Below are 144,179 nucleotides of genomic sequence, written 5' to 3'. Positions count from 1 at the left end.
CCCTTATCAAATTAGAAAAGCTGCAGTTTCCACAAGTAAGGGGAGGACTGGACTTTCTGGATTTCAGGAGGTACCAATTGAGCTCCCTATTATCTTATGTAGCTGATTGGGTCTCTTGTGACCTACAATCAATCTGGTTAGATATTGAGACTTCCCAAGCAAAATGTCCCCTCATCAACCTATTATTTATGGACAAGATGAGAGTTATTACGGACTATTGTAAAAACTCTATTTTTCTAAATACAATTAAAGCCTGGAGAATAATGCAACAAGATGAGGGTAACCTGCAAAAAACCTTCTCTTATACCCCTATAGTGGGAACACTGGGATTCCAGCCAGGGCTGACTGATGCAACATTCAAACTTTGGGAGTCCAGAGGTATCTCCTGTTTGGGAGACCTATTCAAGAGGGAGTCATGGCGTCTTTTGAACAGCTGCGCCAGAAGTTTGGATTGCCAAGCAAGGGCCTCTTTCAGTATTTTCAAACACGAGACTTTATACAAAAGATAGTCAATCCTAATAAATCGGATAGGGAAAGGAAAGTCTTATGGCCGATGGGGCCGCCCTTGGTCAGTACTCTCTATTACTCACTATGCAATAAGGTATCGCAGGACATAGAACGGTTATATAAAACCTGGAATCAAGAATTAGGATTGGAAATCTCTTTAGAAATGTGGGAGGACATCTGGAAAAATGCCAGAAAGATCTCTACCTGTACCAGAACTCAGGCTACTCAATTGAAGATACTCCACAGGGCCCACATGGCACCTGAACGACTCACAAAGTTTAAGGCAGGAGCGTCCCCAGTGTGTCCTAAACGCAAAATCGAAGTTGGTACTCTCACGTATTGTCTGTGGACATATTATAAAGGTCCGCAGGTATTGGGACAGAGTAGCTAATGCTTTGACAAAGATTTTGGGTAGAGAGATTGGTTTGGAACCAGTGTCCCTACTTTTAAGCTTCCCAACTTTTCCCTCTCTGGACGTATACAGGAGGAAATTATTTACTATCCTTTCCTTTCGTGCAAGGAAAAATATTTTAGTGAATTGGATATCCGAAGGTCCCCCAGGACTTTTAAATTCGCACAGGATAGACATGGAATATATCCCCCTTGACTTTCTTACGAATATGGTCCACCAAAAAACGGAATTATTTTACAGAACATGGCAGTCCTTTTTGAACTACACCGACACAGATATCTCGGCCACATTGTCCAGGGCATTTGCTTAGCCATGGTTCCAGCTGGTTTGCGGGCCCCTGGGAGGAGGAATCCCGTATAAATACGGGTTTTGTGATTACTTGATATAAATCTATTTTGAGCATGTATCTAGTTATCTATCTACCTTTTTGTTTATTGTTAGTAATGTATGATATCCTATTTTATGTTTTGGTCGTTTGTGGAATGGATTAATAGTTAGAATTTTAAAAAAATTATATTGGTGTTGTTATTATATTGTAAAGTGGAATACACCAGTTTGTATTATTTTTGTAATTAAAAAAATTTAAAAACCTTCTTTCTTAATAAAAAATATCTATTAAAAAATGGAATGTGTACAATTAACCAACTGTCCAGGACAGTGCTTCCAATTAAACCTGTTGGACTATAACCTGGTGTTGTGTAAATTTTAAATTTGCACATTCCAGTCCAACCCTGGCATCTCCAAATCATGACTACTACACCTGCAGCTTATGCCAGCAGTTTACTTGGCAAACAAAATGCATGTGCTTCAAGCAAATGGCTGTCTGTGAGAGTCAATGGGTAACAGCTGTTAATGGGATCAAGGATGACGACAGGTAGTCAGGGGACATTGCCCAGTCAACCTCTAATTCTGTATCAGGGGTCTGACCACTGTCAGTCAAGTACTACCAGAAGATATGCGTCCTTGCAATCTGGGAATTTGGCAATGGTCAGTCCCATTGGTCAAGTATGAGCAATCTAGGGATTGCAGGTAAGTCAGTTGGGTGCTTTGGAACCATTAGTCTGGCAGTGGAGAGGGGGTTGAGACTTTTCTGCAATAAAAAGAGGTGGAGGTGGAAGAATTGAAAGTAATGAAAGTGAACCCAAGATCATTGATCGTGTTGCATAACTAACAGAGAGGAGGAAGGGTTAATAGTTTGGGAGGATGTGGTGGGTGAGAGCAGGTTAGTGGACATGGTGCATGCAATAGTGAGAGTTGTGGTCCATGAGCCTTGGTGAGAGGTGTGTGTCGAGGCAGAATTAGTGAGTGTCTTCTGAGTGTGAGATAACAGAGGAATGGGTGTAGGCTTGCTCGCTGAGCTGGAAGGTTCATTTTCAGATGTTTCTTCACCATACTAGGTAGCATTTTCAGTGAGCCTCCGGATGAAGCACTGGTGGTGCAGCCTGCATTCTATTTATATGTTTGAATTTTCTAGAGTTGGTGACATCATTTCCTGTGGTGACATCATTTTGTAATGTGATGTAATTTCCTGTTCATTTTCTCAGGGGGTTGTAAGTGGGATCCATATAAATGTGTTTGTTGATAGAGTTCCGGTTCCAACCAGAACTCTATCAACAACCCTAGGAAACTCAAACATACAAATAGAACGTGGGCTACACCACCAGTTCTTCATTCGAAGGCTCATGAAGATGCTACCTAGTATGGTGACGAAACGTCTGAAAATGAACCTTCCAGCTCAGCGAGCAAATCTACATCCAGAACCTCAACTTGAGGTACAAATCTTCTCAAAACTCAATAATAGAGGAAAGATGGAAGTACTTATCTTTGCAGAGAACAGAAAACCATTGACCTTCTTCCAGTCCTATTAGGCATCCTGTTCCACCTGGGACACAGCACTGACCCAAGCAGCAATCAGGATCCAGGCTTACTGGATCTGGTGGTGTGGTCTCCTGCAGGAAGAAGAACCATCACCTCATCCGTCAGGTCCCTGTTCACCAAATCAAAAGCAAGCTTTATTTTCCTCTTAGCATGTCCTCAGTGATAATGGTCAAGCATCCCAGGGTGAGGGCCAGTTTCTGGCTTGCAGGGTCTGAAATACTGGACTTTAACATGGCACAATTGTATGAAAGCCTCATCAGTGAGAAGCACTTCCTCCACCCTGGCTCTGCAATTTTCCAAGAAAGGCAGCCAAGAGCCTGATTGTATTATCCATTCAGTACAACACCATGAATCTCACTTGTCAAAACACTTTCACTGAAAATGGGAAAGTTACACGTCATGTCTCAAAAATCAGGCATCCAGTGTAGGCTGCAACTGAGAATCAAGAGGCACGCAACTTAAAGGACAGTCATACAATTTTATTTTGATCTTTTTTGACAACTTGATCATTTCTTCCCTATTTCTGCTGGCCATTGTGCTTTCATAAGCCTTCATACTCCTTTGAGTCTTTGTGTCAGTTCTTTATTGCTACTTCATTACCACTCCTGGCTCAAATGGGATTCCCAATAGGAGGTAATGAGAAGAAAAGGAGCAGTTGAAGGGCTGCCAGACAGGAACAGCTGTTTGTGTGCACTCAGTAGCCGTATACCAGCCTCTGCAAACAGACATTAAAATAGCTGACTTTGGTAGGCAGTTAGAGAATCTGATGGCTGCAATTATCAACAGAAACTGGGATGGCAGAGCTACTTGAATACTTAATTGATATCTCATGTGTTTATTGGCACTGCATTTAAGACAATGCCACAATGATCAATAGTCAGCATTGCCTGGTTTTTTTGCACTGGGCCAAATGTTGCCAGCAGTTCCTGCAGGACCTGGTACATCAAGTTATCAATAACTATGTGTCAAACAAAAAAGTGTTTGGATCAATACAGAACCAGAGGCAGAGGAGTGCCATTTGAAATTAATCTATTTTTTTTTGCCTTACAGGATTATGGCACAAGGGGTTTTCCCAAATACATTTTCCAGGAAATTGTGGAAGAAGGTGAATGGCTTGAAGAGATATTCCTAAGTAAGGTCAGCGGTGTTTCACTACACCAAGTAGTTGGGTGAATCATGCATTAATATGATTTTCCTTCACACAATGGAGGTAGGTAACAACTTTAGCGAGTAGGTCACACCACAAGTTAGGGAAACACAGATGGAAATTTGTTGGGTGACCACCAGGAAGTCTAGTAAGTGTGGGCATACAGTGCAGGAATCTCCTGTGGACAACCCCTTCTCAAACAGATATATCATGATGGATACTGTTGGCTTGGAGACCTCTCAGGGGAAATCAGCAACACCAAGTTTGTGTTCCACAGTTGGCTCTGCTGCACAGCAAGGGAGGAAAAAGACTGTGAATGCTTCAATGGTAGGGCCCTTAATTGTAAAGGGAACTGACAGACAGCAAACAAGACTGTTGATGGTATGTTGCCTCCTAGGTGCCAGGGATGTATCAGAGCAGCTGCAGGGTATTCTGAAAGAGGAGGGTGAACAGCCGACAGTTGTAATATATACCAGTATCAATAACATGGGTAAAAAAAAGAGATAATGCAGTAGGAATTTAGAGATCCAGTAGTAGATGAAAAAGAAATCTATGACAGTTGTAATTTCTGGATTACTTCCAATGCAACACTCCACTAAGTATTGGAATAGGAACATGGATCAGATGAATGCATGGCTAAAAGAATGGTGTAGGAGGGAGGACTTTAGATTTTTGGATCATTGGGACTGTTTCTGGGATAGGTGCAGCCCATACAAACTGGACGGATTGCATCTGAAGTGGAATGGATCTGTTATTCTTGCTGGGCGTTTGTTCATGCTGTGGAGGAACATTTAAACTAATTCGCAGGGGAATGGGACACAGAATAGATGTAAAGTTAAGAGCAAGGTCCAATCAGATATCAAAGGTATGCTAAGATAGTTCAGTAATGTAGAGGACATGGGCAAGATAAGGCAAATGTGAGGCCTAGAAAGCTAAATTGTATCTGTTCTAATGCAAGGAGTTTGACGGGTAGGGTGGATGAATTCAGAGCAATTATCAAACATATAGGAATATAATATTGTTATAATCGCTGAGACATGGTTGAAGGAAGGACAGGAGTGGCAACTAAATACTTCAGGGTATAGAAGTTTCAGGCTTGATTGGTAGGAAATAAGAGAGTTGGGAGCATTGCACTGTTGATAAAGTAAACCACTTTTACAGTAATGATGGAGGACATCGCAGAGGGATCTTTAAATGACGCCATCAGGCTACAACTTAGAAATAAAAAAAGGGCAATTGCTTTGCTGGGATTAGAGTAGAGGCGCCCAATGGTCAGAGGGAGATAGAGGAGCAGATATGTAAAACAGCATTTGAGGAGCAGGAGAATCGATGTTTTGAACATAAGCCTTCCTGATAAAGGGCTTATGCCTGAAACGTCAATTCTCCTGCTCCTCGGATACTGCCTGACCTGCTGTGCTTTTCCAACACCATACTCCTGACTCTGATCTCCAGCATCTGCAGTCCTCACTTTCTCCGAACAGATATGTAAGCAAATTACAGAAAAGTGTGAGAGAACCAGGGTTCTTGTTATGGAGGACTTCAATTTTGCTAACATGAACTGGAATCACCTCATTGTGAAAGGATTAGCTGGAGTGGAATTTGTAAAGTGCATCCAGGAGAGTTCTTTTGTGCTTGCATGTCGATGGTCCTATTAGAGAGATGGACCTAATCCTAGGGAAAGACATGGGTCAAGTGGTTGAAGTTTTAGTGGGTAAAATGTTTGGGATAGTCGCCATAATTATAGGTTTCAATGTCATTGTGGAGTGGGATAAGAATAGGGCAGAATTTGTGTCTAAATTGGAGATAGACCAATTTCAATATCATTAGACAGAATCCAGCAATCAGACTGGAGCTGATAAGTCTACATTTGGGAAGTTGGTGTCTTTTAAATGTAGTGTAGTGAGAATTTAGGGTCAACTTGCTCCTCTAAGTGTGAAATGCAAGAGCAGTAAGTTCAGGGAACCTTGGATGTCAAGGGAAATGGAGAGTTTGATAACGAAAAGGAAGGAAGCATATATCAGGTACAACAGAGGGAGCCCTTCTAAAGTATAAATACTGTAGGAAATTGCTTAACAAGGAAATTAGGACTGCAAAGAAGGACCATGAAATATCTTTGTCAGATAGGATCAAAGAAAACCCCAAGGCTTTGAATGAGTATGTATTAAGAATAAGAGGATTATCAGGGAAAGGGTGGGATCTATCAAGGACCAAAGAGTCAACCTGTATATGGAGCCAGTGGATGTGGGTCAGGTCTTAAATGAATACTTCTCATCTGTATTCACTGAGGAGCTGGGAATTTCAGCTGGGTTGACAATGTTGTAGAACATGTTAGAATTAATAAGAGAAGGTATTAGATGTTTCACTCAGCATAGAGATGCACAGAGGTCTGATGAGATGTGTCACTGATTGCGATGGGAGGAGGTTATTGGGCTCCTAACAGGTTTTTAATTCTTCTCTGGCCACAGTGGAAGAGCCAGATGACCAGATGACAGCCAGTCTGGTTCCTTTTTTCAAGAAAGACAGCATGGACAGGCCAAGTAGTTACAGACCAGTGGGTCTGGCATCAATGATCACAAAATTATTGGAAAAGATCTGAAACACAGGATTAATCAATACTTGAAAAGGCAAGGGTTGACCGGGGATCAGCAAAGGTTTGTTGGAGAGAGATCCTTTCTGACTAATTTAATTGAGTTTTTCAAAATGGTGAGTAAATATATTAATGAGAAGTATTGCAGTTGGACTCCAGTAAAACCTTTCTCAAGGGCCCACATGGAAGGTTGGTACACAAGGTAAGAGCCCATAGAATTCAAGGCATGATCCAAAATTTGCTCACAAATAGGAGGCCAAGGGTGACGTTGGAGGGTTGTTTTTGAAATCGGAAGCCTGTGAAATTGAAAACAGTGAACTACAGGGATTGATGCTGGGACTCTTTGCGCTTGGTATGTGTATTAATCACTTGGATGTGATTGTATAGGATATAAGTTGCAGATGACATGAAAATTAGTGGTATTGTTGATGGTGAGAAGGATGGTCTCAGGCTACAGTCCGATATTAACCAGCTGGTAAATTGGGCAGAGCAATGGGAGATAGAATTTGGTCCAGATAAATGCAAGGTGAAACATTTTAGAATCATAGAATCATTGAATTCCTAGTGTGTGAAAAGAGGGCAAATGACTGAGGTGTCAATGGGGGAACTTTTTGGGGCCAGTGATCATCATGATATTAGTTTTAAAATAATTTTGGAAAAGGATAGACCCGATCAAAACATTAATGTTCTAAATTGGAGCAAGGCCAATTTTGACAGTATAAGGCAAAAACCATAAAAAGCTGATTGAGAGAGGCTATTTGTAGGTAAAGGGGTGGTTGGAACGTGGCAGGCCTTCAAAGATGAAATAACAAGAGTCCAAAGACAGTATGTTCCTATAAGTGTGAAGGACAAGGCTGATAGGTGTAGAGAATGCTGAATCACTAGAGAAAGTGAGGTTTTGGTCAAAGATAAAGGAGGCATGTAGCAGGTATAGATAGCTGGGGTTGAATGAATCCCTAGGAGAGTATAAGGGCAGAAAAATTTTACTCAAGAGGGAAATCAAGACAACAAAAAGGCAACATGAGTTAGCTTTAGCAAATAAGGTTAAGGAGAATCCAAAAAGATTCTGCAAATACATTGAGGGAAAAAGAGTAACTAGAGAGAGAATATAGTTCCTTAGAGATCAACAAGGCTGCCTATATGTGGAACTGCAGGAGTTGAGTGAGATGCTAAACAAGAACTCCTACATCAGTATTTATTGTATAGAAGGATATGGAAGCAAGGGAACTTGGAGAAATAAGTAGTGATATCTTATAAAATGTCCATGTTACAGAGAAGAAGGTGCTGTGTAACTTTTTTCTCTGGAGCTTCGGAGCCTAATGGGTGACCTTATAGAGGTTTATAAACTCAAGGGGGGCACATATAAAATAGATAGCCAAGGTCTTTTCCACAGTGTAGGGGAGTCCAAAACTAGAAGGTGTAGGTTTAAGATGAGAGGGGAATGATTTAAAAGGGACCTGAGTGACAACCTTTTCACACAGAGGGTGTGCGTATAGAATGAGCTGCCAAAGAGAGTGGTAGAGGTATTTACAATTACAACATTTAAAAGACATTTGGACAGGTAGTTGAATAGGAAAGATTCCAAAGAATATGGACCAAATGCAGGCACGTGGGACTAATTCAATTTAGGATACCTGATTAGCATGAATGAGTTGGACTGAAGAGTCTGTTTCTGTGCTGTATGACTCATTGACTCTCTGACTAGTCAGCAGAGACATGATGGGCCGAAGAGCCTATTTCTATGCTGTATGACTCTGACTCTCTGACGACTTAATTATTCCTGAAGATCCATTAGAATCTCAGAAATCTGCTGGTTAACCTGGTATATTTTGTTATTGCTTTGTTTTCCAAGAAGGTGGTGTTGGTCCTTCTTCCTGTAGATGAGCAGTATGTGGAAGCATGGAAGCCTGTGGCTTCTTTTAAGGGACCGCCTTTTGGAATTGAAGACAAACTTTGGTTCGAATCCTAACTTCAAGAAATCACATGGAGGTTCTATGAACTGTGGTTCTGTGAACTACTGTCCAGCAAGGCAACCTGCTACAGAAACTCGTGACAGAGGAAGTAGAGTCAGGCAAAGGAAAATGTTGTAAATGTGCAGATTACTCTGAAAGATATGTCAGGTACTAGTCTACTATAGATTTGCTTCAATGTATCTGGGAAATTAGAAAGAGAGACAGACAGAGCATGGTTTTCCTGCTCTTATTTCCCCCTTGGAGATCAGCTAACATGTTCACTATCAAAGCATCAAAATGGGTAACATCAGTTATAATATCAAAACATGGCTTATCTGGAACAGAGTCACTTGGTTGCCATTATATTAAGATCTGAGCTGGGATAATGGCAATGTCATTGGACTAATAATTCAAAAGCCCAGGTAGGACAGAACTAGCGGAGGTAGTGGTACAGTTGTAAATAGTTGGAAGGGAGTTGCCCTGCAAGTCCTCAACATTGACTCTGGATGCCATGAAGATTTTTGACATCAGGTCAAACTTGAGCAAGAAAATCTCCTGCAGATTGCTGAATACCAATTCCCCTTCCCCTCCTCAATTGATGAATTAGTACTATTCCATACTGAACAGCAACTAGAATAAAGATTATAATGGCACAGAATATATCCTGTGTTGGACATGCCAATTTCCATCACCAAGAGTGTCTTGCTCACTCCATGACTGATTGACCTGGCTAACTGTTAATAACTGCTAGATTGGGGCTATAGCAGGTGGCAAGGAAACCAACAAAAGGGAAAAAGCTGGTTGATTTTGTCCATACTGATCCTCTTATCATAGGTGCATCTGTCCATGAGAGTGTTAGTAGGACAGACCATCACACAGTCTTTGTGGAGATGAGGAGCACTGTCTTCACATTGGGGATGATCTCTAAAGTGTTCTGCTAGATGTGATAGATTTAAAATAGATCTAACAACTCAAAAACTGGACACCCATGAGGTGATGTCATTAACAGTATTAAAATTGTAATCAATCCCAATTTGTAACCTCATGGCCCAGCATAGCCACCACTCGAGAATACCATCAAACTCAGTGATGAACTCTGTATCAAAGATATACAGAACTACATGCCAGGAGCAGCACCAGGCATTCTTAAAAATGAGGTGTTAATCTGGTGAAATTACTTGTCCATCACACAAATCAAACAGTATGCAATAGGCAGAGCCAAACAGCCTCAGAATAATTGGATCAGTTCAACAGTCTTGCCATAACAAGTTGCAAATTGTGGTGGACAACTAAACAACTAACCCAAGGAGGAGATGGTTCCACAAATATTCCTATTGTCAATAATGGGGGAGCTCAGCACATCTGTGACAAGAGGTAAAATACTTTCAGCCAAAAGGGCCAAGTAGATGATCCACTTCAGCCTCCTCCAGTGGTTCCAGCATCACTGCTGCCAGTATTCAGCCAATTTGATTAACATCACATAATATTGACAAAGCAAGGCACTGCAAAGGCTATGGGGCCTGATAACACTTGGTAAGAGTACTAAACACTTGTATTACAGAATTGTTCACACCGCTATCTCATCTGTTCCAGTGAAGCTGCAATGCAGGCATTACCTGGCAATGTGCAAAATTAGCTAGGAGTGCCCTGTCTGCAAAACTGGGAAGGCATTGTGTTCAATACTGTGACGCAGTATTTGCTCAGATATACCCTGTTCGCTGATGCTCAGTCTGGGTTCTGCCACATAACTCCTGACTTTTTACGGCCTTAGTCAAAGCATGGATAAAAGAGCTGAGCAGAAGAAATGAGTTGAGAGTGACTGCCTTTGACAACTTTTGATTGAGTGATGTATCAAGGAGGCCTGACAAAACTGAAGTCAGTGGGATCAAGGAAAAACATTGCTTCGCAGGTTGGAGTCATCATTGGACATCAGTCGTCTCAATCTACTGCAGGAATTCCCCAGGGAAGTGTACTAAGCCCATTGATCGATCAATGACCTTTCCTCTATCATAAAGAGCGGAAGTAGAGGTGTTCCTTAATGAATATATAATGTTCAGTACCATTTACTACTCCTGAGATACTCAAGCGATCTGTGTCCACATTGAGGAAGTTCTGGAAAACATTCTGACTTGGCTTGATAACTGACAAGTACTACTTGCACCACATAAATGATTATTACCAACAAGAGAGAATCCAATCATCTCCCTATGATATTCAATTGCATAAACATGCAATGAACTATTCAAAGAATATTAGAATTACAAAGACTTAGAACTTGTTCATTTCTTTATTTTTCACCTTTCTCTCCAACTTTTTAAAATTCTTTTTTCTGTAAGTGTTGACTCTGCTAAGATGTGTTTTAGAGGAGCTGAGCGTGACAATTGGTTGAGGGAGTCAGTAAGCCATTTCACTGCAGGTACATGCAAGGACTGACTGGATCAAATGTGAAAATCTCAAGATGAAATACATGGAGGATTCTTAAAGGGGCCAGAATGATGTCAGCTATGGTGAGATTTGTGGCAGAATTGTATGAGAGGTCAATTGAGCCTAGCTCAACACTGGCAGCAACATGCTGCATCTTTTATGTATTTGCTGAGTGGTGAGGCGAGTTTCTAATTAAACAGTGATGAATTGCCAGATAAAGGGAATTATTGCTTGATAAACACTTAATTAATTGCACATTTCACTTCATTTATATGTATTTTTCCAAATCCGCTGAAGAGACTGGACTCAAGAATTTGCAACATGGGTGCCTGTGACATCAGCTGGCTGCAAAGAGTCTCTGTGTCATTTATCCACCAAGCAGCATGGGCACCAGCCTCATGCCCTCCCTTATTCATGGACATCGGCCTCTGAGATTTCCAATTCCTCACAAACCTCATGATGCTTCTCTGATCCACATGCAGAATGATTAAGAAACAGACCTGCACCACAGGCCACTCCAGCAACTATCATTGCAGTGCTACTACAAGAACTGCTTGTCAGCAGGGACAGGCAACCAGCTCATGGGTTGGACATGTCTGCATCTCAGGGCTGTTTGTTTGCTCACTTAGCACCTAACTGAACGCTTGCAGCATTCATACCTTCTCTACCTTTATCATGCCTTACTATACCTGGTAGTGCATTGGTGCTATTACCAGAGCCCAACTGTGGTATTGAAAGCTCTTTAATGCAGACACCTATCCCAAGGCTGCTTGTCATGCACATCCTTAAGGATCTGCCAAGGGTGGCAGGATTTGGAGAGGGGGCCATTGATGGTGCTTAGGAACATCTTACTATACAACAAACCCATGAGGTCAATTGAACACCTATACCAACTGCCTGCATGGCATAAAAATTACATGTATTTAAACAAATGGCCACGTTAAAACATGGATGGGTGTTCTCTGCCCAGTCAGGGAAGAAGTGGTTGAGCAGGTAACATCCGTCATAGGCCCAGTTGGCCTGGCCACAGTCAGTCAGCTGCTAAGGCCGATCATGGTCCAACTACTATCCTGAGTTTAGGCAATGGTCAGTCAGGAGAATCACGTATCATCAGTCAAAGAGCTGTAAAGGCAGTGCTCAGAGTTCTGGCCAGTCATGTAATGGAGCTGCTCATTGAAGCCTGTTAGAGATTTAGAGCAAATACAGATTTGGGGTCCATGCATTCATCATTGAGGAAGGTGCAATGAAAGACTGTAGGGACAGCTAGGTAATACTGCTAAAAGGGTTGGGTGAATCAACGTTGGGTGAGGAAATGCAGAGGCAAGTGTTGAGGTGGGAACAAGGACAATAATGAAGGGCAAGTCAGGTTATCAAGGACATTGAAGATTTGAAGATATGAATCATGCATTTCCAAACTCCATTTACATTTCATTAACAACCATTTCCTTGTCCATTTGCAATGCATGCAGAGTGAACGCACTTTGGACTACAATGTCGGTGAAAAGTGTTTTGTATGCTCCATTGGTGTTTGGGAATTTATCATTGGCACCTCAATGATGCAGAAGCCAGTGTTGATGACTTAAACAGAGGCATATGCTGGTCAAAAGTGTCCCAGCACTCGTGAAACTTCCAAGGATACTGTGAGAGGAGGGGAACATTGTTCCATCACATACAATGATTTATGTGGGTCTGTGATGGCAAAGGAGTGGAGTACATTAGGTTTGTGCACTTACTGTGCATGGAGTTGTGGTGAAACAAAAGACAGGGCTCCTGAATTTGGATAGGGTGAAGTACCCCAGCGTAGTCTGGGGTATCATCCTGGTGTGCTTTCCTGTGCAGAACTGGAATTGGAAATGAAACAATGTACTGGATACTGAGGAACTGAATGATGACATTGGGAGGAGAAATTGCTCCTTATGTGTGACAGAGCTCAGCTCCATCAGGTAGGCAGGACCGGATTAACATCTGATTTCTGTAGCTGAGAACTGGGTGCAGCAGACCATCATTGGCTATTAGGCTGGTGTTGGTCATCGTGCCAGCATTTGGTTTGCATTGTGGGGCCAAACTGCATTCTCAATTCATATTATTTATGTTTGCTTTTGCTGACTGTAAATTGGTAAAAGTAAAGTCACCATAGTGTCAGAGGATCTTGGAGAGAGCTGCCTGGTGGTGAGTTTAAACTGAGGGTCAAGGTTGAGAAGGCAGGACTTTCATAGTAAGCTCAGTTGGCGTAGCAATTGAACCCACACTGCTAACATGACACTACATTGCAAACCAGCCATCCAGCCAACTAAGCTAAGTGACCCCAAACTATGAGAAAAGCTCATGTTTGGAATTGACTAGTTACTTGCCTGTATGTGATGCTCCCCTTGTAGATTAATACCAGATGTGAATCTACAATGAGCACTGGAGTTAGAAAAATGGTGTCTAGAGGGGATGTTAAAAATGATATGGAGCTAAGGACAGGTAAACAGTGTGGTGGTAGGTAGTTCAACAGGAACCAGTGTGGAAAAATGGTGTTATATGTGCAAGGGAGTGTTAGCTATACATGCCGTGAGCAGCATGGTGTTTTGGTTGCTGTTTCATTATGTTGCTGGTGTGGGTCAATGTTAAATTGCCGTTGTGTGTCTGGGTGCTCAAAAGCCTTTTAAAGATGGCATAGGTGCCAGGGATGCAGGTCTTTAAGCAGATATTCACTGAAAGCGAGTTGTTCTGGGAACGGCAGTGCTAAAATAAGATCAGATTCTCATGGATGGGATGCCTTTGGGGCAGGTAGGTAGTTGATATGGTGAAGTTGGTAAAATATAGTGAGAAAAATGCAAATGAAATTTTATTAAAACAAACGTACAGATCCTAAACTTTCAAAGAGGCTTGGGATATAAGTGGAATGAATCGCCCCAGGACCACAAAAAAAGACAGAATCTAGTTCCTTCAGAAATCTGCTCAATATTTTAAGTTTCACCATTTTCTCCCCAGGAAAAAGTCTTCCCACACCAAGGAAATGCACCTTAAGAAGTTGCTAACGTAAGATAAGAATGCATGGCGTTATGGGTAGAGTGTGAGCATGGATAGAGGATTGGTTAACTAACAGGCTGGGAAGGGTGGGGTTAAATGAGTGCTATTCTATGTTCTATGTGAAATTTTGGAGAGGAACATACATATTTTAAATAAGTGGGCAAAGGTCTGGCAGATGGAATAAATGTTAATAAATATGAAGTTATCCATTTGGTAAGAGTAACAGTAAAAAGGCCTATTATTGAATGGTAAAAAGTTGCAGCGTGCTGCTATGCAGAGGGACCTGTGTGTCCTTGTGCATGAGTCACAGAATGCTGGTCTATAGGTACAACAAATAATTAGGAAGACAAATGGGATGTTGTCCTTCATTTCTAAAGAGATTGAGTTTAAAAGAAGGGAGGATATGATGCAGCTGTTTAAAGTGCTGGTGAGGCCACACCCGGAATAGTGCATGCAGTTTTGGTCTCCTTACCTGAGAAAGGATGTATTGCCACTAGAGAGGATACAGAGGAGATTCATTAGGTTGATTCCAGAGTTGAGGGGGTTGGCTTATGAGGGAGACTGAGTAGACTTGGGTCATATTTATTGAAATTCAGAAGAATGAGGAGGGATATTATAAAAATATATAAAATTATTAAAGAGAATTGATAAGATAGATGTAGAGAGGATGTTTCCACTGGCTGGTGAAACTAGTACAAGAGGGCACAGCCTCAAAATTAGGGGAAGCAGATTTAGGTCTGAATTGAGAAGAAATTTCTTCCCCCAGAGGATTGTGAATCTATGGAATTCTCTGCCCAGTGAAGTAGTTGAAGCTACTTCAGTAAATGTTTTTAAAACTAAGATAGATTTTGTTTTGAACAATGAAGGAATTAAGGGTTTCGGTGAGAGGGCAGGTAAATGGAGCTGAGTCCATGAAAAAAATCAGCCATGATCTTATTGAATGGGAGGGGGAGCAGGTTCGAAGGGCCAGGTGGCCTACTTCTGCTCCTAGTTCTTATATTCTTATCTTCACTGGGAACCATGTCCTTTGAGTTCTGTCTGCTATGGACTGTGAACAAATGTGAAACTATTCCTAGGGAAAGGTAATCAAACCTGGTGAAGAGATGTTTCTTCCCAATCTTATGAAGACTCTTCTTTATCATTAAACCCTCAGGACGTCAGATTAACACTCAATCAGCTGTACAAAGAGACTGCAGTTGACGTCTCTGTTGGTGTTTGTGGCAGTTCTATCAAGTAGCACATGCATAAAACTAACCTGCTCACCAACTCTCAACTGAGCTCCTGACCCCATTACAGCCTTGACTCAAACCTGGACTTTATAGCTTGACTCTAGAGGCAAGTGAAATTGACTGCCCTAAACATCAATGCTGTGCATTGAGGAGTCCTATTGAAATGTAAGTCAAGGGGAATCAGGGGAATAACTCTCCAGTGGTTGCATTCATACCTGGAAAAAAAACTTTTTGGAGGTCAGTCATCTCAAGCCAGGGACATCACTGCAGGAATTTCCCAGGATTCCAAAGATCTAACTATCTTCAGTTACTTCATCAATGTCCTTCTCCCATCATATGATCAGAAGTGGAAATGTTTACTAATTATTGCACAATGTTCAAGACTATACATTACTCTGCAAATAATAAAGCAGATAACAAAGCCAGCTATGTCCAAATGCACCAAAACCTGATGAGGGGCTCTGGCCCGAAACGTCGAATTCCCTGTTCCTTGGATGCTGCCTCACCTGCTGTGCTTTAACCAGCAACACATTTTCAGCTCTGATCTCCAGCATCTGCAGACCTCACTTTTTGCACCAAAACCTGGACAACATTCCAGCTTGGGCTGACTAGTGGCAACAGACATTCACACCACAAAAATCCAACCGTCACCATCATTAAATTCCCCCACAATCATTATCACCTAAATTCCCAACTGTTAGCATTGACGAGAAATTGGATCAACTGATAAAAACTGTGGCTGTGAATTCTGGACTGAACAAAAACAGAAATTGCTGGAGAAATCAGCAGGTCTGGCAGCATCTGTGGAGAGAAACAGAATTATTGTTTCAAGGCCAGTGACTCTTCTTCAGAACCGAAAGCACCTCAGAAAAGATAGTGTTAATGCTGATGATGGGGAGTGGGGAAAAGGAATAGATAGGTGGAAGTGGAGATCAGAGAGTCAGAAAAAAAGTATAGGCAAATGTTGTCTCCAACACAGGGATTGTTGATAGTTCACTAAGGAATGAGATATAACTGTGGAAGCCAGTTTTAGAAAATACCTTGTCAAACACTAAGAGAAAATAAATGAAGGAATGATGGCAAACAAAGATTCCAGTCGGAGAGAGGAGCAGAACTTCTTTAAGGTGGGTATAACTGGAAGAAATGTGGCAGCAAATTAAAAAGTAAAATTTTGTGATGATAACCCATTTCCTCAAATCATGTCCGTATTCCTGGATGGATGCAGCTACAAATACATTGAAGAAGCTTGTTACCATTCAGGACAAAGCAGCCTACTTGAATGCCAACCCCATCCATCACCTTCCACCACTAACACACACTGTGTATCATATACAAGATGCATGGTAGAAACTCATCAAGCCTCTTTGACTGTACGTTCCAAACTCTTGGCCATACCACCTAGAAGGATAAAGACAGCAGATGCATGGGAATACCATCACTTGCCACACATAACTGTGACTTGCAACTTTACCACTACTCCTTCACTGTCACTTGGACAATTCCTAAAACTCTCTTCCAAACAGCACTGTGTGTGTACCTACACCACTTATAGTGGTTCAAGATGGGAATACACCACCAACTTCTCAAGCACAATTAGGAGTGGGAAATAAATGCTGGCCCAGCCAACAAAGCCAACATCTTATGACTTTTTTTTTAACATGTGGAATTAACATGTTTTAAGAAGATTTGTAGCTCAGGTTGAGGTTCTGGATGTAGGTTTGCTCACTAAACTGGAAGGTTCATTTTCATATGTTTCATCACCCTACTAGGTAATATCTCCAATGGAGGCCCACCGAAGATGTTACCTAGTAGCGTGACGAAACGCCTGGAAATGAACCTTCCAGCTCAGTGAGCAAACCTACATCCAGAACATATGGAATATACAAACCCCAACAGAAATGAAATTCAGAAACTTAAACCTGTTTCAATGCCTGACTTCACTGCACTCAAGTTTTATTTCACAAAACAGAGAGGAAAAATTTATCTCAAGTAAATCTGAACTCAAGTTTCCAGGTGTGAAAGGAGAGTTTGCTAGTCCATTGCACTGTGCAATACTTTGTTAAGACTGGCCTCTCTTCTCCTCAATAGAAGATGCTTCCTGGAAGGGATGTCAGCCTAAAATAGCCACATATTTCCTCTGACTAAAAAATGTTAACAGTGACTATTGATTGAACTGTTTTCAAAATTGTTGATCCCTTTTTAACCATATGCTCAATGACTCATTAAGGAAATTAATATCTTATTTTTGTCTGTGTCTGACATTAACGTAGAATTATGTGCATGACATTAAAGAAAAAAATGTATTTGGCTCTGTACCAACTTTATGTAACTTTAGATAAATAACATGTAAATTTGTTTTATACTTCTGGCAGGGGTCATGTTTCCTCCATTACGACAGTAAAACACCAACAAGTAATGATTGTGCAATACTTAACCACTTCACCCTTCAATTTCGTTTTGTTTGGAGTTTATTATCTTATTAGCTTAGATTATGGTACTATACAAATGCTAACATACTGAGGATAGTTATCTAGAGAGAACTGCTTTATGACTGCTAAGTCAATAATGATCAGTTGAAATAGTTTTAATAAGTTTAAGAATAAGAACACACTTAAGGCAAAATCATTATGTTCAATTACAACATGAACATTTAATAATTGTTTTTCAAATTCATCTATCAATATTTTAAATAAACCATTAGCAGTATTTTGTGAAACCCCTAACCCCATCCCCACCCTCCTCTCCAGTACTGCATATGGGTCTCATCCTCTAGTATTCAAACAGTAATGAACCTAAGATCAAGGTGGGGAGGTAGGTGTCTAGTGGGGAGATGGATTTGCTACCGGCCTACGGGGTGGTACTGGATAAAGTGGGGAGGTGGGTGGCATTACTGATGTAGGCCATGCTGATCAGCTGGCAGTTCATGGAGGGGGAGTTTTGATCTTGCTGGGGTTTAGGTCATGATATCTGTCAATACCAATTCAACATTGTCTGGTTGGTTACTGCAAATTGTTACAATATTCCAGTTGATGCTAACCATAGTTTATAAATGTTTACTATTACTTTACAGCTTACATAATTTAAACTTCTATTTATAAACCCTCTGTTTATAAATTCTCTATTTATAAAGTATTTTAACACTCTATCGATATGTATGCCACTTCTTGTAGATGTCGGCTGCAAGGTTTCCCTGCTCATCTGTCTTGATCAAGATTATGCCGCTTAGTTTGTTTTTATCCTGGTTTTCACATAACTTCAGTGTATAACTTCACACTTTCCTGTAGTGAACACCAAAGTGTTCCTGCAATTATCATAAACCTCCTTAATTTTAATTTATTTTGGCTTCTATTTTATTTGCACGCAGAGTACATATCTTTTGGATGCTCCCACCTACTCAGGATGATGTTTAATTTACTTCGGACGGGCAATAAAATGCTGGGCAGCCAGCAATATCCACATCCCATGTGTGAATTAAAATAAAACCTGAATTATTTCTTCCTGGAATGTACTTTATGTCTCTATTACTGCTTTAGCTGGCAATTGTCTTTTCCAACCTACCTGTACTCAGTTGCTTTTTAAATCATGGAAATGATCTCCTTCCCCTTTGAGTAATTTTGCTTTCCTACCTTTTGTATTTTCTCTGTTCACACTGATTTCTTATTTTCCTATACATTTTACATTTAAATTTATATATTTCATTATCGTCCTACTTATTCCTTTACAACTATTGACACGATCTGTGTTTGCTTTACATATTTTATGTATGTGTCTTTAGTGGCTCAAATGCTAATATCAAATTTAATATTATGTATTTACCCTTGTCGTACTGTCAGTTTGTATCACTCTTTCTCATATTTTTTTTTAATGTAGTGTGACTGACGTCCATACTTGCTATAACCAAAAACAAACAAAATCACTTCTCTTACTCCCACTCTTGCAACTGTGGAGCTACAAGCAATGGAAACAAACATTGGTTTGACTAAATAAGATCCAGCCTCATATGATTTTGTAAACTATTGTAAAGGCAGAAGATTTAGTTGATGTGATGCAACCAGACAACATCAAGTCTACTTTGCCATTCAATGAGATCATAACTGATCTGATAATCCTCAACTCTACTTTCCTGCCTTTTCCCCATAACCCTTGACTCGGTTACCGATTAAAAATCTAACTCAGTCTTGTGCAGACTCTATATCTCTGCAGTAAAGAATTTCACAGATTCACTACCCTCTGAGAGAAAAAATTCCTCCTCATCACTGTCTTAAATGGATGACTCCTTATTCTGAAATTATGCTCTCTGGTCCTAGATTCTGCCACAAAGGAAAACAACCTCTCCATTTTTACCATGTGAAGACCCCTAAGAATATTATGTTTCATTAAGGTTTTGTCTCATTCTGTTAAAGTCCAATAAGTACACTTTCAACCTCTCTTCATAACAAAATCCCGAAGATCAACTTCTCTGGACCGTCTCCAATGTGAGTATATCTTTCCTTAGATAAGGGGATCAAAACCTTTCGAGGGTTCTCGGTGTTCTAACTAGTGCCTTGTATAGCTTTAGCAAAACTTCCCTACTTTGACACTCAATTTCCTTTATAATAAAGGCCTAGGTGCAGATTTTCTGCTCAAGAGTGTTGTGCTGGAAAAACACAACAGGCCAAGCAGCATCCGAGGAGCAGGAGAATTGACGTTTTGAGCAAAAGACTTTCATCAGAAATTCCTAATGAAGGGCTTTTGCCTGAAATGTGATTCCTCTGCTCCTCAGGTGCTGCCTGACCTGCTGTGCTTTTCCAGCACCACACTCTTGACTCTGATCTCTAGCATCTGCAGTCCTCACTTCTTCCTAGCAGATTTTCTGCTGCCATTGCCTGACAGATCCAAGTTTTACCAGTGTTGAGGGGTGTTATGTTCCATCCCTTAAATTATATGCTTCAAACAGTGAAATATTAGATATACATTTTAATATTTAACAAATACCAGAGGTATAAAATATTTCTTAATATGCATACCTATGTTACAATAATACAGGGAATTCATTGTCCAGTTACACAGTTCATGAGATATTTGTGCTTTTCATTTCTAGCCTCTTAATCATCCTGATGTTAATTGCTGCACTATGGAATTCATCTGCATTGGCTGGAACTTCAGGGGTCAAGGTCCAAACCTAGACTTCCTACCCTTCTTCAACTCTTTCCCATCCTTGTATGTTGCTTCATACACTCTTGCTCTTTACGACAATTTCAGTCACATGCTCTAATATCTCCTTAGGTTTCTAAATATTAAATTTTGCTATGAGTGTTTTTCTGAAGCATGTTAGGACTTCTATTCCAATAAAAGGTACTATTTAAATACAAATTTTGATTCGACTTGATTTGATTTATTATTGTCACGTATTGAGATAAGTGAAAAGTATTGTATTACCTAAATACATCAGGGTAATAGGAAAGAATGCAGAATACAGTGTTATAGCTAGCTACAAAAGTAAGTGCAAAGAAAGATCAACTCTAATATGTGAGAGGTCCATTCATAAGTCTGATAACAAAGTGGAAGAAGCTGTTCTTAAATCTGTTGGTAGCTGTTCTTAAGTCTCTTGGTAAAGGTAGTTTTCTTTCAAAGAGAAAGTTTGTGGAACTATCCTCTGGAACTATGGTAGGACTGACAAAACAGCAGCGATTAATAAAAAGTTCACAAATGATTTTGGTAGTGATGTTGAGAAGTCTTACAGATTGAATAGATTGACATATAATCAGAACTAATTAAAGTGAGCCATTAAATTGAGTATTTTTCCTGGTGGCTATCACAGAGAGGCAATGGTCTAGTGGTATTATCAACTGGATTGTTAAATCAGAGACACGGGGAACATTCTGGGGACCTGGGTTCATATCCCACCATGGCGGTTGATGGAATTTGAATTTAATAAATATCTGGAATTAACGCTCTAATGATTGCCAACTGTAGGAAAAACCCATCTGGTATTGATAAATTCTTTGATGTCACAAGGAATTAAGGGCTATGGGGAGAATGCTGGTAAGTGGAGTTGAAATACCCATTAGCCATGATTGAATGGTGGAGTGGACTCGATGGGCCGAATGGCCTTACTTCCACTCCTATGTCTTATGGTCTTAATAAATTGAACATGAGAAATTACATTAACATTAATTTGAGAACGTGTTAAGGAAATTTGCAGAGAAATAAAACTTACTTGAAAATTGAATGTTTTTAAAGAGATGTCTTAAAAAATTATCCAAGAGACTTTCCTTTATTTATAAGCAAATGTTGAAATAAATAACATAAATCACATCAAAACACAATTGTATCATTTTATCTTGATTTTTGAGTGATGAAAATATACATTTTTTTCCAGCTCCTCTATTTCACAAGAAAAAAAGGCTTATCAGAAATGCTTAATCAAGGTCATGATTTTTAATCACTGCATTGGGAATCATACAAATGAGTCCCAAATAGAAATCGAATGTTAATGTCAAAAAGGAGGCTTAAACAGTTAAAATAGATAAGCTTCTTTATAAAGAAAAACACATATTTATTCAAAGATTTGAGGAAACAAAAATATGAAAATAAAAACATAAGCTTATACTTAATAAGATTATAATATGTGACAACATTGGTCGCCATTATGTAGAAGGATGTAATAACATATTAATCATGCTGTTAATCGAGTAATCAAGCAATTTGGCACATTAAATGGTCAATGTGGAACTGAGCCTTCAGGTTTTTGGGCATCTCAGGTACAATCTGATCTAGCTGAACTCAGATGGATCTACATCTCTATTTGTTTTTACCTCAAAAATCCAGGGGAAGAGAAAAGTTAGCCACAGCCCATTTTCACAGTTGCACTTTGGTAACTCTTGCTAGGATATAACGCGAATATTTGATAACATAAGGATCAAGCTTAGCTGTTTTTTTCTTGTAGAATTGCATCGGCTGCTGTGGCTCACCATTCAGCCTGAGATATGAAAAACAGACATATAATACAGATACAATCAGGATGTTTCCATTCTGTACCACATTAGTGCCTTTAGGAGGTGAGAAGGGAAAATTTAAAAATCTCAAAAAACAAGAAGTCAAGAATTTATTCATCATTGAGTAATTTTCTCCAGGAATAGTCCTGGGGTTAGGAATCATCTATGTTGCCTATTTCTGACTATTTTGATCTGTACTAGACCAAAAAGGTGAACACAGATAAGGAAATTAACAGCCTCACCTCAGTTGATCAGGTGAACATAGACATTTATGGTACCTTTTATGTTAGTAATGAGCATGGTTTCAGGATTTCTTTCAACATAACTCATTTGCACAACTACACAACCATTTGAAAGAATTTATTCTCATTTTTACTAGATCTACAGTTAAAATCCAAGGTTAAAAAAAAACAATTCTTAGTCAGTTTTTGTGTTGGGTTTGATCATCAGAATGAAAAGACTTGTTAACCTAGTTGATTTCTCAGAAATCTGTCTTCCCTCACAAAGCCTTATTGACTGCACATCAAGTTGCAATCCTCTAATTCTTTTTCTCTCCAGCACACCAAAGAATGAGAATTATGATAAGCATGAAATTGTACTGTGATATTAGTGATAAATATATTTGTAGATTGATAAATAATGTTTCTGTTGGCTGTTAAAATGACTTCATTTAAAGCAACGTACAAAATAATTTCTTGCTCATATCTGAAGATTTTAGTTTTATTGCAATGTTATTTCAACTCAGAAATAAATAAGTGCAGCTGGTTATGTGAATTTTTTGAAATATTAAATTTACCTCTTTATTTTAATCTGTGATATTCATTTTTCCTACTAATTGTTCAGAGAAAAACTGATCAGCATCAGTAAATTAAGCAGGAAAAATGAAACAAGCCCACCTATAATGCCAGCGACAAGTAGATGGTACTATTTGACCATCCTGGATTCTTGTCATGAATGTGTGTCAAATTAAAGAGCCACATTGTGGTGCAGGTCTTTATATCAATCCAGCCAATCAAAATGCTTCCAAACCTACATGCAATAAACTACTACATAAATGGTAATAATCTTCCAACTACACACCATAATGCTACATATGGAAGAATATTCATGTCATAAACATACTCTGAGAATTCAGTAAAGGAAATATATTTTTTATTTGAAATACAGGTGCTTTTAAGCAGTTTAGTGGCATCTGTTGACAACAATGACACTAGCTCAAGTGTGTGCACTGTTTCTTACAGAGGTCATAAACGGAAACTTAAAAACAATACTTTAAAAAGAATGTTAACAGTTGGTTCTCCAGGCTTCAAATGACATTTATTACATTCCTCTATATTACAAGGCAGCAATCTGTTAATAATTATGAGAAAAAAGAAAAAAAAAGATTCTATTGTCAATTTATACAGAAATCAGAACATGCACAAATGCATATCACATTTGATGAGGAACCTCCAGCACTGAGACTGAAGACTTCCTTCCCTTAAAATGGAATCGGTTTTCTCAGCGTATTTGGCTCTTTTTTTGTTAACCCTTAAAGGGCTAATCGTGATACTTGCGCTAACCATCTGGAGTTCTAATTTACTCGGTTGGGCAGGGATTAATCATGTCTAATGTTGGATAAACTCAGGCATATCTACACTTTCAGTTTCAACTGTAGTCCTTGAAATGATTAGCAGTCTCTGCGAAGGTCAGGAGTAAGGATTAGAAGTAGGAACCCAGCACTGGATCCATTATACAGTGCACCTCTATAGGTTAGCTTGTTAATACATAGCAGCATCAGAAATCTCAGCAACCAAGTGAGGATTTTAGTGAACAGTGCTCACTGTTGTGGGTATCAGTTTCTTATTCTGCCCTCTTCGTTTCTTGTTTCCAGATTTTTCTTTCCTTACACGTTCTTCTCTGGTGTTTTTATTTTCTTTGCCCCTATTACTATTTTTAGCTTGTTTTCCAGACATTGCTTCTTTTTTGCCTTCTTTTCTCGATTTATTTCTCTTGTCATTGCCCTTATTTCCTAAAATTAAAGAGCACATATTAATGACCAATAAACCAACTTAATGTTTACGACACAAAAATAAACAAAGAATGAGAAATGTTAAGTTATATTTATCAAATTTATTTCTTCATCAGATCACAAAGAACCTGCTTTATCATGAACGTTATTCAACCTACTTTAGTAATCCCAAGAAGGATTAAGGAAAGCAAAGCTAGTAAAACTCGAGAATATCCCCTATAAGTATTAATCCTACATTAGTAATCTTAAGACAAAATGTTGCAGATAAATGAAAACTATAATTCAAATAAAAGTGAAAATGCTGGAAATATTCAGCAGATCATGAAGAATCTGATGTAATATAGAAACTGTTGATGTTTCAAGATAGCCACCATCCACCAGAACAATAAGAAAAGCAAAGAAATACAGTGAGTACTTGATATGTCTCACAGTGTCTATGAGAAGAGAAAGAGAAAACTTCTCAGGATAACAACTTTTTATCAGGACTTTTTTGAGGGCAGGATATCAGTTACCTTAACATATAGGCAATAAATACCAGTTTTGGAAGCTTGCACTTGAAAACGTATCATACACCGTGTTCTGCAGTTGTTCTTTTATAATGGATGTATCTTCCAGTGACTGGGTTATAGTGAGCGTTGATTTAGACTAGATTGCCTCCTCTTCATGTCCATTTGTGAGTGGGAAATATGCAGGGGACTGAATATTAATGAAATGCCCCCTTCTCTTTTTAGTCAAAAAAGTGGCACATAAGAAGGATACGAAATGTTATTTGAATTGTGAACCAATTGTTTATAAATATACCACAAGTTTCAGAGTCCAAAGCAACTTTGATGAACAGCTGTCAGATAATTTTGAAACAAAGGTTGAAAATAGACCCTCATCTCATGGAGAAAGAACCCAAATACCTCGATGAGTAATCAACAAGACTTGAAACTCAGACATAGCCACTGAAATATTGTTTGACATTCTCTTATAATGATGATATTACATTTCACAGCTGCACTACAAAAAAGGTAGAAAAAAAAGTTAAACACAATGAATGACACATCCTGAGGCCCTCGGATGCATTTCAGCATTTCTTAGTCATTGATGATAAAAGGACCCTGAGATCATTGCACTTCTGACTTATGGTACATTTCAAACTATTTAGAGCAGTCAAGATAAAGGAAGAGAATTTCTTGTCCTAACCGATATGTCTTTGTCCTCCATTGGAATCTTATCAGCTGGGGAATGCTTGCTGCCTTCGTCTTTTTTTATCCATTTTCATTCTGACTACTCAATCGAACTCTGCAACAGTCACAGCTTTCAACTCCTGTAAAGATTCCATATTGTTTCTTGAGCATAAGGTTTAACATTTACTTTCAGGAAGCTACAGTTGTGGATAGTTCTTTGTGGAAGATTTGCAAAAGTATAGTAGCCATAATGAACTCAACACTGCTGGTTATACAGTAAGAGTGTCATTTCAGTGCACCTAATATTTGAGTACGCTTTTAGGAATCCAGGTCTACACCTCTCTTCAAAACTTTTTTCACTCCATTTCATTCACTTTTGTGCTCACCATAGTTCACAGAAGGGGACAATTCCATTATGAAAATCTCTTTTCTCACAGAATGCAATAAAACAAAGAACTGCAAATGCTGGAGATCTGAGATAACAACAGAAATTGCTGACAAACTCAGCAGGTCTGGCAGCATCTGTAGGAGAAAGCAGAGTTATTGTTCTGTGTCTAAAACGTTAACTGTGCTTTCTCCCCACAGGTTCTGCCAGACCTGCTGAGTTTACCCAGCAATTTCTGGTTTTGTCACTTTCCTCACACATCCTGTTTTGTTAAAACTGACTCATCCTTTGAGATAAGTAACATTGAAAAAGTGTCTCTAGAATTAGTCATGCTGGGATTTTGCTTTTAAGCTGTATCTGATGCCACTGCAAGAGACCGGGATGCAAGTCAGAGATGTCTGACCTGTATTTACATTTATTTACATAACTGGACATCATTCAGGTGTGGTCAGATTGTGGGCATCAGGAAAACTACAGAGGACTAGAAAGAGCTCAGCTGATCAGATGGTTAAGGAAGAATGGTTATTGTTGAAGAAAATATTCTTTCACTCACAACAAAGATATATTCCAGTGAAGTATTTTAGGAGGGGGGTGGGTGTGTCTGTGTGTGTGTGTGTGTGTGTGGTTAAGCCAACCGTGGTTAACAAAGGAAGTTAAGGATAACTTCAAATTGAAAGAAAGTAAACATACATTGTGCAAAGATTAGTTGCAAACAAAAGGACTAGGCAAGGTTTGAAAACCAATAAAAGCAGTTTTAAATATAATAATAGAGAGGAAAATGAACTTGGAGGGTAAACCTAACACATCATTTCAAAGCGAACAACAAGACCTTCTCTAAATATATAAAAGGAAAAGCCAGGCAAATGTGAACATAACACCCTTAGAAAATGAGGTTAGGAAAATAATAAGGAGGAAAACAGAAAATGGACAGCAGAGTTAAATAAACTATCTGTATCAATTTTCATGGTAGACAATACTAATAGCATCCCAAAAATACTAAATAATCAAGGCAGAACAAGGGAAGAGGAAATGGTGCAATAATTATCACTAGATGAAAATTAGCAGGCAACCCAAAGGCCGATAGGTCCCCTGGGCCTGCATCATAGGATATTAATGGAAGTAGCTACAGAGATAATGGATTCATGAGTAATCTTGCAATAACTTTTAAATTATAGAAAAGTCCCAGACGATTGGAATACTTCACTGTAACAACATTTTTAAAAAAGGAAATGGGACAATAAAGAGTAACTGTAGGCCAGTCAGCTCAGTGTTTGTTATTGAGAAAACGTTAGGACCAAACGTAATGGCAGCGCATTAATCAAGCAGTCAGATTGGTTTCATGAACGTGAAGTCAAGCTGACAAATTTGTTAGAATTCCTTGAGGAGGTAACAAGCAGGATAAATAAAGGAGACCAAGAAGATGTAATATATTTGAATTTCTGATTGGTTTCAAGTATGATACTGCATGTAAGGCTGCTTAATAAGACAAAGACCCAAGTTGTTGGGATTAGTATATTAGAATAGATATGTAAGTGGCTAGATAATAGAAGACAAAATGTTGGAATAGAATCAACATTTTCATGATGGCAAACACTAACTGGTGGAGTGTCAGAATGATCAGCTGTGGTGACACAATTGTTTGCAATATATTTTTAAGGTCTAGATGAATGAAGTGAAAGTACTTTTGCCAAGTTTGAAGACTAAGCGTAAATAGGTGGAAAGGCAAGCGGTGAGGATGACACAAAGAATCTACAAAGGGTTGCAGACTGGTTAATTGAGTGACCATAACTTAGCAAATTTGAGAACATGTGAGGTTACGCACTATGGCAGGAGGAATAGTACAGCTGAATATTATTTAAACAGAGAAACTACAGAAAGTTGCAATGTAAGTCTGGGGATCTTGTGCATAAAATACAACAAAAAACTAGCATCCAAATTCAGTAGGTAATAAGGAAGGAAATGGAATGTTGGCCTTTATTTCCAAGGGAATGACATGTAAAGAAAATGGGAAGTTTTGCTAGAACTATATAAAAGACTAATCAGAAAATACCTAGAATACTGAGAACTGTTTTGGTCCCTTTGTCAAAGGAAAGATATAATGGCATTGGAGATAGTCTGGAGAAGGTCCATTAGATTGATCCTAGGTATGGAACAATTGTCTTATAAGAACTGGCTCTACAGTTATTGGAGATTAGGAGAATGAGAGTTGACCTTATTGAAATATATAAGATTCTTAGAGGGTTTGACAGGGTAGATGTGGAGAAGTTAGTTCCCCTTGTGGGAGAATCTAGGGCTAGAGGGCATAATCTCAAAGTAAAGAGTCATCCAGTTAGGACAGTGGTGAGGCAGAATTTCTTCTCTCAGTGGATAAGAATCTGTGAAATTCTTTACTGCTGAGGATTGTCATTGCTAAGTCATCAGGTATATACAAGGCTAAGATAGAACAGGTTTCTCATCAGTAAGGGAATCAAGGGTTATGGGGAAAAGGCAGAATAGAGGACTTGAGGATTATCAGATCAGCCGTGATCTCATTGAGTGGTGGAGCAGACTCATTGGGCTGACTGGCCTGTGAGTCTTAGATTTTATGGCCATATGTTTTGGCATAGTGTTGGTCAAGAAAAAGAAACAAGGAACCAATGTGTAGCAGCCATCTGATCTCCAACTAATATGAATCTAAAAATGAAGCAGGCAGGGTTGCTTGAATACTCTCACTGCACATAAGCTTTCTCTGAATGTACCTTGTGCAATGACGTGAGCCTACCTCTATTTCTTGGTGTAGGTTCTGGCTTGATTTTTATGGCTCCTTGGTGGCCAGGTTCATGGTACGGCATGTTAACCGTGGTGAATTGCTAACCCACTGCTTTCTTGCCCACCCTGACCCAGTTCCCTAATATGGTAAATGGGCAGGAAACAAAATCACCAGTCTACCCATCATTTTGGGAAAAAAAAGATATTAGTGGTCAATTGACCCTATTAAAGAGCCAGTTGAGCTGAATTAGCTTTATGTTGACCATACAGCAGTTGGCATGGGCAAATTGACAAGAGTGGTGAATCTGGACTTTCATCATCTGGAAAGGAAGGAGGGGGATATATCTCTTTGGGAAGTGGGGCTATTGCTCTGTAAGCTTCATTGGTACTCCCTCACAAAATACTCAAGATGGTATCCCCAAATCTTCCTTGCTGGCCTCCACAACCTTCACCCTCCCCACACCCCCCACATCCAGTCCCACACCCTCTTTGCTCCCTTACCTAGAATACCAAAACCCTTCCCACCCTAAAAGCCTGGGGCTAGTGTTTGCCCAGGATCCATTGTTCTTCTTTCTGGGGACTGGGTAATTGCTGGCGATTATGTTGTGGTTTTGTTGAGACTGCTGGCAATGCCAGCCAATCAAACTGACTAATAGTTCTTCTTCCACCGAGGAATGGAACTCCCACTCTCTGTTTGGTAAGGCCACCAGTATCATGCATCACCACAGAGTGAGTGACCTTTTTAGAAGTTGGTTAGTTTGGCTAGTCAGCTTCCTAATGACTGGAGCGGGGGCACAATTCAATTAATTGTTACTTGCAGAAAATTACCCCACTAAGTTTGATTCAAGAAATTTGTCAGAGAAATATGATGACTGAACAGTACTTTTTATTCTATTCATTCACAGGATGTGGGTGTCAATAGCTCAGCCAGTATTTATGGCCCATCTCTAATTGCCCAGAGGGTAGTTAAGAATAAATCGCATTGCTATGGGTTTGAAGTCACAGGTCAGACCAGGTCATGCCATTGGTGAATATGTTTCTCCAAATAATCAATAACTATTCCATGGTCGTCATTAGACTCTTAATTCCAGATTTTCATTGAATTCAAATTCAACCATCTGCCATGACAGGATTCAAACCCAGGTCCCCAATCACTTAATCTGAACTATCAACATCTTTTCTCCCTCAGTCCTTCAACATCCTTCCCCCGCCACTACTATCGCATAAATGCTGCCCCCTCCATACTTCACTTTAACTCTGATGAAGAGTCATCGAGACTCAAAACATTAGATTGCTTTCTCTGCGTAGATGCTGTCTGACCCACTGTGATCTCCAGCACTTTTTGTTTTCAGTTCAGATTCCAGCATCTGTGGTAATTTGCTCCTACTTTCTCCAGAGCACTAACCTGGCTGTCTGGATTAATAGTTTAGTGATAATAACACTCGGCCATCGCTTACCCCCACCTTTAAGGCAGTCTATTCTAAGTCTGCAGCTGAAACTGGGTAGATTAGAATCTCAAAAAATAATTTTCTCTGATGAATGTTCAATTGACCATACAATGATTCAAATGACTCTGACCTTCCTTGTCACTTGAAGTATTATAATATGATTGGAAGGAAAAGGGAGTTCTGCATGGGTAGAACACATGGGATTTAGGGTGAATTTGTCAAATGGCTACAAAATTGGCTTTATAGTTGGAGACAGAGGGTGGTGGTGGCAGGCTGTTTTTCACACTAGAGGTCTGTGACCAGCTCTGTTTTCAGGGATCGGTACTAGATCCGCTTTTTTTAAAATCATTTATGATTTGAATGAGAATATCGATGGCATGGTGAGTAAGTTTCCGGATGACACCAAAACTGGTGGTGTAGTGGACAGTGAAGGAGGTTATTTAAGATTACAAAGACATCTTGATCAATTGGATCAATGTACTGAGGAGTTGCAGATGGAGTTGAATTTGGATAAATGTGAGGTATTGCATTTTGGTGATACAAACAAGGACAGGTCCCATCCAATTAATGATAGGGCCCTGAGGAGTGTTGTAGAGCAGAGAGACCTTGGAGTTCAGCTACATAGTTCTTTGATATTTGAGTTACAGTTAGACAGGGCATTGAGATGACTTGCCTTCATTGCTCAGACCTTTAAGTATAGGAGTTGGGATGTTGTGTTGAGCTTGTACAGAATACTGGTGAGACCTCTTCTGGAGTACTGTGAGCAGTTCATGTTGCCATTATAGAAAGGATATTGTTAAACTGGAGAGGGTTTGGAAAAGAGTTACCAGGATGTTGCCAGGGTCTGAAGAGTTTATGACATAAAACTTGACTGGAAAGACTGGGACCTTTTCACTGGAGAATACGAGGCTGAGGGGTGAACTTATTGAAGTTTATAAAACCATGGAGGGCATAGATAAGATGAATAGCAAGGTTTTTTTTCTCTAGGGTGGGGAAATTCAAAACTAAGGGGAATATAAATAAGAGAAAGTTTTAAAAACGACACGAGGAGCAAGTTTTTAACACAGAGAGTGGTTCATGTGTGGACTGAACTTCCAGAAGCAGTAGTGGATGCAGGTACAGTTACAACATTTAACACACACCTGGATAAGTACATGAATTGGAAAGGTTTGGAGGGATATGGACCAAACAAGCAAATGAGACTAGTTTAGTTTGGGAACATGGTTGGTGCGGACTAGTTGGACTAAAGGGTCTGTTTTCATGTGTATGACTCTATTCTCAATGACTGGATGACTCTCTGACTCTCTGACCCTATAAGGTTGTTGCTGACATGGGTGGTCTCAGAACCACCATAGAGTCCTGACACTGGTGTCCTGATGCCTGTCAGAAAATTTAGCCTTTAGTTTCCTAAGTAGCAACAGTTTACCTTGAATTTGCTTATATGTCCAGTTTCTATGGCTTCCACTAGATAGCGCACTTACAATACGAGGAAATTTGTTCTGACCCACAGTCATAATTAAGCCAAACTCACTTCACTTGAGTGTTTAGAAAGCCACCAAGTCTTTATGTTTTATGAGTGGATGGCTGCCAGCTCAGCTCTCTAATTACCAATGTCTTGTCACTCTCAAAGGGCATTTAAAACACAATGATCTCTATACCTACTACTCAAATGAAAGACACATATTTATACAGATGACGGCTGAACTGAGATGACAGCATTTGAAAGATAGTTCTCAGTAAGATTGATATGTTTTATATTTAGATTTTGGTGAAAAACAAACTAATTGCATTAGGTTGAAATAAAAGCGACAAATGCTTGCCATGGAAACTGAACTAGGCGAACTTGAGGGCTGCAGAAAATCCGGAGGAGGTAGAACCTTTTCTGCAGCCTCGACTTTTACAATGTGACATTCATGTTTTCATATTTTGTTGAAGTCAAGAAATACAGAGATCATGTAAAACACTTGAGTTCTGAAGAAGGGACACTGGACTCTGCTTTCTCTCCAAAGCTGCTGCCAGACCTGTCAATTTCTCAATTTTCATACATAAAAGATTAGTGTCAGTAATCGTATTTATTATGAAAACCCATTGGGTCTCTTGAGAAAGAAATCTGCCACACAAACATGATCTGGCCAATATGTGACTCCAGATCCACATTAATAAAGTTGACTCTTAAATGTGTTTTTGGAACTACTCCAGCAAAGTTCTCAGTTTTATCAAACAGCAATAATAAAACAATAATGAGTAATAATAGCTGATCAAACCAATATTGTCCAAAACATTAGATATGAGAAAGGAATACTCTGTCCAATCTTGCAAATTCCTCTTTAATAATATCAGATTTATCAAACAACAACCTAGCATAATTGTACTCATCGAATCATACCTTTCCATCAATGTCCTATACTTCTCCATCTCTATCCCTGTGTCTGGCCTGTCATTGGCTTTGTATGTCCTATACCATTGGAAAAGTCTGTCATTACAACAAAGATAGCCTGTATCATGTCATGCAGGACTGTCATCATGCAGAGTCAAATTGATTCAGATCAAATCCAGCAGCTCAAAACTAGCAACCTATGAGATGCTGTGACCACCAGCAGCAGGAGAATTGTGTTCAACCACAGCTGTAACCTCATGGCCTGGAACATCCCCTACTCTATCAATATCATCAGGCCTAAAGACCAACCTGGTTCAGTGAACAGTGAGGAGGACATGTCAAAATAAATACCTTTCATACCTAAAAATATGAAGTTAGAAAACAGGAGTACATACACATATGTAAAAAGAACATTCACTAGATAAAGCAAAGCAAACCTTCAAGCTCTTACAACCAACCTTTTGTTATTCTGCCACAACAGGATCTTGCCACATTCTGTTGACAATTAAGGAACTAAGAGGAGGAGGAAGTATCAAAGGTAGCCCCATTCTCAATGGCAGGAGAGTGCAACACATCAGTACAAAAGAACAGGCTTTGCATCTATCTCATTTGCATTGAACTCATCTTCCACCTAAGGTCTCCAGAATCACAGATGCCAGTAAAATGTGATTTAAGAAACTACAAACTTCTGGATATTGCAAAAGTTGTGGACACTGGCAATGTTTTGTAAATAGTACTGAAAATTTGTGCTCCAGAACTAACCTTGCCACGAGCCATGCTATTCCATATTGTTATAGTTATCATTGTAACACTGGCATCTACTTGACAATGTGAATAACTGACCATGTCCTGTGTACAAAACGCATGACAAGCTTGACTTGGTCAATATCACTGCTCTCGCTTATCAGCAAAGCAAAGGAAGATGCTGGAGACAGTGTTATCAAGTGCACACATTCATCAATAGATTCTTAATCGATTCTCACTTTGAGTTCCATCAGGGCCACTCAACCTCAAACTGCATGTCATCCATGGCCTGAATATAAACGTAAAAGCTGAATTCAGAAAGTGTGGTAAAAGTGACTACCCTTAGCTTCAAAGAAGCATTTGGCACCAAGGAGCTCTAAGAGAAGTGGAGTATTTGGGAATCACAGGGGACACTCTCTCCTAGCATGAACCATAGCAAAGGATGGTTATTGTGGTTGTTGAAAGCCAATCATTTCACTCCCCAGTTAGCATTGCAAAAGTTCATCCGGGTAAACCGATTATCAACTTCTTCAGCCCATTATCAATGAACGTCTCTCCACAATGAAGTCAGAGTTGTGAATATTTGCTGATGATTAAACAAGTTAAGTACCAATGACAGCTTCCCAGATACCGAAGCAGTTTATGTCAATGTAGAAGACGGGAACAACAGATGTGAGGCACTTGGGGCATGAATTCCATTTGCCACAGTAAAATTCCTAAATATAAATAAAAGGAATTGGTCTATTCAAATTTAATTCTAAGAGAGATGCACTTTAAGGGCGGGTTGCCATCCTCAACACTTCTGAAGCTGTTGCCCTGGAACTTGCTGCCAGCTGAAGGGGTAGATGCAGAAATTCTTTGTGAGTATAGCAATTTGGGATGAGAGCCTTCAGTTGTGTGAATGGTTTGATAAAGTTGGGGTTTTCTCCTCAAGTGAAGGTAAGGTTGAAAGCTCTGAGAAAGATATTCAAAATCACTGGAGTCTGAAAGAGTATAAATCAGGAGAAAATGTTCCAGTTGGCAGATGTGTCAAGAATTGGGTTCATCAAGTTAAACTAAGTGGCAAGAAAAAAAGAGATGAGAAAAGGAAAAAGCTTTCCAAGCAGAAAGAAGTTAGATTCTGGACTCACTGTCTGGAAGTGTGGTGGGAGTAGCTTTTATCATAGCTTTTATAAGACAACTGGATAATACCATAAGAGAAAATATTAGGAGGACTTGATAAAAAGGTAAGAGAATAGAAGTAGTTGAGTTTTTTTTACAGGAACTAGCCCAAATGTGACCAGCTCAATGGCCTCCTTCTACATTCCAACCGGTCTATAATTCTATATTATAAATACTGTGGCTGTTGTGTTGAATCACCTCCACCTCTCAGAGGCAAACAGAGATGGGCAATAAATGTTGGTATTTCTAGCAATGTTCACACTCTTTGGATGAGTAAAACTACTTTAAATCAAGGATAAGAAAAAAATATTTATGGTCTACCCTACCTTTATTTTACCTGTAGCAATTATATCTGCAATTCATATGATATTTCTCAATGTATTTCTTCAATACATTTATTAATTTATTTTATTATACATATCGGTAAAAATAATTTCAATCCTCATGTGTTAAGAGGCATGAAACGTCCTGGTGTGTTTATCTTTATGCTAGCCATAATGTGGAGGAGCTGGTGTTGGACTGGAGTGGACAAAGTTAAAAATGACACAACATCAGGCTATCGTCCAGAAGGTTTATTTGGAAGCACTAGCTTTTGAAGCACTGTTCCTTCACCAGACAGCTACCTGATGAAGGAGCAGCGCTCCGAAAGCTAGTGCTTTCAAATAAACTTTTGTTTTTAACTTTATGTTATCTTCATTCCTCTAATTTATGACAAAGGAGCAGGGGCTTATGAATTTCAGCAGAAGAATATTTTTCACGTTTTATGAGCATGGAATGGTTTACCACAAATGGTTTTGAAACTGCAATGTAATTTTACAAGAAATTGAACGCATGTTTAAAGAAAAATGTGGAAGCACATACAAAAAGGCACAAAAACTGGAAAAGACAGCATTTGTGGAAGAACTAGCAGAATTAAAGAACAGTAGGCTAAATGGCCTTTCTTTCTGCTAGTCTTTCAATCCATGAAATGATTTTAAATGGTACTCAGTGTTTTCCATAACATCTTGTGAATGGTTATCAAATATGAGAGACTGTCCGTATTAAAATGTTATCATTCAATATGTGTGAAATGTTGTCATGTAGGAGATGTAAAATGATGTTATATGACAGATTTGAGATTGTTTTTGATCAGAAATGAATCACTGCCATTTGCCAGACATGAAATTTTAACAGGATCAAATGTTCTTAAATGCTATGAAATATCTTGTGAAAAATACTACAGACTGACTTCAGCTTTCAGCAGTGGTGAAGGATAGGTTGGAGCAGATTGGGCATCTGTCATAAGCTGCACCCATTGTACATAAATGCGATTTACTTTTTCTTGAAGCTAATGGAAGGAGATATCAAATGAGGAATATATAATAGGTGGATGATCAGTTACTGTCTGCTTTCTGTCACCGCTGAAAGCTGACATTAACTTCTATTGGCTACCAGACACTAAAGTACTGCAAAAGCACTCCTGATTACCATCTGTGAAACACTCAGGACACTAAATGCAAAACCTTGCCAGACCACACATTAAATTCTATCAGAAGCTTTCTGCAAAGTGCTTGCTAGCTACCACACTAGAAATATTGTAGAATATTCCTGCATTCCACACACAAATTGCCATCAGGCACAACATACTTCACAGTTGGTAAGTTTTATACTACACAAAAAAGTTAAGAATAAAAATGGCCTTTACACTTCAAATGTCTTCCAGAAGTGATTGCTTAAGATCCTGGCCCACAGTTCAGTATTTCACAGGAAAACAATCTGGGAAGATGAAACTTTTGGGTCAGAGAATGTGTGAGCTCATGTGTATGAGTTAAGTGGGATCTTATTTTATATGGCTCACATTGTATTATACTGAATAAAAATACTGAAAATATACAGGCATTAATAATCCTGCTTTTGAAGACATAAATAATGATGTTCATTTAAAATGCATAAATTTATGACAAATCTGTCTTGCTGATCTCCTAAGAAAAGACAAAGCTAATAGTGCTTGCTGTATCATACTACTTCTGTTGTATTCGCATCACCATTTAGATAAAATTTAGGAAAAACTTAACACTATTACATGCACCTCAAATTCTACTCGACAGTGCATTTGTAAATAGCATGTGACTACAAATCGGTACAAGTTGAATGAAAATGAGAAGAAACATTAAAGAACATAAAGGCATCATTCCACCTGCTCTACCCTTACAAACATTTAATAATTCAAAATAAGAGCTGAAGTAGACCAATGAATTTGTTTGTGTTCATTGAAGTAGCCCCAATGCAGATTTGTTTGTGTTTCTAATTCCACATTCCCATCTAACCTGATAACCTTTGATTACTTACCTAACAAGAAAACATTCACCTCTGCTTTAAAAGTATTCAATGGCCCACCTTCACTACCTTCTGAGGTTGAGAGTTCCAAAGTCGCACAGCCCTCTGAGAGAAAATAAATCCTCCTTGACTCTCTCCTAAGTAGGTGACCCCTAATTTTAACATTTTTAATTGCCCCTTAATTCTGGATGCACTCATAAAACTAAATATCTTTTTTACATCCAGTTTGTCAAAACCATTCAGGAGCTTATACACTTCAGTCAAGTCACCCACATTCTTCAAAGCTTCAGTGGAAACAAGCTCACTCTGTTCAACTTTTCCTTATAAGACAACCTGATGAAGGGCTTATGCCCGAAACGTCGAATTTCCTGTTCCTTGGATGCTGCCTGACCTGCTGCGCTTTTCCAGCAACACATTTTCAGCTGTGATACTCCAACATCTGCAGACCTCACTTTCTCCTTATAAGACAACCTACTTATTCCAGGAATCATTTTAAAAACCATCTCTGAACTACCTCTAAAGCATGTATATCCTTTCTTAGGGACTGAAAGGTGTTTCTGTGGCAACAGGCGGGATTTGAGGATGGTGTGTTGCCTTCCTGGTGCCAGGATTAAGGACATCGCAGACAAGAGTGCAGGAAATCCTCAAGGGTGAAGGTGAAGATCCAGATGTGGTGGTGCATGTCGGCACAAATGACGTCGGGAAGAAGAGGAGGGACATTCTACAGCGGGACTTTGGAGAACTCGGAAGAAAGCTGAAAAGCAGGACATCCAGGGTGGTTATCTCCAGTTTGCTTCCAGTTCCTCGGGCTGGAGAGGACAGGAACAGGGAGATAATGGAGTTGAACATGTGGCTGGGGAACTGGTGCAGGAAGAAAGTGAGGACTGCAGATGCTGGAGTATCAGAGCTGAAAATGTGTTGCTGGAAAAGCGCAGCAGGTCAGGCAGCATCCAAGGAACAGGAGATTCGACGTTTCGGGCAAAAGCCCTTCTTCAGGAATCATGTGAAGGGATGGCAGTGGAACAACAATAACAGGTATTTCTGGGTATAATGCAGAAGATGCAGGATCAGTTCATTCCAAAAAGGAAGAAAGATCCTAAGGGTAGGCAGGGGTGACCGTGGCTGACGAGGGAAGGACCATGTAAAGACAAAAGGGAAAAAGTATAACATAGCAAAGATGAGTGTGAAATCGGAGGACTGGGAAGCTTTTAACGAACAACAGAGGATAACTAAAAAGGAAATATGCAAAGAAAAAATAAAGTATGAAGGTAAACTGGCCAAAAATATAAAGGAGGATAGTAAAGGCTTTTTTAGGTATGTGAAAAGAAAAAAAAATGGTTAAGACTAAAATTGGGCCCTTGAAGACAGAAACGAGTGAATTTATTATGGGGAACAAAGAAATGGCAAAAGAGTTGAATTGATACTTTAGATCTGTGTTCACTGGGGAAGATACGAGTAATCACTCAGATGTAATAGTGGGTGAAGGACCTGAACTGAAGGGAATTTATATTAGGCAGGAAATGGTGTTGGAGAGACTGTTAGGTCTGAAGGCTGATAAGTCCCTGGGACCAGATGGTCTGCATCCCAGGGTACTGAAGGAGGTGGCTCTAGAAATCGTGGATGCATTGGTGATCATTTTCCAATGTTCCATAGATTCAGGATTAGTTCCTGTGGATTGGAGGGTGGCTAATGTTGCCCCACTTTTTAAGAAAGGAGGGAGAGAGAAAACAGAATTATAGACCAGTTAGTCTGACCTCAGTGGTGGGAAAAATGCTGGAGTCAATTATAAAGGACAAAATTACGACACATCTGGAAAGCAGTAACAGGATACGTCAGAGTCAGCATGGATTTATGAAGGGGAAATCATGCTTGATTAATCTTCTAGAATTTTTAGAGGATGTAACTCTGAAGATGGACAAAGGAGATCCAGTGGACATAGTATACCTGGATTTTCAGAAAGCCTTTGACAAAGACCCACATAGGAGGTTACTGAGAAAACTTAGGGCACATGGTATTAGAGGCAAAATACAGACATGGATTGAAAATTGGTTGGCTGGCAGGAAACAAAGAGTAGTGATAAACGGCTCCCTTTTGGAATGGCAGGTGGTGACCAGTGGGACCACAGCTTTTTACAATGTATATTAATAATATAGATGAAGGTATTAAAAGTAATATTAGCAAATTTGCTGATGACACAAACCTGGGTGGCAGGGCGAAATGTGAGGAAGATGCCAGGAGAATACAGGGTGACCTGGACGGAGACATGGCAATTTACTGTGGATAAATGTGTAGTTATCCACTTTGGTGGCAAGAACAGGAAGGCAGATTACTACCTAAATGGAGTCAAGTTAGGAAAAGGGGCAGTACAACGAGATCTAGGTGTTCTCGTACATCAGTCAATGAAAGCAAGCATGCAAGTACAGCAGGCAGTGAAGAAAGCTAATAGCATGCTGGCCTTCATAACAAGAGGAATTGAGTATAGAGGCAAAGAGGTTCTTCTGCAGCTGTGCAGGACTCTGGTGAGACCGTACCTGGAATATTGTGCGCAGTTTGGTTTCCAAATTTGAGGAAAGACATTCTGGCTATTGAGGGAGTGTAGCGTAGGTTCACGAGGCCAATTCCCGGAATGGCGGGACTATGTTACGCTGAAAGATTAGAGCGACTGGGTTTGTATACATTTGAGTTTAGAAGACTGAGAGGGGATCTAATTGAAACATATAAGATTATTAAAGGATTGGACACTCTGGAGGCAGGAAGCATGATTCCGCTGATGGGTGAGTGCCAAACCAGAGGACACAGTTTAAAAATAATGGGTAGGCCACTTAGAACAGAGTTGAGGAGAAACTTCTTCACCCAGAGAGTGTGTGGAATGCTCTGCCCCAGAAGGCTGTGGAGACTAAGTCTCTGGATACTTTCAAGAAAGAGTTGGATAGAGCTCTTAAGGATAGTGGAATCAAGGGTTATGGGAATAAGGCGGGAACAGGATACTGATTGAGGATGATCAGCCATGATCATAATGAATGGCTCCAAAGGCAGAATGGCCTACTCCTGCACCTCTTTTCTATTGTCTATTAAATAAAGAGAACAAAACTGCATACATTATTCAAGATGTGGTGTGACCAATGCCCTGCAAAACTGAAGCATAATATATCCTTACTTATACATTGAATTCCTCTAATAATAATGAATAGCAACAATTAGCCTTCCTGATGTTGTGCATTTCTCCTTTTGTGGTGAGGGCACCTTGGCTGACGTTGTACTCTCACCATCAGCATGGCTGAGATGTGATGAATTTACCTAGTATGAACAATTGAGTTTTGTGTCCTCGAGTTGAAAGTGCTTAATAGCGTAAACAGTGCTGATTGTGTCTGAATTGGCAACTGATACTCAGGTTTGGCAGGAAGGGGATGGTTTTATGGGAATATGGGATTTTACTAAAATGGGAAATGTAGTATTTGGCGTGACTTAGTTGGGGAGCAGTCAAAATTTCAATGGCGTATTTGTGTTGGATCAAGCCTCACGCTGACCTGTGGCTTGCCACTATTTGCATTTCATTGTATTTTCACAAAACATTTTGCAATGACATCCTATCTTCAAGTTGGGGATGTGGTGCTGGGAACATTCAGTTTGTACTACAACAGAAAGATGAGTCTCAAGGTTTTAGTGCAGGATGGAAGAGAGAACCTAAAGCACAGCGGTAAGAGGTGGGGGTAACATTCCTCTAAAATACCTGGGTATGTGCACATCACTGATTCAAGGTGCCGTGCAAGGCAATTGGCATTGGTATGTCAATCGGTTCTGGAAGTTGCCACTACGCATGGATCTCTGAATCCTGTGCAGCCCAGAAGAAAATTAGAGGGAACCCTGGAGTAGAAGGGAGGTGCAGTGTTGGCTCTTGGAGGGCAGGTGTGGGTGGAAGGTGGAGGTGACATTTTATGAGTTACTCCTGGTTCACACCCCTGGAATGAGGTTTCCCCTGAAATAACTCCAATAGACACTGGTATCCCATCACTAAGTCACCCATTATTAACACGTACATAGTACTTAACACTGGTCTGCCTTCTTCAGAGCCAGTTCTCAAAGTGAAAAGAACCTCTGACACTCCTGTTTACATCTGTCAGCCAGGTCTCCCTGATTGGATCGGATTAACAGCCCTAATTAGGGAACGCATGCTGTAAGAGGTTCAGCTGGCTGACCTCATTGCAATCACTACACCCTTATTCCTTGCCACTTTTTTCATCAAAACCACAAAAAAAAAGCTTCTGCCTGCCCATCTACTCACACCAATCATGCTATTATCCTATTCAATGACCTTGCTACCAGGCTTAAAAGAGCTTTAATTATTCATTTAAATATGCTGCTTAGGCTGCCAATTACAGAGCTGACCTACCTGGCATCTATGGAGTGTGTTGGCTCGGGGGTCTGTGTGGAGGTATTGTGTTAGCAATCTGGCATTTTTTATGGATCCCTCTGCCCAAAGCACACCTGTCAGAGGCATTAAAAATCCAGCTTTGCTTTTTCTTCTATGATAAGGAAATATCTCTAACTCCCCTACAATTGTCATTGTCTGTCAATCAGGAAGTGTGTCGGGATATTTAGCTCTTGGACTAAGTTTGTCTCAACACATAATGTTGACACAGATATGAATAAATTGAAACGAATGTAATATGAAGTATATGCAGGTGAAATTTCAATTTGAAAAATATCTGCTCGAACGCTGGGCTCTCAATAGTGTTAATGTTAATTGCAATGGATTTGACGGGAAAGTAGCAGGCCATGATACAATGCCTCCCTGTTTATCCAGGAGGTTTTTCTGTAGCCCACACATACCTGTTGCACTGTCAGTTGATGCTGTTTTCATCATTGATTGTTCCCTCTGCCATGTAATAGCATGAGCCTCCTATGCATGCTGCTAGCACTTTGAATTTTAATTGGAATTGTGAGGGAACTGGCAGAAAAACCAAGAAAATGGAAGTGGTGTCCCTTTGGGTTCTACCAGCATGTTATTACATGCTACCTTTTTAAAATTGTGCCATAAGAATGCTTCGGCAACAATTCAACTTGTGCAATCAAGTCCTCTAGAGGGTTTAAATCTGTAACTTTCTAAATCCATGGTGAGAGTGCTGTTACGTGAAATAACATAAATACGAATTGCCAATGTTTCAATTTTACACAGAACATGCTCCCAGTGATAAACTGCCCACTGTACACTCCATCCATTTCTATTCCTATTGTTTACTGAATTCATCATGAAGGAAGTGGTGGTGGGTGCAGACTTTGGCATCCTTTGGCAACATTCAGTTGTATAAAAGTCTGGTCTCCACATTTTCTGTATTCTCCTGCAATCCCGACCTGTCTACTGTGAACCTGCTAATATGGATAGAGGTGCAATGCAATGGTTGCAAACTTATTGGCCTCAGAATGCCTCTGGAGTTTGATTTTTAATCAGACATCATAATATCTAAAACTGTTTTTGTTGATACTTTATGTCAAATGCTAACATTTAACTAAAATTTCAGCTACTTTATTTTCCATTGCTTGGTATTTGGGAACACGAGACAAGCATGATAGAAACTTATCAGCTGATTTTAGCTTTTCTCTGGATTCTTCACAATACCCCATTGTCCTGTCAGATAAATAGGCATTTGATAATTTCTTGTTTTAGGCTCGTCAATAATGATAACTTTAGGAATGGTTACCATTGCAAATAGATTGTAGCAAACACAAACAGTAACAAGATTTCATTGCTATACTGGGACAACGCTGTTGCCAGAGGTGTATGATGGAATAGTCACCGAAACCCCTGCTATTTCTCTTAGTGGATGGAGGAGATTCCATGGAAATATTCAAAAGAGTTGGGGCATTTTTGTAATGTCTGGCAGCATTCCATTATCAAGCAACTCTGACATTTATCTGAATTAATATTTACACAACCTCGATATGTCCAAGTTGTCTCCCATTTTTGTTTGCATAATACAAAGAATGGCACATCAGGAGTAATTCCTTGACTGTTCCAGCACTATGGGGTGCCTTGAGAAATTGAAAGGCAGTATATAGCCTCTGCAAAGCATGAAAAATATATACATAAACTTACACCAGCTATGACAATACCCACCCCCTCCCAAAGATTTTGCATTCCTTTAAAAGGATTGTGGGTAATCCAAGATAGAGGATGGAAAAATTTCTGGCTGTAACAGCTGCTTCTTTTTTAGGTGTTGTCCTCGAATTCCAGGAGCAGCAATTACTGTTTTATATGCTGCGGCATTGTTTTGGAACTTTGGAGAAAAAAAAGTCAAAACAATATAATTTTTAAAAGAAAGAAGAACAGACAGAGGTCAGTGCAGGAGAGAGAGAGATAGAAAGAAACCCACATTGCTAACTGACAGAATTAGGAGTTACTGCCTTTGCTGTTGAATTCGTGTATCACTGCACATTGGAGTGTGTCTGGGAAAATAAAAAAACAGTGAAATTTGCGACTGATTTTGGAGGAACCTGTTGGGAGAGATCACAGCACAGAAACAGATAAGTGGATGTTTTAAGCGTGGCCTTAAATAAATCTGCAGTAGTGAGGGTTCTTTCTTGATTACATGTTTTATTGAGCTTTGCCTCTTGATTAAACTTATAGTATAAGCCATAAATATTAATTTAACCTGGAGCAGTGTTATGTAGAGGAATAAGACAGTGCTATTTTCTGGGTCTATAGATTGAAAGAAGCAAATATAGCCCTTAATAGAGAGATATGGTTTCTTGTCGGATGTGGGAGTTTATGGAGAGTTTATGGGTTACTGAGGATTATTTCTACAATAAATGCCATTGGTTGCGAATCCTATTAGATTGAATGGATTGGTTGGAGAGGCAGTTAGAGGCAATGAGGTATTTACGAGAGCAAAGGGACATGATGAATGGCAGTTATTGGAAGGGGGAAGTCTCAAATACAGTCTCATAGATGGCTTAACTAAAGGAAAAGTAAGAGAGGTAGGCAGGTAGTGCAGGAATCTTCTGTGGCTATCCCCATTTCAAACAAATATGCTGTTTTGGAAAATGTAGGGGGTGATGGATTCTCAGGAGAACATATCATGAACAGCCAAGTTTCTGGTATTGAGACTGGCTCTAATGTAATGTGAGGTATGTCAGATTCCAAGCGATTCTTTGGGCACTCTCCGGTCCAAGGTACAGTGAGGCTTTTCTGCGGTCAGCAGCGAAAAATCAGAATGGTGTGTTGCTTCCCTGGTGACAGGATCAAGGATGTCTCAGAGAGGGTGCAGAATGTTCTCACAGGGGAGAGGGACCAGTAGGTGGTCATTGTACACATTGGAACCGATGACATGGGAAGGGAAAAGGATGAGATTGAAGGGAGTATTAAGAAGGTTAGGCAGGAATTTAAAAAAGAAAGTCCTCAAGACTAGTAATATCTGGATTACTCCTAGTGAGGGCAGGAATAGGAGGATAGAGCAGATAAATGTATGGCTGAGGAGCTAGTGTATGGGAGAAGGATTCACATTTTTGGATATTGGAAACTGTTTTGGGGTAGAAGTGACCTATACAAGAAGGACAGATTGCACCTAAATTGGAAGGGGACTAATATACTGTCAGGAAGATTTGCTAGAGCTGCTCAGGAGGAGTTAAACTAGTAAAGTTGGGGGGGGTTGGGGAGGGCGGTGGAGGGGTGGGACCCAGGGAGATAGTGAGGAAAGATTTTGATGAGACTGGTACATTGAGAACAAAGGCAAGTCAAACAAAGGCGCGTCAAACAGTCAGGGCAGGCTGTAGGACTGATACATTAAACTGCATTTATTACAATACAAGAGACCTAATAGGGAAGGTAGATGAACTAAGGGCATGATTAGGAACATGGGACTGGGATATCATAGCAATTACAGAAACATGGCTCAGGGATGAAAATGATTGGCAGCTTAAAGTTCCAGGATACAAATGCCATAGGAATGACAGAAAGGGAGGCAAGAGAGGAGTGGGAGTGGCATTTTTGATAAAAGATAGCATTACAGCTGTACTGAGGGAGGATATTCCTGTAAATACATCCAGGGAAGTTATTTGGATGGAACTGAGAAATAAGAAAGGGATGGTCACCTTACTGGGTTTATATTATAAACCCCCTAATAGTCATAGGGAAATTGAGAAACAGATTTTTAAGGAGATCTCAGTTATCTATAAGAATAATAGGGTGGTTATGGTAGTGGATTTTAACTTTCCAAGCATAGACTGGGACTGCCATAGTGTTAAGGGTTTAGATGGAGAGGAATTTGTTAAGTGTGTAGAAGAAAAATGTCTGATTCAGTATGTGGATGTACCTACTAGAGAAGATGCAAAACTTGACCTACTCTTGGGAAATAAGGCAGTGCAGGTGACTGAGGTATCAGTGGGGGAGCACTTTGGGACCAGCGACTATAATTATATTAGTTTTAAAATAATGATAGAAAAGAATCGATCAGATCTAAAAGTTGAAGTTCTGAATTGGAGAAAGGCCAATTTTGATGGTATTAGGCAAGTACTTTCAAAAGCTGATTGGGCACAGGCGTTTGTAGATAAAGAGAAGGCTGGAAAATGGTAAGCCTTCAGAAATGAGATAACGAGAGTCCAAAGAAAGTATATTCCTGTTAGGGTGAAAGGGAAGGTTGTTAGATATAAGGATTGCTGGATGACTAAAGAAATGGAGGGTTGATTAAGAAAAAGAAGGAACATATGTCAGGTATAGACAGGATAGATTGAGTGAATCCTTAGAAGAGTATAAAGGAAGTAGAAGTATACTTAAGAGGGAAATCTAGAGGGTAAAGGGGACATGACATATCTTTGGCAAATAGAGTTAAGGAGAATCCAAGGGTATTTACAAATACATTAAGGACAAATGGGTAAGTAGGGAGAAAATAGGGCCCCTCAAAGATCAGCAAGGCAATCCTTTGTGTGGAGCTGCAGGAGATGGGGGAGATATTAAATGGATATTTTGCATCAGTATTTACTGTGGAAAAGGACATGGAAGATATAGAATGTAGAGAAATAGATGGTGACATCTTGAAAAATGTCCATATTACAGAAGAAGGAAGTGCTGGATGTCTTGAAATGCATAAGAATGGATAAATCCCCAGGAGCTGATTAGGTGTATCCTAGAACTCTGTGGGAAGCTAGAGAAGTGATTGCTGGGCCTCTTGCTGAGATTTGTATCATCAATAGTCACAGGTGAGGTGAAGGAAGACTGGAGGTTGGCTAATGTGGTGCCATTGTTTAAGAAAGGTGGTAAGGACAAGCCAGGGAACTATAGACCAGTGAACCTCACATCAATGGTGGGCAAGTTTTTGAAGGGAATCCTGAGGGACAGGATGTTCATGTACTTGGAAAGGCGAGGACTGATTGGGGATAGTCAATATGGCTTTGTGCTTGGGAAACCATGTCTTGCAAACTTGATTGAGTTTTTTGAAGAAGTAACAAAGAAGATTGATGTGGGCAGAGCTGTAGATATGATCTATATGGAAAGCAAATTTAAGCAGAACTTATACACTTAATGGTAAGGTCCTCAGGAGTGTTGCTGAACAATGAGACCTTGGAGTGCATGTTCATAGCTCCTTGAAAGTGGAGTCACAGGTAGATAGGATAGTGAAGAGGGGTTTGGTATGCCTTCCTTTATTGGTTGGAGTATTGAGTACAGGAGTTGGGCGGTGATCTTGCAGCTGTATAGGAGATTGATTAGGCCACTGTTGGAATATTGCATACAATTCTGGTCTCCTTCCTATCGGAAAGATGTTGTGAGACCTTAAAGGGCTCAGAAAAGATTTTAAAGGATGTTGCCAGGATTGGAGGATTTGAGCTACAGGGAGAGGCTGAATAGGCTAGGTCTGTTTTCCCTGGAGCGCGGAGGCTGAGGGGTGACCTTATAGAGGTTTGTAAAATGATGAGGGAGTGGATAGGACAAATAGACAAAGTCCTTTCCCTGGGCTGGGGGAGTCCAGAAGCAGAGGGCATAGGTTTAGGGTGAGGGGTGAAAGATATAAAAGAGATCTAAGGGGCAATTTTCTCACTCAGAGGGTGGTACGTATATGGAATAGGCTGCCAGAGGAAGTGGTGGAGGCTGGTACAATTGCAACATTCAAAAGGCATTTGGATGGGTATATGAATGGGAAGGGTTTGAAGGGATATGGACCAGGTGCTGGCAGGTGGAACTAGATTGGGTTGGGATATCTGGTCGGCATGGACGATTGGACTGAAGGGCCTGTTTCCGTGCTGTACATCTCTATGACTCTCTGAATCTATAACATTTAGCCCTTTAAGGCCTATTGATATATTGCTATTTTCAGCTCTTTACTGCTCCCCACCACCAATGCAATCTGAATTATGAGCTCACAATGAATAATTAAACTGTGGGAGTTTGATCTGGTTGATAGTCAACCATTGTTTTTGTGCTTGAGGCTCCAGATTTTCAACTTTTTCCTAAGGATCAGAAATGCACTCTTTGCCTCATTTTGCTGCTTGAGAATAGAAGTTGCAGATTTATACATAAGTACAACTTGTGCACAGAATTATAGATGAACACTACAGATGGAACAAAATAAATGAAAATCTTAAGTTTAACAATGCACTCATTTTGGGGGGAGTGGGGGGGGAGATGTGCGGCGAGGGGTGCTCGCAGTGTCAAATCAATACCTGATCAGTTTAAACAAACAATTGACCTACCTGGCAAAGGCCATATTGTAAAACATTTTAGTGATCAATAATTGTGAAAATAGTTTAGTTCTAGAATTGATCAGTAAAGAACGGGAGCATTAGCCATTACTCATCATGGTAAGTCATTCCAGATTCAAAGTATAATTAGAAATGACTAGAAAATGGTTGCATGGCATCTCAGTGACTGATTTCTGCAAGTTATTTCACATTTAACTGGGAACTCTGTAAGAAAGGCATGATTAAGAGATTCATGTGATGCACTGGTATTACCCTGACTAGAAGGCCTGGGTTCAAGTCTCACTTTCTCTAGATGTGTGTCTGTATAGGTTGATCAAAAATCTTGATTTGTTTGACTGCCTAAAATACCAACGATATGCATGCTGCTGCTCACTGTAGGTACTTTAATTTTTAAAAAATATCTGTTCAGGTATGGTAATGATGTACCTCTGCATCGGGTAGGATCTCTGACTCAGAGCTAGAGACATTACTGTGACAAAACAAGAGGCACTTTGGCAAGCACTTTGTAATGTTCTAAATTAGATATCATCATTAAACAATATGTCTTAGAATGGATGTGGCATTAAAAGGAGAAACCTTATATGTCATTATTTATTTGAATTAAATTTCACTTGGGCAGTATAACAGCTGTAATATGACATAGGAAGTAGGGTTTAAATAAAATTCTATTCATAATAATTTTAAAGAAACATCTGTAAAATCTCAGAATTTAAACTGTTTACAAGTTTAACACTGCCATGCAGTTTATAGCTGAACGTATTTACATTGTATTCGAAAGATTACATTTTTATTTCTGTTGGCGATAATAGAACTTTAATACCAAGTACATGATACTAGAGATCAAGTTTACCCATACCAATCTGAAATACCTGCAAACAGAATTGAGTTAATTCCACTGAATAAAAATACTGCCTCAATTTGGAAGAAAGAAGTGATTCTAGGTATGTTTTCATCCTTACTACCTCTTCTGTGTGAAGCTCATTTGCAAAATTTCCCACCTTCTGCAGTTCTTTCAGCTCTTATTTTTGAAATGAATTTAACCTTACCTTCCAATAGTGCTAAACAGTCTATTCCTCTTTCCTAATTTTAGTAAAATATGTTATGTTAGTAATAAATTATGAAGTCAGCAGTCAATCTATTTATAGTTAGAACTGGTTTGAAGATTCTTATCTCTCCATAAGTGCATTATTAAACATTTGGGAAAGGTGAGAGGGTAGTTGTTACTAAGTTTATTACTTCCACCAGTGAAGGTCAAGGGAGGTAATATTTTGACTCCTGTTGGTCTGTTAGTCTGTAAACAATGTATCTCAAATCTAATGGATGGATTTTAATAAAATTCAGTACAGAAACTGGACATGGCCTGAGGATAAACTATTCCAACATTGGTCAAAATTTGGATAAGATTCCATTATTTTTATAGGATTTTCTTTACTTTGAGGGAATAGGGTGAGAATACCTTTCTTTTAACTGTTGGGGGTTGATTTGATTTATTATTTCATTGGTTATTTAGAATGATGACGATTGATTCAACTGTTGTGTGTAATTTATCACAGCTGTCAAAACATGAGCAAAGTTTTCAGAGCAGATTATTGGATGTGGATTGGCCTGAAGTCTCCTCAGTGAGAAGCGCCTAACAAAAAAATTTGTTCCATAGCTTTGTGTTTACAAGCAATCAGCTGGGCATGGAAGAACTGCAAGGAAGGGCTGTGCAATTATAATAATGTTGAATTAACAAAGTGTGGAGAATTTATATACTGTATTGCATACTCTCTCTATTAATCAAATCAATAACACTTTCCAGATGCACAGTCAAATCAATACACATATGTCTACGTTTAATCTGAACTGTTCAATAAATGGAGAAGTATTAAGCTATATACAATAGTAACTGAATTGAATACTACACATGAGAATTTATTTTGTCAGAACAAATGAGACCAGTGTAAAATACAGTGTAGCAAGGAAGGTGGAATGGTAAATGCCCTATATATATATAAAGTACATGACTCTGAACAAAGGTAAGAGCAAGACCATATTTTAAAAAAAGGATGATATGACCTATCAATCAGATTAAAGATTTTCTAAATCTGTTTCTCAAAATATAATGGAGTGTTGGTTTTGATCTATTGGTAGATTATCAGAGGCTGAAAAATGTGTTGCTGGAAAAACGCAGCAGGTCAGGCAGCATCCAAGGAGCAGGAGAATCGACATTTCGGGCATAAGCCCTTCCTGAAGAAGGACTTATGCCAAAAACGTTGATTCTCCTGCTCCCTGGATGCTGCCTGACCTTCTGCGCTTTTCCAGCAACACATTTTTCAGCTCTGATCTCCAGCATCTGCAGTCCTCACTTTCTCCCAGATTAACAGAGGCCATCATTAGCATCAACTTTAACACCACTGCAGACCTTCTATGTACCCATAAGAAACATTTTAGGAATCAGATACTTTGATTGATTTTTGGATAATGATACTTTTGGTAAAGTGGGGGTTGATATGTGTTTTCCCTATGAATTTCACACGCATCAGATTCACCAATGTTCTTCAAAAAGGGAATCTGCTGTCATCTCTATTGACCTTCATATGACTTCAGAGTCTCAGTGGTAATACGGTTGACTTTTATCTGTTTTCTGAAACAGCTAGAAAACCTCTCAGTCATTAAGGAATTGTCTCAGCCATATCATCCCAATAGTGATTAGAGAACGGCAATAAATGTTGTTCTTGCCAATGATGCCTACATTTCAGGTATTAATTAGAAAAAATGTACAAGACTACATATAGAGCTATTGGTCACATGGGTGCCAAATAAGCATTCCCAAGTCTTTTCACACTTGCTATTTTTGAACAGCATAATCTAATAGTTTTCATTGATCTGGTGAGGATAAATGAATCAAGTGGTTTCAGGGTAGTTGCTTAACTCAGTTGGCTAACCAACTGGGTAGTTTCAATTCCTGTATGTATTGCATTCGCTTTAGGTATAGGTTAGACCAAATTTGCCATCAGTCATTTCCCTCTCTCATTATTTCAAAATGAAGTGAAAATTGCACATTCCCCTCTCTCATTAGAGGGGAGTGTGCAATTTTCATTTCATTTTGACATATCTCAGAATTCTTTCATCATGGATGCCTGTAATTTTTCAGAAATAGGATCAAAGTTAGGCATGACTGTATGAGAAGAGTTAGGACGTGGAATCATCAATAATATCACTTGGAACATTTGACTGCAGATACCATTGATATTGCATCATGAGAAAAGCTAATTGATCTGAAATAGTAACTCAGCCTTTCGCGCCACAGAGTTTTTCCAGCATTTTCGTTTTATTATTTCTGATTTCAGATCCACAGCATTTTGCCTTTGTACCACTGATGTTGCCCTGGGCTTAATATCAGATTAAAAGGTATCTCATATAGCAGATTGGTGTTTGATGTCAGTCCGAAACCATTTCACAATGTAGTGCGCGAGAAGGCAACCAATTCATTAGCATTGTTCTGCTACTCCATCAGGTAGTAGTGGAAAGTGGAATTGTCTGTGTCTTAATTCACTGACAAGGCATTCAGCAAGCTCACTGTCCATCTTGTTCCACTTTTATCATAATCTATCATACCGCTACTCCTTTCCCACCAGGTCTCAATTGTTCACCCAATGCTTTCTCCTTAAAGTTATTAACTTTCTCCAAATAAGAAAAGGCAAAATGCTGTGGATGCTGCTAATTTGAAATGCATGCAGAGAATGCTGGACATACTCAGCAGGTTCGAGTTATGACGAAGTCACATGGACCCAAACTATTAACTCTGTTTCTCTATCAACACATGCTGCCAGACCTGCTGAGTCTCTCTGGCATTCCCTGTGCTTGGTAATTGTTTCTCCATAGTTTGTATATTTTTGCTGGTTCCTAATTCAAGAGGCAATGCTAATAGTTCATATAATACCAACTAACTATATGTTACAGTTTAAATTGGAGAGCAATTGGTTTCTTCTTACTCCTGAACACAGACATACATGTCATATATAAGCATATGCACACATGTACACAATTTTATCTAATTTTATAATTTTTTAGTTTTAGATCCTTGAGGCTAATACTGAAATCCCTAAGTATGTATACATTCAATATTACAGCATAAAAACCAACAATAATTGATGTAGAATGATTTCTCCAATGGCTGTTCCTTCCTACAGGATATTACCACCCATCATGGCATATATAATATGATCTATGTAAGTGCTATTTCTGTTTTGATTGCTTTATTGGGCAGCATGGTGGCTTATTGTTTTGCACTGCTAACTCACAGTGCTAGTGACCTGGGCTTTATTCCAGCCTTGGGCGACTGTCTGTGTGGAGTTGTGCACATTCTCCCGTGTTTGTGTAGATTTCCACTGGGTGTTCAGATTTCCTCCCACAGTAGGTTAGGTGGATTGGCCATGGGAAATGCAGGGAAGGGGTGGGTCTGGTGCTGTTCAGAGGTTTTGTATGGTCTTGATGGGCCAAATGGCCTGCTTCCACACAGTAGAGATTCTATAGTTTATTACATCTATGCTAATATTTTTCTGTATAAATGCAACCTCTTAATATTGACCAATACCTGATCTCTGCTGCTTAGTTATGCTAATATTGACGTTTTCTCTTTGTTTTTGTTAAAAGCTTGACATTTCTTCTGCCAGATACTTTGATCGCTTCTTACTCCCTTACTTGTTGCCTTTTTGTTTGCTATTTCACAGCACTAATTGCATGATTTTGTGCATTATGAATTACATTATATCTTGTTTGGTACACCTTTTTCATCCCTTTAACTTAAATAAGTGCTTTTGCTTACATTATCTTGACTCACTGGGCTAATACAATAGAAATCAAGCCCTATTATTCCTGGAGCAAAATGTGAAAGTGTGATTAAACTGCCAAATCGCCCCATTCTATCTAAGTGTCTCATTCAGTTTTAAAAATATATATATATCAGCTGTCTTCATTGACAAGAAAATAACTATTGTCATCAGACTGTTCTTAACCAATGGCAAAAAATAGACTAATTGACTTGCGTATCTATAACTATATAACTTAAACTAGGCACTTTTAAAAAATAAAATCCCACACACATTCAAACAAATACACAAAGTGACAAGACAAGGCACAAATATTATAAGTGGGTAAAAGGAAAGAACATGTTTGAAAAGCAGATTTCTGTCACCAGTCCTGAATACAAGTGTCAATAAATAATTTTCTTTGAGATCCTTTTGATTCCTTCTGACTCGTTGCTGAAGACCAGGTGGTAGCCACACCTTTCATTCACTGATTGAAGATTTACCCTTTCAGTGCCTCTGAAGATGGTTTTCCCTTGTTATTTCAAAATGTGATATTCAGAGAGAGCAGCTCACAAGAGAGAGGTGAGGAGGGAAAACTAGTTGCTCGGGATTTTCTTTTACTTCACACAAGAAAGGTGAGAAAAAGATATAGATATTTTCTCTTTGCAGGTTAGCTGTTTCTGTTGTATTGTCCACATAAAGGCTATAGCCGCCGGCCAGCAACCAATCAAGAGATTGTCACCATGCTGAGCCCCCAGCATTGGCGCTGAATAAAAAGTCAATGAGAAGAGTGTACTGCCCTGAGCAAACACAGGCAATGTTGGTTTGTCAGGAATTCTTTCTCACAGCTTGAATTGGCGACATTGTATGTACAGTACACAATATGTTCCAAAAACTTGTTGTCAAAACTGCAAATGCCTTCTTGCACGGCTTCCTTGGTTTGAAATCATACCTGTTCCTATTTTTAGTCTTCAGCCCAAAAAATGGTCATTACTACATTGCACCTTAATATTTTAAAAATGTCCAAAGGCACTTCAAATAAGCATTGTAAAATAACCCATGCCACCAAGCATAAGGAACAGATATTGAGCAGAACCCTGTGTTCACTCTTTTGGCAAGTTTGATGGAAGTTGGGGTCGATCATCGTATAGCAGTGGGGTTTAAATTCAATTAATAAATCTGGAATGCTAGTTTTAATGATGGTGACCATGCCAATTATCATCAATTGTTGTAAAAATCCATCTGGTTCACCAATGTCGCTTTAGGGAAGGAAATCTATTATCCTTATGTGGTCTGGTCTACATGTGACTCCAGACTTTTACCTGGCCTCTAAAATGTTTGAGCAAGCTACTCAATTAAGGATAATTAGGGATGAGTAACAAATACTGGTCTTTCTAGTAACTCTCGCATACCCATGAAAGAATACAGGAAAAAGTACCAGGAACACAGTTCCTGCGCTTGGCACTACAAAACTACTTGTCACAGTCTCAGAATGAGGGATCAGCTATTTAGGGCCTGAAAGTAAGCTGAGGGGCGAAAGATTTAAAAAGGACCTGAGGGGCAACTTTTTGACACAGATTGAGCTGGGTGTATGGTATGAACTGTTAGAGGAAGTGGTGGAGGCTGGTACAATTACTCAGTTTAAAAGGAATCTGGATGTGTATATGACTAGGAAGAGTTTAAGGAATATGGCAAATGGGACTACATCAGATTGGGATGTCTTTTGGCAGAGATAAGTTGTGTCAAAGGGTCCGTTTCTGTGCTGTATAACTCTACGGCTCTATGGATGCTTCCACCTAAAAGGCTGTGAATCTTTCTGCACCATAGAGCTATCGATGCTCAGTCATTGAGCACACTCAAGACAGAAGTTGATAAACTTTTGGATACTAAGGATTTGGCAATAGTGTGGTGAGGATGAGATAGAAGATCAGACATGGTCTTATTGCATGGAAGAGCAGGCTTGGAGGTCTGAATGATGTGTTCCTGCTCTTTTACTTTTGTTATTATGTAGCTGAAAACAGATATATCATAAAAATTTTATTTATCCTTTTGCAGCCACATGTAAAGTAATCCCAATATGTAAGAACGTTCAAGACCACCAGTAATCCTTAAGTCTTATGTATAAAATTAACTGTTGTGGTTCTGCTCGCCGAGCTGGAAATTTTTGCTGCAAACGTTTCGTTCCCTGGCTAGGGAACATCATCAGTGCTGTTGGAGCCTCGTGTGAAGCACTGCTTTGATGTTTCTTCCGGTATTTATAGTGGTTTGTTCTTGCCGCTTCCGGGTGTCAGTTTCAGCTGCAGTGATTTGTATGTGGGGTCCAGGTCGATGTGTCTGTTGATGGATGTTCTTGCCATTTCCGGGTGTCAGTTTCAGCTGTAGTGGTTTGTATATGGTGTCCAGGTCCATGTGTCTGTTGATGGAGTTTGGGGATGAATGCCATGCTTCTAGGAATTCTCTGGCTGTTCTCTGTCTGGCTTGTCCAAGATAGTGGTGTTTTCCCAGTCAAATTCATGTTGCTGGTTGTCTGAGTGTATGGCTACTAGAGATAGCTGGTCGTGTCGTTTTGTGGCTAGCTGATGTTCATGGATGCGGATTGTTAGCTGTCTTCCTGTTTGTCCTATATAGTGTATAAGGACTGTACAAGGACTGCACAAAACACTATATAGGACAAACAGGAAGACAGCTAACAATCCGCATCCATGAACATCAGCTAGCCACAAAACGACACGACCAGCTATCTCTAGTAGCCATACACTCAGACAACCAGCAACATGAATTTGACTGGGAAAACACCACTATCATAGGACAAGCCAGACAGAGAACAGCCAGAGAATTCCTAGAAGCATGGCATTCATCCCCAAACTCCATCAACAGACACATGGACCTGGACACCATATACAAACCACTACAGCTGAAACTGACACCCGGAAACGGCAAGAACATCCATCAACAGACACATCGACCTGGACCCCACATACAAATCACTGCAGCTGAAACTGACACCCGGAAGCGGCAAGAACAAACCACTATAAATACCGGAAGAAACATCAAAGCAGCGCTTCACACGAGGCTCCAACAGCACTGATGATGTTCCCTAGCCAGGGAACGAAACGTTTGCAGCAAAAACTTCCAGCTCGGCGAGCAGAACCACAACAACGGATACCCGAGCTACAAATCTTCAATCAGATTATAAAATTAACTGGCTGTTTTGCATCCAAGCCAATTATTGTCGATGGTGTACATGGGACCGTATAACATATTTTGTAAATCTCATCTGTATTTCTTCTTCATTTCAAGCATGCTGTTTTTCTGAAGAAGATAATGGTACAACAGAAAACAGGTTTTGTTAAATCTTTGCTGAACCTTGATCGAGCAAATTCTAGTTCCCATCTGGCTAAATGTGGCTCAACCATTTTGTTTTTGCATCATGCACGTGTGGAAATCATGCAAGTTAATTCAGAGTGGGAAGGCAGTGTTCTGGACATTATGTGTGGAATGTTCCCACTTTAAAGTGCTTTTTTGAGTGAGATTCATGGTGCTCAGTCGGCTGTGGCTCGAGTGACTTCTCATGCAACTGTCTCTTTTCCCCTTATTATTTATGCAACTAGGCTCTTCAGTACTCTTCTCTGGGATCATATGGCAGGTGAGGCAGGAGGTACTGTCTCCTGCCAGGCCATTCTGGTGCTAATGCTACTTGTGTCACATTGAAAGCCCAGCTGCACACCACTTCAGATGCTGCATGCCAGAAAGAGACCGTGTTGTGTGCTCAACCATTATCACTGAGGACAAGACCAGCAGCTGCCCCCTGCTGTTTAGACAGTGACCTAGAAATGCTGCTGGATGTGATGGTGGAAAGGAAGGCTGTCTTTTTCCTTGCTGACCACTGCAGAAGGTCACATGGCCAGACTGAACCCACCTGGATTTAGATAGCAGCCTGGGTCAGTCCTGTTCATCAGCTTAAATTGAACATCCAGCAGTTCAGGAAGAAGCCAATGATCTAATGCACTGCACAAGGTTAAATGCAATCACTTCTGTATGATATGTTACACACACAGGGTCACCTTTCACTCTAGCTCCATTATTAAACACACTTTTCACCAAAGCTCACAGACTACAACACTTAATATTGTATGCATTATGTCCACTCAACAGTTCTTATACATCTCATCCTTCCAAATCGCCAACTCTTCATGCTGTCTGCACTCCTTACTCATTCACTGGGGACACCCCACCACCTCTCCTGCTCTTTCATCTTCTATCATGCTTTCATCTTATATTTCCACAGCATCCCAACTGACTTACCTTTCATCTTCAGGTTGATTATTCTTGGCCTACAGGACTGAACATTTCCTAATTTCTAGACTCCAAGGGCATGAATCCATGGACCCTGGGAGGACTAAGCATCTGACTGACCTTGGCTAATGCCCTGCAGTGCCATGACTGAATGTGGCAGCACTGCATGACTGACTGTCATCCCCTTTCACCCCTTTTCCTGATATATATCAATGATCCAGACCTTGGTGTGTATGGTTCAATTTCCTTATATGCATGTGACACTGAACTTAGAAGAATTAGAAATTGTGAGGAGGATAATGTGAAACTCCAAAAGGACATTGAAAAGTTGGTGTAGTGTGCGGATAGGTGGCAGATGAAGTTCAATGCAAGGAAATGTGAAGCGGAACAAGCAATTGATAAACTGCAGTGGTCAGCGACTTGCTCTGACTTGCGTAATGGGAATTCTTCACCACCTAGTTTCTCTGGAAAGGAGAATTAGAAATAGCATATAATAAACCATACTGGTTCTATTAATGACATGCCAATGAATAGAAATAAATCAGTTAGCAAGATTCAATAGCAAGATTCTGAAGTCACTGTTTAAAGCTTAAAAAGATCATCAGAAATTTATTTTCTGGCAACAAAATGTTGATGTTTTTGATTTTTGCCTTATTTTCCCCGCTTTCTTGCCATAGCCCATGCTACATCAGAGGGGAAAGTTTTGCCCATGGTCTGGATCAAATTTTCAGCCTTTTTCAGTTTTTATTCAATGATCATCCATGGAGCTGGATCATAATTTTGGAACTTAGAGCAAGACAAACCAAGAGCTTGGCGAAAACATCCTTCCGTTCCATGATAAGTAGAACATGGCTGTGCAGGCAGCCGAACTGCTCTGCTGTCCAATTTAGCGGTGAGTTTAAAACAGTTAACGGTCTGTGTTTCTTTAACTTGTCAACACAATAAGAATCTGTTGAGGAAACTGTTTTCCTGATGAATTAGATAATAATCCAGATGACACTTTATCAAAATACAAACATCCTGTTATGGACAAAAGGCCCTATCTTCTGAAAATAATTCTGCATGCAAGTTAACATTGTGCATTTTTTGTTTTTTAACAAACTGTTACCTACACTATTTTGTACATTTATAAAAATGTCATAAGTTTATCTTAGCAATCAGCTACATATTATAAAAATAACTTTCACATGGACGCTTGCAGAACTACTGTCAAAAAAGTAAAATTATAATGAATGGAAATGTGCAATAAAATAAGCATCAATGTTGTCATGGTAGATAAAAAAGCTGACATCTTTTATGCAAACGTATGTGGGATAAAATGAATATTCTGCTTCCTCCAAACTTTCCTGTAGTGCTTGCTAGTGGAGCTGAGCTTAAGTCAGTTTTCTAGCCAAATTGTTGTAATTCAAGCAATGTAGACTGACTCACCTAATGACTCAGTAAGTAATCATTGCATGATGCGACACTGAGGAACTTGTACTGAAAGGAATCTAAGTTTGATTCTGATCAGTCCTGAGTTAGTCATAGGTCAGCAGCACTTATTGTCACATTTTCTTGCCTGCTGTGAGGCATAAATCCAACTTCTGATTTTCAGATTGTGGTTAGGGAATACAATGATGATAAATGGTTTTTTTTGCTTATCATGGGGTGGAAACACAAGTACGGGGGCCAAGGGTGGTCATTAGCAAGGGCAGAAGCCTGGCTTTCAGTGGCTGTCTCCTTGCCCTCTATCCGTGCCCCAATTGAAACCATACTGGGGCAAATGGAGCATCCCACAGTGACCCCAAAGCAGCAAGCAGATCAGCCAGGTTCCCTAGTCCAGCCACTTGCTTGCTGGCTGGGAAGGCAGATCATCAAACTGCTGGCAAACTGAGACCCTTAAGTGACCATTAATTGTCTACTTAAGGGTCTAACTGATGACAAATTAAGTTCCCAATAAACTTTCTTGTCTCTCACTTAATTGCTGAGGTATGGAGAAGTGGCAAGTATGTCTCAAGGGCCGACTCGTCCAATTGTTTGCTGCCTTTATCATTTCTAGGGAGGGGAGAATTTCACACATAAACTAGACTTTGAAATTGATGCTATTTTAATGCCAGGGTGAACTGAATTAAACAAATTAGTTAATGTAGACTGAAAAAGCTAGGTTGTACTGTAGGTTTAAGAATGACTATAAATCAGCTCAGATGCACAATTTCTATGAATAATGTTAAAATCTTTGGAATCCTTGGAAATTTGAACAAAGCATCAATACAATAGAATAACGTTGCTATTGATCACCTATCCAGCTTCTTTGAAACATAAGTTCATTGTTAGAATATGCAGAGTCCATAGTTATCACTACACAGTAATTTGGAGATAAATGTCTTTAATATCCGCTGAATCCTCGTCTGTGCAATAAGAAGTGTTTCTGTTGAAGTATTCTGGTCCTCATTCACAGAATTCCATCCACACTTTAAATCATGACCCCTACACCCTGAAGCTTTGCTTTTTAAATCCCAATTGCTTTCTCCGTTCAACTTTAGCGATATATTGCAGCAAATGCTCTCAGTCATATTAATTATAGTTTTGGATTATGATTATCAGCAAGCATTCTATTACTAGCATCACATCAAGGTAATGTGAAATCTGGATAATTGCATGCTTACTTCATGCATACATAGGCAATGTACGATTCTCATTTATTTACTATTTAGCAAAGTATAATTCCAAACAAAAGAACATATTTTTATAAGCCAGCTAGATGGATTCCATTTCATTTATTTGCTTCTCCAATGCCATTTATTCTCATCAAGGGTTAATTTTCAAACTTTTCTAACAACTGATTAATATACTAATAAAGGAATAGTAAGACTAAGTGTTGTCTTCATGTTAAAGACTGGAGATAATTGGACTAAGAAACAAAAACAATTCTCAAATTAATGCATTATATCATTATTTTAATGTTTCTGTTCTAGTTTCCCACGTTGGCATTAATGATGGAAATGGTCTATGTTGCCATACTGTAGTAATAGTAATAATGCTATGTAAGCCATGGCAGAGAGTGTCATTAAGGTTTAAGTTTATTGTTACAGATCATAAGTTTATATGGGCATTATCAGTATGCAATTTTATAATAAAAAAATTGACAGGCATTGCATCTCAGTTCAAGATATTTTAAAACAGTATGAGTCAGTGAGCAATTGACAGCAACGACCCCTGGAGTGTTAATGGATATTTGTTGATACTGTGCTGGTTTACGACAGGGGAGAGAAAACATTAAACCATTAGCCTTAACAGAATTTAAGGTTTGAAAGTTTATTTTTAATTATTTCAAAAGCCTTTGGATTCAGGTTGAAAGAAGGTTGAACCAAGGTCAGAAGCAAATATCATCTCTCCCAGAAAAGAAGATTGTTCAAAACAATTACGGGAGTAAATTACCTCAGTTTTGTTTCTGAAACTTAATGGCTAGGATTGTTAAGTTGGAAATCTGCAGATTATTATAAGACGTGAAAATCTAAACTCTCAGTTGTGTGAGTATTCTAGAGAAATGACTTCACAGCTCATAGGACAGAAACGCAGGAGAAAAAGTAATTCAGTAAAATCTATAGCTAGATCAGGGATGGAGAATGTTTGAGTAACTGACACAGAGGTTTAGATAATAAATGTGGGGTGATTGTCATGACAGTTACAGATCACTGGCAATCAACCCACTTACAATACTTTGGATAACTGATGAAGGAGCAGTGCTCAGAAAGCTTATGATTTGAAATAAACCTGTTGGACCTGGTATCGTGTGACTTCTGACCTTGTTCTGAATTAACTAACTCGTAATGGTTTATGGACACTTTTCATATTTGCTTTACAATGTGGATGATGCTGAGCTTTATACATTGCTGTAACTTTAACTGAACTTTAAATGGTTACTCTGGTCCTAATTACTTTTCACCTTCCTTTATTTACTTTAGGAGGTGAGGATGAATGGCTGAGTTCTCTGAAGTCCATGGTCCAGAATTTGTAGTTAGAGGCAAAGTAAGACACTCGCTGTTGATTACAAATATAGTTGTCCACAAAGATGTAGCCATTTGCATGGTGTGATTTTCTCCTTTTCTGATGACAGTTTAAATCTGGTCTCAAAACTGAGCTGTGTGATGTAAGGAAATGGGCAAAACATCCAATCACACTGAAAATCTAAGACATAGCAAGCCAGGAAATTGAAACCACTGAATTTTGTCATTTTAACTTACATTTTCACATTGCAAATTTAATTATGATTGGATTAAGAATGAAACTATTTAAAAATGAAACAAAAGCAAATGTTTTATTATAACAGAAAATAAATACTTGAGAAACATAAAATGAGATTTTAAGAGATATTGAAGGTAATTATGAAGGTAGGGCAGGAAATTTGAACTGAGTAAATCACAAAACCCTAGTTACACCTCATTCAACAGGATGTAACATTTTCCATGTACAGGTTGTATATCCTATATAATCAGACTTAAAATCTGAAGTTCGTTTTGAAAATGGATCCAAACAGATCTGGACAGACCTGAAGATGTATTGAGTTCTGGCATTTGGGTAAAAAAAACTTTGCTTGGCCCAAACCAACCAGAATGAACCTAAAAGAGAAGTTTTTTTTCACAGGGCCCAAATGAAACAATACATTTTTGGACCTGTCTGAAAAACAGCTAGTCCCAGGGTTTTCAGATTCCTTTACTGTATTCGCAGTCAGTGTAAGTGTTAGAGTGGAAGTTCTCGTTAACCCATGATTGTAACGTAGGTTGTAGTTTGTGGGACTCTCGAAGTGTGTGGCACAGTGGCTCAGTGGTTAGAGCTGAAAAACGTGTTGCTGGAAAAGCGCAGCAGGTCAGGCAGCATACAAGGAGCAGGAGAATCGATGTTTCGGGCATAAGCTCTTCTTCAGAAGAAGGGCTTATGCCCGAAACGTCGATTCTCCTGCTCCTTGGATGCTGCCTGACCTGCTGCGCTTTTCCAGCAACACATTTTTCAGCTCTGATCTCCAACATCTGCAGTCCTCACTTTCTCCTGGCTCAGTGGTTAGCACTGCTGCCTCACAGTGCCAGTGACCCAGGTTTGATTCCTGCCTTGGGCGACTGTCTGTGTTGAGTTTGCATATTCTCCCTGTGTCTTCATTGGTTTCCTCTGGGTGCTCCAGTTTCCTCCCACAATCCAAAGATGTGCAAGTCAGGTGAATTGGCCATGCTAAATTGCCCATAGTGTTAGGTGCATAAGTCAGGGGTTAAATGTAGGTGAATGGGTCTGGGTGGGTTACTCTTCGGAAGGTCAGTGTGAACTTGTTGGGCCAAGTGGCCTGTTTCGATACTCTAGGGAATTTAGTCTAAGTGCATCCTTTGAAGGGATGCAAGCTAAATGACATTTGAGAGCTTCTGCATTTTGTCTTATTCTGTGCATGTAAGTTCACCACATTTCAACCAGATCATACTACTTCTCTCTCAGAGAGATAACTGGTAGTGGTTTAACCTGAGGTCATCACACCTTAGGTAAGGGAAGAGGTTCAAAAGGAGAATCTTTCATGGTAAACTAACTAAATTCATGCTGTTGCTATTATTCTGCATTGCAAAGCGGCTGTCCAGCCAACTGAGCTAGCTGACCCCTCCATGCATGTGCAGTTTGAACAGAATAGTGATTGTGAACACTCAGTTTTGCCATCACTACCAACAAACCTACGGTTATATGTTCCATAGAATTGCACCAGTTTTTAATTTGCTGTTAATGTGAATTATGCTTTGTGAGCATATACTGAGGATCTTATTTTACTCATGGAGGAAATCCAGGTCACTATCAGGGACTGGAATTTAGTCTTCTATCAAAAACAATTATTGGCCTACTTTTCTATGTATTACAACCTATTACAAAGCCTTGGATCAAATGCAATGAAACTTACATTTTGTACTAAATATGAGCCAATCCTAACACATCAGCAGGAATGATCTCTTCATATTTTCAAGAAAATCATCAAATGCCTATTAATCCCTTACAAAAGGGGTTATTGAGAGGAGTTACAGTGAGGTAGTCACACCTCAGGTAAAAGAGGAAGGTAGGTGGGTTACTGTCAGGGGAGGAAATGGAACTGGCAGGTTGTGCAGAGATCCCATGTTGCCGTTCCCCTCAGCAACAAGTGTACTGTTTTGGATACTGTTGAAGGTGGGGGGCTACTTACCAGGGGTAAGCAATGGGGCATAGGTCTCTGGCACAGAGTCTGTCCCTGTTCTCAGAAGGGAAAGGGGGAAGAGGAGCACAGCATGCGTCATTGGGACTCCATAGTTAGGGGGACAGATAGGAGGTTCTATGAGAACAAGAGAGACTCACGGTTGGTGTGTTGCCTCCCAGGTGCCAGGGTTCGTGATGTCTCTGATTGTGTTTTCAGGATCCTTGAGGGGGAGGGGAAACAACCCCAAGTTGTGGTCCACATCAGCACCAACAACATGGGTAGGAAGAGAGATGGGGATTTAAAGCAGACATTCAGGGAGCTGGGGTGAAAGTTTTGAGCTAGAACAAGCAGAGTTGTTGTCTCTGGTTTGTTGCCAGTGCCACGTGCCAGCGAAGCGAGGAATAGGGAGAGAGAGGAATTGAACACGTGGCTCCAGGAATGGTGCAGGAGGGAGGGTTTTGGATTCCTGGACAACTGGGGCTCTTTCTAGGGTAGGTGGGACCTCTACAAACAGAATGGTCTTTACCTGAACCAGAGGGGTACCAATATCCTGGGGGAAAGTTTGTTGATGCTCGTCAGGTGGGTTTGAACTAATTCAGCAGGAGGGTGGGAACCGAAATTGTAGGTCGAGTATCCGGGAGGATGAGAGTAGCGAAGGTAGAACTAAGATTTCAGGATTGTAAGTAGGCACCGATAGGCAAGAGGTTGGTGTGAAGTGTGTCTACTTCAATGCCAGGAGCATCCAGAGTAAGATGGGTGAACTTGCACCATGGGTTGGTACCTGGGATTTTGATGTTGTGGCCATTTCAGAGACATGGGTAGAGCAGGAACAGGAACGGTTATTGCAGCTTCTGGGATTTTGATGTTTCAGTAGGAACAGAGAAAATGGTAAAAGAGGGGGTGGTGTGGCACTGTTAGTCAAGGACAGTATTATGATGGCAGAACGGACTCCTCAGCCCTCATTATGGGCTGAGATTAGGCAAGGAGAGGTTACCCTGTTGGGAGTTTTGTCTAGTCCTCCAAATAGTTCCAGAGATGTAGAGAATAGGATAGCAAAGCTGAGGGCTGCATGGCGGCACAGTGGTTAGCACTGCTGCCTCACAGTGCCAGAGACCCGGGTTCAATTCCTGCCTCAGGCGACTGACTGTGTGGAGTTTGCACATTCTCCCCGTGTCTGCGTAGGTTTCCTCCGGGTGCTCCGGTTTCCTCCCACTGTCCAAAAATGTGCAGGTTAGATTAATTGGCCATGCTAAATTGCCCGTAGTGTTAGGTGAAGGGGTAAATGTAGGGGAATGGGTCTGGGTGGGTTGCTCTTCGAAGGGTTGGTGTGGACTTGCTGGGCCGAAGGGCCTGATTCCACACTATAAGTAATCTAATCTAATTGAGCTTGTGCAAAGATGGTCCTCGATAGGAGTGAGAGTGACAAGGTAGTTGTAATGGGGGAGTTTTACTTTCCAAATATTGACTGGGAATACTACAGTTCAATACTTTAGACGGATCAGTTTTTGTCCAATGTGAGGGTTTTCTGACACACTATGTAAACAGGTCAACAAGGGACAAGGCCACATTAGATTATGTGGTAATGAGCCCTGTCAGGTATTAGATTTGGAGGTAGGTGATCACTTTGGTGATAGTGACCACAATTCGGTTATGTTTACTTTACTGATGGAAAGGGATAGGTATATACTGCAGGGCAAAAGTTATAGCTGGGGGAAAGACAATTATGATGCAATTAGGCAAGATGTAGGACAACTTAGAATTGTGAAGGAAACTGTAGGGATTGGCACAATTGAAATATAGAGCTTATTCAAGGACCAGCTACTGCGGGTCCGTGGTTTACTTATGAAGGAGAATCTCTTGTCAAGAGGAAGATGAAGGCATATGTTAGGATGAGATGTGATGGCTCAGTTAGGGCACTTAAGGATTGCAAGTTAGCCAGGAAAGATCTAAAGAGAGAACTATGAAGAGCCAGGAGGGGACATGGGAAGTCATTGGCGGATAGGATCAAGGAAAACCCTAAGGCTTTCTATATGTATATCAGGAATACAAGAATGATTAGAGAATGATTAGGTCCAATTAAGCATAGTAGTGGGAGGTTGTGCGTGGAGTCAGAGGAGATAGGGGAAGCACTAAGTGAATACTTTTCATCAGTATTCACACTAGAAAAGGACAATGTGGTCAAGGAGAATACTGAGACACAGGGTACTAGATTAGATGGGATTGAGGTGCATAACAAGGAGGGGTAGGAATTTAGAAAGTGTAAAAATGTATAAGTCTTCTGGGCTGGATGGGATTGATCCTCGGATTCACTGGGAAGCCAGGGAAGAGATTGCGGAACCCTTGGCTTCGATTGTAATGTCATTGTTGTTTACGGGAATAGTGCCAGAAGACTGGAGGATAGCTAATGTTAACCCATTGTTCAAGAAGGGGAGTAGAGACAACCGTCGTAATTATAGACCAGTGAGCCTTAGTTCTGTTGTGGGTAAGGTGTTGGAAAGGGTTTAAGAGATAGGATTTATAATCATCTAGAGAGGAATAAGTTGATTAGGGATAGTCAACATGGTTTTGTGACGGGTAGGTCGTGCCTCACCAAATAGGTGGATGAGGGTAAAGTGGTTGATGTGGTATATATGGATTTCAGTAAGGCAAGATAAGATTCCCCACGGTAGGCTATTGCACAAAATACGGAGGCAGGGGATTGAGGGTGATTTAGCAGTTTGGATCAGAATTTGGCTATCTGAAAGAAGACAGTGGGTAGTGATTGATGGGAAATATTCATCCAGGACCTCAGTTACGAGTGGGACATCACAAGGATTTGTTTTGGATTAGCCGTTGTTTGTCATTTTTATAAATGACCCATTTTTATAAAGGCTAGAAGGATGGGTTAGTAAATTTGTGGATGATACTAAGGTTGGTAGAGTTATGCATAGTGACGAAGAATGTTGTAGGTTAGAAAGACATAGATAAGCTGCAGAGCTGGCAAATGGAGTTTAATGTGGAAAAGTGTGAGGTGATTCACTTTGGAAGGAGTATCAGGAGTGTAGAGTACTGGGCTAATGGTAAGATTCTTGGTAGTGTAAGTGAGCAGAGAGATTGCTGTGTCCAGGTACATGGATTCTTGAAAGTTGCCACCCAGATTGATAGGGTTGTTAAGAAGGCATACAGGGTGTTAGCTATTATTGGTAGAAGGATTGAGTTTCAGAACCATGAGGTCATGCTGGAGCTGTACAAAACTCTGGTGTGGCTACATTTGGAGTATTGTGTACAATTCTGGTCACTGCATTATAGGAAGCTTTGGAAAGGGTTCAGAGGGGATTTACTAGTTTGGTATGGAGGGAAGGTCCTATGAGGAAAGGCTGAAGGACTTGAGGCTTTTTTGTTAGAGAGAAGAAGGTTGAGAGGCAACTTAACTGAGACATATAAGATAATCAGAGAGCTAGATAGGTTGGACAGTGAGAGATTTTTTTCCTTGGATGGCGATGGCTAGCACAAGGGAACATAGCTTTAAATTGAGGTGTGATGGACATAGGTCAGATGTCAGAAATAGTTTCTTTACTCAGAGTAGTAGGGGATTGGACCTCTCTGCCTGCAACTGTAGTAGGCTTGCCAGCTTTAAGGGCATTTAAATGGTCATTGGATAGGCATATGGGTGAGAATAGAGTAGTGTAGGTTAGATGGGCTTCAGATTGGTTCCACAGATCGGCACAACATCGAGGGCCAAAGGGCCTGTACTGTGCTATAATATTCTATATTCTATATTAATTATCTAAGGCTCACTTATTGTCACTCTGGTGTTGTTACACTGAGAGAATGGGCATTTAAGGTATACAGAGGAACCTCAATTATCCGGCATGCGATTATCTGAATGTCCGATTATCCAGTAAGATTGCAAGGTTGCGATGCTTGGCTAAACTATGTTATCCGGCATTCAATTATCTGGAATTCGATTAACCCAATGAAATACTCCCCGCCCATGTCCTTTGGATAATCAAGGGGTTCCTCTGTACTTGAGATAATTAACTCCAATGTTTTTTCACTGGTTAAAAAGACCAAGAGACAAAGAACTACTTGCATTTACACATCATCAACAAATTCAGAATGTTTCAAAGCACTTCATAGCTAATGTGATACTGTGAAGTATAGTTGCTATGATAATAATTTAACGTAGGAGATATGGCAGCCAATTTACACTCAGCAATGTCGCAGAATGTGATAATGACTAGGCAATCTGAGTAATTGGGTTCGAGAAATATTGGTGATGACAACAGGGAGAACTCTTTTGTTCTCCTTTGGAATAAAGATATCCATCTGACAGGTCCAATGTCTCAATCAAAAAAATCAAAGTAAGAGCGCCTCTCCTGAATATCAACCCATGCCAATTTTCTCAAGACAATATCGTCCTATTTTTTCCCTCAGCCTTTGCAATGAGTGACTTCTCATCCGAGATGATTTCAGCCCTGTGTCAATTAGTCATGTTATTTTTCCTCTGAGTTCACTATCTCTATCATCCCTTTATCTTAACCCCTTTGTAAACTCCCCGACCAGTTTTCATGGCCATGCCCTTTACCTTGTCATTTTAAATGGTCTTGCTGGTCCCATTGAATCAAACACAGAAAAGGCCATCTCTGATCAGTTCTTAGTATCATTAACCACTCACAACCTGCTTCTGTCTCTAAATCCTATTTTATTCCATGCTCCCAATTCACTTACAACCACACTCTTAAAAATTCGAACAGTTGACCTTTGGCTTTCTATTTATTACAGTTCTGGAGCGACTTATTTGCACCCTCATTTCCAAGCACGATGCCTAGACACCCAATTGTACCGTTAATCCTTTTCTTTTGTACCCTGGTCTTTCCCACACTATGGCTCTTATCTCTACACTCTTGAGTCCAAGGTATGCAGACTTGAATGAATATGACAGCCAATTGGTTTAGCAATTTACACCAGGTCTCACTGGAGCATATGAATCACTATTAAGACCTGCTAAAAGTGCTGTACCTGTTCTGATATACTGGAATGTAAAGGTTACATCCAATTTCTTTTCTCTATTGCAAGCCATCTTCTGAAACCTCTCTGCTTGTTTTCTCCACTTTTATCCCAATGAAGAGTTCATAGATTTCTTTGCCACTAAATTTGAGATTATCGCCACTTACACCTATAGTTGGCATGCCAGGGTTCCGACCAGGGATGATGGACTCAGGGTTCAAACTATGGGCAGCGAGAGGAGTTTCTAGTTTGGGAAACTTGCTTGAGAGGGAGGTTATGATGTCTTTTGAGCAACTGAGCCGCAAGTATGGGTTACCCAGCAGAGATCTTTTCTGTTTTCTTCAGGTTAGGGATTTCATCCAGAAGAAGACTACACTTCTCACTAAGCCCTATAAGCCCCATACAGAGAGGTTATTGCTATGTTCCTCAAGCACCCTTTTGGATAGTGCCCTCTATCACCTGCTGGGTGGCAGGGCCTGGCAGGATATTAACTGGTTATGTGAGGTCTGGGAGCAAGAGCTAGGAATGGAGATCTCTTCTGAAACATGAGAGAACATATGGGAGAATGCTCGAAAGATCTCAATCTGTAATTGGACATGTGCTATGCAGTTAAAAGTTCTGCACAGGTCTAATCTGGCACCAGACCTTCTGGTAATCGGGTACTCTTACCCATTGCTTTTGGACATGCTACAGGCTCCGTGTTTATTGGAATGCTGTAGCGGGAGAGATTGGGAGGGTATTGAGGACTGAAGTCAAAGTAACCTGATATCTCTCCTCTTAGGTCTACCGAATTTACCATCTTTAGACAGGCATGGGAAGAAACCATTTAATATTCTTGCACACTGTGCATGGAGGAATATTCTGATGAATTGGGTGTCTGAGAACCCGCCGGGTATGCTGGGATGGCAGAAATTAATTAGGGAGCACATTCCCTTGGACTTTTTTACAAACATGGTGCACCACACAACAGACCATTTTTATAAGACATGGAAGCCCTACTTGAGTTATTTGGAAACAGATTTGTTAGTTATCTTAACTAGCGCATTTGTTTAACCAGGATGGTTAGATTTGTCAAGCCCTGGGCCCTGGAGGGTGTCTCCTGAGTTAATACGGGTGTATATACAATGCTCCCGTTCCTTTGTTTGGGAGCTTTACACAGAGCATAGCTGTTATTTTGGGTATTTTTTGCTTTTTTTTGGTGTTGCTTTGCACAGTGTTAGCGTTTGTTTTATATTATAGGGTAGGTTATTGTTAGTAGACAGTAGTTGTATTGTAATTTGTGTTTTTTTTCTTTTTATTATACTGATATTTGTTACGATTGTATTTTTCAATATTGCTATATGTTTGTAAAGTTAAAAAAATTTACTAATAAATATATTTACAAAAAAAAATTGAGATTATCAACTATCTCTTCTACTTTCTTTCCTTCCTTCTCCAAATGACTGAACATTCTCCTAGTCTCCTGTCCCATCACTACAAGCCCAGGCACTGACAATGTTGACTTTTCTATATTCCCACATGCTCTCTTGTACCCCATCTTTTCCATTAGATTCACTTCCTGTTCTCTAAATCCTATTCCTATTAAATTACTGATCTCTAACTTATCTTGCTGGGTCCCATGTTTGTTAATGTTGTTAAATGTTCTATCTCCTCAGGTTCAGTCCTTCTTTCTCCTTCAAATCTTGTCATCATCCCATCCTCCTTAAAAAATTGACAGCTCCATCCTTGTAAAATACCACTACATTACCAAACTCCCTTTGTTCTCCAAAGTCTTCAATATACTATCATCTCCCAAGCTACTACCATCTTTCTAGAACTCAACCTTTGAATTTCTACAACAGATTTCCAGACTATCAATACCAAAACGGCGTGTTGCTAAATCACAAATGACAACCCACGTGATTATGATAATGCTAAACTATCCCTCCTCATCCTTCTCAATCTGTCTGCAGCCTTTTTCACAGTTATCTCACATTTCTCCTCCACCCTCTCTTCACCACTGTCCAACATTTTCTATTCTTAAATATTAATTGCTTCTCTTCCCATTCCCACAGAGTTATCTCTGATGTCCTTCATGGATGTGTTCTATTTTTCATTTACATTCTGCCTTCACCAACATCAATTTCTACAGGTGCATTGCAATGACACCCACCTTATCTCAGGATCACCTCTCTCGACACATCCATTTTGAAATCATCGACTGTTCATCTGACATCCAGTACTAGATGAGCAGAATTTCCTCCAATTAAATATTGGGAAGACTAAAACTATTCTCTCTGCTCCTTTTCACATATTTTGCTTTGTATCACCGACTCTATTCCTCTCCCTGAACTGTCTCAGGTTGAACCTGACTGTTCATAATCTTAAGAGAAAGTGAGGACTGCAGATGCTGGAGACCAAAGTTGAAAACTGTAGTGCTGGAAAAACACAGCAGGCCAGACAGCATCCGAGGAGCAGGAGAATCGACATTTCGGGCATAAGCCCTACTTCAGGAATGAGGCTGGTGTGCCAAATGGGTTGAGATAAGAAGTGGTGGGGGGGAGGGATACTGGAAATATGATAGGCGGAAGGAGGTGAGGGTGAGGGTGATAGGCCGTAGAGGGGGTGGGGGTGGAGAGGTCAAGAAGAATATTGCAGGTCAAGAGGGTGGTGCTGAATCCAGGGATTGGGACTGAGATGAGGTGGGGGGAGGGGAAAGGAGGAAGCTGGAGAAATCTATATTCATCCCATGTGGTTGGAGGGTTCCTAGGTGGAAGATGAGGCGCTCTTCCTCCAGGACCCGTGTGGCCAGGGTCTGGCGATGGAGGAGGTCAAGGACCTGCATGTTCTTGGCGAAGTGGGAGGGGAAGTTAATGTGTTCAGCCACGGGGCGGTTGGGTTGGTTGGTGCGGGTGTCCCAGAGGTGTTCCCTGAAACGTTTCATAAGTAGGCGGCCTGTATCCCCAATGTAGAGGAGACCACATCGGGTGCAGCGGATACAGTAAATGATGTGCGTGAAGGTGCGGGTGAATTTGCGACGGATATGGAAGGATCCACTGGGGCCTTGGAGGGAAGTGAGGGGGGAGGTGTTGGCGCAAGTTTTGCATTTCTTACGGTTGCAGGGGAAGGTTCCAGGAGTGGAGGTTGGGTTGGTGGGGGGGTGTGGACCTGACGAGGGAGTCGCGGAGGGAGTGGTCTCTCTGGAACGCTGATAGGGGTGGAGAGGGAAATATATCCCTGGTGATGGGGTCTGTCTGGAGGTGGCGGAAATGACGGAGGATGATACGATGTATCCGGAGGTTAGTGGGGTGATAGATGAGGACCGGTGGGGTTCTGTCCTGGTGGCGATTGGAGGGACGGGGTTCAAGGGCGGAGGTGCGGGAAGAGGAGAAGATGCGGTGGAGAGCATTGTCGACCACGTCGGAGGGGAAATTGTGGTCTTTGAAGAAAGAGGCCATTTGGGTTGTTTGGTAGTGGAATTGGTCCTCCTGGGAGCAGATGCAGCAGAGGCAAAGGAATTGGGAATATGGGATGGCGTTTTTACAGGGGGCAGGGTGGGAGGAGGTGTAATCTAGGTAGCTGTGGGGAGTCAGTCGGTTTGTAGTAAATGTCTGTGTTGAGTCGGTCGCCCGAGATAGAAATGGAGAGGTCTAGGAAAGGGAGGGAGGAGTCTGAGATGGTCCAGGTAAGTTTGAGGTGGGGGTGGCATATGTTAGTAAAGTGGATGAACGGTTCATAATCTTAATTCCATATTTGAGCTTGAATTATGCTTTCAACCACATATCCATATCACATTAAGATTCACAATATTCATTTATATAACTTCTTTTATTCCCATCTCTCCCTTAGCTCATTTGCTGCTGAAACTCTCAGTCATGGCATTGGTTACATCCAGATTCGACTATTTCGAAGCTCTCATAGCAGGTCTTGCATGTTCTTCGCCTTCCACTGTAAAGTTCAGCTCATCAAAAATCTTCAGTCCATACCTTGGCTGCAAGTTCTCTTCCATGTCACCTTTCTGCTCGCCATCTAATATTATATCTGGCTAAGTACTAGCATGATTTTAAATTTCTTATCTTTATTTTCAAATCCCTCCAATGCCTCACTGCCTTCCCCCCTCCCCAACTATATAATCTCCTTCACCTGTACAATCCCAGGATATCTGTACTCCTCTACTTCTAGCCTCTTGAGCGCTCCAAGTTTTAATTGTTTCATCATTCATTTGGCACTAATGCCTGAAGTTCTAGAATTCTCTCCGTAGGCCCCCCCCCCCCCCAGCTCTCTGTGTCTCTTCTGTAAGACACTCCTTAAAAGCTACCTTTTTGATCAAACTTTTGTCTAATCTAATCTAAAATCACCTTACACACCTCAGTGTTCTTTTCAATTTGCAATGTCCAAGTGCCTTACAACACAAGAGAAAAATATTGCAAATTATTGTCACACTCGCTGTTATATCTTTCAAAAGCTTAATTTCCCCGATAGTATGCTACCAAATGTACTTACAAAAATTTATTTTTGCACAATATGAACAGCTTTACACACATTTAAAGTAGTTGATTAAAACCAACACAAAGTTGGTGCATGAAGGAATGTTATATGTTATATGTTAAATAATGCATTCTCAGTCAAAATTCAACTCTTTTAGACAGTGGTTAGTGGTAAATATGATAGAAGCTTTTGCAATCTCCATCTACACTATGTTATATAGTTTTTATTTGTTCATGCAATAATGGCATCATTGACTTATTGTCCATCTCTAATTGAGAAGATAATGGTAAACTACTTTCTTGAACTGCTGCAGCCCTTGGGATGTGAGTAAATTCACACTATTGTTAGGATGGGAGTTCCAGTATTTTGATCTGACAACAGTGAAGAAATGATGATATCAGCCCAAGTCAGGATGGTGTGCGGCTTGAAGGAGAACTTGCAGGCCATGGTAACCCCATGCAGCTGCTTACCTTGGCCTACTAGGTAACTGAGAGTCCAGGTCTGGAAAGTGCTGAAGAAGGAGCCTTGGTGAGTTATTGCAATGCACCTTGTAAATGGCACTGCTAGCACTGTGCAACAGTAATGAAAGGGAGTGAATGTTGAAGCTGATGAATGGGGTGGTAATTGCATGCTGCATTATCCTAGATCGTATCAAGCTAGGTAAGTGCAGCTTACTCCTCTAGGTAAGTGCAGCTTATTCTATATCGCTTCTGAATTGTGCCTTCTAGATGAAGGATGGGCAATGGGGAGAATAGATGTGAGTTACTCAATTGCACTATCTGCTGCAAAAGAGGGCTTGGTTTCTATGAAGAATCTTCTTTGCTATTGGATTTGAGAAGTCTTGTACAGGTTCATAACTTGAGTCTCATGTCCAGAAATGTCCAGCGCAGAAGACGTCTAAAGGTAAGTGGATTATTTTTAATCTGATCAGGGGTCAGAAGTAGGGCTTCTGAACTGTTGAGGCTGCTCGAGAAAGAAAATGAACTTTACTGGACAGGTCAGGCAGCATCAGTGGAGAGAGAAACAGAGTTCCTTTTCAAGCCAATAAGCTTTCATCAGAACTAGGAAATGTTAGTATTAGGTTTTCAGCAAGGGCTGTGAGACAGGGACAAAGGGCAGGAAATGAAGCAAAGAAACAAAATACATGCCAGGAGCAGGTGTGCTGCTGACTGAATGCAAAAATGACTGAAAAACAAAACTGTAAAGGGCAAAGACACAATTTTTATTTCTTCAAGTTTTTCCCAACCCCATCACTATATCCTTTGGTTCTGTTGGTTAACTCATTCTTCAGTCTCTCCTGTCTTCTACCTTACTTACAGTCCTGTAAGTCTTTCTCTGTCTCTGTCTCTCTCTCTCTCTCCAAAGGCATTGTTTGACCTATTATTTCCAGCACTTTCTCTTTTTACTTCACATTTCCACATGCAGCAATTAATTTTTAAAAATAGGCTGCTAGATGAAGACCTCATGAAAGCTTAATATCTTTGACAGGATAGAACTTTCATAGCACTGTATTGAATTGTCATTGTAGATCATACACAGCGCCATCTGAACTATTAACCTCCTGCCTCATAGGTGACAGTGCTGCCACTGAGTCAATGCTAATCAAGTTGTTATTGCTTATGCCTTAACCACTCCCATTCCTCCACTTAAAGAAATCCAGCAATTGCTGCTGTGTACTCCACCAGTGTGGTGAGACAAAACTCTCTGTACTGCTTTGTGAATGTATTTGTGACCTTTAATTTTAAAATGTTAAATATGCACTTGCCAAAGAACCTTCAGTGTGGTGTAATTAAGCATGTGCACCATGATTAGCTTTAACAAGCATGACATGATTTTTTATTTCCTTTCCACTGCCATTTATCTCAGTTGGGAATTCACAGAGAAACACGAAATGTGGTCAAAGTGCTCTCTTCATAAATTCTGTCACCTTTTATCCATGTCTCCTTTTTCACAAAAGTTAATGAAGGCAAGAATTTTGGCCCCTCATTCTATACATTACATTATTATCCAGAGAATTCTTGCTGACAAGTAAGGTTTAAATAAATATATAAAATAGGTAATTCCTTGAGATTTTCAATGTATACTGTTTGGCTTCGGGTTTTTAATTCCTTTGTACTATCCTTTTCAGGAACAGAGTTAACAAACAAAAATATTAGCATCCTGCCATGTTTGTGAACCTCAGTCCTTGCGATCTTGCCAGTATGAAAGGAACAATTTTCGTCATGTTAGGTCTCAACTTCCTTTCTGCTTGGTTTGCCAAGACACAGAAAAGCGAAACTTATTGTGTAATGGATAACTTTAGGGACCTCGCAAGTCTTCAACACAGCAAAGGATTAAGAGGCACTGTGCATGATTACGGTTTGGAATATAATGTCAAGGAAAGAGAATTAGTACATTGACCCCTTTCCTTCCCCCATAAGAAGTACTCCACTAAGGTCTGTTCCGGTCTACTGGCTATTCAGATAATTAGATTCAATGCTTAAAACAAAATGTTCCAGACCAAAATTAATAAAGCATATTCCTGACAAAAATGATAGGAGGTAAACAGCAGAACCCTGAGGACATGCTGAGTTTAAATTGTATGCAGTTCACTTTTGGTGAGTTCAAGCTTTGACCCTTCAGCGTATGTGAAATATAAACACTACAGCTCAAAGGATACAGTAATTAGTTTTGAGTTAATTTTAAAAGGCTGCAGCTTGCTGGATAATCATGAGAGAAAGGTCATTAACTACACTGGTGTCCATTACCTATACTTGCAGCTGCGATACTGCACAGCGCTACCAACATACCCCAGCTCCAGCCTGCAAGCACTCTGACCTAGTCATAATTTGACTGGACAAGGGTCTCGCTTGGGAATTCAGATGTTTTTCTTTTATACTGAAGGGAAATTTAAGACAAGAACTGCACCATAGAAAGGTTAAATTACAGACATAAAACACCCTTTAGTATTTTTACAATTCATTGCCAATTACACCATAAAAAGTTAAACACTGGGCATTGCAGCTGCAAGATTTTATTAACTTTCATTTGCACCTTTGGGAAATAACTCCACTGAACTCTGCCAGTGGCTGTTTTATTTAATTCATAATATTCAAACCTGTGTAATGAAATTGTAATTCCTTACTATTTTGATTTTATAGGCTGCTGCATTGTATCACATCCTTCTTCAATTGAATAGGATCTATCTTAATGTTCAACTTTTGAGATTTGAGAGTTCTTGGCTGGTTTCCCTGCCTTTTCCAGCAGTATTTGACACAGTACTAGGAATATAAGCCAGGGACCCATTTGTCAAGTCTTATTGTGGCAGCAAGTAATCTACAATCTTTATCAGAAAGTATTAGATTACTAAGCAGCAACTTGGCTATGACCAGGCAAGCCTTGTTCCTTTAGTTTCTTTCGTAAGTTAGAACAAGGAGTAGGCCGTTTTTAAAAAAAAGGGCATGATTACTTGTTTGCCTTGTTGACGTCAAGGCTTTAACTATAGCTTAGTTTTAAATTTAGATCGAAATACAATTAAAGTGTTCGATGTAATGTAGCTTTAATGCACCCACCTTGGTTTTTGTTCATTGTGAAACAGATTTCTGTTAAAAGCCCACACTTCTAATGAGACTGTGTAGTGGCAGCACACTTGAGGTTTCCAGAATGTCTCTACATGTAGTAAACTTGAAATCATTTCAATAGTTTTAGTTCAAAATCATTAGAGAAGGGCTCAAATAAACCACATAAATTCTGCTGAGATTGCTCAGAACAAGATTTACTGCAGATTACTAACTTTGAATTCCAGGAACTAAAATGATTACAACTATGGCAGCTCATCTTATACAGAGCATTTTAAAAGCATTCAGGCACTGGAAGCAAGACACAGCTAAACTTTTTTCAAGACATTTAAGGTTTCTATTCCACAGGAATGCTGGATGGGTTCATTTGCTTAGATTCGGCTTCAGACGTCCCAAGTTTACTTTTCTAAAGTTGTTCAATTCATGACCAGGATTAGAGGAAATAGGCTTCTCTTGGCACATACTGCTGCCAGTCTGTGTCAGTGGTGGACAGAGTGATTGTGGAAGATATTGGCTGAGTTGCTAATTGAGTGGGCTGCCTGGTGTTCAGCTTTTTGAAACTTTGGAGACTCAGGAAGTGAGTAAACGCTCACAGATTTCCCAGCCTCTGAACTGTTCTTGTAGTCACAATCTTTAAATGTCTGCTCTAGTTTCACTTCTGGTCAATGTTAATCTTCTGGGCCTTGCTAGCAGGGTTTACAGCAAAGCTAATTCCATTGAATATCAAGGGAAGAAGTGGGACTCAGGGCATAAATAAGAATAACCTTATGGAGGTCTAGACCATCACGTGTGCAGGAGGTGCCTCCTACTGGAGCAATTCAAACTCTGGGTTTGGGGCTTGAGAGGCAGCTGGAGGACATTATAGTGCATTCAGGAGGTTGAACGATTCATGGATATCATGTTTCAGGATCTGGGCACCCCGCAGATTAAAGAACTGCAGGCAGAGAGGGAATGGGTAACTGCCAAGCAGAAGACAGAGATGAGACAGATAATGAGGGAACCTCCCGAGTGCTTCTTGACTGCAAACCCTATGTCAGCCTTGGAAAACTGTGGGAGTGTAGGTCCCTCTGTGGAGGACATTAGCCAAGGCTATGGTACTGTGGATCATCCAGTGGCATAAGGGGCAGGAAACAGACAGGAAGCGCAATAGAGCTAGGGGTTTCATTATTGAGGATAGTGAAAGAGTGTTTCTGTGACTGTAGTCTTGACTCCAAGATGGTATGATGCCTCCCAGGTGCTAGGGTCAAGTTTGTTAAGAAGTGGTCTGAATGGGGAGGGTGAATAGCCTGAGTTTGTGGTCCATGATGGGTCTAATGACAAGGGAAGAAAGAGTATTGAGGTCCTTCAAGCAGGGTTTAGGTATTTGGTAGGAAATTGTAAAGCTGTATTTCAAAGATAGCAATCTCCAGATTGCTCCTGGTGCCACAAAATATAGGAGTAGAAGGTTAAAGCAGATGAATATATGCTCCTGCTTTTGATTCCTGAGACATTTATAGGAGAGGTGAGAACTGTTCAAGTTCGACAGGTACATCTGATCAACAACGGGATCAACATAACCGTAGGAGGTTTGCTCATGCTATTGGGATGAACTTAAACTAGATCAGCAGGAGTGTGGGATCCTGCCAATCAGTTCGGGGGTGGGGGTGGAGAAGCTGAAATGGAATTAGAAAGTGTAGAAGTGTGAAACAAGACTAGATAGGAAAGGAATTAGTTTACTGGGGCTAAATGCAATATAATATAATGCAAGCGGCCTGAGGAAAACGATAGGTGAGCTGAGGGCACAGGGAAGCACATGGGAGTATGATTCCATAGCAATAACTGAGGTTCTTCTGGAAGAAAGGCAGGACTGAGAGGTCAATATTCTTGGTTATAGATCATTCAAACGCAATAGGGAAGAGGATAGGAGAGGAGAGTGGCTCACAATATCAATCAAGGTATCAATTATAGCAGTGTAGAAGAATGATACCTTGGAAGGATCATCAAATTAGGCCATATGAGTACAAGCAAAAAACACAAAGCAGGCAGATGGTGGATGTGTACTATGAGTCCCCATACAATCAGCCAGAGATACAAATATGTCATCAAATTTCAGAGAAGTGTAATAATAAGACCGTGAGAGGAATTTTTAACGATCCACTTGGTAGTTTTAGTGTGTAAGATAGGGAGGGAACAAAACTCTCAACCTGCATCCATGAGAATTCTTTTAGCCAGGACATACAAAGCTAAGCAAGGGAGGGGTCAATTTTGAGTCTAATGTTCGATAGTGAGCCTGGGCACATGGAAAACATTTCAGTCAGGAAGCATTAGTGAACATAACTCCATTAGATTTAGGGCAGTTATCGAAAAAGATAAGGTTAGGCCCAAAATAAAAGTTCTAAACTGGGCAAAGGCTAATTATCCAAAGGTAAGATGCGATTTGGCTCATGTCTGGGAGCAGCTATTTGTGGGTGATAGTGTGTCTGACAGTGGGAGGCATTCAGGAGGAAATGGCAAACAGTACAAACAAATACGTTCCAGAGTGGAGGAGTAAGTGTATGAGTAAGAATGGAGAACCTGGACATCAAGAGATATAAAGTTTCATATTAAGGAACAAAGAGAAGCTTATGGCAGAAACCAAGAGCTCAAGAGGGTGAGAAAGCATTGACGAGTAGAATAAAGGAACAACCATAGGGTTCCTTTAAATATATAAAGATTCAAAAAAGATCTAGAGAAAGAGTAGGGCCCATTAGGGACCATAGAGGAACAGAGGATATGTGCACAATCCTCCGTGAATTCTGTATGTTGGTTTTCATGGCAGAAAAGGATGGTAGTTATAGACATTAGGGTAGAAAACTGTGAAATATTACAAGAAATTAACATACAGAGAGAGGGTGTAAAAATGGGTTTAGCAGCCTTAAAAGTGGATAAATTCACATGCCCCCATAAGGATGTATCCCAGACAAAAGATGAGATATCAGGGACCATTGCAGAAATTTTAAAATCTGATTTTCTCTGGCTATAGGTAAGGAGAGGATGGATTAGAGGATTGCTCATTATTGTCCTATTATTAAAAAAAGACAGGAAGGAACAGACCAGGAAATTATCAGCTAGTCGGTCTCTTTGTGGGGAAACTATTAAGTGAATACTGGGAGACAGAATGTTTTCAATTTAGAAAGGCACAGATTGATCAGGATTAGTTCAGGGAAGGTCATGTTTGACAAACTTGACCAAATGTTTTGAGGAGGTGGTGATGAAGTAATATATTTGATTTGGTCTACATGGATTTTTAGCAAGGCTCTTTATATGGTCCCTCATGGAAGAATGTCAAGGAAGTAAGAGACGATAGGATCCAAAGCAAAGTATTATATTGGCTGTAAAATTGGGCTGAGAGACAAAAGGCAGAGAGTGATGGTAAAGGAATGTTTCTGTAACTGGAAGTCTGTTTCTAATGGGATCTACAGAGCTCAGTGCTGGTTTGCTTGCTGAATGTGATGTCTACTAATGATTCAGATGAAAATGTAAGAGGTATGGTCAAGCGGTTTGTGGATGACACAAAAATTGGTAGGGTGGTTAATGGTGAGGGGGAGACTTCAGGAGAATATCATTGGATTGGTTAGCTGGGGCAGAGCAGTTCAATATGAAATTCAATCCAGAAACTAGTCATATAAGTACTGTGACTACAAGAGCAGGCCAGAAGCTAGAAATTGTGCAACAAATAACATCTAGCTCCCTAAATCCACCACCTACAAGGCTCAAGTCAGGAGTGTGATGGAACAATCCACACTTGCTTCGATGAGTGCAGCTCCAATAGGCCTCAAGAAGCTTGACACCATCCAGGATATAGCAGCCCACTTGATTTGCATGATATCAGCAAGCATCCATTCCCTTCCAACCAATACTCGTACCAGCCATGTGTACCATGTATACGATGCACTGCAGAATTCACCAAGGCTCCTTACTTTCCAAACCCAAAACTATTTCTCTTTAGAAGGGCAATGTAGCAAATACATGGGAACACCACCACTTGTAAGCTCACCTCCACGCCACTCACAATGCTGACTTGGAAATATATCACTGTTTCTTCAATGTTACTGTGTCAGAATCCTGGATTTCCCTTCATAATGCCATTGTGCGTCTACTTATACCAAGTCAACACTTGGTGTAGTGGATCAGTGCTAGTTGAAAGAAGAATCCAAGAGGGCAAATCAGGGGCATCACCAGGCAAAGCTAGAAGTGAAGGTACCAAGGTACGAACAGGAGTGCTTTGAAGCAAGTTCTCACCACTAAATTCTTAGGGCAACTACAGATGGGTAATAAGTGATGGCCCAGCCAATGGCACCTACATGCTATGAAAGAATAATAAAGACTAATGGTGTGGTCACTAGCTGGGTTGGATATCTCCTGCTCATTAGTGGCAGAGCATATGTGGGCAATATTCCACATTACTGAGTGGATATCAGTTTTGTAATTGCACTGGAACAGTTTAGCTATGGGTGCAGCTACTTCTGGTGCACAAATCTTCAGTGCAATTGTCAGAATGCTGTCAAGGTCCTGAGCTTTTGCAGTATCTGGTGCCTTCAGCCATTTGTTGATATCAGATGGAGTGAGTTCAATTGGCTGAAGAAAAGGTATCTGTGATATTAAGGACCACTGGAGGAGGCTGAGATGGTCATCCACTTAGCATTTTTGGCTGAAGATTGTTGCAATTGCTTCAGCCTTATCTTTTGCACTGATGTGCAAAATCATTGAGGATGAGGATATTTGGGAGTTGTTTGATTATTCACACCTGGATGTGGCAGGACTGCAGAACTTAGAATTGATCCCTTTGCTTGTTGGGTCTCTTAGCTCTGTCAATCACATGCTGGTTCTGCTGTTTGGTGGCAAGTACTCCTGTTTGTACCTTGATACCTCACTTCTAGCTATGTCTAATGATGCTCCTGATATGGCCCCTTGGATTCTTCATTCAACTAGCGCTGATCCTTTGCCTTGGTGGGAAAGATATGTTGGGCTATGAGATTTTGGATGAAAATAATTCTGTTCCTGGCAGATGGCCTGCAGCATCTCACTGATGCTCAGTACATCTATTCAAAATCTATTCCATTTAGCAATGTGATAATGCCACACAATACGATGGAAGGCATCCTCAAAGTAAAAATTGAAGCATGTCTCTGTAAGGACTGTGCAGTAATCGCTCCTCCTTGTACTAACTTGGACAGATGCACCTACAATAGGTAAATTGGTGAGGACAAGGTCAAGTAAGTTTTCTTTTCCCTCTTGTTGTTTCCTCCTGACCTGCCACAGACCCTTGACCACCCAGTCATTGGTCATACTACAAGGTCACTCTTGGTGATGGGCAATGAAGTCCCCTACCAAGAGTATATGCTGTGGTGCCCTGCCACCCTCAGTTCTTTTTCAGGTGGGTGTTTAGTATGGACGAGTACTGGTGCATCAGCTAAGGGGAGGAGAGTCAGTAGGTACTAACCAGCAGAACGTCTCACCCACATTTGACTTGATGCCATGAATGAGACTTTGAATTGTAAGATAATGGAATCATACAGTATAAAAGAGGCCCATTGGGCCATCAAATCTGTACCGCCAAAACATGTTCTTACTTAGACTAGTCCCACATTCCTGCACAACGCCCATAGCCTTCAATATTATGGCATTTCAAGTATTCATCCAAATACTTTTTAAAAGTTGTAATATTTTCCACTTCTCAGGCAGTACATTCAAGATCCCTACCACCCTCTAGATGCAAAGGATTTTTTTCCCTCAAATCCCCTTTAAACATTCTGTCTTTCTTTTAAAACTTAATCCCCTCGTTATTGACCTTTTAGCGAAAGAATACAGCTGCTTTCTATTCACTAAACAAAAACAAAACTCAAAGAACTACAGATGCTGTAGTTACAGCATATCTACAGCTATAGATGCTCTATCCAACTTGGTTTTTCTCTCCCTGTCTCTGGGCTCCTTCTCCACCTATCATTTACTCCTCCCCTACTCCATCTTCAGCACATATACCGAACTTTTCCTAGCTCCAATCAGTTCTGAAGAAGGCTCACTGGGCCCAAAAAGCTAACTTTGCTCTCTCTCTACAGATGCCGCCAGACCTGCTGAGTTTTCCCAGCAATTTCTGTTTTTGCTTCCTGTTCACCCCATCCATATCCCTCCATCTACTTTTGCTGCTCTAAATAAAACAGCCTGAACATATTCAGTCTCTCTTCAGAGCTGAAATGTTCCATCCCAGGTAATGTCCTGGTGAATCGTGTTTGTATCTCTTCCAGTGCAATCACATCCTTCCAACAGTGTAGTGACCAGAACTTCACACAATACTCCAGCTGCAGCCTAAACAAAATTCTGCATAGCTCCAACATGGCTTTACTGCTCCAATAAGCTATGCCATGACTGATAAGTGGGCCATGGCCTTCCTAACTGCCCTGCCACCTACAGGGATCTGTGGGAAAGCACTCCAAGATGCCTTTGTTTCTCTGAGCTTCCTAGCATCTTGCTATTCATTGAGTACTCCCTCGTCATGTTTACCTCTTTCAAACTGCATCATTTCACATTTATCAGGGTTAAATCCTATCTGCCGTTGGATCTGCCCATCTGACCGATCCACTTATATCTACCTGCAATCTAACACCTTCCGCTTCACTGACAACCACCTGACCAATTTTTGTATCATCTGCAAACTTTCTTATTGACCCTCCTGCATTCTTGTTTGCATCATTTATGAATATCACAAACAATGGGCCTGATGTCAAAGCTGAGGACTCCTGTGGCAACTCCCCCTCCACTGCCCAGTATTGTGCTGCTACCTCTAGTGAGTCTGTTCTGCTGGTGAGACAAGACATATTAATCTCTACTTGTCAGTTTCTGCTCTGTGAATGTGTGAGTGTCATTATCAAACTGTACATGTCAGTTCATGTGGTTTGAAACTGGGAGTGTTATCAATCTGTTCTGCTTCATGAAAATGAGGTAGAAATTGACAGGAACAGATTGATAACACTCCCAGTTTCAAATCACATGAACTGACATGTACAGTTTGATAATGACACTCACACATTTACAGAGCAGAAACTGACAAGTAGGGATTAATAACAAACACAAAATTGCTGGAAAATCCACAGGTCTGATAGCGTTTGTGAAGAGAAATCAGAGTTGGCATTTTAAGTCTAGTGACCCTTCCTCAGAACTGATGGTATCTATGTAAATGCACATAATGCAGTCTCTTAGTGAGCTGGCATGGTGGTTCAGTGGCTAGCACCGCTGCTTCACAGTACTAGGGACCTGAGTTCGATCCCAGCCTTGGGCGATTGTCTGTTTGGATTTTGCACATTCTGCCCAGGTTTCCTCCGGGTGTTCTAGTTTCCTCCCATAATCCAAAGATGTGCAGGTTAAGTGAACTGGCCATGCTAAGTTGCCCATCGTGTTCAAGGATGTGTAAGTTATGTTCATTGGTTAGGGATAATATAGGGTAGACGACTCCGTCTGGGGGGGGGGTCACTCTTCGGAGGGTCGGTGTGGACTTGTTGGGCTGAAGGGCCTGTTTCCACACGAGGGGTTCTATGGTTACTTAAGGATGGTGATAGTGTTATAATGGGAATTGTCTGTGAGATATAATTCAATGAATATGTCAGGCTGTTCCTTATCCCATCTATGTGACAGCTCTCCCCCAGATGTTAGTCAGGAAAACTTTGCAGGATCCATTAGGTTGGGTTTGCCAATGTCATTTTCAGTAGCTAAGTTAAGTTGTGGATTTAGTTTAATTCCTTTTTGACTTTGCAACAGAAGGCATTTAAGAGCCAATTGCCTTGCTGGGGGTCTGGATTCTCGTATAGGCCAGACCAAGTATGGTTATCAGAAATTCTTCCTCAAGGGTATTAGTGAATGACTTGAGATTTAAGGCCACCGAGGCTAGTTTTTCTTTCCAGATATATGAATTGAATTTATTTTCCGCCAATTTCTATGGTGTGATATGAACCCATGTCTCTAGATGATTAGCCTTGGCTACTGGCATTATTAGTCTAGTGATATTACCATTACACCATCATCTCTCCCATATCATTAGGAACTACAAGACTCTCAGTGTGATTGACTAAATGACTTGCAGCTTCTGATATTGTGCAGTAAAACAAAGAAAAATTGGTATTTGTATACAAACTTTCACAAACTTGTGATCTCCCAAGGTAATTTGCATTGAATGAAATACTTTTGAAGGGTAATGACTGTGTAATGTAAGAAATGTAGCAACTGATGCCCACATAGTACCAGAAAGTATTGCTCAAGCTTTCTGTACATATGTGCAAACCCTTCAACCTAATGGTATTTTAAAAATTTGTCTATCTCTTCCTTAAATGTGTTAATGTCCTGGCATCCATCCCTCACTCTGGGGTAATGAATCCCACAGATTCATTACTCTTTGAGAAAATTAACTCCTTCTCATCTCTGTTTTAAATCTGTTTGCCCTTAGCCAAAAGCTATGACCTCTAATTCTAGATTATCCCACAAAGGAAACATCTGCTTGATGTCTACTTTTTCAATTCCATTTATATACTTTAATTAGATTTCCTCTCCTTCATCTAAATGCTGGATAATATAGGCCTAAGTTTCTCAAACTCACTTCATAAGACAAACTCCTCATCTCTAGAATCAATCTAATGACCCTCATCTGAACTGTCTCCAATACAACTACAGCCCTCCTCAGCAAAGGGGCCATGACTGTACTCAGTACTCCAGGTGTGGCCTCGGCAATGCCTTGTATAGTTACAGCAATACTTCTCTACTTTGATCCTTTATCCTTTTAGCAGTAAATGCCAAAATTCCATTTGTCTTCCTTACCACCTGATACACTCATATACTAGTTGCTTGTGATTCATTCATGAGAACAGCAAAATCCCAAAGCACCAATGTACTCTGAAGTTTCTCTCCATTTATACAATGAGTTACCTTTCTGTTCTTCCTCCCAAAATGAGTAGCCTGTGATAGTTTACAATATGGTATGCCTTAGTTTCTGCCTTTATGTTATTTTTAACTTAGTAGCATGTTAGAATCGTTCTTCCTCTCTGGAATATATTAGTTCGTTAAACATACCTAAAAGTTTAGTCTTCCTTTAGTCAATTAGGAACAAACCTGTCCTCATGACTATGTGATCATCTTTGCTTAACTCCAGAACACACTTGCGTGGAACTCAAGTTTCCTACCTTCAAACTGATCATTCTTCCCGAGAGAATCCTTTATGATAAGATTGTTAATTAACCCCATCTCATTACAAAATACCAAATCCAGAATAGTTAGTTCCCTGGTTGGTTCAACAACATATTGTTCCAAGAAACAATCTCTAATATGTTCAATAAACTTGCCTTTGAGACTACTCTTGCCAATTTGATTATTCCAGTCTATATGCATCTTAAAATCAACCATGATTTTTGTTGTACCTTTCTTCTAAGCTTGCAATATTTCCTGGTTTATAGTGGGCCCTATATTAGATTACTGTTTGTCGACTTATAGATTACCACCACCAGGAACTTCTTTCCCTCGCTATTTTTTAGTTCTACGCAGACAGATTCTTCATCTTGATTTGAGTGCTTAAATCTTTTCTTAATGCAGCACTTATTTCTTCTTTTCATAACAAATCAAACCACCTTCTTTTCCTTCCTGCCTACAGCTTTGAAACCCTGAGTACCCTTAGATATACAATTCCCCAACCTGGACTTGTAACCATATCTCAGTAATCACCACAAAATTAGATCCCATTTGTCTCTCTTTGTGCTGTTAACTCATTAATTGTATTCTAAATGCTTTGTGAATTCAGCTACAAAGTTTTTAAGTTTACTCTACCATCAAATTTCCTTATGGTTTTATGATTCTTGGTACAATTTGACATTCACATTTTCTGTTCTTTGCTTTTATTTTCTGGTAACAATCAACCTCATCACTAACCTATACTCTTATCTTCTCCTTTAACACTGATTTCTAATTTTCAATGCAACTGAATATCCTCCCGACACTATGCATTTTAAAACTGAATCTACAGCCATAGTTATGTGATTTGAGACAAAAAAAAACTGCAGATGCTGGAATCCAAAGTAGACAGGCAGGAGGTTGGAAGAACACAGAAGGCCAGGCAGTATCAGGAGGCGAAATTTTGGGTGTAACCCTTCTTCAGGACTGGGACTGGTATGGGGAAGTTGCAGATAAAGGGGAGGAGGGGGCAGATTATTTTGGAGAAGTGCAAGCAGCCCCCAAGAAATCACCTTTTTTGTTGTTCATGATCTGCAGAGCAAAGGTCTGGAAATGATTATAACAAATTCTATAATTATCACTTTGTTGTTGATATTCTAGACAAGCTGTTAACAAAATGGTGGCTGTCAGGAATGATCATCAGTAACATGAAGCAGAAGTTTGTTTCTAGTCAATTCATGGAGATTTTAGCAAACTACAGAACTCAACATTGTTGGAATACAATCTGCAATTAAATGGTGGCATTGAATGATTCTATAGAATGATTAAGGACAGTCTGAGAGCCAGTATGTCAGAAGGGAAAAAAATTGAAGAAACAAAATTAATAAACAGCAAAATACACAACTGATCTTGGAGGAACCTGTTTGGGAGATAGACACCGATAAGTGAATAGTTTTAAGTGTGGCCTTGAGACCTTGCTGTAAGTCTGCAGTAGTGAATAGTGTGGGTTCTTTCTTGATAATATGTTTTATCGAGGTATGTCTCTTGATTAAACTTAAAAATATAAGCCAGCAGTATTAAATTCGCCTGGAGCAGTGTTTTGTAGAAGAATACAACAGGGCTATTTTCCATGTCTTCAGATTGGAAGAAGCAAAAATGGCCCTTCGTAGAGTGAAATGCTCTTCTTGGCAGCTGTGGGAGTTTAGGGAGAGTTTATCTGTTGCTGAGGATTATATCTGCAATAAATGTCATTGGTTGTGAACCCTATCAGATCGAATGGATCGGTTGGAATGACAGTGGTAATGAGGAATTTACAAGAGCAAGGGGGTGTGATGGATGGCAGGTAAAGGAAGGGAGAAAAGTTGCAGAAACAGTCACATAGATGGGTTAACTCCAGGAGAGGTAAAGGAGAGGTAAGAGAGGTAGGCAGGTAGTGCAGGCATCTTCTGTGGCTATCCATATTTCAAAAAAGTATGCTCTTTTAGAAAATGTAGGGGGTGATGGATTCTCAGGAGAATGTAGCACAAACAGCCAAGTTTCTGGTATTGAGACAGATGCTGCCTGACTTGTTACTTCTTCAAAAAAGTCAATCAAGTTTGTGAGAAATTATTTCCCATGCACAAAGTCATGTTGACTATCCTTAATCAGTCCTTGCCTTTCCAAATGCATGTACATCCTATTCCTCAGGACTCCCTCCAATAACTTTCATCAGGGATACACTGGGCTGGCAGCTTAATGTTCCAGGATACAAATGCGACAGGAAGGATAGAAAGGGAGACAAGCGAGGAGGGGGGGTAGCGTTTTGATAAGGGATAGCATTATAGCTGTACTGAGGGAAGACATTCCTGGAAATACATTCAGGGAAGTTATTTGGGTAGAACTGAGAAACAAGAAAGGGATGATCACCTTATTGGGATTGTATTATAGACCCCCTAATAGTCAGAGGGAAATTGAGGAACAAATTTGTTAGGAGATCTCAGTTATCTGTAAGAATGAGAGGGTGGTTACGGTAAGGGATTTTAACTTCCCAAACATAAACTGGGACTGCCATTGTGTTAAGGGTTTAGATGGAGAGGAATTTGTTAAGTGTGTACAAGAAAGCTTTCTGATTCAGTATGTGGATGTAGAGAAGGTGCAAACCTTGACCTACTCTTGGGAAATAAGGCAGGGCAGGTGACTGGGGTGTCAGTAGGGGAGCACTTTGGGGCTAGCGACTGTAATTCTATTCATTTTAAAATAGTGATAGAAAAGGATAGACCAGATGTAAAAGTTGAAGTTCTAAATTAGAGAAAGGAGAATTTTGATGATATTAGGCAGGTAAAGAGACGGCTGGAAAATGGGAAGCCTTCAGAAATGACATAAAGAGAGTGCAGAGACAGTGTATTCCTGTTAGGGTGAAAGGAAAGTCTGGTTGTTATACAGAATGCTGGATGACAAAAGAAATTGAAGATTTGGTTAAGAAAAGAAAGGAAGCATATGTCAGGTATAGACAGGATAGCTAGAGTGAATCCTTAGAACAGTATAAAGGAAGTAGAAGTATACTTAAGAGGTAAATCAGGAGGGCAAAAAGGGGACATGAGATAGCTTTGACAAATAGGGTTATAGAGAATCTAAAGAGTCTTTTACAAATACATTAAGGACAAATGGGTAAATAGGAAGAGAATAGGGCCCCTCAAATAGCAGCAAGGCAGCCTTTATGTGGAACCACAGGAGTTGGGGCAGATACTAAATGAGCATTTTGTGTCAATATTTACTGTGGAAAAGGACATGGAAAATATAGAATGTAGGGAAATAGATAGTGACATCTTGAAAAATGTCCATATTACAGAGAAGCAAGTGCTGGATGTCTTGAAAAACATGAAAGTGGATAAATCCCCAGGTCCTGATCAGGTGTATCCTAGAACTCTGTGGGAAGCTAGGGAACTGATTGCTGGACCTCGTGCTGAGATATTAGTATCATCAATAGTCACAGGTGGTGCTGGAAAGCTGGAGGTTGACTAACACGGTGCCACTGTTTAAGAAAGGTGGTAAAGACAAGCCAGGGAACTACAGACTGGTGAGCCTGACATCAGTGGTGGGCAAGTTATTGGAGGGAGTCCTGAGGGACAGGATGTACATGTATTTGGAAAGGCAAGGACCGATTAAGGATAGTCAACATGGTTTGTGCATGGGAAATAATTTCTCACAAACTTGATTGACTTTTTTGAAGAAGTAACAAAGAGGATTGATGATGGCAGAATGGTAGATGTGATCTATATGGACTTCAGTAAGACGTTCGACAAGGTTCCCCATGGGAGACTGGTTAGCAAGGTTAGATCTCACGGAATAAAGGGAGAACTAGCCATTTGGATACAGAACTGGTTCAAAGGTAGAAGACAGAGGGTGGTGGTGGAAGGTTGTTTTTCAGATTGGAGGCCTGTGACCAGTGGAATGCCAGAATGATCGGTGCTAGGTCCACTACTTTTCGTCATTTATGTAAATGATTTGGATGTGAGCATAAGATGTATAGTTGGTAAGTTTGCAGATGACACTAAAATTGGAGGTGTAGTGGACAGCAAAGAAGGGTATCTCAAATTACAACGGGATCTTGATCAGATGGGCCAATGGGCTGAGAAGTGGCAGATGGAGTTTAATTTAGATAAACGTCAGCTGCTGCATTTTGGGAAAGCAAATCTTAGCAGGACTTATACACTTAATAACAAGGTCCTAGGGAGTGTTGATGAACAAAGAGATCTTGAAGTGCAGGTTAGTAGCTCCTTGAAAGTGGAGTCACAGCTAGATGGGATAGTGAAGAAGGGGTTTGGTATGCTTTCCTTTATTGGTCAGGGTATTGAGTACAGGAACTGGGAGGTCATGTTGTGGCTGTACAGGACATTGGTTAGGCCACTGTTGGAATACTGTGTGTAATTTTGGTCTCCCTGCTATTGAAAAGTTGTTGTGAAACTTGAAAGAGTTCATAGAAGATTTATAAAGATGTTGCCAGGGTTGGAGGATTTGAGTTATAGGGAGAGGTTGAATAGGCTCAGGCTGTTTTCCCTGGAGCGTCGGGGGCTGAGGGGTGACCTTATAGAGGTTTATAAAATCATGAGAGGCATGGATAGGATAAATAGACAAGATTTTTTCCATGGGGTTGGGGTGTGTGTGTGTGTGTGGTGGCAGGGGGAGTCCAGAACTAGAGGACATAGGTTTAGGGTGAGAGGGGAAAGATATAAAAGAGACCTGAGGGGTAACTTTTTCACACAAAGGGTGATGTGTGTGTATATGTGGAATAGGCTGCCAGAGGAAATGGTGGAGGGTGGTACAATTGCAACATTTAAAAGGCATCTGGATGGGTATATCGATAGGAAAGGTTTGGAGGTATATGGACAGGGAGCTGGCAGATGGGACTAGATGGGTTGGGATATCTAATCGGCATGGACGAATTTGACCAAAGGGTCTGTTTCCGTGCTGTATATCTCTGTGACTTTATGACTCTAAGATTCTAATTATATCCTACTTGCCAAATTATAATCCATCCCATACTCTCTAGTTGGGAATTCACCAGTTAACTACATGATGGGGTATTGTTTTTGCACACCACTAACCATTCTTAAGGCATCACCACCATTCAACAAAACTGTCAGAGGGAAAGCAGAAGAACTCACAAAGCAACAAGGTAAAGTGATAGTGAACTTTGATAATTGAGAGGAGTGAAGGCATCATGATTTGAAGTTGGGTTTGCATCAAGCAATCAAATATGGACAACAAGCTTGCATTATCTCTGTGTGGACCAAATCAGATCAAGTATTTGTTCAGTACCAATGACAACACAAGTAGAATGGAAAAATCTTGATCGCAAATACACCACGATATAATTATACAATTATTACAGCTTTAACGGAATCCATGCAGCCTTTCGTATCTGTGCTGACTCAGTGAAAGTGAAGTCCAGCTGAATCCATTACACCCCTGCCTTTTCCCCCATAGCTGTCCAATTTTTACCACCGCAGATAATGATCCTAGTTTCTGGGGAAATTCAAAATTGTACCTTCCTCGGGTAGTGCATTCCAGATCCCACCAATCCTCATCTGAAACATAATTTCCGTTATGTAGCCATTACTGTCTTGCCAACCACCTGAAGTTTTTGCCTTTTGGTTCTTGATCATTCCAGCAGTGGGAACAGTTATTTCCTGTCTACTCTGTTTAGACCATTCTCGATTTTGAGCACTTTAATCAATTGTCCATCAACTTCTTTTCAAGGAAAATAGTCCCATAAAATTGATTATTTCTGGTGCCATAGAAGCAATACATTTCACAGGATATTTCAAATCAAGAACCCAAAATTATTATTCTAAAGTCATTTTTTCATTGATAGAAGTTCATGGTTATTTTGCAAAGTAAATGTTAAGAGTGGAAGAACAAATGTTTAGGCATATGTATTCCTCAGTTGAACCTTTGACATGAACTTAGCTTGACTACAAAGAAATGTATGACTAAATGTTTTTAAATCAATTTTGTTTAGACTGTGAGCTAAAGAAACTATGTACACTGATCTGAAATGTATAATGAATTTCTTATATTACAGAATGATACGAGTGTGTTCTTATATTGTGCATGTAATTCAGAACATGTAGATTTTCTTCACTCATTCCCTGAATTTACGTATTTAGTAGTCATCATCTACACAGTCCAAAACTCAGCTAGTTTGACAACACCTGTAAAGAGATGAACGAAGTTAACCTTTCGAGTCAAATATGATTCTCCTTCTGAACATTTTGTTTCATATTTCCACCATTTGCTGTGCTTTGCTTTTGTGCTTATTTTGTTATAATCATTTTAATCAACCTGTTCAGACATATTATGACACATTTCTTATCCTGGTGAGACCAGACTTCAGACCTTTGATCCCAAAGGCAGGGACATTATCACGACATCACAAGAGTCATTACTTTGCTTTTATGTATATGCTCAGACTTTTTTTATTTGTATTAAGTACATTTACAAGTTAGGAACTCCGTTGATTTGCCATCTTGGGCAGCTTTCATTTTTTATGTGATTTCAGCACAAGATGTACCTTAACATGGTTTGCACCAAAATAAGCCCAGGCAACCACTATTTAATGCATATAATAAAGCCTTAGGTATAATTCCAGTGAATTAGAACTGCACAGACTCTAATAGTGCACTGCAGGCCATAATATTGTTTTACTACAGTTCTGAAGACGGGTCACTGGACCCGAAATGCTAACTGTGCTAAATGCTTGTCACCACAGATGCTGCCAGGCCTGTTGAGTTCTTCGAGCAACTTCTGTTTTTGTTTCTGATTTCCAGCATCTGCAGTTCTATGTTTTCTTTTTATTTACTGGGCAATTTTAAACTACTTCTTTTCCTCCCTTCCCCCAACTATACACATATGTTGGGTTTGGTCTGAGCTGGAAGTTGTATCTGGAACTTGGTTCATTTCTGGAAGTTGGTTTAGTGATTGTAATATTCAGATTAGACTCTATTACCCAGATCTTGAGAGCTATTTGACTTTAGCAGTTAGGGGCTGAATTTCCTGCAGGGACTGGAAACCCAGCAGCTGTCAGATGCAGCAAAGAAATGCTTTATTGGTACTGCCTATAGGCCAAGAAAAACAGGAGAGCTTACAAAGTCCCCTCAAGAAAACTGCTTGCCAGAATCTCTTCCTCAATCTCTATTCCTACAATTTCTCACTTTCTTGATATGTCTAGGAATTCATTCCTAACTGCGGTGTTTCCACTCCATGAATTCTCCCTCTCCTCAATCACTCCTTCCTCATGGTCTCTCCCTGCCTGTGATCTCTCCTTCTCCATGGTTCTCTACACCCAAGGTCTTCCTGACAGTCCCTTCCTTCCTGGGATCTTTCTATCCATGAAATCTCCCCCTTTCCATGATTCCCCTCCCCCATGATCTCACCAACTTTGCTATCTCTTCTTCCCTGCGGTAATTCTCTGCCTCCTAGATCTCTGTCCCTCTGATCTCACCCATTCATTGAACATACTAAATTCTAACAAGGCTCACCTGGGTTGATGGAGAAAGGTGGTCCATTGGTTAGACAATCCAAATCCAGGCAAAGATGTCTCAGAACAAGAGGAAAGCCATTTAGGCTTTGGAAGTCACTACTCAAGAGAGCAGCATGAGCTGAGTCATCGAGCAACTTCAAGCCAGTGATTAATAGATTTCTAGATTTTAAAGTTATCAATGTACCTCCTCCTAGACCCTTCCTCTGGCATATTCTCTCCTATCATAATCTCTCACTCTCTGTGATCTCTCACTCCTGAAGTCTCTCCTTCCTCCACCATCTACCCATAATCTTTTCTTTACTCTGATCTCTCCTTCCTCTTGGTTTCTTCCTTCCTGCTGGTTTTCCTTCCTCACAGTCTCCTTTCCCACAATCTCTCTTCTTCTCCACAATCTCTCCCTTCCTGTGATCTCTTGTCACAATCACTCCTTCTCAATGATCTCCTTGCCTGAATTCTCTCCCTTCCTATGAATGCTGATTACCACCCGGTCTCTTCCATTCCCTCCTACCCCATATCCTCGAGAGCCTGCTCCTCTGCTTTCTCCCTCCTTGTTTGTCGCCACAATCTGAGCAACCCCAGCATTCCATGACATTCTCCAATTGTTACGAATTACTTTCAAGAACATTCCTTCCAAGTAAGCAGTTTTCCAGTCTTTCAAAGGCTGCTGGGGCAGGAAATGAAATAAAAAGTTCTATAAATGTGATCCTCCCAATAAATTCAACACCAACTGCACCCTCTCAGTAGTTCCAAGTACTCTTGCTGTAGATGTAGCTTCCCATAAACATTGGGGCCATAAATGTAAATAGATTGCCAGCATTAAAGGATCACCTTTTCGTACAATTTTCTTTAAAATATTTCATACTTAACTACAATAATAAACCTTACATTACATAGTTTGATCTGTATTAAAGTAGTATAAAAGCTAAATATCTTCAATTTTATAAAGGAATGTGTTGCCAGTTTCAGATCCCCTTTCTGAAAGTGAGTTGCCCTGTATGCTGTTGGCACTGGATCCACTGATCAATATAATCATGTTGACACACAACCTAATCAGAGGTCCTTGAGATTGCCGCCATACATTCATAATAATATTTATCTGAATATGGAACTAAGTTCACTATCTCACAGCTCCCCCCATCCTCCTCCTAGGACCTAATTGGAGATAGTGCTAACCATGCAATGGCTCAGATTTGAAATTCTTTTTGCCAACTAGCTGCTTTTCTTATGCATATGCTGATATTAGATGTGCCTCAGGCATACCTTTCCTTCCAAAGGTTGTTAGCAAGATTATTTTTCTTTCTTTATTCAGTAACGGGATGAGGGCATTACTTGATAGACAGCATTTATTGTCCATCCCCAATGGCCTAGAGGGCAGTTAAGTGTAAACCACATTGCTGTGGGTCTAGTATCACATGTAGACCCGACCAGGTGAGGATGGGAGTTTCCTTCCTTCAAGGATATCAGTTATATCAGGTGGGTTTTTCCTGACGATCAACAATGGATTCCTGGGTCATCATTATACTCTTAAATCCCAATTTTTAAAAATTAAATTTAAATTCCATCAACTGCCTTCATGGAATTTGAACCTGGGTCCCCAAAACTCTGGATTAACAGTACTAGTGATACCATGTCTAGGCCATTGTCTCCCCTATAGTATAAGCCATTAGCTAACAAAAAAGTTTCCAACTTTTATAACACAACACCCCAAAAATGGAAGTCAGGTAACAGTGTATTCCCCCCTTAGAAAGTATACTTAGATGTTCCCTTCTGCATTAATTCTCAGGAAATCACCTTTCAATTGCTGCTCCAAGTCTCATTTTAAGAAAGAAATAAGATACTGGAATGCAACAACACCACCCTGAATTAACTGAATAAAGCAAAGTATGATAAGGTTATTCACAGAAGCACAATGTAAGTAGACTGCTTCTAGAAAACCGTTTGCTCCCAGTGCACTGATGTGACATATGTTATTGATTGCTAGTAGCTAGCAATTTGTTGGTTACGGCAGCTTTTTATAGTCACTTCAGATCTTGTAAAGCCTACTTCGACAAGATTTCTACTTTGTGTAATATCGCACACATGTTTGCCATAAGTCTAAGATGACATGGTCTTTCATTAACAAATGTACAGCAAGATTTGCATTCAAATTTAAAAGTGTAATAATTACAAGTTATTCAAATTAAAAAGTGATGGTTACTTTCTTAGTTAAGTACTAGGTAGTATCATATGCAATCCTGCCAATAATCACTGCCAACAGCATTGGTACCATACATCATAGACTCAGTTATTTCAGACATTTGTTGCTGTAATGTTGTAAGATTATGGAGTTAGTTATTTCAGTAGCCCACTGTCCCTCTGTGGGAGCCGGACTAACCCATGTCGAGACACTCTTACCTTTTTCTCCTGCTGGGCATCGTTTTCTCTGCACAATACATTTTCTTGTCTCTGTGATTTTTGGACAGGGGTTCCCTTGTGCTGAAGGAAACTGCACAATATCTCGCTTCCTTGACTCATTGCCTCTCCGGAAACCACATGTCTTCCCTTGTTTTGTGCAGGGACCCCATGCAGTCCACTCACTTACTTCACAGTGCACTGTAAAGGAATGAGTAAAATTAATCATGATATTAATTACTTATTTTTGGAAATTATCTCTTTACCCCTCCTCTCATGCAGGTCCTGATTTATGCTTTAGATGTAATGGATATCTTCACTGGGAACCTTACATCCGGTACCGAAGACTATTCAACTGAAGATTCAGCTTTTCCATGTGTGTACTTTTTTTTTATCAGGCATGGCTGAAGAGTGATGACAGAGCATTCTGTCCACCCTACCCCATTGTACCAGCTTCTTTCAATTATTTGCCCATACTGTCAGCTCAAAGTGTGGTCATCCAACTTGACTCAGACCAGGAATTTTACTGTTCAGCTCTGCATTAAACATTAAAATTACCTGAATTATTAGGCACCTCTAGGAGACCAATCTGATGTTCACTTCTGCCTGGGTTTTAATAGGAACAAGGAGTGATTTATAATTTTGCCCTGCTGTTGAATATACATGGAATAGGTTTTCACTGACCAAGATCTTCTAAGTGCAAAGGCAATTGCTTTAAAGCTTAATTCTGTACAAAATGGAAATCCAGGGAAAGCATAGCCAGTCAGGTAGCATCTGAGGAGCAGGAGATTCTGATCAAGATCCCATTGTAATCTGAGGTAACCTTCTTCGCTGTCCACTGCACCTCCAATTTTGGTGTCATCAGCAAACTTATCATTTGTATAAATGATGAAATGTAGTGGACCCAGCACTGATCCTTGTGGCACTACATCAGGAATGAAGGGCTTATGTCCAAAATGTTGATTCTCCTGCTCCTTGATTGCTGCCTGACCAACTGTGCTTTTCCAGTGCTATACTCTTCAACTCTGATCGCCAGTATCTGCAGTTCTCGTTTCTCCTAAACAGAAATCCTGCCTTAGGTGGAAAGCCAAAACTAATGGGTTTTTACAGTCAGTGGTTGTGCAGCAAGCAACATAATCCTCTAAATACTCAGACAAAACTCTGCCAATGGGGAACAGCACTGTAGGATTAATACTTTGTTTAGGTTTGGGAAGTGAAGTGTGTTTTGATCACAACCTGTAACCTATATTATCATGTGCGGTGAAATGAAGCAGCATAACCATCAAGATTGTCTCTCTAAATGCTTGTATTGTCTGCCTTTGTTCAGATTAAGGAAGTATACAACAGTATCCATTCAGGTTACAATGAAATATTATTACACCCAGAACTGTGCTGTTGCTTTAAAAGACCTTGTGCAGTTTGAAGTGACTCCCAGATAAAAAGAGATCAACTAATGCAATTGAACTTAAGAAATATATTTATGACAGAAATGAATTGTAAAACATCAGTGAGGTGCCTGGTATGAAAACGATATGGCTAGGATGTTTCAAGTGGCGGAATTTTCCCAACAAACCAAATGGCTCTACAGCCATCCCCTGCTCAAAGGGGAGTTAATTGCCTAAGGTCAATACTTCAGGTGAGGACGAAATGGTGCCAAACTTGATCGAGTTTTTTGAAGAAGTAACAAAGAGGATTGATGAGGGCAGAGTTGGAGATGTGATCTCTATGGACTTCAGTAAGGCGTTCGACACGGTTCGCCATGGGACACTGGTGAGCAAGGTTAGATCTCATGGAATACAGGGAGAACTCACCATTTGGATACAGAACTGGCTGAAGGTAGTGGTAGTGGAGGGTTGTTTTTCAGACTGGAGGCCTGTGACCAGTGGAGTGCCACAAGGATCGGTGCTGGGTCCACTACTTTTCATCATTTAGAGAAATGATTTGGATGTGAGCATAAGATGTATAGTTAGTAAGTTTGCTGATGACACCAAAATTGGAGGTGTAGTAGACAGTGAAGAAGGTTATCTCAGATTACAAAGGGATCTTGATCAGATGGGCCAATAGGCTGAGGAGTGGCAGATGGAGTTTGAGGTGCTGCATTTTGGGAAAGCAAATCTTAGCTGGACTTAATACACTTGATGGGAAGGTCCTAGAAAGTGTGGTGAACAAAGAGACCTTGGAATGCAGGTTCGTAGCTCCTTGAAAGCGGAGTCGCAGGTAGATAGGATAGTGAAGAAGGTGTTTGGTATGCTTTCCTTTATTGGTCAGAGTGTTGAGTACAGGAATTGGGAGGTCATGTTGCGGCAGTACTTGACATTGATTAGGTCACAGTTGGAATATTGCATGCAATTCTGGTCTCCTTCCTATCGGAAAGATGTTGTGAAACTTGAAGAGGTTCAGAAAAGCTTTACAAGGATGTTGCCAGGGTTGGAGGATTTGAGCTATATGGAGAGGTTGAATAGGCTGGGGCTGATTTCCCTGGAGCGTGGAAGGCTGAGAGGTGACCTTATACAGGTTTATAAAATCATGAGGGGCATGGATAGGATAAATAGACAAAGTTTTTTCCCTGGGGTGGGGGAGTCCAGAACTAGAGGGCATAGGTTTAGGGTGAGAGGGGAAAGATATAAAAGAGACCTCAGGGGCAACTTTTTCACTCAGAGGGTGGTACGTATGGAATGAGCTGCAAGAGGAAGTGGTGGAGGCTGGTACAAATTGTAGCATTTAAAAGGCATCTGAATAAGAAGGGTTTGAATTGATATGGGCCGGGATCTGGCAGGTGGAACTAGATTGGGTTGGGAAACCTGGTTGGCATGGACGAGTTGGACCAAAGATCTACATGCTATAGATCTGTATGACTCTATGACATGGGTTCAAATCCATATGCTAGAAGATAAAGTTGGAATTCAATGCAATCTAGAATTAAAATCTAATCTAATTATAATCATGGCTGATTATCATAAAAAAACAATTTCCAGTTTACTAATGTGCTTTAGAGAAGGTAATCTGCTGTTTTACCAGGTCTGGCCTGGAATGAGGGTCTTAACTGCCTCCTGAAATGGCCAAGAATGGCAATTCTAGACGAGTAAGAAGTGTTGGCTTTATCAGCAAAACCCACACCTCATGAAAGAATAACAAACGGCTAATATGAGGAGGTTTGAAGCTGGGTCACAGAGGATGGAGATTGAGGGTTAAAGGTTTTGAGATTGAGGTTTCCTACGTACACCTCATGGGGGGGTGTTGCCTCTTTTGGCCAAAAGCATGTCCCAAAGAAATCCGCTATACTTTCTTGATAGCAGCCCACCCAGTAAAAGCTGACGGATTACTCATGTGGCATGGGCCACCCCCTGGAGTGGCAGAGGTGAGGTACCTAAAGCTAAAAGGTCGGTGGGCCACCTGATGCCCCACCCCACCTGTGAACTGGAAGCACGACTGAGGCAGGCAGGTTTACAACTCACACATCGAATTTTATGAGAGCACCCTCCACCCAACTCAAACTCTCAGGTGGAAGACTGTAAAATTTTTCTCAATGTTACAGTGATATTGAACAGTTCACTTCTAATGTCAGGAGCAAGATATTTATCAGAGCTGATTGAGGATCTTCACTGTTGGTTTATATTGGTGCTGCAAAGGTCCTCCGGGAATGGTCGTGAGAGGCGCATTGGAGGAGGTAGGCTCAGCTCTTAGCTGGTCTTGATTAGTCCCAAAACGTTTGCATCTAAAAGCCAGCTTTCTGAATTATTAGGCAAAGTCCATGTGCACTAATGTAAAAGGGGCTTTATTCTAACTTTTGCAAATCCAAGATTCTGAGGGGGGCTTGACAGGGCAGATGTTGAGAAAATGTTTCGACTGGTATGGGAGTCTCAAACTGGGGTACAAAAGTTACAGAATAAAGGAGCACTCATTTAAAAATGTGATCTGAAGGAATTTCTTTTCCCAGGGCGTAGAGAGTGTCAGGAATTCTCTCGCCCAGAAAGTTTTGACAGATCGAGCTCTGAAAGTATTCAAGATAAAGCTGTCTTTTTTTAAAAAACTTATAAATTGAGGCAATGAGGAGCTGGCATGAAAGAGGATTTGAAGTCTTGGGCAGATCATCTGTGGCAGGTGGGGTGGGGCAGGCTTGAGGGGCTGAATGGCCTACCCCTGCTCCTATCTCTTGTGTTTTGATGTTCTTATTCAAAAGCCTTGATCACAACACAGTTTGTGAAAAGGAAAGTGTGCTTGATTGTGCAGTGCAAACATCCTGCTGTTTCTGGACAGTTAGTTCATACGCTTACCAAGTCTGAAATATGTGATGTATTACTCGGATTGAGTCGAAAAGATTTCAACTGTAGAAAAGAATGCTCAACATTAAAAAGTTACAGAGGCAGTTATATTCACAAAAATTGAAAGGAAAGTAATTCCTATTTTTAAAAGCTAATCATGAACTTTGGCATTTAAGCAATTTAATAGAAACTGTTTATTCTAATGGTGTCAGATTCTTATATTGTGCAACATAGAATTCTGTTTTCTGTTAGATGCAGTGTACTTGAAAGAAAAAAGGTAGCTTTAATTAATGTTTCCCAATCCTCTCCACAATGGAGTATTCCTTGTGTAATATAATTGGTAGAGATTGATTGCCTGATTTCTGATCAACTCACTTTTACACTGTATTGTGTCAGGTCCAGGATGCTAAACTTGATGGACATGGGTGTTTTTGTAATCTCACAATTTTTGGATTCCATCAGTTTATATTCTTTTCTTTGCTCAAATTTAATTTTCCTGTTTGCTTTTATCCTTACTTTTCCATGATTTTCCCATTATTTTCTTTAATCTGGATATTATCTACTATTTTCCTTTGTACACTGATTTCTACTATTTCATCAATATTTTTCTTTGCTTTTTCTTTCCTTTATTTTATCAATTTAGTTCACAAATAAAACAATGTGTCACAATGTGCAATTTCATACAGGCAGCCATTCATTTCCATTGGTTCTAAACAGTACAATATTGGAGAAAAATTTATTGTTCGTACACTTAAATCTGAATACATTTCCATCAATTTGAGGTAATAATTCTGTATTCTACTGCAAATGAAGTATAACTTATGGTGCTGTCTTTCAAGTTTCCCTGCTATAGGAAAGGTGTTGTGAAACTTGACCGGGTAGAGAAAAGATCTACAACGACGTTATGGGGTTTGGAAGGTTTGACTTGTAGGGAGATGCTGAATATTTTCCCTGGAGGGTGGGGGGCTGAAAATTATAAAATTATGAGGAGCATGGATATGATAAATAGACAAGGTCTTTCTCGCAGGTTGGGGGAGTTCAAAACTAGAGGGCATAGGTTTAAATTGAGAGGGGAAAGATTTAAAAGGGACCAATCTGGCAACCTTCTCATTGCACAGAGTGGTGCGTATATGGAATGAGCTGTCAGAGGAAGTGGTGGAGGTTGATACAATTATAACATATCAATGGGAATATGAATAGGAAGGGTTCGGAGGTTTATGGCCCTAATGATAGCAAATCAGACTAGATTAATTTAGGGTATCTGATTGGCATGGATAAGTTGGACTAAAGGGTCTGTTCCCCTGCTGTACATCTCTATGATTCTAAATGAGAGGTTATACTGAAGGCTCATTTGATCTCTCAAGTAGAAAGCAGGGACATTACTCAGTGTCTTAGCCAATACTTATTTTACAACTTACTTTCCTAACACAAATTATTTGGTCACTATTGCACTGCTGTTTGTGGAACCATACTCTATACAAATTGGGTCAGTGCACTTCATGCAATAGTGATTGCACCTACAAAGTACTTCATTGGCTGTAGGACCCTTCAAGAAATGTTGATGGTATGTAATGCACTTGATACAAATCAGTCTTTTTTCTGTGTATAACTTAAGAAGTTAATAAAATGTTCTGACCTGCGGTAGTGCACTCCATTGTTTGATTATTTGGGGTAAACCCTTCAGGACAGATATCAAAACATCTTCCTTTATGCAAATAGAATCCTGGTTTGCATTTTGTACAAAAATTTCTGTTGAAGCAGGTGTCACAGTTGTCAGCTCTGCATCCTGAAACAGATTTTTTTTAAAAAATCAGTAAACAGGCTTTCCATTTTATGCAATTCATTTAGTGTAAAATTGAACATCAAGTTACACAATCTAACCAGAATAGACAGGAATGGGGAAGAAATCTGATTACATATTAAATTAATTTAACAAATTGCTTTAATGATAGTTGCAGTTAAACCAGTGAATGACCTGAAATAATTTAATAGCATGTAAATATGTAAAGACGGGATTTTACAATGGCCACTGTGACAGAGCCTGCTGTGCTAATGTGTGGTCTCAGCTTTCTTTACTGTTTGAAACATATTTACTGGCAGCACATTTTAAGAGATCATTTTGTTCCAAAATTTCACAAAGTTTGTGGATAATAAATATTACAATTGGCAATGCACTTTAAACATAACATTTTTATAAATATACAAAGTGACCACAGAGTACACAGTTTTGAGGTTTGAATTAGGTTTTAAATGAACAACCAGCAAGTTCCATTTTTTGGAATGTACTGGCTGCTGCATGCAAGTGTCATCTTGCCAGCAACATCTTGAAATGGATGATTCTCGACTTCAAATACAAATTAATGGAATACAGGGGTGAAAAAAGCACATTTACTGCTTGTAAACCCTGCAATGATAGCATACTTAAATTCGTATACACTTTATGATAACAGTAACATGTTTTATATATGTGGCTCAATTATAAAATTCCAATATCTCCCGATAGTCTTATCCCTCCTTATTTCTGTGACCTCCTTCAGCCTTTCAACTCTCAAAGGTACCTAACCTCCTCCAATCTTGGCATCCTGCATATCCCCACTTTTTGATGAATCATCTTAGGTGTGTGTACCTTTAAATGCCTAGAATGTATATTTTGGAATCCCCCCTTAAACTCTACCTTTCTTCTCCACCATAACATATCTTTGACCAAGCTTTTGGTCATCTGTCTTGATACTACTTAACATGGTTTTGTGCTGAATGTTATCTGGTAATGCTTCTGCGAAGTGCTTTGGGATGCTTTTATTTAGTCAAATGTGTTCTATAAATGCATATTATTGGTGTTATATACTAGAACATTACAGTCATGACTAAACTTCAGAAATTGCTGGAAAGCGCTATGGAATGTAATGAGGTCTTGAAAGACATTTTATAAGAACATGTCTTTATTTAGTCAAAGACAATTTTATGATTAGTGTATATTTGTAGACTTGCACCAAGTAGAAAGAGGAACAGGATTTTCTAGAATTAGCATTCCACCATAGAAAATACCAAATGGCCTCACTCTTCGAAGACCGCAATTTCCCCTCCAATGCCTTCCAGCGCAACTCCTCCACTACCTGCACCTCCACCCTTGAACCCCAACCCTGCCAACACAACAAGGATAGAAACCCCCATGCCCCCCCACACCACACCCCCATCCCCCGGTCCTCACTTTCCACCCCACCAACCTCCGCATACATCGCATCATCCTCAGCCACTTATACCACCTACGACCTAATGTATGGCACAACATTGTGGGCCAACGGGTCTGTTTGTGCTCAACTTTTCTATGTTCTATGTTCTAAACATATCTCACCACTGGGATATATTTCTTCCCTCCCCTATCAGCGTTTTGGAGAGACCATTCCCTCTGCGACTCCCTTGAGAGATCCACAACCACCACCAGCCCACACCCCACTCCCAGCATCTTCTCCTGCCACCATGAGAAATGCAAAGCCTGTGCCACACCTCCACCCCCTCACCTCTATCCAAGCCCTCAAAGGATCCTTCCAGAAATTTACCTGTACCTCCACTAATGTCATCTACTGTATCTGTTGCACCCAATGAGGTCTCCTCTATATCGGGGAGACAGGACACCAACTTGCAGATCATTTCAGAGAACATCTCTGGGACACCTGCACCAACCAACCCCACCGCCCCATGGCTGAGCACTTCAACACCCCCTCCCACTCCAGCAAGGACATGCAGGTCCTCGCCCTCCCCCATCACCAAATCCTAACCACTCGATGCCTGGAGGAAGAATGCCTCATCTTCTGCCTTGGGACCCTGCAACCACATGGGAGTAATGTGGATTTCACCAATGTCCTCGTTTCCCCTCCCCCCACCTTACCCCAGTCCCAAGCCTCCAAGTTGGCACCGCTCTGTTGACCTGTTCGTCGTCTTTCCCATCTATCTGCCTCACCCTCCCTCCGACCTATCACCTTCTCCCCCACCTTCATATGCCCATTGCATTCCCAGCTACCTTCCCCCCAAGACCCACCCACCCCCCTCCAATTTATCTCTCAATCTGCCGGCCCACAAGCCTCATTCCTGATAAGGGCTTATGCCTGAAACATCTATTCTCCTGGTCCGCAGATGCTACCTGACTTGCTGTGCTTTTGCAGCATCACACTTGCAACTCTGATCTCCAGCATCTGCAGTCCTCACTTTTTCCCTCTGCCTCATTCGCTGCCAAGAATTCAAAAGCTTCAAATCTTGAGATACATTGGAGTAGAAGCTGAAGGCAAGAAGCCAAGTTCATTGCTTAAACCGGATGACTGGGTAAAGTGGGCATTTGAAGTTATTGTATTCAATTACAAACAATTTTCCTTTCCATGTAGAGCTGTTCACATCAGGATTTGTTTTTATTAGAAGCAAGCCGTTTACATTTCCAGTTGCAATAGTACTATCTAACATGTAGAGAGCTTAGAAAATCCTGATGATAATTACAGATTATTTCTTGTTAATTTAATTAATCCTCCAATGTAATCATTATAATAATGTAGTGTCCTGACAGTAGTTCCTTGCAAGAATAGTGATATAACTTTATTAGATCATCACATAATTGATTCTGAAATTGTAGCTTAATCTTGGAGTTCACAATGTAATTACAAATGAATTAAGTTTTTCTCTCATTGTTAAATCTGCTACCTAAATGCCAGATTACTATGTTGCAGTTGACCTCAAACAAAGAAATACCTTAATAAATTTAATTAATATAGTGGAACAAAATCTAAAATCACATGTATGCATATTAAATTATGGAGCTGAAGCTTTTGTCTTCATTCCCTCCATGTGTCTATCTGTGGTACTTTGTCATACAGTCTAGAAATCCTGAGACCCCAGTTTCTACTTAAATTGTTATCGAAACACATTTAATTACTTATGAAGATTTTATTGCCAGACAATACAATAGGATTGAAATTGAGACTGGTGCAACATAATTGGTGCAAGTAGAAATTTAAATCAAAGTTCTTAACTCAGATTTGTATCTAATAAACTCTGTAAATAGAATGCAAAGTGAATATCAGCTGAGAATGAGATTCAGAACCAATGTTCAGAAAGCCGAAACTTTCAGGAGAGTAGACTTTGGGCTGTTGGCTGACAAACGTGCAATATGGAGCCAGCTATATAAACTACAAAATTTCCAGATTGATCTCAATTTGTTAGCCAATCTCAGCCAGGCCAGATTAACATCTTTAGGCTAAGGAGAGAAACAAATCATCCCGGGTTCTCGAACCTGATAACTATCTAATGTTTTTTTTGGAAAATGTAGCTATGAACTTTGGATGAGAACATGATTGAACTTGTCTGTGATTCACCCATTGTTGTACAACTGCCAGTATTCATTCTGCTGGTTCACATTTCCCGAATGGGTCCGTTTAGTGAGTTATAGAAATCTGGTAATACCTGTTACCACTGCTTTTAACAGAAAATGAAGAAAAATAAATTCCAATAACCATTATTAAAATAAAATATAAGATATTTCAATTTCATACAAATGAACACTCTAATTAAAGAATATAATCCATTACTTTGAGGGAGATTTGTTTCTGTCAAGGTTAGTAGTGGCAGGGTTTACTTTTTTTTACATGAACATTATTTTCACAGATGTATTCACAGAATCTAGGGAGTGTGGCTTAGTGTTATCTAAATGTAGAGAATCTCAGCATCTTAACCTGAGGTTTTCAGCCAAGGTTTTGAAAGTACATATACTGAGGAATGCCCATAGAAATCGAACAAAAATAATGTTAGAATTTTCTTAATATTATTTAGATCTCAGTGATAAGTAAGCCTTTTGACTCAAGTATCGCTAGAAGATCAACAGTTATCTAATTTTTTAAGAAATGCTTTTAACATTGAAATAAACCATTATGTTAACTAACATAACATTAACCCTATGGATTTTGGACACTTACGTGTACATTTGTTCATTTCTGGTGCTCGGGATCCGTAGTATCCACTTGGACAGGAGGAGAGACAGACGCCAGTCTGTCTCATCCCATTTCTCTCCAGAAAGAAGAAGAGTCTAGGTTTACATGAGAGGCATCCATTATATTCAGAACATCGATCACACCCTTTGGGGCAACCTTGGCTCACGCTTGCATTGGCTGGTAGGAAACAACAACTGAGATTATCTAACAGACTATAACACTATATAAAGTTAAAAATGCACCGTGGGCGGCACGGTGGCAGAGTGGTTAGCACTGCTGCCCCACAGTGCCAGAGACCTGGGTCCAATTCCCGCCTTAGGTGACTCTCCGTGTGGAGTTTGCACATTCTCCCCGTGTCTGTGTGGGTTTCCTCCGGGTGCTCTGGTTTTCTCCCACAATTCAAAAATATGCTGGTTAGGTGAATTGGCCATGCTAAATTGCCCGTAGTGTTAGGTGAAGGGGTAAATGTAGGGGAATGGGTCTGGGTGGTTTGCACTTCGGCGGGTCGGCGTAGACTTGTTGGGCTGAAGGGCCTGTTTCCACACTGTAAGTAATCTAATCTACACAATTTTTCTGACTGACATTAATCTGTAACAGTTGATATTGGAAATAGTATTTTGGTAATGTAATAAGGTGATTATTAGTAGGTGTTTAGTATTGTCACTTTGGTCATTCTAGAATTTGTTGGCCTAGACTGCTAGTTAAGTCGTAAGATCATAAAAGAATTTTAAATGATGGGGTGGTCATTTGGCCCATGTAAATGCATTCATCTAGAAGCAGTTTGTAGTCCCCCTTGTGCACCATCCTGATATCTCTTAAAATGTTAACTGGCTTTCATTCCTTCAAAGCAATGGCACATTAAAAAGGAGGAAGACAGACAAAGGTAGAGACCACATGGTCAGTGAATTAAGTGAGAAAGAGATCTACACTGCTGTCTGACACAGCAGTGAATCGCACAGCAACTGCCTTTGCTGTTCAAGTATCTCTGGACATTGAATTGCATTTAAGAAAAATGGTCAGTTAAATGCGTTACTTCCAGAAGAGGTAGGAGGGCTAGGCAGATAGTGCAGCAGTCTCCTGTGGCTACCCCCATTTCAAACAAGTATGCTGTTTTGGACAATGTAGAGGATGATGGGCTCTCAGGGGAACAGCCAAGTTTCTGGTACTGGCTCTAATGTAATAAGGGGGACATTATGTTCTAAGTGATTGATTGTGACAGGGGACTTTCCAGTCAGAGGCACAGACAGATGTTTCTGTGGCCGACAGCAAGAAATCAGAATGGTGTGTTGCCTCCCTGGTGACAGGATGAAGGATATCTTGAAGAGAGTGCAGAATATTTTCGAAGGGGAGTGGGGCCAGCAGGATGTCATTGTACACATTGGAACTAATGATATAGGAAAAGAAAAGGGGGAGATTCTGAAGGGAGAATATAGGAAGTTAGGCAGGAATTTAAAAAAGGAGGTCCTCGAGAATAGTAATATCTGGATTATACCTGGTACTATGAGCTAGTGAAGGTCGGAATAGGAGGATAGAGCAGAAAAACGCATGGCTGAGGAGCTGGTGCATGGGAGAAGAGTTCACATTTTTGGATCATTGGAATCTCTTTTAGGGAAGAAGTGACTTACATAAGAAGGACAGACTGCATTTGAATTGAAGGGGGACTAATATACTGGCAGGGAGATTTGCTATAGGTCCTTTGGAGGATTTAAACTAGTAAGAAAGTGAGACAGTGAGGAACGGGATCAATCTGACACTGGTACAGTTGGGAAAAGGAGCAAGTCAGACAGTCAGGGCAAGGTAGGACTGATAAATTAAACTGCATTTATTTTTTGCCTAACAGGGAAGGCAGGTGAACTCAGGGCATGGTCAGGAACATAGGACTAGGACAGCATAGCAATTATAGAGACATGGCTCAGAAATGACCAGGACTAGCAGCTTAATGTTCCAGGATACAAATGCTACAGGAAGGATGGAAAGAGGAGCAAGAGAGGAAGGGGGAGTGGTGTTTTAGATAAGGGATAACATTATGCTGTACTTAGGGAGGATATTCCTGGGAATATGTCCAGGCAAGTTATTTGAGTGAAACTGAGAAATAAGAAAGGGTTGATCCCTATATTGGGATTGTACTATAGACTGGGGGTGGGGGTGTGGGGGGGTGGGGAGTCTATAGTACAAATTTGTAAGGAGATTTCAGTTATCTGTTAGAATAATAAGGTGGTTATGGTAAGATATTTTAATTTTTCAAACATAGACTGGGACAGCCATAGTGTTATGGTTTTAGATGTAGAGGTATTTGTTAAGGCTGTACAAGAACATTTTCTGATTCAATATATGGATGTACCTACCAGAGAAACCTGAGTACTCTTGGGAAATAAAGCAGGATAGGTGATTGATGTGTCAGTGGGGGATCATTTTGGGGCCAGTGACCATAATCCTATGGATGTTGTGAAACTTGAGAGGGTTCAGAAAGGCTTTGCAAGGATGTTGCTAGGGTTGGAGGGTTTGAGCTATAGGGAGAAGCTGAATAGGCTGGGGCTGTTTTCCCTGGAAAGTCAGAGGCTGTGGGGTGACCTTACAGAGGTTTATAAAATCATGTGGAGCCTCGCTAGGATAAATAGACAAGGTCTTTTCCCTGGGGTGGGGGAGTCAAGAACTAGAGGGCATTGGCTTTGGGTGAGAGGGGAAAGATTTAAAAAGACATCTAAAAGGCAACTTTTCATGCAGAGGGTGGTGCGTGTTTGGAATGAGCTGCCAGAGGAAGTGGTGGAGTCTGGTACAATTATAACATTTAAAAGACACCTGGATGGGTATATGAATAGGAAGGGATATAAGCAAGTGCTGGCAAATGGGACTAGATTAATTTAGGAAATCTGGTCAGCATGGACAAGTGTCTCAAACAGAAGTGTCTGTTTCTGTGCTGTACATCTCTATAACTCTATGATTTTGACTTAGAAGACATTACATTTGTTACCCATTCTTAAATGCACTTTAAATCATTTGAAGACTAATCTGATAGCATCACAAAATGTATCATTTACCAGTTTTAACCTGTTACCCCCTGTATTAAACAACAGAGGTTGAGGATTAGCGAGACAGAATCCAGGCATTCACCTTCATTTTATTCTTAAAATAAATTATTATACAATATGTGGATATATATGCAATGATAATGAAAAACAAAGTAAAATTGCATAATGATAACATCTTGTACAGAAAGACTACATGTTACATTCCCTCATTTTTAGTGTACATTAGCATTCCAAAAATTATTTTTTCCAATATTTCTCATAGTTTCTTTAGAGATTATTCCTTTCTTCATAAATGAATTGGATAGCTGGCCCCTGCTATTCAGTCATTTGAATGTTTGGATTTCTCCATTCTCCAGCATCTGATTTAAAACTGCAACATTGATTCTCAGTCCTTTTTCATTCACGTGATTTATTATTATCCCATAGTAAATTATTATCAATCTCGCACTCAATGGGCATTGCTGCTCAATCCATTTTTAGAATTTCTTCCATAATTCTGATCTACAGTATCAAGAGAATGAGATTTTATGCCATGGAGATACTTGTTACATCCCTTCTGAACATGTTATCTACCTCAGCTAAATGGCAACATTTACATCCACTCAAAGAAAAATGAAAACCCTCTTGCACTTGAGAACCCAATACAGAAATTTACGGAAGAATGGTTACCTGTAAGTTTCATATTTCTGGCTTCTTCCAGTGATGGAAATTTCAAAACACAATTCTCCATTTTTAATTTGTTAATGTTTTCCTTACCATAACATTATTTTCAGCTTGGGACTTTTCATAGTTATATTGAACTCTAAGACCACCATCTGGCAACGGCCTTTGTTTAGGTAATTCAGTTGTCCAATTAAATTTACAAGTCCTCCATTTCAGATTTGGAAATTGCTGCAATTTTTGTGAGCCCAATTTTGACTAATTGCAATAGGGCTAACATTTTCTAAAATAAGATTGTTGATCCAAAGCAACACATGATCCAGCCTCCAATCCAATTCACTTCCGAAACCTGACTACGAACTTTGAATTCTGCTCAAGCCTATTTATAACAATGGTTTCAAGTTCATTGATCCCATCCCACAAAACTCCATCTATGTACTTCATAAGGAAACCTGAAAGGAGCCCCCACTGGTGTCAATAGAACATGGCAAGGTCTGTTTTCACCTGGAAATAGTCCAATTTTAATCAGGTAGCTACTGAGAAGCACCAAACATTGGAAACATTATTCAGCTTTATTTAACTTCCAGGGTGAACCCATTGTAAATGATGCCTCTTTTGGAGAGCGAAGAAGCATGTTTCTGTTGAGTTGACCACTCTGCAGAAGCATAGTTTTAAACAGAGGGTGGTGGTGGAGGGTTGCTTTTCAGACTGGAGGCCAGTGACCAGTGGTGTGTCACAAGGATCATTGCTACGTCCATTGCTTTTCATCATTTATATAAATGATTTGGATTTGAACATAGGAGGTTTGGTTAATAAGTTTTCAGATGACACCAAAATTAGAGATGCAGTGGACAACGAAGAAGGTTACCTCAGAGTACAATGGGATCTTGATCAGATGACCCAATGGGCTGGGGAGTGGCAGAAGAATTTTAATTTAGATACATGTGAGGTGCTACATTTTGGAAAGGCATATCAGAGCAGGACATACACACTTAATGGTAAGGTCCTAGGGAGTGTTGCTGAACAAAGACACCTTGGAGTGCAGGTTCATAGTTCCTTGAAAGTAGAGTTGCAGGTAGATAGGATAGTGAAGAAGGCATTTGGGATGCTTTCCTTTATTGATCAGAACATTGAGTCTAGAAGTTGGGAGGTCATGTTGCGGCTATACAGGACATTGGTTAGGCCACTTTTGGAATATGTGTGCAATTCTGGTCTTCCATCTATTGGAAGGATGTTGTGAAACTTGAAAGGGTTCAGAAAAGGTTTATAAGGATGTTGCAAAGGTTGGAGGATTTGAGCTGTAGGGAGAAGCTGAATAGGCTGGGGCTGTTTTTCCCTGGAGTTTTGGAGTTGAGGAGTGACCTTATAGAGGTTTATAAAATCATGAGGAGCATGGTTAGGTTAAATAGAAAAAGTTTTTTCCTGGGGTGAGGGAGTCCAGAATTAGAGGGCATAGGTTTAGGGTGAGAGGGGAAAGATGTAAAAGGGACCTAAGCGGCATCTCCTTCACACAGAGTGTTGTTCGTGTATGGAATGAGCCACCAGAGGAAGTGGTGGAGGCTGGTTCAATTGCAACATTTAAAAGGCATCTGGGTGAGAATATGAAGGGTTTAGAGGGACATGGGCCAAATGCTGGCAGGTAGAACAAGATTAGGTTGGGATATCTGATCGGCATGGACCAAATTGGACCGAAGGGTCTGTTTCCATACTTTACATCTCTGTGACTAATGACTCTATGACAGAGTTATAAGTGCAGAGCAGGCTATTCAATCCTTTGAGTTTGCTCTGCCATTCAGTGGCTGATCCAAGAATCCTCAACTCCACTTTCCTGTCTTTCTCCCAAAATGCTTGATTCCATTAATGATTAAAAATATCTTTATTTTGGACTTTAATGCACTTAGAGACCCAATCTTGACAGCCTATGTGGCATAGAAGTCCACCGATTTAGTATTGGCTGAGAGAAAAATATTCCTCCTCATCTGTGTATTAACTGGGTGTTCTCTTACTCTGATATTATATCCTCTGGTCTTAGACTCTCCTACAAGGCAAAACAACCTCACGTTATCTATCCTGTCAGGTGTCTTAAGAATATGATCTGCTTTAATAAGATATCCTCTCATTCTTCTAAACTCCAATGAGTGCAACCCCAACCTATTCAACCTCACTTCATAGAAAAGTCCCTCCATTCCAGGAATCAACCAAGTGAACTATCACTGAACTTTTTAAAAAGGCAATACATCTCTTCTTACTTAAAGGACTAAAACTGTTCACAGTATGCCAGTTGTCGTCTAACTAATGTCTTGAATAGTGTTAGCAAAACCTCCCTATTTTTACATTCTATCCTATTTGAAATAAAAATCAACATTCTATTTGCTGTTCTTCTTACCTGCTGAACTTGGATGCTAACTTTTTATGATTCATGCATGAAGACCTCCAACTGACTCTACACTGCAGTTTGATGTTAAAAATCACACAACACCAAGTTATAGTCCAACAGGTTTAATTGGAAGCACACTAGCTTTCGGAGCGATGCTCCTTCATCAGGTGATAGTGGAGGGCTCGATCATAACGCAGAATTTATAGCAAAAATTTACAGTGTGGTGTAACTGAAATTATACATTGAAAAATTGATTGTCTGTTGAGCCTTTCATCTGTTAGAATACAGTGATAGTTTCACTTCTTTCATGTGTAAATCACAAAACCTTTTCTTAAAAGTTGCATTCTCAGGTTAGCTGTTAACAATGGTGCTAGCTAGACAATATGTTGAAGGTGTTGGCCCCCTGTTTGATGTAATCTTTCCCCATTTAAATAATATTCAACTATCCCATTCTCCCTGCCAAAGTGAATAACCTCTTATTTTCCCACATTATATTCTATCTGCCATGTTTTCGCCCACTCACTCAACCTGTCTATAACTCTTCACAGTCTCTTTGTACCATTCTTACTATTTGCCTTCTTCTATATTTTTGAGACATCTGCCAACTTGAATATAGTGCATTCACTCTCTTCAACCTAGTCATAGTAAATAATTGTGGATCCAGCACTGATTCCTGTGGTACTTAACTAGTTACAGGTTGCCATCCTTAAAATGCCCTTTTACCCCACCTCTTTGTCTTCAGTTAGGTAACCAATTATCTATTCATACTAATATACTAACACTCTTCTGTAAACCAACAATCCTGCCAACTGAGCTAAACCAATTCCCACAACCTTTAATTTATTAATAACATTACCTTAAATATATTCATAACAATCTTGTATATCACCATAAGATGCTTTGATTCTTACATGCTGAAAAGTCAAAATTTCTTCTTATTTATTTCATAACATAGACCTCAAATAGTGGATATTAGCTTCATGTTATTTTTGTTATTGCTTCTAACACTTGATTTTTTTTGTAATTTCGATTTTTAAAAATTTTTAATTCATTCATGGAACTCATGCACGGTAACCATTTATAATTCATCACTAACTTCTCATGTGCCACTTGTACGTTACTTGCTATTTATCAGCCCAAGCCTGGATGCTGTGCAGGCTTTGGTGCATGCAGGCACACACTGTCAATAATTTGAAAAGTTGTAAACTGATCTGAATAATATTCAATCATCAGCAAACAATCCAATTTCTGATCTCCCATTGGAGGGAAAGTTATTGATGAAGCAACTAAACAAAATTAGGGCTAAGATACTACCCTGAGAAACTCATTCAGTTAAGGGATGTCCTAAGGTTGAGATAATTGGCCTCCAAAACCAACACCCATCTTCCTTTGTCGTAGGTACAACTCCAGACACTGAAGAGCTCTATTCATCCCCAAACTTAGTAAATGGTTTAATAACCAGGCAGCATAGCTTTGAGGTAAGGTACAAGAGGTGTAGAGGAGCTTTGAGGATTTGCTTTTGACCCAAAGGATTTTGGGTATTTGGAACTTACTGCCTAAAAATGTTGGCAGAAACAGGAACCATCAAGATATTTAAGAATTATTTGGATGAACACTTGAAACACCACAGCATGCAATCTATGGGGGCAAGTGCTTGAAAATGGAGATGAGCTGACGTATGTTGACCAGCATGGATTTGATGGGCCAAAGGGCTTCTGTCTGTGTTGTTAAAAACTCAATGACTCCTAATTCCCACTGATTTTGATCTTAGTTGGTCCTGCTAGATGCCTCACTGGGTTAAATACTGCCATGATGTCAAGGGTAGTCACTCTCACCTCTGGAATTCAGCTCTTCTGTCAATGTTTGGTCCAAGATGACCCTGGCAAAACCCAAATTGATATTAGTGACCAATACCTTGGGTTGTCACAATGGATACTACTTCAGTTACATTGCAAAAGATTAAGAGTAAACTGATGGGCCAATAATTTATCCAGTAAGCTCTTTGTTAACACTAGTTTGCCTGGATTGGACTGAAGTTGTGGTGTTGACTTTTACATTATATGAGAACTATTAGCACTGTTCATTACATAAGTATCAGCAAGATCAGCTTGGCGCAGCAGCAGCAGTGCTCTACAAACCCAGATTGTTGTTACAGATATTCTTCTATCTTAGCTTTTCTCCATGGCCATCTGGAGAAGACTTCAAGTATGCTACACTCTCTTCAAATGTTGATTGAAAAGAGCTCTCCATTGCAAAGAGCAAATGATGCATTTCCTTCACAGCCCTCGATACTTCAATCATTTTAAAATATTTCAATTCTTGCTTCCCTAAACCACTTCTGCACTAGGCAAATTCCAAGTGCAGTACAGTAATAGTTAATACAGTGCTAATAAAATTATTTTTAATTGGGGATTATGATAGTTAAACTGGACTCACCACACAATTGCAGTGGCTACAAGGGCAAGGTCAGTGGTTAGGAATACTGCAGCGAGTAACTCACCTCCTGACACCCAAAAGCCTGTCCACCATCTACAAGGCACATGTTAGCAGTGTGATGGAATATTCCCCACTTGCCTGGATGAGTGCCACTCCAACAATACTCAAGAAGCTTGACACCATCCAGGACAAAGCAGTCTACTTTGCTGGCACTGCATCCATAAGCATCCACTTTCTCCACTACCGATGCTCAGTGGCAGCTGTGTGTACTAGATACACTTCAGAAATTCACAAAGTTCTTCAGACAGCACCTTCCAAAACCTGACCACTTTGATCTAGAAGGACAAGGGCAACAGATATTTGGAATACCACCACCTCCAAGTTCCCTCCAAGCCACTCATCATCTTGATTTTGAAACGTATCGATGTTCCTTCATTGATGCTGGGTCAAAATTCTGGAATTCCCTCCCTAATGTCATTGTCAGTCAACCCACAGCAGGTGGACTACAGCAGTTCAAGATGGCAGCTCAGGAACATTTTCTCAAGGGCAACTAGGGATGGTCAATAAATGCTCCACTAGCCACCAATGCCCACATCCCATAAAATGAAGAAATTTTTAAAAAATTTTCATTGCTTTAATCAATGTAGGAACTTATGGTAATCAGTTTGGTATATCATACTCCCTTTGGGAAGATACAGTAAAGCCCTATCTCCTGTAATTAAATGGTTTTAATTAAATGTTAGCTGAACCTCAATTAGCCTAATCAACTCAGGTTCATTTTGGTGTATCACACTCCACATCAGAAAACTCAACAGTGCAAGCACATGCATGCACTGACATTGTAATTGTCGGTGCAATTAATTCTGAAGCAGAGATCTTTAATACTACAATGTTGATGTTGTTGGGGTTTGTAGTATTTGCTCTATTCAATGCATTTAATAATTTCATAACGTTTCATGGATTGGATTGAATGGGCTGATGACTGTCATGTATCTTGGATAGTGTCATAGAAGCAGGCTGATAGAGATAACTATTTGCCAATTTTGGCTGAAGATGATTGCTGTCTTGGCTTTTGCACTCACATGTTGGATTCCATCAACATTGAGAATGGGGATGTTTATTGATCCTCCTCCTTCTGTTGGTTACTTAACTGTCCATAATCAGTCACAACTGCATGTGGTAAGACAGCAGAGCTTTGATCTATTTCATTGGTTTTGAGAACAATTATCTGTTCTCAAGGTATAATCCAATTTAAGCTCTGTACAAAATGATCATGCTTTGTATTCTACTGTACTGGTTGCAAAGTTCAACTTCCTGTTAGTGCTGTTGTTAACTGCTTTCCATTGGTTGCGTTTGTTTACCACTGAATCTAAGATTTTCCTGCTCCTTGGATGCTGCCTGACCTGCTGTGCTTTTCCAACACCACTCTAATCTTGACTCTGATCTCCAGCATCTGCAGCCCTAACTTTTGCCTAAGATTTCCCATGTCTGTTGCTATTTTTTTCCTTCCAATTGTATAGGTAAATGTTTGATTTAATTTTTACATTTAAGATTTCATTGCCAAGCATTGAATGCAGGCCATGAACAACAACAGGAACTTGCATTCATATATCATATTTAATATAGAACCATGTGTCAAAATGCTTCAGAACAGCAATATCAAAGATGAGTACTTTGCCATATTATATAATAAAGCAGGTAATCAGAAGTTTTGTTAAAGAAATATGTTTTACTTAATCAAAGAAAAAGGCATCCTGGAAATGGGGAGGGTATTAGAGAAGAAGGAAGAATTTCTAGAGTTTAGCTTTGTAAAAATATGGTTAGATTGTTATATTATTGTGTTATTCATAAAAAGGGACTAGTTGTTCTTAGAATTTACATTAGGGTTGCCACATTTTTTCTGCTGCATTACAGTCAAATAACAACATATCAAGTCTATCAGCCACCAGCCACACTGAAAGATGCAAGCAATATACCTGATAGTGTTCCAACGTTTTGAATCAAAAGTGTAATTACCTATACCATGAGAACCAGAAGACTTCACAGCCACCAAAGATGGGACAATGAAAGTTAGAGATGTACAAGAGGCTGGAATTGGTGATCTCAAAGAATTGTAGGAGGACATTATAGAGCTATTGAGGGGTGAGACTCGGGAGTGATTGAAAGCCGAAGAATTTAAAATTGAAGCTTTGATGAACCAAGAGCCAATGTAGGTCTGTGAGCGTGGGGATAATGGGTTCACAGGACTTCATGGGACTTCAAATATGGGCCGACATTTTTATGATGTCAATTAATGGAGGGTGCAAGGTGAGGGGCTGACCTAGTGAGCTTGTAGTATTCCGTTCTAGCAATACCAACAACATGGCAGATGACTGGAGCTGGGCAGCAATCGGTTATGGAGGTGGACATTTGGCATTCTTGCTGATGAATAGGATATGTGGTCAGAAATCAGACATCACTATTGATATTGTCTTGAAGTCACTCATTAACCATTATATATTTATATATTAGAGATCGTTCTTTCTTTTTACTTTGACAACATATGAACCATATAACCCTCTAAATATAATATATATTTGCGATAGTAATCATAATACAAAATAATATGCTTGGAGTATAAATTTTGAATCTCATTCATCCAAATATTATTGTTTATGCAAACCTCTGTGGCAGCACCATAAATTCTCTCTAATTATTTAAATATCTCAGACTATTTTGTGACTGCACATGCCTGTTATGATGTTCTCACCTCTATAGCATTGAAAGACTCATCTAACCTATTGAAGAAGTCATTCATGGTACTTTGGAGTCTTTAGTGTTTTACGGGGTTTTGTTTTAAAATGAGTTACTTCAAGACCATTACCCAGAACGTTATTTTAAATTGAATGAAAAATATAAAGATTTTTCCAAAGATGAAGTGAAAATTAAAATCAAAATAATGTTTTCCCCCCAGAAACTCATAAGCATTGACTTGAAGTGTCATCTGACAGTTTCAAAATTGTACATGGGAGCACAGCAAACTCTCCATTTGATTAGCAAATGTTTCAGTATTATAGTTTAAGAGAAACCATGGAAATCTACATTAAAGGACATTTAAAAAAAAAGACAGCAATTAAATATTAACTATGCTTGTGGCACAAGTATTACCACAAAAATCAATGTTTATATTTCAGCTTTATTATCAATATATACTTAGGGTTGAATTTGCCTGGTCCCTTGATGATGAAATTACATATGAGGAAGCTAGATAATTGGAGGAGACCAGGCAACTTCCTGATGTTTCCCAAGGCAGGCTGGGAATTTGGTTGGCTGTCAATAGAACAGAATCAGGTAGCCAAATACATTGGTTATGATCCCAATCAGACTTTTTTAGCCTTGCTCATAGAGATGCTCTCTCTATGTGCTCAATGCAGGCAGCCTCCCTCAGGGCTGGTGGCTACATGCGCGATGGACAGGGCAACAACTGCAATCACACCCAAACCACAGAAAGAATATTCCCTCCATCCTAATGGAGTCGAGTCTTCCATTTTGTTTATTTTAGTGCTGACTTGTAGCCCAGTGCGGGTTTGTCCACAAGGAGTCATGGAATCATATAGCATGGAAACAGACCCTTCATCTTTGCTGACCAAGTTTCCTAAACTGAACTTGTCCCATTTGCCTACATTTTGCCTATATCCCTCTAAACCCTTCCTTATCATATATGCATCCAGCCTTTTAAATGTTGTAATTGTACCCGCCTCTATGACTTCCTCTGGTACCTCAAAATTGGGGCCACAGAATCTTCAGCCGTTAGTTGCCCAAAGTCAATCTTTAAACGGAAAAGGTTGGGAAAATTTCAACAGGCCTGCAAAACCATTGGAGAGAGAAAGAGTTCATGTTTTGAGTCCAGTATGGCTCTTCTTCAGAATTGAAGGGAAGTAAACCAATAATGGGTTTTGTGCAGTTGATTGTGGAAGGGAGAGGTAGAACAAAAGGGAATGTCCAGCATAAATTAAAGGGTAAAAGAGGGGGGAAAAAAAAACAAAGATGTCATGGAGCAAAACGCAAAGGGAGTGGTGATAATTGTAGTAAAGGAACAAAAGTATAGATACAGATTTAATGTTAGTGGCAGAATAATGGTAAAGTCTATGTAAAAATGAAGACATGAAAACAGAATACACTCTGGCACTTTGCAAAGAGTCAACATGGAGGACACATTTCATAATCTGAAGTTGTTTAAATGAATGTTGAATCCAGATGCAGTGAAGTGCCTACATGAAAATGAGTTACAATCAGATGAGAAAGGGTGAACTGGCTCTCCTCTTTTTAACCTCCTTTGTCAACTGCAACAAAATGTTTTAGATGAGTTTTAGCATATAGCTATACTTCACCCCAATTAATTCACCAGAAACGATAAGGAGTAAGAGCTATTTTATTACTTGCCAGTACTGAGAAAAATAAAAATTTAACATCAAGTATACACACACACACACACTCATGCACGCACATAGATACATACACACTCAAAATTAAAAGGGGGTTAATGTCAAATACGAAAAAGAGGATAAAATAATATGCAGTCTAAAATCCTGAGGGTGCTCTTGAGGTGTTGGGTTTCAAACTGAAACTGTTGTTAGTTAGGGATGTTCTAGATCAATGGCAGACATGAATATCTTTGAATTATCAATTTTTGGATATTTCTTCAATTTGTTTTGTCACCAGGCCTTGTCCTTCCTGAGCAAGCCAAGAGAGAGAAGAAAGAACCTTCTCCAATTCCTGTCACAAATTTATCACCCTTGTTTTGCCAAAGTAATTCTTTGAAATACAGATCATTAGTGTATTCCTGTGTCTGGTTTTATTGTCTTCAAGCTGGATAATTGTAGATGAGTTTTTTTTTCAAAATCTCCAACATGTAAAATTTTCATATAGGTATGGATCAAACAAATGATACAGTTTTTTCATGCCTGACTGATTTCAGTCTCTTTTGATAACAATGTTAATTTCAGTCCAGACTACTTCTTGTTTAATGATAGTCTTATGAAGTTTGGCTTGACCTGTAGCAGGAGAAAGTGAGGACTGTGAATGCTGGAAATCAGAGTTGAAAAGCATGGCACTGGATAAGCACAGCAGGTCAGGCAGCATCCGAGGAACAGGAAAATTGACATTTCAAGTATAAGCTCTGTAGTCAAGTGATTACTGCAGCCATTTCAAGTTGGCATTTTCCTCTTTTGAAATCATTTCAGTCCATGGTATTAAAATCAAATGGTGGAATTTAAAAATCAATAGACCACATTTTATCACTATTGTGATGGTGCTATTTCAAATTTCCATTGAGATTCACAGCAATCCTCTAACAAGCAAAGGGCAGAAAGATATGCGTGAGAGCAAGACTATGTATTTAAAATGACAAGCAATGGTGAGTTGGAATTACACTTGCACAGTGAGCAGACCACTGCAAAGTGGTCACCTAATCTGTGTTCAGTCTCCCCATTGTAGAGAAGATTTTATTTTGAACAACAAATCATTGAAACAATACATTAGCAGAAGTACTAATAAATAGTAAGTTCACCCAAAAGGAGTCTCTAGTCTTGGACAATGAGGAGGGAGGAGGTAAAGTGTCAGATATTAATGAGGACCATTAAACTCCTTAGTTCAGGAACGTCAGAAGCACTGTTGTGTGCAAGGTAAAATCATTGAAGCAAATGTGGTGGAAACATACAAACAAGGAGAATGGAATTGAGATCTTTACAGGAAGCAAAATGTCAGGAAATGTAGATGAGATAACTGGGAGTCAGTGAGTTGGTGAGTTAGTGAATTTTCATAGGTGGAATGAAGAGAACTATTAGAAATGGACTATGTGAAGGTGAGAGAAGGGTGAAGGTTACAAACAAAATTGATATTTTTCTCCAATTCCAAGGACAGGTCATCAATGCATCAGAAAACCACTTCGGAGAATGGGAATGAGTTGGACTGGAACAAGGAATGTTCTACACATCTTACAGGAAGACGTGTAATTGGGGCCCATCAGGATTCCCTTTCATTTGAAAGAAGTGAGTCAAGTTAAAGGAAACTTTGTTCAGTAAAGAAAACAAGTTGCGTCAGGCAGTGGAGGGAGCAGAAACAATAGTGGCTTGCATCTCTGTTTAAGAAACAAGGACTCTGTGCCAGACGGTGAGGGGTGTCAGGGTCCAGAGACTGGGCATCCATGGTAAAGACAAGGTGGTTTGGGGAAGAAAACTAAATTGTTGAACTGATATGGAGTTTTGGAAAAAGCTTGAATGTAAGTGTAAAGAAACTGGGCATGAAGCAATTCGCAAAATAACTCGCTGGGGAAATGGAAGGGAAATTAGGAAAAGGGTCACTTCCTATCATATTTGAATGGCTGATCATCACATTCCACAAACTGATACCACAAAAGGATTTCTGCACGGCCAATACCCTGTCATCTGAACAGCACTTCAGGTAGCTCAGAGATCTGTCAACGGTGAGAGAACTGGCATCAAAATAAACTGTCGTATTGTACTGTATTCTTATAATAGTGTCGATCGCAAAGAGTTCTCTCCCACACACAAACCTTTGCTTCCCGGGCTGCCTTTTAATGTGAAGTCATTGTTTTTTTGTGAATTAGAGACCAGCCATCGGACTACATGAGTACGAATCTTCCAGCTGTCCAGGGTATTCGGCCAACTGCCTGAGCACTTTTGTTTTGGCCTGGATTCACAACAGAGTCCGTCGTTGCCAAGTGCTCAGCTCAGGCAATATGCAGTGGCCTCCTGCAGAGGTCTCACGCTGTGGGCTCCAGCTCTGGATCCACTTTGCAGTTAGACTGCCACCTTTGTATTGAATGAAGAGCTAACGGAGGTGAAATGTGAGAAACGTACGCCCATTTATCTGCTGCAGACCAAAAGATGGGTACTAAACTTCGGTCAGTGTTTCTTCATGAGGTTTAGGCAGGTCCCAGGCTGAGGAGGAGGGGCCGTCGATTGTTTCCGATCAACTCAGAACTAACTTTCGCCCCAGACCAGAGGCAGCTTTGCAGGAGTCTGTGCGGGTGTACCAGTGTGTTAACTTGCAGTGCATTTAAAGGGCCGATTGTGGTGCTGCCCACCTCTCACCATTTTCGTTCAGCATTTATGTGTTAAAAGAGCGCAGAGGCAGCATCCCCTCGGCAGGAGAACGCTCCGCACAGGGACGTGCTGTTGCTGTTTGAGCGATCCCAAAAGGAGCGCGGTATCATTGTGGCTTCATGACTGTGCACTCACAGTCAACTCAAACCGCCCAGTCTCAAACGAGGTGCAGAGGAAAGCAGCTGAACTGTTACAACTTGACCCACCACGTGCTTTCACTACAGGGACCACAAATCACATCTTAAAAACATGTTGCTCATAATCCCCGGGTATTTAAGTGCGCATAAACTGGGGAAAACTCTGATCATGTCTTGCTTTACTGTGAGCCTGGGAAGAACGATGTGCTGAAAGTGAAGATCTGAGATTCACCTGGGTTAAAGCAATCCGACAGTATAAGGAATGAGAATGAGTGAGGTTAGAGTTCCCTTTTTTAAAAATCTTTGGGAGCTTGATCTCCAGAATTCAGTTGTCTGTGGCTGATGAAAGAGTTACACTTTTCATGGGTTCATCTTAAAACTGGAAGCAGTCTGGTTCTTACACCCGCTGCAGTGGTTCAAGCCACCAACCAGACTTGGATTGTTAATGAGGACAAATATTTATCTTCCAGTCTGTTACCAAAGGTTTATTGCACCAGAACCAACCTGTAAGAATGAAAATTATCCTCATGTGCCTCTCTTGCACTCTCAAACATTCCGATATTGATTTCTGCAGGTTAGTCATTGAAAAATAGCAAATAAAAGAATTCCCATCCCTTCCTGTCGACTTAAGCCGCAGAACCAGAAAACGACACTATCCTGCCCGTGCAGAAAAACAATCTCCAATGTTGTTTTTGTAATAGGAGCTGTTGTTATGTTTGGACCCCGCCATCTCTGGGGCTCCAAGGGGAACGCTATAAATCACTTTTATCGCCCAGAGTGTCATTGGAAGCAATAAGTGGGTCATAACGCTGCACAAACAGGCAACAACGCAACGTATAGCAACCGCTGGGTTTTGAAAAGACTAACATTTCCCACGCGAAAATTTATTTGGGAAAGGGAAAGTGATGAGTCATAATTTTACGCTGAACCACGAATAGCAATTAATATTTTACTCATGTCTGAATTTTAAGTAATGTCATCTGAACTGTTAACAAGGCTAAACATATGAAACAATCCCACTCTATGCTAAACTAAAAACAACAGGCCTTTCAAACGAATGGGTCGAACAGTATTACATATGTATAATGATTCTGTAAAAATGATCAAACCGGATGCACGGAACTGACATAGAGGTATCCTACAGACACTGACTGGAGCTTTCGACATTGTCACCATGTTTATTAATCCACAGATTCATGATATCCTGACAGTGCTCTTGTTGGCTATGGGTTAATAACAGTCGACTGAGTAATTGTCGACTAAACCTTTTAGAATCAAATAAATTTGGCTCGATTTATTTTTGTTACAGGACTTCTATCACTGGTCTGCCATCAGCGCTCAATTGCAAAAAACTCAAATGTGTTCCCATCGCGAACTGGACTCTGGGGAGTGATTTCCAAACATTAGGGCTGTTCGTCATTGTAACCAAAGAACATTAGAGTCACTAAGGACAGGCCCAACCACGACATCCGCTGCAGAAAAAAACATTCTGAAAGTTAGTTTCCACCTTCCCGAGTTTGTAAAATGGGCTGTTACATCTAGGGCTACATGAGCCGTTCTGAAACCCCACAGGTAAGCCTTCTTCATACAGCAGTCACCACGAGTCATTTTTAACTGGATCACCAGTTGCGGCACCAATCCTGACAAAGGTTCGAGTTTCAAAAGACATCATTTCACAAGGTTTTCAGACTGGTTTCGTTCTTCGCTTTTCAATTCGTTCAACATTTACAATCGGCTCCTCCCACACACTCATATAGAGTCATCTGATGGTACAGCCAAATCTCCGATTGTTTTTTTTAAACCGAGTTGTTGGTTTTCCTGTTGGGGCACACCTTCACGGACTGGGAGTTCTCTGTAACTCTCTCTCACTTCGCGGTGCTTTGAAGATAATGGAAGCTCCGCTGTGACGTTAATGTGTCCTCTCATCGTCTCGGTATCGGGGAAATCCAATGGGATTGCAAACGATTTCCTCTCGACACGGTTTTCGGTCATTGAGGATTTAAAAAAAAATATTTGCCCACCGGCTAATCTCTGTTGAATGCCATCATCCAGGAGCCTGTACGGTCATTTTATTCACATTCACCAACACTTCTGCCAAAACTTAATCTACAACATTCATTAATGTTGCCATGGACTGGGGGAAATCCTGATCCAATTCAACTCTGATAAAGTCATTAAATAGCTATGCTAACATCCAAACTGTTGTCACAACTCAGTCCGTTCGGCGGGGGCTTTTTTTTGTTGCATTAATTTCGTCATTAATCGTTTTCTCAAAGAATCCCGCAAATGTCCCCGAATCTTCAATCGAAATCATACCGAGCGCAGACCGGTTTGTGGTGAGCGATCTCCCGCCAGTAAACACGTCTGATTAGATCGAGAGATTGTCACGGAGTTTGTCCCCCGCCCTCTCCAGCTGCCGGGAGAAGATGCCTGGAGCTAACTGCGTTCAAATTATCCAGCACGTTCTTTTTAATCCTGTTTCAAGTTGGTTTAGAAAATAAACCCAATTTTCTTTTTTAAAAAACAAGGGAGGCGCGAGTTCTTTCTTCTGTGTCGTTACCTGAACAGATAAACCCTTTGAGACTAGCCTCTCTCCGCACAGCTTTAACGTTAACTTATTTATTAGCGGCGTCGGCTGCCTTATCTTACACAGTAACATGCAACACTCGCAAAAACACCAGCAAGAAAGCACGACGACAACAGGACCACGCTATCTAGAAGTAAGAAGAGATGGAATCCAACATCTGACTCCCAAATCGTTTATAAATTAATATTCAGTTTCAAAAGTGTCTACGTATTACATTAAACTGGCTGTCGAATGGTCAGGATATGTCTGCATTTTCAAAATTTCTTGAAAATGTTGGCATTGTAGCTAAGCCTGTAATGCGATCAAGATTAGCTGCATTGGAAACAAAGCATTATTTGCACTAACATCTGCAAGCTTTTCCGGCCCTCATCCCCAAGTTGCAACGTCCCGTCAGGTGGGATTATTACAGAGTGCTGTAAGCAAAAAATGCAGTTGTTGTCACACTGCCTTCAACATAATTACCATAAACTAATTCTTTTCTAACACTCTAACTCGGGAGTTATTAAAATAGCACTTGCGGTAGACAATAAACTCTGCTTTCAGCAGTGGCGTAAGTAGACTTAGAAATAATATTTTACAACACAAGATGTCGCAATAGGTGTTCATTTGAAAGGCTTGTTATATATAGATCTATATAATGAGATTCCACGCTGATCAAAAGGTGGAGGTCTTCCCAACCGAGTTTTTAGTCTAACGAATCTGCGGTGTTAGCGGATATTTTACTCTGGGTCGGAATTTTCCCGGAGACTCCCCAGTTAGCAGCAGTTGGAAAGCATCTGGCGGGGAATACTGGAACTCAGTAATATGTTAGAGAGCCTGGCCCCGTCCACCAGGCGCGGATCCCGTTGTAAATGCCGGTTCCACTGTAGTGCACAGACAGGAGTTTGATTCACACCATGTTACCGAGGCGGATGAAGAAATGGCAGGAAACAAAATGCGCCCTTTCACCTCGAAAGCTCCAACCAAAAGTTTCATTGGGGCTTACGTAAAATGCAAAAAATAATTAAGAAGCCCGGATTCCCAAACGTACGGTGGTTTAAAAGGTTTTTGGCCAAAGTGCCATCTTCTTGTATTCTGAACGTGGACCTGAAACATTAACTCTGATTTCTCTCCACGGATGCTGCCAGACCTGCTGAGCTTTTCCAACAATTTCTGGTTTGGTGCCAGTAATCGAGCAAGACTCTCGACTTGTTGCTCGTTCTGAGTCCCCTCTCATTTTGTAACTTACTGATGGTTCAGTGTTTGGTCCCTGCGCTGAGTTCCTGCTCCCACGCTGAGAGGACTCTTGTCACTTTCCCACAACAGCGCGTCCCATCCAACTCCAAACGCAATCCCCCATTTCCTACTCGCCGGCTAATTCTGTGTCGGGACTTGAAAAGCTGTAGAATGACTTTCTTCCTTCCTCATTCCAGGCTCTCAAGTTCCAGGGTTAGAAATGGTGCGATCAATGCTTTCAAGAGCTTCTCTCAGCGCTGGGGCGCCTTGTTTTTTTCTCAGTTACCCAAATTGAAACTGGTTCAGCCGAAAACAGAAGATATCGAGGTGATCTGGCAGCGAGTGCCTTGGCTTGGAGCGTTTTGGGAGGGCTACTGGGACTCCGAAGCGAGAATTTCACCAGGTTAAGCTATCTGGTGACAAGCATTATTGTTTCCACGATTCTCGAAGCAGTGACTTGCAAACCACAAAAAGGATCAGTGGCGTGGAATCCAGCCATTGAGGGTATACTGGATGGATTATGTTTTTAACTTAAAATCAATGTGTGGGTATGGGGCAGGGCTGAACCCTATAGATCGCTTCATCCTTTAAACTCGGGTTGTCTTACAATTCTCTTTCCTTACGTCCTCAAGGACGCTATTTTTTTCCCCGGCGAAAGTGGGGTGGGCATAATCATAATGTAGCAGCAAATTACTGCAGATGCTGGAATCTGTACTGAAAATAACAAATACTGGAGATCACAGCGGGTCAGACAGCATCCATGGAGAGAGGGGAAACTAAGGCTTCGAGTCCAGATGAGTCTTCATCGGAGCATGCAGGAGATGGAAAACTTTCATAAGGACGCTCTCAGCCAGGCTTTGATGGCTGGTGTGGACTGAATTGTGAAGGAACCGTCTTTGTCCTTACACTTCAATAAGGTTTGGTATGAATATCACACACTTGATGTTTTTTGGACATCTGCAAACATCAGGGGCCCGTAAAGATACACATTCATTTGTAGAGTATTTTAAACGCATTTCATATTTCATAGAATCCCTACAGTGGGGAAACAGGCCATTCGGCCCAACCAGCCCACACCCACCCTCCGAAGAATAACCCACCCTACCTTATTTTACCCCTGACTAATGCACCTAACCTACGCATCCCTGAACATTCTGGGCAATGTAGCATGGCCTGCACATCTTTGTGGGAGGAAACCGGAGCACCCGCAGGAGATCCACACAAACACCGGGAGAATGGGCAAACTTCACACATTCAGTCGCCCGAGGCTAGAATCGAACCCGGGTGCGCTGTGAGGCATCAGTGCTAACCATCGAGCCATATAAATATATTAAATCTTCCTTAAAATTCATTAATCATCCCCAAAATCTGTCGCTTTTTCTTATCTCATTGAACGCGCATTGTGCTGAAGTTTAACTGGTATCTTAGGGATGGCGTGTGATGGTTATTTATCTGGAAGAAAATAAACATACCCAGCACTTCCTAGTATCTTTATGGCAATGCATATGTGATCTCTTATTTCAGTTCCTACATGGCGCTAAGGAGTGAGAGCTACGAGGAACGTCTGTCAGTAAGTTTCAGATTACATGGAGTTGACCAAAGAGGCGAAGTACTGGAATACTTCTGCAGCCGAACTGAAGCAGTACATTAGCAGCGCGATCTCTGGGCGATAAGCAAAGTGTCAAGTACAAAAGCGCTCTCAGCTGCACAGCACCATCCGATAGAGGAATATGCACTTACTGACCTCCCTTTGGTGACCTGATTACCCGTACCCTTGACCTACACATTTTTCAAAACACTGGCGGGTGAGAATAGATGCTGATGGCGAAGTGTATTGTCCTTTAACCAGCAATGCTCCCCCATGCATAGGTATGCCGGCACGTTAGTCAGTCTCTCCCCTTCCGCGGAGACCCAAAATATCCTGCTCTCTTTAGTTAATAAAAGATAAGAAGGCAAACACACGCACAGGACTTCGCCTCCTTCAGCGATTGAATTTCTGCTATTCTTTGCTTAATATTTTTAAATCTAAGTTCTTACAAGCAGCAAAGAAACAGACTCTGACCCAGCCTTGACAGCGGCTCACTGTCTTCCCAGTGTTAAAAGCGACCTGGACGAGACTAGCGGATAGCCGCCTATTGAAATTACAGCAACTCCCCTTCCTCCGGGATAAAGTTTTTCTTGTGCTTGTTATAACGCTTCACTAAACTCAGCAAATGTCCGAGATTAGACAGCGGCAACCAGGCACCGAGGCTGATCTTGTAGATCACTGCTTCCCTCTTATTAAGGCCAAGACTACCTTCAAGCATCGGTTTGAGGGGCCGACTGACAGAAAAGTTAACTGAAGTCCACTCTCCCCCTCCATACCAACCCACTCTCCCCCTCCACACCTACCCACTCTCACCCGCTACACAAACCCACTCTCCCCCTTCACCAATCCACTCTCCCCCTTCACACCAACCCACTCTCCCCCTCCACTCCAACCCAATCTCCCCCTTCACACCAACCCACTCTCCCCCTTCACACCAACCCACTCTCCCCCTTCACACCAACCCACTCTCCCCCTCCAGACCAACCCACTCTCCCCCTTCACTCCAACCCAATCTCCCCTTCACTCCAACCCAATCTCCCCCTTCACACCAACCCACTCTCCCCCTCCAGACCAACCCACTCTCCCCCTTCACACCAACCCACTCTCCCCCTTCACACCAACCCAATCTCCCCCTCCAGACCAACCCACTCTCCCCCTTCACACCAACCCACTCTCCCCTTCACTCCAACCCAATCTCCCCCTTCACACCAACCCACTCTCCCCCTTCACACCAACCTACTCTCCCCCTCCAGACCAACCCATTCTCCCCCTTCACACCAACCCACTCTCCCCCTTCACACCAACCCACTCTCCCCCTCCAGACCAACCCACTCTCCCCCTTCACACCAACCCACTCTCCCCCTCCAGACCAACCCATTCTCCCCTTCACACCAACCCACTCTCCCCCTTCACACCAACCCACTCTCCCCCTCCAGACCAACCCATTCTCCCCCTCCAGACCAACCCACTCTCCCCCTTCACACCAACCCACTCTCCCCCTTCACACCAACCTACTCTCCCCCTCCAGACAAACCCATTCTCCCCTTCACACCAACCCACTCTCCCCTTCACACCAACCCACTCTCCCCTTCACACCAACCCACTCTCCCCTCCAAACCAACCCACTCTCCCCATTCACACCAACCCACTCTCCCCCTCCAGACCAACCCATTCTCCCCTTCACACCAACCCACTCTCCCCCTCCAGACCAACCCATTCTCCCCTTCACACCAACCCACTCTCCCCTTCACACCAACCCACTCTCCCCCTTCACACCAACCCACTCTCCCCCTCCAAACCAACCCACTCTCCCCTTCACACCAACCCACTCTCCCCCTTCACACCAACCCACTCTCCCCCTCCAGACCAACCCATTCTCCCCTTCACACCAACCCACTCTCCCCTTCACACCAACCCACTCTCCCCCTTCACACCAACCCACTCTCCCCCTCCACACCAACCCACTCTCCCCTTCACACCAACCCACTCGCCCCCTCCACATCAACCCACTCTCCCCCTCCACACCAACCCCCTCCCCGCCAACTTTACTGCAGCCACAACGGGGGGTGGGGGGTGGGGGGGGGGGGGGGGAGGAAACAAAAATGTACCGGTATTTGGAAATGTAAACAGGTGTAACATCATTTTTAAGAAAATCAAACTTACTTCGTCTGTGCCGCCTTCCTCTTGAGGCGTTTTGGCTGCCAATGTATTCCATACAGTTTAATAAAATTAGAACCACAGAAATCAGTCGAAATTGCATAGTAACCTGCGGGTGATGTCTCCTAAAAGCAGCTACAGCAGTGACTCGGAGCTCACTTGGGAGAATCTCCGGGATATCCTCGGCTCCTCAAAATCAAGTTCTGGTTATCGATGTGAATGCAGCAATAAAAAAAACAGTGGAGGCAGCCTTACCAGATCTATAGTGCTACAGCGTGTCTACAGATCTGAGGTAGGGTCCCGGAATGACTGGCCCGAGTTGTAAGTAACATCTTGCAGCCAAGTGTGTTGGAAGCCTCCTCATAGAACTCGGAGTGCTGGGGTTTCACCTTTTTAACTAGAAACGCCTTGGATAGCCCCAGACCAGGTCCCGTCAACATCTGCTCTGCCGTCTCCAGTCAATAACTGTCACATTTAACACCTTCACAGCCATCCACTGCTCAACAATCTGAACAAATGCCAATATTTTACTCGGGTAATTCTTTCCGAAATAATTTTCTAGCTATCTGATTGCCGTTCATTTAGATCTTTAAATCACAGAATTAAAAAGAAAGGTTAGATGAATAGTCTAACTGAAAGGTTATATCATTACTTTTTTTTTAAAACGACGAGCTTAATAAGCCTTTCAATTTTTTTTAATATCAGATTTGGTTTAGTGCCATTTCCCTTTATACTTAAAACAAAATCAAGATAAAATATTCTTCAGACTTTTCCCCCGCAGTTCGTATTGCAATCCAAACTCTCTCCAGCGAGAGCTGGCCACTTGCGGGAGAATGCTGGCCTTGCTCGGTCTCACGCTGTGGTGGTAACCCTCCTCGGAGCTTCGCCAGGCATTGCTGCTCACCGCTCGATGGCTTCAGGTTAATTGCAGCCGCTTTTCCGTCCAACGAGCGGAGGGAGGTGTGAAGCGTCTGTCGAGCTGGGGAACGGACAGGAACGCGGGGCTTTCTCGCAGAGCAGCGGCGCTGAGGTTGTTCGCACTCTTGAGGGCGATATGACTGAGGAGAACAGCGCTGAGCAGATCAAATGACGTGAGCCTGGCGAATACAATCTCCACAAGGCAGCATCGGGCTCTGTCTAATATACTTGTCTTTTTTTTCAGTAAATATGCTCTGGCCTCGCCCCCTTCTGCTGGAAGGCTATATAAAGTCATTTCTCTGCCCATTTCGCTTAACTTTCTCAAACAGCGCAAACATCAGCTAACGGGAGCCGGCATCTTTCCGAGGTTATGTGATAGGTTTTTTTATATATCGGATTCCAATTACATTTAGGTCCGTGTCATTAATCCCAATGCAGTGGGCGCGATATGACTGATAGAGCGATTCCTCTACCAACTCACAAGCTGACTGAGCGAGTGGGAGCGATATGTGAAGAAATCGCCCCAGCCTTCAGGCTTACATCATTTTGAGAAATCATGTTTTATTCCATGCGAATTAGTGAAACAGCAATACCGAACAGGGATATCCAAATATCAGGAGCAGTCGCTCATTCAGGAATAAGGAAGCCAGGGATAATCCTATTAAAATTGCAATACTGTGGGAAGCGCTTTCAATGCAAACTGCACATCCTCCGTCTTTGTAATTTGAAATACAATAAAAAAACTTCGTATCGCTTTTTTTTTCTAAATTTGCCAGTTTAGAACATGTAACGGGATTCATGAAGTCAGAGTTTGATTGCAGTGCCAGTAAAAGAATATAAATCAGCTGGGAACATACGGCAACATAGTTGGCTATCACTGAAATGTTCTCAAATTTTACAACGGATTTGTGAAGGAAGTCTGTGCAGGAAAGGCATGAGCCTGGCTGGAGGTGCGCCCAAAAGCTCGCGCGGAGCAAGAATCTCAGCCCAGTCAAAGTCAATGCAGCCTGGATGTTCATAAGGAAAGGCCATCCATTGGTTTGCATATGCTACCAGATCGGCTGAGTATTTCTTGCATTTTCTATGTGGCTTTTTAAAAAAAAATATCAGTTTCTCAGTATCCATGGTGTCTGTACTTTGCTCTTGGACAACAATTGCTTGCTGATTGACAGTGGTAGCACAACTAGTTATGGATGCAGGGAGCACGCTTTTACACAAGTGAAAGCAACTGTGTCACAATTGGGTTTTGTCGGAGTCTGTAGAGTTACACGGTAGAAAACATAAGATACTGAGAAAACTCAGCAGGCCAGTCAGCATCTGCGGAGAGGGAGGTACGTTAGTTAATATTCCAGATTGCTAACTTTTCCCCAGGCCTGAAATGGCAAGCTTCTCTCTCCACTGATGCTGCCTGACCTGCTGCAATTTTCAGGCATTTTTTGTATTGTTTTGGCTCAACTTTCCAACGATTTAAGGTATCCTTTTTAAAAAAAAAGGTAATATATTCATCGTACCTTAATTTTCACAGTGGATAATTATCAGTTCCACAACTTACCAGCTAAGGAAATGACTCCTATCATTGCCACAAATAATGTTATGTTGGAATGATGTCGTCAAAAGTCTCTTCATAGACACAACCAATCAAAGAAGATTCCCAGTGGAACATAGAACTGTAGGCCATTCAGCCCCTTGAGTCTGTTCCATCATTCATTTAGATTGTCGCAGATATTTAGTTTAACTCCAAACATTGTCCTTACATCTGACAATCTTAATAACTTTACTCAATGACAATTTGACAATCTCAATTTTGAAATTTTCAACTGATCAAGTCTCAATTCCAACTACATTGCTTTAATTTTAATGCTGTGTCACCTCTTTCTGGACAACCCATAAGAAGAAAGTGTTGACTTTATCCACTAGAGTCAGGAAACATTTCTGTTTGAAAGATTTTAGATTAAATGAGCTATTTGCTTGGTTGTGGATGTATGTTATATATTCAAGAAAAAAAACTGTTTTAACTTACAGACAGTGTCTCAAAACCAGCTGTCCAAAGTCTGGAGTTCTCTGGAAACTGGGCAATTTTAGAATATCTCTTTTTTTTTAAAAGAAATGCTCAATTAAAATGAACTTACCTGAGCAGTTCATCCAGGCACTGAATGATGCCAGACCTGTTATCTATTTTGCCACTTGTGTGCTAGCTTATTCCTATGGACAAGTGACCCTTGACCCCACCTGACCCAGATTGGCCCAAAACACTCACAACCCTCAGTGCCCAACCCAGAATCCAGCAAAAATCCAAAATCAAGTAAGGCTTTGGTGGTGAGCTTTCCATTTAGTGAGTGTACAGCTGTATTTTGCCTAAATTCACTGCTTCTTTCTCATGTTATGTAAGAAGGCAAATTCATTTAAATTTCATTTTGCTGTTAAACTACATTGTAACAATAATTGCAAGTTAAAATTCTAAATTTATGTAAATGCCACTCATATATTTAACTTCTTTGTCACATTGAAAACTTTTAAGGCTGAGTAACATTTTCATATTTGCATCGTTTAGACAATAGTGCCTTACTGATGTGTTGAAATCAGCTGCAACTATAAAATGGGTTAACTTTGTTTCTTCTCCCTCAAAATTCAGAAATATATTAGAATGATCCAATTTACAATTAAATTGTGGGACATTGAAAGTGGGGGCCTGGGGTAGGGGCAGGTGAAAGTCTAGTGGCATTATTGTTGGATTGTCAACCCAGAGATCCAGATAATGTCTGGGGACTGTGGTTCGAATCCTGCCACAGTATGTGGTGGAATTTGAATTCAATAAAAATATGTGATATTCGGAGTAATGGTGACCATGAATCCATTGTCAATTGTCATGAAAGACTCACCTGATTCACTAGCTTCCTTTAGGGAAAGAAACTGCTATCCTTACCTGGTCTGGTCTGCATGTGACTCCAGATCCACAGGAATGTGGTTGACTCTTATCTGTCCTCTGGGCAATTAGGGTTGGGCAATAATGCTGTCTGTTTAGAAATGCCCTCATCCCATGAAGGAATAAAGGAAAAAAATCAGATTTTCTTTTTAATCCTAGTCCTAATAACTCCAACATACCCATAATATAGTTGTAGTATATTTCACGATGTCCTGATATTGTCATTTTACTTTTGCCCAAGCTTTTCCTTATGGCACTTCTGTTTATTGCTAATATATTAGCTATCTACCTACGTCCCTGGTTAAGTATCAAGGAGACTTATTTAGAACATAGAACATAGAACATTACAGCGCAGTACAGGCCCTTCAGCCCTCGATATTGCATCAATCTGTGAAACCAATCTGAAACCTATCTAACCTACGCTATTCCATCATCATTCATATGTTTATCTAATGACCATTTAAATGCCTTTAAAGGTGGCAAGTCTACTACTGTTGCAGGCAGTGTGTTCCATGCCTCTACTACTCTCTGAGTAAAACAACTACCTCTGACATCTGTCCTGTATCTGTCACCCCTCCATTTAAAACAATGTCCCCTCATGCTAACCATCACCATCCAAGGAAAAAGCTCTTACTGTCCACACTATCTAACCCTCTGATTATCTTAAATGTCTCAATTAAGTCATCTCTAAACCTTCTTGTGTCTAATGAAAACAACCTCAAGTCCCTCAACCTTTCCTCATAAGATGTTCCCTCCATACTAGGCAACATCTGAGTAAATCTCCTCTGCATCCTTTCCAAAGCTTCCACATCCTTCCTATAATGCGATGACCAGAACTGTACACACTACTCCAAGTGCGGCCGCACCAGAGTTTTGTACAGCTGCAGCATGACCTTGTGGCAGAGAAACTCAATTCCTTGACCAATAAAGCTAACACACCATATGCCTTCTTAACAGCCCAATCAACCTGGGTGGCAACTTTCAGAGATCTATGTACATGGACACGGAGATCTCTCTGCTCATCTACACTATTAAGAATCTTAACATTAGCTCAGTACTCTTTATTCCTGTTGCTTCTTCCAAACTAAATCACCTCACACTTGTTCACATTAAACTTCATTTGCCACCTTGCAGCCCAGCTCTGCAGTGTATGTCTGTACATCTGCAACCTTCAATATTCTTCAGCCCTATCCACAACTCCACTGACCTTAGTGTCATCCACAAATTTACTAACCCATCCTTCTGCGCCCTCATCCAAGTCATTTATAAAAATGACAAACAGCAGTGACCCCTAAACAGATCCTTGCAGTACACCACTGCTAACTGAACTCCAGGATGAACATTTCCCAACGACCGCTACCCTTTGTCTTCTTTCAGCTCGGCAATTTCTGATCCATACCACTAAATCACCCTCAATCCCATGCCTCCATACTTTGTGCAACAATCTATTGTGGGGAAACTTACCAAATGCCTTACTGAAATCCATTTACGCCACATCAACCGCTTTACCCTCATCCACCTGTTTGGCCACCTTCTCAAAGAACTCAGTAAGGGTTGTGAGGCATGACCTACCCTTTACAAAACCATGTTGATTATATCAACCGATCCCTCTTTAGATGATTATAAATCTAATCACTTATAACCTCTTCCAATACTTTAGCTCACTGGTCTATAATTACTAGGGTTGTCTCTATTCCCCTTCTTGAACAAGGGGACAACATTTGCTATCCTCCAGTCTTCTGGCATTATTACTATAGATAATGACAGCATAAAGATCAAAGCCAAAGGCTCTGCAATCTCCTCCCTGGTTTCCCAGAGTATCCTAGAATAAATCCCATCAGGCCTAGGAGACTTATCTATTTTCACACTTTCCAGAATTCTTAACACCTCCTCCTTGTGAATGCCAATCCCATCTAGTCTAGTAGCCTGTATATCTGTATTCTCTTCAACAACATTATCTTTTTCCAGTATGACTACTAAGGCTTCTTCTATCTCCTCAGATTCCAAGCACAGCTTTCCACAACTATCCTTGATTGGCCGTAATCTTTCTCTAGTCATTCTTTTATACCTATAGAAAAGAAAGGGTTTTCCTTGATCCTATCTGCCAATGACATCTCATGTCACCTCCTGGCTCTTCTTAGCTCTCTCTTTCGGTCTTGCCTGGCTAACTTGTAACTCTCAAGCGCCCTAACTGAGCCTTCACGTCTCATCCTAACATAAGCTTCTTCTTTGTCTTGACAAGAGATTAAATTTCTTTAGTAAACTATGGTTCCCTCACTCAGCCCCTTCCTCCTTGCCTGACAGATACATACTTAACAAAGGCATGCAGTAGCTGTTCAATGTTTATGCCCATCCCTGACCTGCAGTTTCCTTCCCCATCCTAATAATCCTAAATATTGCCTTATCGCATCATAATTTCCTTTCCCCCAGCTATAACTTTTGCTCTGTGATATATACCTATCCCTTTCCATTGCTAAAGTAAACATAACTAAATTGTGGTCACTATCACCAAAGTGCTCACCTCCCTCCAAATCTAACACCTGGCCAGGTTCATTACCCAGTGCCAAAGCTAATGTGGCCTCGCCTTTGTTAACCTGTCTATATACTGTGATAGGGAACCATTGTGCACATATTGGACAAAAACTGACCCATCTAAAGTACTTGAACTATAGATTTCCTAGTCAATATTTGGAAAGTTAAAGACCCCATAACAACTGCCCTGTCACTCTTGCTCCTATCCAGAATTATCTTTGCTACCCTCTCCTCTACATCTCTGGAACAATTCAGAGCCCTATAGAAAACTCCCAACAGAGTATAACCTCTCCTTTCCTGCTTCTAATCTCGGCCCATACTACCTCAGTAGACGAGTCCTTAAATATCCTTTCTGCCACCATAATACTGTCTTTGACTAACAGTGCCATGCCTCCGCCTCTTTTACCATCTTCTCTGTTCTTACTGAAAGATCTAAGTCCTGGAACCTGTAACAACCATTCCTGTCCCTGCTCTATCCATGTTTCCGAAATGACCACAACATCAAAGTCCCGGGTACCAGCCCATGCTGCAAGTTTGTCCACCTTATTCCGGATGCTCCTGGCATTGAAGTAGACACACTTCAAACCACGTTCCTACTTGCTAGTGAACTCTTGCGATTTTGAAACTTCATTTCTGGCATCACTGCTTTCAACCTTCTGGACACTGGAACTACAATTTAGGTTCCCATCCCCCTGCTGTATTAATTTAAACTCCTCTGAAGAGCATTAGCAAATTTCCCCCTGGATATTGGTGCCCCTCTGGTTCAGGTGAAGACTATCCTGTTTGTAGAGGACACACAATGAACCCCAAAACCCTCCTTCCTGCACTATTCCTGTAGCCATGTGTTCAACTCCTCTGTCTCCCTCTTCCTTACCCCTGTAGCACGTGGCACAGGCAACAAACCAGAGATAACAACTAAGCTTCCACCCTAGCTCCCTGAATTTAAATCCCCATCTCTCTTCCTACCTATGTCGTTGGTGCGTATGTGGACTTTGACTTGGAGCTGCTCTTCCTCCCACTCAAGGATCCCGAAAGCACATTCTGATACATCACAAACTCTGGCTTTTGGGAGGCAACACATCAAATGTGACTGTCTCTCGTTCCCTTAGAACCTCCTATGTGTCCCCCTAACTATGGAGTCCCCAGTGACTAATGCTCTGCTCATCTCCCCCTTCCTTCTAAGCAACAGGGTCAGGCTCTGTGCCAGAGACCTGTACTTCATTGCTTATCCCTGGTAAGTCATCCCACAAACAGTGTCCAAAACAATATACTTGTTATTGAGGGGAACGGCCACAGGGATTACCTGCATTGCCTGCTGATTCTCTTTTCGTTCCCTGAGTGTCATCTTTTTTCTTGCACCTGAGGTGTGACTATCTCCCTGTAACTCCTCTCAATAACACCCTCCACCTCCCGGATGATCTGAAGTTCATCAAGCTCCTGCTCCAGCTCCAGCTCCCTCACACAACTTTTGAGGAGCTGGAGTTGAGTGTGCTTCCCACAGAGGAAGTCAGCAGGGACACAACCAGTGACCCTTACATCCCACATTTGTATCTTCATTTTAACTTAAATGTTTATTTTGTTTAATACTAGACCATCATGAACAATTGCAAGTCATCAGCATGAAATTCACATTTGTCTTCAGTCTTTTGCCATGCGCCTGTTATTTAACTTACCTCATTCTCAGGGTATGAGTTAACATTGAAGAATAATAAAAAAAGACACCATGTAAGGATAATAAAACAGATACCAGCTGGTATCTTTTTATTATCTTTATATGATAACTCATAACCTGATGAGAATATCATTATAACCTTAGCATAAATTGTTCATCAGTTTTATTTCTTTATTTCTGAATACCTCACATGTTTCCCCATCGATTACAACTCTTCCTAGTCTCTATTTTATGCATCTCTTGGAAATATCTCACCCTGTTACTAATTTAAATATTTTTGAATGGTAGTAAATTGGATTTTCAGTTCCCATCATCACACGCATTAAGGTTTGGCCCATTGCTTCAAAAACATTTAAAGCTTTCACTAAATCCATTCAATGTTAAACCTAAGAAATCTTCCTTATGAATAAATTTGTACATAGCGTTAGGAAGTTCAGATAATCATAGCTATGAGTGAATCATTGAACAACAAAGAAGTCTCAATCTGCAGTGCCCTGATGACAAAATGAGCTCAGGCATCTATTAGTTACATGCTGATATCATGTAAAATAACAAAATCGGTCAACAATAATTACAACAACAGGTATTTGAGAGTTTGAAGCAATGGAGATTACTCTTGATAGGAGCATTTGGAAATCACAAAAATTAACTTAAAATGCAACCTTTGATGATTTCCTGAAAGTTTAGGAAAATCAAACACCAGTTAAACTAAGAAGACATTGATAATGATATAAATAATGATTGCCTAACAGACAGAATACAGAGAGTGGGTTTAAATAGCCCATTCTTGCTTTGGCAGGATATTGACAGTGGTGTGGGGGGGGGAGGGGGGAAGGGGGCTGCAAAAATCAGTTCTCGAACTGCCGTTAACAATGTATATCAATGATTTGGAGTTGGGGACCAAATGTACTATGGGCAAAGTTTTAGATGATACAAAGCTTGGTGGGAATGCATGTTGCCAGCAAGATATAAATCATGTTCAGGAGGTTTTTGACAGACGTACTGAATGGGCAAGAACATAGCAGATGTAATATAATGTGGAAAAATGTGAGGTTACCCACCTTGGTAGGAGAAACACGTGCAGAATATTTCTTAACTGCGAAGATATTGGAAAGTGGAGGTGTACAAAGTGACCGAGGTGGCATTGTTGATAAATCATTGAAGGCTAACATGTTGGTCAGCAAACTATTAGAAAGACTGATGAAATGTAAGAGGATTTTAGTATAGGAGTAGTGAAGACTAGCTTCAATTGTAGAGGGGCTTGGTTAGACTGCATCTGCAGTACTGTGCATAATTTTGGTCTCCTTACCTGAGGAAAAATATTATTGTGATAGAGACAGTGTAACACAGAAATGTCAGGTTTGTATGTATGCAATTCTAGTGTCCCTCCTATTAGAAGGATGATGTGAAACTTGAAATGGTTCAGAAAAGAGGATGTTGCCTGGCTTAGAGGATTTGAACTAGAGGGAGAGGCTGAATAGGCTGGGGCTGTTTTCTCTGGAGAGTCGGAGACTGAGGGGTGACGTTATAGAGGTTCATAAAATCATGAGGGACATGGATAGGGTAAATAGACAAGGTCTTTTCCCTGGGGTGGGGGAGTTCAGAACTATAGGGCATAGGTTTAGGGTGTGAGGGGAAAAATTTAAAAGGCACCTAAAGGGCAACATTTTCACACAGAAGGTGGTACGTGTATAGAATGAGCTGCCAGAGGAAGTGGTTGAGGTTGGCACAATTGCAACATTTAAAAGGCATCTGGATGGGGGTATGTGAATAGGTAGACTTTAGAGGGATATAGGTCAAGTGCTGGTAAATTGGACTACATTGGGTTGGCATATCTGTTTGTCATGGATGACTTGGACAGAAGTATCTGTTTTCGTGTTGTGTATGTCTGTGACTCAATGACTATGACGGCCCTATGAAGAAAGATAGTACAAACTGGACATTTATTCTCTGGAGTTTCAAAGAATACAAGGTGATCTTGTTGAAACTTACAAAATACTTAAAATGATAGACAGTGTTGATGTAGCCAAGAGGTTCTCCCTGGCTGGGAGTTTAGAACTTGGGCTCAATTTATAAATGAGGAAGCTGCTTAGATCTGAGCTAAGGAGATTATTTTTACTCAGTCTTGTAAACCTTTGGAATCCTCTGCCATAGAATACTGTGGATGCTAACCATTGCTAATATTTAAGGTAGAGATAGATTTCTTGTCATCTAATTTATTGTTTTGCCTAATTTGATATTATCTGCAAAAAGTGAGTTAACTCTTGAGGTTTTGCATCCATGTTACTGATGTAAATTAGAACCAATACTGATCTCAGCAACATTGTCTAATAAATCCTACTTTGTAAATTCTTCCATTCTAATGTAACTCTGTTAGCAAGAGTCTGTTACTCTTCACCATTTAACTAATTGCTGATTTCTCACAGCGTTGGGATCTACTAATAGTTTCATGCCAGGAGGTCTTGTGACACAGTGGGAAACATTGCTTCCTTTGAACCAGAGTTTCAGGCTTGAGTTCCCCTCCAGCACTTAATGCCTAAGGAAGCTGTGTTCATAAAGTGGTCAAACATGTTGCTAATCAACTTCTGAACCCTTCTAAAAGATTTGATTAGGTTGTTTTCTGCTACTTTGTGAATAAAACAGTTTGTTTTCTATGTATTTTCCTTGCAAACTAAACAATAAGTCCATATTATCTATTATCATGGAAATCTTTCATTAACACTTCATTTGTATTTAGAAAGAATGCCTTTAAATTTGTTTTCTATTTATTTATTGCTATATTCATTCACATTATACATTCCTGGTTCGGCCAGCATTTATTTCTTCTTCTTAGTTGCCCATGTAAAATTGGTGGTCAACTGTCTTTTTTGAAATACAGACCATTTCCTGTGGCTACACCCAATATGTTGTTAGGGAAGGAACTTCATGATTTTGGCTGAAGGAACAGTGATAAATTTCCAAGTCAGGAAAGAGAGTATCTTGGAAAGGAACGGTGCAGGTGGTGATATTTCCATTTGCCAGCTTCATTTGACCTTCTAAATGGTAGTCATTGTGTGTTCAGAAAGTGCTGCTGAAGGAACTTTGCTGAATTTCTGCAGTGCATCGAATATATGGTACACACGGGATGGAATCAAGCCTTTTGAGTGTTGCTTGAGCTGCCCTCATCCAAGCGAGAAAAAGTATTCCATCATACTCCTGACTTTCAGATATTGGTTAGGCTTTGGGAGTCAGGAAATGATTTATGGGCTGTGTGATTCCTAATCTCTGGTCTGCTCTTGTAGACACTTAAATGGTTTAGTCCAATTTCATTTCTGGTCAGTGATAATCCAGGATATTTTTTCTTTTTGGAAGGAAAGCACTTCCATTTGAGAACGAAATTGATCTTGCAGAGTCCATGTATTTTAGTCCCTGCTGAACGATTGGCCCTCTGTGGTTGTATCATCAGATCTATTCCATTTTGCTGTGGAAAGTTTTAAAGCAGGATAAGTATTGAGTGGGTGGAGGAATGAAAGGGTGGAGTTAATTGACCCAATATCATAGCCCTCATCTGACTGCAGCCCACAGCCTTAGACGTTCATAATCCAAAGAAACTCATGAGCATCAGGGAAGGAGATGCAGTTAGATTAATTGGATATTGCACATAATTGAATTTACCTCAGCAAACATTCAACAAGCTTGACACTTCAAGCTGCATTCTTCAGTTCATCATCTATAAGTACGTTCAGCTTCTCAGTTCCATCCTATCTAGGGATTGCTGTCTCTTCTGTTTTTCCTCTAGGCCCTTCTCAGCATCCGGACGATACAAAAAAACCTTGGAGAAAGATAATTGCCTTGAAGATGTGTTGTTAAATTTTCCATCTCTCCTGAGCCCCAACACTCGCTTTGAGTTAGGTGTTGAAATAGCAGTATTAGCGTGAAGGAGCAATGGTGTTGATAGTAGGAAATATGAAACGGGTAGAGATTCATGTCAGGTCATGTGCTCTCATTTACTGAGGTGAAAGGTGATGAAAACTTCAGGAGACCAGCCTTGAAAAGGTAATTCTTCCCTTGTACAAGCAGTTATACTGGGCAATGGAAAACCTTATATCCCTACCATGGCTGAAAGTGTCATGCAATCTCACACAGAAGTGTAGCTACCACCCAGAATGCTGCAGTCACAAGCCAGTATTTATGATCTTTTCAGCTATGCTAAGAGCTCAAACAGATTGCATTCAGGTCCTGCAATTGACTTTGGAGAGTCAGGTACCCACCTCAGATATTAATGCAAGGAATCCCTCATCTCCCGCCACCTGCTTTCCTAAGCATCATGGTAGTATTAAATTCCAGCACTGTGCGCTGGGAATACATGTTGCTTTCTCTCAAGATGTCAGCACAGCTGAACCTCAAGCATATCAAGCAATACCTGAGGAACAGGGGAAGAGGGTAATTTAGTGGCAATATCATTGTACTAGTAATCTAGAATCCCAAGGCTAAGATTCTGGGAACATGTGCTTGAATTCCACTACGGCAAATGAGGATATTTGAATTCAAATCTAGTCTGAACCATGTAACCATTGTTGTATCAGACCAACTGGGTTACTAGTGGCCCTTACAGAAGGAAATCTGCCATTCGTACATGGTCTGCCCCACATGTGACTCCAGACCCACAGCAATATGGCTGACTATTGACTGCCTTCTGCATGATAAGGGATGGGCAATAAATGATGGCCTGGCCAGTGGTGACAACATTTGATGAATGGAGGAAAAAAAACCCTGCATAATACTTTCTTAGTAGTCGCCAAGGTCAATAAGACAATTTGGAGTACAATACCCAGAACTCACTGGTCAATGGCATCTCAGAGAAATTGACATAACAACAGCAACTATTCACCAGCTTTATTGAAGCTTAGAATTTTTATAAGGCATGAACAGTGTTGGATACAAAATAATTGGAAAGCAATTAATTGGAAATTAAATCAGTTAACTTTACATTTGTTGAAAGTGTGGGCATTTCTCTCTTCCTGTTGCTTTTTAAGGTGGTCTCTCTTGCCTTCAACTGATCTTTGTTCTCCAATGAAACCTGCTATTCAACTTCCACATGTTCCAAATCAAGTTGCTCTACATGGCAAAAGCGCGCAGGATGTGGAAGAATGCTTTGACAGAAAAGACTATTTATGGACAATATTGTAGGGAGCCCCCAAGCATACCAGCCATCTGAATGTCAGTTTCAACAGCTCACTAATGTGTATTATACTTGTATTTCATTTTTGTGAGGGGGTTGTGCAGAGGTGTCATGTGCCATGTCAGTATGGATATTCCTTGTCACCCAACAGCAACTCTGTCAAATTGTTGAAGGGTTGATGACTAGACAGATGGTTGTGGTTTGCAGAATATCTACATTGTAACAGCTGGCTGAGTACCTTGCACAAACCTGCATGCTTGTGTTTCTGTGATCAGACACCAGCTGAACTGATAGCCCTGGTTCTCCACTTCCAATAAAGCTAAAATGGTTTATCCTCAGGGAGAAAATCTAATCCCATGATCATTTTACAGATCTCAAAAATATCCCCTTGAAATCTTTTGCAAATTATAAAATCCTTAAAATTATGTAGTTGGCTTCTGACCCTTCATCGGTCTCACCCAAAGATGTGAAAGATCAATAGTAGCATCTTATTGAGATGTGTCCAGTCAAATCTTGTACATTAGGAAAGGGTTTTACTCCTTATCTTGTATTTAACTGTCCTTATCCCAACACTCCAAGCAGTTTTGTAACAGCTGTGTGGATTTGATTAGATTCCACACCAACCCTCCGAAGAGTAACCCACCCAGACCCATTTCCCTCTGACTAATGCAACTAACACTATGAGCAATTTAGCATGGCCAATTCACCTGACCTGCACACCTTTGGACTGTGGGAGGAAACCAGAGCACCTGGAGGAAACCCGCGCAGACATGGGGAGAATGTGCAAACGCCACACCTGAGGCTGGAATTGAACCTGGGACCCTAGTGCTGTGAGGCAGCAGTGCTAATCACTGAGCCACCGTGCTGCCCCAAATTCACATAGCCGAAGATGATTTTGATCCATCGGGCCCAGCACGCTTCCACTGCACCATGCTGCTACCTACTATGATTTGATCTTCAATAATTCATGAACTCTAATCCCAAGGGTTTCTCCCAAACTGCAGCTTTGAATTCTCAGCATGGTTGGAAATAGGTTTGCCTTACTGATTAATGATACACTTGCCTAAAATGAAAGACATCTGCCCGATTCTGACCCATTCACCCATGGTGTCTGGATCCACCTGCAAACTATTTCTTTAGCAAAGATCCTAATTCCCACACATATGTTTGTGTCATTAGAAATGATGTGGATTGTTCACATGAATGCCTTTATCCAAATCATTAATAAAGACAGAAAGAGCAATGAGCTTAATATAGATCTCTGTGGAGCTCCACTTGTGACCTGGTGGGGATTGATTACCTCACACCTCAGGCAAAAAAGGCTCAGTTTAAAGTCCAAAAATTAATTTTTATCTTCCTGCCTGGGGGCACTGAAGGTCCAGTTCATGCTATTGTAATTTAAAAAGTTGGATTCGCCTCCCCCACCCCTCACCTCTCCTCCTGCTCATCCTCCTCCCCACCGCCTACTCAAGCACCCCAATCATATAAAGAACCTATCTCCACAGTGTTTGACAATCCAGGATCCGGTATGTGAATTGGTCAAGGTTTTGTTCCACTATCCATTCACTACCAGAATTGCCCTCAGAGAATTTCAGGTCCCTCTCTTCATGCTAAGCTATCTTTAACATGATCCTCTTCATGCTAATTTTTCAAATGGTATATAAGCACATATTCATTGCAATTTACCTTTTCTTATGTATTACAAGATATTAAACTGTGAATTCAACCATGTAATTTTAACTGTCTGTCTTTTCTCTTGGCCTCTTTTCTGAGTGTTGGGCCATGGACTTCAATTGGATTGGCGTCTACTTATGGCTCTTATTAATTTCTACAGGACAGTTATTAGTTTCTGCAGGATGGTTGATCAGGAATGTCTCCCACACTACTGATTGTCATGAGGCATATTGGGAGAATCAACCTGTTTGGCCACGTTACAAATACACTATCCATAGTCAACAAGTCCTGACATGGTGCTCAAACTCAAAGCGCCTGTTCCAGAGTTAGGGAAACTACTACAGTGCAACAAGAACTCTAATTTCTACTGCAAGGTCAAAATAAGCAGAATAAGTAAAAATAGCATCATACCAAAGCAGAACCCAAATAAATTCTATCAATGCTTCTGATTAGAGTGCTCACTGATAAATTTCATCCACTTTTAGAGACTAACTTTCTACATTATAGAATAAGTTGTGCAATCATATCTTCATTTCAAACTAGAGATGAGTTCTGGTAGATCAGGTCTTGGCCCCTTATTGATTAATGCAATTTATCAGAAACAATTCCAACTTTAGTGGAAAGCTCAATTTAAAACATATGGAGCATTCAAATTAGACACTGTAAACACAGAGTTTGCATCAAAATATCTCACTCGTCAGCTCACTGCTCTTATACCTGATGTGTGACAAAACTGAGATTGCTCAGAGAAGTAACATTATCACCCAGCTCCTTTAGATCTCCACATATCTCTTGAAATAACTGAACAACCTAACTGATGCAGAAGCAAAGGAATTAACACCTTTCAGAAAAGTATTTGCATTAATATATGGAATTACTACCATCATGGATATATTGCAATTGTTTTGAAGCTTATATTTTGTGCTTTTTAAACACAATCACAACGATTTTCACCCCTTTTTGGAAATATCCCAAAGAATGATCCTACTCATAATTTTACCTTTATGCACATTACTGTGGAACGCAGTGAAAGGGTAGGTGAACAAATTCATAAACATGCAGTATTGTACAGACTGTCACTTTTCTTCCTTGTACCTGAGTTTATAAAGTTTTGATCATTGGGAAAAAAAAGACGTTCCGGAAGCAGTACAGAGTATTAGAAAGAAAATGCCCACCATGTCATCTGCACAATAATGAATATATATAGATTAGTAAACTAGTTTTGTCTTATGTTCTTCTGATCAAAAT

General features: G+C 40.5%; 1 protein-coding gene across 1 annotated transcript; it reads right to left on the bottom strand.

The window, feature by feature from the left end:
* Positions 1–23,263: 23,263 nt before the first annotated feature.
* rspo3 (R-spondin 3) lies at positions 23,264–129,266 on the bottom strand. Its single transcript, XM_060821212.1, has 5 exons — positions 128,058–129,266; positions 104,745–104,936; positions 100,427–100,576; positions 94,532–94,729; positions 23,264–24,139 (listed from the first exon to the last, which is right to left on the bottom strand). Exons 1-5 carry the CDS (start codon positions 128,152–128,154, stop codon positions 23,934–23,936), a joined length of 843 nt encoding a protein of 280 aa, XP_060677195.1. The 5' UTR covers positions 128,155–129,266; the 3' UTR covers positions 23,264–23,933.
* Between the last annotated feature and the right edge of the window lie 14,913 nt (positions 129,267–144,179).

The sequence above is a fragment of the Hemiscyllium ocellatum genome, chromosome 3 (genome assembly GCF_020745735.1).
Source record: "Hemiscyllium ocellatum isolate sHemOce1 chromosome 3, sHemOce1.pat.X.cur, whole genome shotgun sequence".
Classification (NCBI taxonomy): domain Eukaryota; kingdom Metazoa; phylum Chordata; class Chondrichthyes; order Orectolobiformes; family Hemiscylliidae; genus Hemiscyllium; species Hemiscyllium ocellatum.
Note: the sequence above shows the minus strand (reverse complement) of the source record. Positions and strands in the feature narration are given on the sequence as shown.

What these genes read in the sequence shown, in the direction of transcription:
- rspo3 (XM_060821212.1), bottom strand. Translation starts at nt 128,154, where the DNA reads ATGCAATTTCGACTGATTTCTGTGGTTCTAATTTTATTAAACTGTATG. An exon ending in AATGGAGTGCACTACCGCAG is followed by an intron (nt 94,730 to 100,426) that starts GTCAGAACATTT and finishes ATTCCTTTACAG; the next exon opens with TGCACTGTGAAGTAAGTGAG. An exon ending in ATGCCCAGCAGGAGAAAAAG is followed by an intron (nt 24,140 to 94,531) that starts GTAAGAGTGTCT and finishes CTTTAATTTTAG; the next exon opens with GAAATAAGGGCAATGACAAG.